This window comes from Podarcis muralis, chromosome 11 (assembly GCF_964188315.1).
Source record: "Podarcis muralis chromosome 11, rPodMur119.hap1.1, whole genome shotgun sequence".
In the NCBI taxonomy this organism is placed as follows: domain Eukaryota; kingdom Metazoa; phylum Chordata; class Lepidosauria; order Squamata; family Lacertidae; genus Podarcis; species Podarcis muralis.
In genome coordinates, this window is record NC_135665.1 from 56,571,989 (window position 1) to 56,715,767 (window position 143,779).

General features: G+C 46.4%; 1 protein-coding gene, 1 long non-coding RNA gene and 1 other non-coding gene across 5 annotated transcripts; 2 read left to right on the plus strand and 1 right to left on the minus strand.

Moving 5' to 3' along the window:
* Window positions 1–232: 232 nt before the first annotated feature.
* On the plus strand, window positions 233–50,278 carry LOC114606790 (uncharacterized). The gene is made up of 3 exons (XR_003708980.2): window positions 233–805; window positions 9,887–9,977; window positions 49,633–50,278. It is a non-coding gene; the product is annotated as an uncharacterized LOC114606790 (long non-coding RNA).
* A 6,117-nt stretch (window positions 50,279–56,395) lies between these two features.
* SMAD7 (SMAD family member 7) lies at window positions 56,396–106,657 on the plus strand. 3 transcript variants are annotated; one of them, XM_028748209.2, is made up of 4 exons: window positions 56,399–58,824; window positions 60,696–60,749; window positions 69,476–69,550; window positions 104,928–106,657. In XM_028748209.2, the coding sequence occupies exons 1-4, from the start codon at window positions 58,104–58,106 to the stop codon at window positions 105,464–105,466; spliced, it is 1,389 nt and encodes a 462-aa protein (XP_028604042.2). In that variant the 5' UTR covers window positions 56,399–58,103; the 3' UTR covers window positions 105,467–106,657. The 3 variants fall into 3 exon arrangements, with proteins under 3 accessions (XP_028604044.2, XP_028604042.2, XP_028604045.1); XM_028748212.2 differs by lacking the exon at window positions 56,399–58,824 and adding an exon at window positions 59,871–60,229; XM_028748211.2 differs by lacking the exon at window positions 60,696–60,749 and having other exon boundaries at window positions 56,396–58,824.
* Window positions 76,315–76,388, minus strand: TRNAI-GAU (transfer RNA isoleucine (anticodon GAU)). Its single transcript has one exon. It is a non-coding gene; the product is annotated as a tRNA-Ile (tRNA).
* Window positions 106,658–143,779: the final 37,122 nt, after the last annotated feature.

Consider the following 143,779-nt stretch of genomic DNA (forward strand, 5'->3'; position numbering starts at 1 on the left):
AGCACAGTAAATCGTCAGTTCCATTGCTACCCCTGACGGCAGCCTCATTTACTGTTGCAGTGTTTCCTGAGTCTCAGACAGAATGAGAGTACCCCTAAACATATTTTTTTAAATAATAAAAAAAAGCACTGGGTTTACTCCTTAGCCTTTTCTTGAAGAAATCCCACAAGGCAGTGGAGGTATAGGACCAGAATTTTCTTTCTCCTGGATAAGCTGCCTTCTCAGATTGACGAGCCCCACCTGCCCCTCACTTCCCTCTACAAAAACTAATAAAAAGACTCTGCCTTACCTTAGGCAATTGCGTCCCTCGAGCTCAGTATTTCCTATGAGCTGGCTCCAGCCACACAGGCGCCTCCTAGGCCAAGAGGTCTACTTGTGAGTAAGCAGGGCTTGATACTCCTTCACTGCCTGCAGCTGCGGTTTCAGAAGCCAGCACATAGAAGGCCTCCCTCTTGAGCAACACGATTCCTAGGCCTCAGGGCCCTTGGGCCTAGTTCCTGAGTACAAGCCTCCAGCCTGCCTTGCGTGTTGTGCCCTTTGCCTGTGCCACGGACCTTGGACTGCTGCCTTACTCCGCTCCTGGGTCATGTTTGGGCCTAGACTGAGTCTCTGGCTGGTTTGGGTACCCGCAGCCCCACTTTCGTTGCTGAGCAGTTTAGGAAGGCTTTTGTCTTCGCCTCACTGGGGCCCCTGACATGGCAGCACCATCGAGTGTCCATGAAAAGAAGCTGGATGATCCAAAGGAGGAAAGTCCCAAGTTCTCAACAGGATTGCAAGTAGAAGGTTCAATCCCCAGCATCTCCAGGTACGGTCTTGCTTCAAATCCTGCAGAGCTGCTGCCGGTCAGTGTAGACCATGGGTAGGCAAACTAAGGCCCGGGGGCCGGATTCTGCCCAATTGCCTTCTAAATCCGGCCTGTGAATGGTCCGGGAATTAATTTTTTTTACATGAGTAGAATGTGTCCTTTTATTTAAAATGCATCTCTGGGTTATTTGTAAGGCATAGAAATTCGTTCATCCCCCCCAAAAAAAATATAGTCTGGCCCCCCACAAGGTCTGAGGGACAGTGGACCGGCCCCCTGCTCAAAAAGTTTGCTGACCCCTGCTGTAGACAATATGGGGCTAGATGAGCCCAATGGTCCCATGGCAGCTTCCTGTCTTTCTATGTTCCTGCAGGGCCTTTTAAAAGTTTGCTGTTGCTAGTAAATAAAAACAAAGTAAATGCCAGTTGGCTTTTTTCAGTAGCCTAGGGTTGCCGTATTCCGAGCAGCAAAAATCCGGACAGAAAAGTTGATGAACTTTTTTGGCAGAATCACACAAAGACAAAATTGATGTTTTTGAGCTGTCTTTAAGGAAAATCAGCAAAAACAACGCTGCCGGCCTGGGTTGCCATGCGCCCGGATTTTCCTGGACATTTTGCTGATTTCCGCTAGGACACTGCGGTATTCCAGATATGTCCGGGAAATTCCGGATGTATGGCCACCTCACAGTAGCCTGATGAGGAATTCTGGATTCTGCTGGGCCCCAATGCTGGATTCTTTGACAGAATGTGGTTTTACTTGTCAGAGCACTAAAAAAGAAGCAGCAGCTGGCTGGCAGCCCACCCTGATCTAGAACTCCTTACAACAATCATTTTTGTCTTTTTTTTCCTTGTTGCCTCTTGACACGGAGAGTTCCCACTTCCTTAATTCATGCTGATATTAGTGCCAATAAAACCAGGTCTGGTATTTTAATAGCTGCATTCAATCAAAGCACATTTCTACATGGACATAAAAAAAAAAGGCATAACCATTCACAGAGCCACATTTTAAGGCTGAAGGGTAGGCACTGGTTCATTTTTATTTTGCTTTGCTTTGCTTGTGATTTCTTAACTGAATTGACTTGTAGGGCAACTTCTGCAAAGTTTGTCTTCAGGGTCAGCTCCATGTTTGAGGGGCATCTGGCCAAAGGGGTCTCTGGTGATTTCGCACGAGACTTTCCTCGTGTTGGTGGTGGCAGCAACACACCAAGGGCAACTTCCGGTTTTAGTTTTTCATAATGCCCCATTGCGCCTGATGTAGTGTCACTCCAGGGCATCGTGGGAAATTAAAATTGAAGTTCACAGTCCCAGCTGCCCAACATGGAGTACCAAGAGTCAGTGTCAGCATATTGGTGAGTCCTGCAGGAACCCTGGCACCTGCCCTCAGATGCCAAGTACCGTATTTTTCGCACCATAGGACGCACTTTTTCCCTCCCAAAAAGCAAGGGAAAATGTGTGTGCGTCCTATGGAGCGAATGCAGGCTTTCGCTGAAGCCTGGAGAGTGAGAGGGGTCGGTGCGCACCGACCCCTCTCGCTCTCCAGGCTTCAGGAAGCTATCCGCTAGCCGTGGGAGACCCAGCTCTCCCACGGCTAGCGGACCGCTGCGCTAATCCAGAAGCTTGGGGCGTGCGGAGCACAGCGCGCCCCAAGCTTCTGGGTGCCGGCAAGGTCTCGCTAGCCCTGGGAGAGCCCCGCGACGTTGCGTGGCTCTCCCAGGGCTAGCGAAGCGCCGCGCTAATCCCGAAGCTTGGGGCGCGTGGAGCTCAGCGCGCCCCAAGCTTCTGGGTGCCGGCAAGGTCTCGCTAGCCCTGGGAGAGCCCCGCGACGTTGCGTGGCTCTCCCAGGGCTAGCGAAGCGCCGCGCTAATCCCGAAGCTTGGGGCGCGTGGAGCTCAGCGCGCCCCAAGCTTCTGGGTGCCGGCAAGGTCTCGCTAGCCCTGGGAGAGCCCCGCGACGTTGCGTGGCTCTCCCAGGGCTAGCGAAGCGCCGCGCTAATCCCGAAGCTTGGGGCTTCGGGATTAGCGCTCCGCTCAGCCTGCTTCCCGGAGCGCCAGGCGCCCTGAAAGCAGAGCTCCAGGCGCTTCGGGAACACATCCGCAGCATGGGGAGGTTTGCAGGAATTCCCCACAGGGCTCCCCACGCTGCGGATAGCAGCCTGCTGCCTGGCGGGTGGGGCGCCCTGAAGCAGAGCGCCCCTCGCGCCAGGCAGACATCCGCAGAGTGGGGAGGCTTGCAGGAGTTCCCCACAGGGCTCCCCACGCTGCGGATAGCAGCCTGCTGCCTGGCGGGTGGGGCGCCCTGAAGCAGAGCGCCCCTGGCGCCAGGCAGACATCCGCAGAGTGGGGAGGCTTGCAGGAGTTCCCGACAAGGCTCCCCACGCTGCGGATAGCAGCCTGCTGCCTGGCGGGTGGGGCGCCCTGAAGCAGAGCGCCCCTCGCGCCAGGCAGACATCCGCAGAGTGGGGAGGCTTGCAGGAGTTCCCGACAAGGCTCCCCACGCTGCGGATAGCAGCCTGCTGCCTGGCGGGTGGGGCGCCCTGAAGCAGAGCGCCCCTCGCGCCAGGCAGACATCCGCAGAGTGGGGAACCTTGCAGGAGTTCCCCACAGGGCTCCCCACGCTGCGGATAGCAGCCTGCTGCCTGGCGGGTGGGGCGCCCTGAAGCAGAGCTCCCCGCCCGCCAGACAGACATCGGCCAGCCCCACAAGCTTGGGGGACAGCAGGGAGGCGCAGCGCCACTATCCCGCTGTTCCTCGACCTGGTTCGGTTTCCCTGACCTGCTTTTGGGGGGGAAATAAAGGGGAATTTTTTTTTCCTTTATTTCCCCCCCAAAAAACTAGGTGCGTCCTATGGTCCGGTGCGTCCAATCGTGCGAAAAATACGGTAGTTATGCTGAATCTCATACCCCACAAGTGTCCCAGAAAAAAAGGGACATCCCATTTTTCTCTGCAAGAGCAATGCAACCTGTTTGGCTGCTGTGATATCGCATGATTTCGCACTGAGATCTTGCCCTGAAAAAATGTGCTTGTGGGGGGGGGGGGGCATCATCTCGTGTGGCATCCCCAAACAATCATTTTTTTGGAGCTGTTAGAGCATGGCCCCAATAACAGCACATTTTTCAGACTTTGTGATATTGCATGGGTCATGTGATTTGGGAGCACAGATGGAAAGATGCACATTCCCAGTTTTGGTACTCAATGTGTTGGAGGGTATGGGATCTGCTTGTGTTGTTTGGCTCAAGTAAGAGCCAAAGGTTATGTTTATCCTAGCTGATAACCCCGTTCAGACATTAACTTACCTTGAGTTTGATATACACGAGACCTAGGCCTGCTCAAACCACACCTTTTCTCTTATTTTCATGGAGTGCCACAATCAAAGACTTCCTGGGTGAATTAACTATAGTTTTCCATACCACATTATGGATGACTATAGGGGCATTCTTGCTCTATAGCACAACTAAAGCGGGACATTTGTGGCCAAGAAAAGTTTGTAGATTATCATAAGCAAGTTATGGGATGCACACTGATTGGGAATGAAGTGGTACGTCTGCCCACAAACCTTTGCAGGCATAAACAAGTACTGAAAGCAGGATCACATATAACTGCCCTGAAACCATCATAAATACACAATAAAAAGGACATCGTGGGGGTCCGTCACATGCCTGTTCATCCCCTTGCATATGCATATGCTGGACTTCAGCCACCGTCTTGTAAATGCTTTAAATGCCTCCCTTGATTATTCATTGGGACAGGATTTACAATGCTCCAGCTGTGGGGAGGACTTCTTATATTACTGTATTCATATGGTTAAAATACCAGCATCCCAAGAATACCTTTAAGGACAGAAGAGGACTTTTAGCTTATCTAAAGTCTTTCCTGCTGACACACGTAAAAATAATAACATTAATAATTATTAACACTTGCCTTCTCCCTCTTTAGCTGGTTTTGCTAAAGAGTTTTTTTGGAGCAGCTTTGAGTTTAGCCATAAATATAATTTCCAAATCCTGGCTTCGGGTAAGATGATCTGAGGCACCATTCCAGTGTCACAAAGATTTTGTTGCCCATCTACAAAGAAACAAACATTTCTTGGAAGGCGACAAGCGGGAGCTCTGTTTGTGTCCGTTCCCCGAGGGCAACCCAGTAATCAGTAAGGCGTTATTTTTAGGAAAATGAGATCCAATGCAGATATCAGTTCCCCTTAAAGCTACTTTTGGGCCTGCACTATTTATCTATTTTGGTGCCACTTCTGATGGCAGCACTTGCAGAGCGCCTCTCAGCTTCCATCAGAAGGACTGGCCCAAATGCCTGCAGAAGAATGATGAGCAACAGTTCGTTTCCAGGCCCAATTCAAGGTGCTCATGTTAGTGTTTAAAGCACGTAATGACTTGGTCTCCAAATATCTGAAAGACCGGCTTCTTCTCTACAGAAGAAACTTTCTTTTTACCAATCTCATTTGGGGAAAGTTTGCTCTTTTGAAGTCAAATGTGGCCATGTTGGGTTTTCTTGGCGATTGGTCGTTTGTTTACATGTATGGTTTTCCCAGTAGTGATGTATGGAAGTGAAAGCTGGACCATAAAGAAGGCTGATTGCCGAAGAATTGATGCTTTTGAGTTATGGTGCTGGAGGAGACTCTTGAGAGTCCCATGGACTGCAAGAAGATCAAACCTATCCATTCTGAAGGAAATCAGCCCTGAGTGCTCACTGGAAGGACAGATCGTAAAGCTGAGGCTCCAATACTTTGGCCACCTCATGAGAAGAGAAGACTCTTTGGAAAAGACCCTAATGTTGGGAAAGATGGAGGGCACAAGGAGAAGGGGACGAGAGAGGACAAGATGGTTGGATAGTGTTCTCGAAGCTACCAGCATGAGTTGGACCAAACTGCGGGAGGCAGTGGAAGACAGGAGTGACTGGCGTGCTCTGGTCCATGGGGTCATGAAGAGTCGGACATGACTAAACAACAACAACAACAACAACAACAAAATGTTTAGTTTAATACCACCATGGTCATTGCTCTCATAGTTGGCTTGACAACACCTACATCTTGCAGCAGGTTCTGAGCACCACTCAAGATTAGGTCCAGGGTTTCTGCCATGGCTAATTGCTCTTGGGCACAGTCAAATGGAATATCTAGAAATTGTACCTCTTTGTCATGACTAGAACACATATGTAGCCAGTCTATGTGCAGGAAGCCTCGTCCCCAGAGTTGCTCAGGAATTCCAAGAAACCAACAAATCAGTGCAGTTTTGAAATCAGTGGCTAAGGTCAGTTTTGATCAGGTTCATTCCACCACCATCTTGATTCAAAATGGTGTCCTGCTATATCCAAACACAGACAAAAAAACGGCTCCTTGATCTCAGGAACCATCACAAAAAAATTGATTTTGATATCTCAATAGGTGTCCAAATGAACGAATAAACACACAACTTTCCAAAATATATAATGCAAGTGGATGTCACTTGGCTGGCAAAAGTTGTAAAATTTTCTTCCATCTGGTAACATGGAAGCTTACCTTTCATCAGAATCCGCTGAAGCACCTATCTTGGAAAGCGTTGCAGCTTCAATTAAAGGCTCCATTTCTTTACATGACCCTGATGCCTATATTCTGAAATTCCACTTGGCAGTATTTTCATTGTGAAGAAACATCTTTCCTCTCTGAAGCACCAACTTCCTTGTGAACTGGCCGTTCTCAGTTTGGATGTGTTCACAGATACAATGGAAGTTCCATCATCAGGCCATCCTGAAGTGACTTATAAGAGGCAGGGGGTTCTTTTCAGTGCCAGGAAATGTAACATTATTGTTGTCTCTGAATTGGTGCTCTCGCAAGCTGTTAAATCCTTGGCCCCAAATTAAAGAGAGAGACAGAGAAGTATAGAAGTATTTCTTTCCTTCCAGGGGGGAAGGTGGGAGGGAAGAAAATATATCAAAGGAAACGAACACAGTTACACAACCCTTTCTCACCTACTATCAAGCCTCATCTCTGTTAGCAAAAATATCATGTTACCTATTTTGTGTCTTTCATTGTGTGGGACCAACAAAAGTACAAACACTGTGATCTGCTATGGTGGATATCAAATGTTCCAGCCGGACAGGGTAATTTTGTGATCACTGAAAGAAGAAAGTTAGAGCAGAGTGTTCTCTAACTGCTACACAACTGTGTGAGACAATACATTATACTGAGGTGACTCGACACCACAGGACCCTTGCAGACTTCCTTTTTTTGTTGTGCGTTTATGATGATTTGTGCTCATGATGGTATTGGGGCGGTTATATGAGATCCTGCTTTCATTACTGTTCGAGACTGCAGAAGTTTTGATTTGAACATATTTCCAATCAGTGTATTACCCTGAAGTAATGCTGAAATCTTGTAACGTCTTAGGTTTCTATGTGCATCAGTTCCAGTTAATTTTTTTCCTGCTTCTGCTGCACTGCATTTTGAGAGTGCCCCTGCAGACAGCAATAATATGGTGACACGGCGGAAACATCACACAACTAATAATGCAGAATGTTGGACGGGTGGTCTGGTGTAAGTCCATCACTTTTTGCATCAGTTACATGTTGCAGAATGCACATGCAAAAAAAGAGCAGTTTGGAGAGAGCCAGAATCTCGTCAACCACTACGTAAGCAATTTGCAAGCTTTCTACATTCAGGAAAAAAATTTCCCATTAACCAGCCCTCTGACAAACCGCTGTATATTTGTTGAAATGCCTTTTCCCCATATATCCATCCCAGATGGGGGATCTTTTCTTGTTCCATCAGCTCTGTTCATCATTATACCATCTCTACGGCATTGCAAAGCTGGTGTTTCTGCTCTTAAAGCAAAGGTGTTTCTGGCTATTAAAGCAAAGCGATGCGACAGACTGGCTGTTGAAAGTGACCTCAGATGTGGCAAGCACTGCTCATCCATTCTCACATTAATAATAATTGAAGGTGCCTTTTTGAAATTTAATGTGGGTGTTGTTGTTTTTTGAAAATTTGTGTATATATTTTGGAATATAAATACTTAGATTTACTTTTATTATTAAGCCCAAAATTATTATTTGAAGTTAAAAGTATGGGAAGAGTATGGGGTTTTTCTGTTAGCTGAAAGGGGGCATGGGTTAGAAAAGGCTAAGAAACAACACCCTAGCAGAACAAGTGCACTGGATATCTTTTCCCCATGTACTGTACACATAAAAGCTTTTTGCATGTGTACATAAAAAGTTAACGGTGAACCGTTCCAAAATGAAAACGGAAACCTGACATAAAGGCCGCAGGTCTGTGCAGCTTGTGACTCCTGTTACTCAACCTGATGGCGAATCCATACAGTTTATGGATTCTCTAGTGAATCCATGCCTGACCCCAATGGATTCCATTTGGCTTCGTGGTTAATAATGGCGCAGGCTTTCTCTAAAATTCTATTTTGACTGATGTCCTGCATCCCCAACCCCAATTGCTACATTGGTTTTCAAAGGGCTTAAAGAACCAAGTACGTTTTATCAGGGTACAGTGGCCTTCTGTTAGGGCTAAGTGTGGGACCTCTGTACCATGGACCCAAAAGGGGCTTTGAAGGCCCTGCCCATTAGCTGGTTGATCACCTGATCGCATGGGCAGTTTGTGCATCCGTAAGCTGCGTTGGTCTGATGCTCAGGTGCAGGATAGGTGCAAACCAGTTCAGGCTGCAATCCTACATGCACTTACATGGGAGTGGTCCGTGTTGACCTGAGTGAAGCTTACTTCTGAGTAGACGCCGCTGGGATGTCACTGTTAATTGTCCCCTTTGGAAGTGGTCAAGGCTTACTGAATCCGATGTGGAAAGTGATACGGTGCCAAGCGCAGGGGCTCCAGGCAAATGATGACATATTCAAAGCTGTTTGGGGACGGAACTTCCGTTATCCCCGCTCTGTTCCAAGAACATGCCGCTGTTCCAGCAGCAGACTGGAAGGAGAGGCGCATGTCGCAAATGCCGGGTCTTAGCAGCAGCCCAAAGCGGCTGAGGGTGATGACGGGAATGGGATATAGAGGTTGGCGCAGGCAGATGGGGCCCTGACACGTCTCTATAGCAAAAGGGACCGCTCCTCCTCCTCAGCCCTGTGCCTTTTAAATTTAAAATGGGCTTTGCCCTGCCAAAATGCAATCCGATTTATTTACAGCCGGGACAGAATCTGTGGCCTCTAGACTTCCTAAGAACACGGCTGGCAACCAGGGCATATCAGGAAAGTCCTGGGATTCTGTTCCCTCTTCAGAAGCGAAAAGAAAAGCCCCAGAGGTTCCCCTCCTTCCTCTTTGCAAGTCCTTTGCACTCCCTCCACCGATGACTGATATATAAATGCAACGATATCAAATGGGCTGGTCCCATTTCACAAGCACACCCTGGCTGCCTTACATCTTGGCCCGAGATCGAATCTCACAAGATACTCTGCAGTGATTTACGGGTGACTCTCAATTTGTCACCGGCTGTTGCAGGAATTAAGGCTGCGTTTTGCATGCTAAAGCCTTGCTTATTTTTCTATTCTTTCTTAATCTATTTGAATAACACTACCAGGGTGCTGTTTCATCTGGAGCATTTCCCATTCAAATAGTTATTGCTTCACTTTCTTCGCTCTTTCATGTTGCCACAGACGTGGTGGATCTGCGTTGCGTGCATGTTCCCTGTGACATGTTGCAGACTAAGACACGACATAAGATTTAGGTAACGCAGATTTATGGCTACAGTTTTGTAGGTTCCTTTGTGGAAGGGACACAGTCATAATCACTGCAAACGCTTGTTCTTTCTTTCTGCTGGCACCATTGTTGTCTTTTTCTCCTTGCAACATAATTTTTCATTTCGTTTCTATAACACTTTATATTTTTTAAGAACAAAAATACCAAAGAAGTTTACAAAGCATCAAATAAAACACCCCAAAATAAAACTCTCCCCCCACAACCTCACAATGCCTGTGATAGCAACGTCCCATACCAGATGTAACCTACGGATAGGACTCTGAACTGAAAACAGAGATGTTTTATGTACCTTTGTTATCCATGAAAATCGTTCAATAAAAAGAATTTTTAAAATACAAAATATACATTCAAAGCAACACAAGAGGAAACTAAAATATAATCTTTTGCACAGAACGCATCTGCTGCAGTTGCCGCCGCTGCCAGTGATTCTAAGTCAACAGCCATGCTCAGGAACACACAGCCATCATCTTCCAGAAAATCAGGTGAGTTGAGTGTGATGCTACTTCTTGCTGTTCTAATTTTGCTCCAGGACTCCTTTGGGCCTCCTTGTTGTAAGTAGTAGTTGTAGGGCGGTTGGAAGAGCAGGCTTCTTTTGGGCCCTGGTATTCAAAGAGGATGTGGCAGATGCCAGGAGGGCAGTTCTCAAAAGTGTGCCCACTCTTAACACCTGGTCTTTCAATAGCAAATATGACGTTGACTGTGATGGTCTTCCAGGACTTCAAGAGTCTGCTGACAACAGCTTCACAGTTGTCAAAGGGACATTCCCACATGCCAAAGAAGAACATAGGCTGCCAACTCAGATTTTATTCTATAAGCAATGGACACTAGAGTGTTTGGGTCCCCCCCCCCCTACGTAGTCCACTCACAGTTTAGATCTGTTACAAAAAAAATTGCCCCTGAAAATCTGCTTCTTGAGAAACCCGTATCATTCAGAAAATAAAAGCTCATTGCAGGTTGATTCTGTGCTATCCCACAGTTTGAGAACAGATGTATGTGGTGCCAGCCATCAGGAGGGTGATTATCCAGACCTGTCCAACTGACACTCTACCAAGACCTGTAATAGGCACTTCCTTCTTAATTTCTCAAGTCGGGAGGAAAATGCATGGATAACTTAATGAAAGGAAGGGTTTTCAGATATGTTGTGAGGTTACCACATCTACCCTTATGAGTGGCATGTTCTAGCGTGTTGAGGATGAGCATGGATCATTCCAGATTGAGGGGAACAACATTTTTTATGTTACAAATGGGTTTACTGCGTACACACTTGGATTAGCCTCTTTCGCTCTTCTGCAAGAAAACAGGTGGCCTGTCGAGAAGCTAAGCCAAGAGAGGCCAGTGGCCAGAAGTAGTGAAATCTATACTGCGATAAATGCACGGAGGGTGATGTTCTGCTGGTGATTGTAATAATGAAGGTCACATCCACACTATGCCTTTAAAGCACTATTATATACCACTTCACGAATCGTGACTTCCCCCAACTGTATTTTCATCAGAGTGCTGGGAATTGTTAGGAGACCTTGAACAAACTATTGCTTGCAGGATTATTTGGGGGGGAGCCATGACTCTTAAAAAGTCTTACAACAGTGCTTTAAATATAGTGCGGAGGTTTGCCGGCTTTTTCAGTGGGTTTCAGTTATACACAATTTCACCAACATGCATAGTGACTCAGAACGTAACCCAGGGAGTGGGGAGCTGCCTGTACTTTTGTGAAACATTTCCCCACAAGACACATGTGCACGAGGAACCCGAGGCGACTTGTTAAGCGAACCCCCAGATGTTACGGAAGGTTAAGAGGCATCGCCTAGGATGCTCAGTAAATTGACTTGGGAACAAGACAAGCCTTTTGGGTCTGGCCATAACTCTGTGATGGCTCATGTGTTCTGCCTGCAGATGACTGCGTGTTAACTCCCTACCATCTCTTGGGTAGCAGCTAGATAATACTGATCTAAATGGTCCAGTGTTCAGCCAATTAAGCTGCTCTGTCATAGTTCCAAACTATCTTTTGTGTTATGGGGAGAGATTCTCCAAACAACTTCAGTCTAGCTGTGGTATAAGTTAACACATTCCAGTAAGTCTTAACTTTATGAGGTTTTTATTTTGTTTTATTAATCATACATATTGAACCACCCTCTCCAGTGGATTGAACCCAGGGGTGGGCAACATGTGGCCCTTGAGATGATGTTGGGACTCCCAACTCCCATCAGCCTCAGCCCGCATGGCCAGTGGTCAAGGATGATGGGCGTTGTAGTCAAACAATAGTTTAGCAAACCCTGATTGAGCCAAACTTCACAACAGAAGGTTTAAACCTGTCTGGCCCACAGCATTAGATTATCCAAACGATAGGGTTGCATCCCACACAGGCAACCTTGGAGTGCTATAAAATGGGATTTGCAATTAGATTTTTTTGAAGAATATATATATAAATATGAATCTCCTAGAAAGACATTCAGGTAATGCAAAGTTTGTGTATTTGCCCCGTCCAAATCCCATCAAATTCATTTCTTTCTTTTTTTAATAAAAGAAAAAAATCACCCAACAAAATAAAAGTCAGGCTAGTTATAGCTTCTGCTAATAGCTGTCATGGTGACTGGTCCTGTATGCATACTTTGAACAGGTGTAAACAATACTTGTGGTGGTAACCCACTGTGTCAGAAATGGGGCCTGGGCGTTCAACTAAGGGTGTATATTTAAGATCACTTAATTGAACTTCTGCATATTGTCCCTCTGCAGTCTGGTATGACCCCCAAAGTGTTAGGATACTTAAAATACCACTGTGTCCTTCTGAGAATTTGCCTCTTAAGCCAGTCCCATTAGAATTTATTGGATTTTTGTATTTTTATCTGGAAATGATAGGAGGAGACATTGATATATGTCTTTCTGCCATCCGTTTCCCACAAGGACTAAAAAAAAAAGAAAAAGAAAAAGGCAGCGTACCTTATTTTATGATCAAGGGGTCATTCATCTAGAGCTGCTTTAAAGCCACAGTAGACTTTTTGCCAATCGCTAATAGAAACTAAATAAACACAGCCAAAACAGTGTCATCTATCTGTGGGTGAGTAATTATGAAGGATTCCTCTTTAAATAGATGTTTAAGTAAATATAGAAATATCGTTTTACAAATGCTGGCTCAAGACGAGAGGCTTGCTGGACTGCACAGCAAGGGCACTCTGGGTGTGTGTGTGTGTGTGTGTGTGTGTGAGTGAGTGAGTGTGTCTGAGTGTGAATAAGAGGCCCAATTTACATGTTAACGACATGGTGCAACAAACAAACAAACTCCCATCTCCCTGTGGTCAGGCTCCATGCCACATTTGTTATGGGCCTCCAGGCAAGATGCCTTCAGTTGGCTGTCTCTCTTTCTGACCCAGTCGGGCCTCCTACAAAGTCAGAGCACATCCAATGCCCTTTGTGATGGCACAGCTGAGGGTCAGCAATCTTTCTGGGCCAGTGGGCGCATTTGGGAATTTGGAGAAAGCCCGGTGGGTGCCGGTCACTAAATGGTTGCCATATCTGTCTCGCGAGCATGGTGCATGCTCTGGTTATCTCCCGCTTGGACTACTGCAATGCGCTCTACGTGGGGCTACCTTTGAAGGTGACCCGGAAACTACAACTAATCCGGAATGCGGCAGCTAGACTGGTGACTGGGAGTGGCCGTCGAGACCACATAACATCAGTCTTGAAAGACCTACATTGGCTCCCAGTACATTTCCGAGCACAATTCAAAGTGTTGGTGTTGACCTTTAAAGCCCTAAACAGCCTTGGTCCTGTATACCTGAAGGCGCGCCTCCACTCCCATCGTTCTGCTCGGACACTGAGGTCCAGCTCCGAGGGCCTTCTGGTGCTTCCCTCACTACAACAAGCCAAGTTACAGGGAACCAGGCAGAGGGCCTTCTTGGTGGTGGTGCCCGCCCTGTGGAATGCCCTCCCATCAGAAGTCAAAGAGATAAACAACTACCTAACGTTTAGAAGACATCTGAAGGCAGCCCTGTTTAGGGAAGTTTTTAATGACTGATGCTTTAATGTGTTTTTAATCTCTGTTGGAACCTGCCCAGAGTGGCTGGGGAAACCCAACCAGATGGGCGTGGTACAAATAAGTTGTTGTTGTTATGCCATAATACAAAATGGCTGGAGTGGGGTCACAGCATATGGCAAGATGGCTGCCACACTGGAAAGAGCAGAAAACGAGGCAGAACCACAAAATAGCGCAGGCGTGTCCTCCTATGAACCATCTCCACCGATGTGGGGGAGGAAGGCACCTATATCAGCCACCATTCCACTCGCTCACAGAGAGTAGTTCTTCAGAACAGAAGAGGCGATTGTGAGCATGTTGGAAGGGGCTCGTTCAATATCGAAAGAACTGATCAGGAAGAGCAAGCCGTCTTTTATGCATTGTAGAATAACCTCCCCAGAAACAAGCCTTCTGGACCGTGGTCTCCCTTTGCATGTGGCTTGGCTAGATTGGAGGCTATGCATGCTGTGTATGACCTTCCCAGAGCCCATCTCCACTCAAAGTGAGAGCCTCTCGCTGTTGCATAACTTAGACACAGCCAGGTCAGAAAATCAGATTCAGCCGATCTTGGTAATCTTACTTGGTAGGCCTTAGCAAATGGTCAGCCTTGTGGGCTGCTAGGAGCAGCAATGACTGGTTGTTGTGGGTCACATATTTCTTTTTCCTTTTTTATTATTTTGTTTATGCATTTTTACAACTTACATATACATCATACAGCATTCATCATTATCTCTTATCCTCGGACTTCCCAGTCCATCTCCCCATGGCATTCTAGGCAGTCTTTTGTCAGCTTTATAATCTATTAATCCACCCATTTTCGTCTCAAATCATCTTTTATTTCATGTTATCTGCTGCTCATGTGTTCATTCCTACTTGTAGGTTAAATTGACTATTATACCTTCTAAGATACTCTTAAAAGCACTTCTACTCGTCTCTTATCCGTGACTCATTCTTATTTCTTAGTTTCACGGTCATAGTTACTAATTCTGTGTATTCTATCAATTTATTCTGCCAAATTTCATGGGTATATCTTTTTCTTTTCTTTCTTTCTTTCTTTTTTTTTTGCATATACTACTCTAGCTGCAGCGGTTGCGTTTAAAAAAAGAGATTGTGTGCATCTTTCAGAATACCATCACCTGTTATCCTTAACAGAAATTCCTCAGGTCTTTTGGTAAATGTGATCTTAAGGATCTTTTCTAATTCTGTATGAATCATCATCTCCCAGTATTCGCTAGTATATTTACATGGCCACCATATATGGATTAGGGTTTCCCCTACCTTGTGGCACTTCCAGCATAGATTAGACCCTTTTCTGTGCATTTTTACCAGGTTGCTGGGTGTCAGGTACCACCAATACATCGTCTTTTGTCATTTTTCCTTAATAAGGTAGCCCATTTAATCATTGCCACCTTTACCATTTTGTCTTTAGTCTCCCACTCCCAATAGCAGTTTAATTCCCCCCCCCCCCATTCCAACCTCACACCTCCATAGGACCACGGCCTGGCAGGTAATGTTGCCAAATACCCGCACCAGACACACACACATGCACATGCGCACAGACACATTGATTGGTGCTTTTATGAGATTGCTGCACTTAAGAGGCCAGTTGCACAGAAGCTGGTTTTCAGGAGCCGGTGCTCTGCCTAGATACCCTGCAAATTGAGTCTTAATCAGCTTGATTAATTAGCACATAGCAGATGTGCTTTTTATCTCCCCACCAACTCCTCACTCCTGTTTTATAAATGCACCATCGGTGACTGATACACTGCATGCCTTTTATTGTCGTGATTTCAGCACCTCCATTCATTAACAAGAAATTCATTAGGGGTTTTCACATTGTCTGAGAATCTTAATTTCTCAGGTGGGGGTGGAAGGGGAGGTGAAAATCTTTGTGACATGACAAGCTTGTGCAATGTGAAGAAATGCCGTAATGTGCTTCCTTGCGCTTACATCCCGTCTGCTTATGGCTGTTAATGATCCAATAACTCCTTTTTGCAAGCGTAAGGGTGTTAACCAAGTAGCCTTTTCTGGCTTGAGGCCAGCACAGGTAAATTTGTTCTCCTTGTAAGTTTGTAAATTCACCGAAACCCAGAAATGTGAATTTACATATTTATTTCAAGTACTTAAATCCTGCCTTTTCCAGTGGCAAACAAAAATTCTTTTTTTAAAAAAGCAAGTAAAATATAAAGCACAAATGGACAATGTAAGAAATTAAACTTGTTAGAAATTAAACAATGTTAGAAATTAAATATTCTGCAACCACATTTAAACTAGCAGGTGTCATCATTAAAACGGAGCACCCCCAAAACGACTGTTAGCGAAAATGTCTTAGTTCTCTGCTGGAATGTGTGCATGATAGGCCAGAGGTGAGTTCCTTAGGAGAATATCTGACATTCTTGACACCCGAATAAAAAAGGCCCTGTTGTGTTGCTCGTACCCTGAGTAGGTATCAACAGTTGATCTCAACAGGAAGAGATCCTTGATACACTCTGAGCCCAGGCTGCTTATGGCTGTGAAGGTCAAAACCAGGACTTTGAATTCAGCTTGAAAACAGGGTAGTAGGCGGCGTAAACGGTGCACAATTGTTATGAGTTGTGGCTTCTGGATTGTGCTGATTTGACGCAGGCCACAGTGGTTGCGTGCTAATTCACCATGCACCTTGCTTGCATCCTAAGTGCATTTGCTCTCACCATCTGCCAGACTAATGCTACGTACGCATTAGCAGCTAAAAATGCAACGAGCTTATTTCCCCCTGCTGTGTTTCAAGTCCTATGTTACTGGGCACGTCAGCAAGGGGGTGAGGATCTCTTCAATCGATGCACATTACCTGACTTGGTTCCTTGTGCTTGCTTTTCCCAACTCTTCTTCCGGGGATCTGTCATCTGAGCATGTGCAACTGATCTTCAAAACGTACACACCTCAACTTAACGGCAGCTTTAATTTTCAAACTGGATAGGAGCTGATTTGAGGGGAAACGCATCAAACAGCACTATTTCTCAAGGAAATACAGAACACATATGAATTGGGATTAACATTGTGTGTACTTGATTTCAAACACCAGCAGAATGAGCTCGCTGGAGCCACAATAAATGGTAATGTGTACACAACGTGAGCGGAATCTTAGGCAATGTGGACTCAGTTCTTAGCCAGGCACCTGGTGGAACAAACACATGTTTTCAAAACTGCACAGATCACTCACTTCGACCAAACGCTCAAGTCTGGTTGTATGGATTGGCCTTTAGATATTGTTGTGGCTTTCATTCATTCTTACGGACAGAGGCTTTATTCTGAAATGGATGCATAACATGCAGAGCTGAACAGGGGATGACTTTTCCAGGACTGAACAGAAGTGAAAGGTGGCAGGTGCACCTGCTGAATTGCTGCCACTCCGTGGCAAAGGTACCAATTCATTCTCAAGGAGCAGCTGCTGCAAAAACAAACAAACAAGGAAGAGGCTTTTGGCATCCCACAGACAGACAGGTTTACTGTGACATAACTTTTCACATCAGCAGTTGCATCTGATTTAAGTTGGCTCCCAACCGTGAAATGTTGGCATCTGTCTGTCTCAAGAGACAGTGGAATGCGCCTCCATTGGTGAAGTCAAACCACTGCGTTAGCAGCACCGAAGTGGCCTCCCAGGGGCGCAAGGCTGGGCAGTGTGTCTGCAGGTCCTGGGCTGCCCAGACAACAAGACCCCCCTCTCAGCCTCGCTGATGTGGTCCAATGGGAAGCAGAGCAATATGTTTGGCACCAGCTTGGCTGCAGGAGTTGCCGGAAGGAGGCATACAAGGCACCAACCAACAATCTTAGGGACTCCACTCTGGACTTGTGTGGGGTTTACTCCTTTCCTTTCCTTTCCTTCTCCTGAAGATATCCCACAAGGCTTAGGATCAGAGTTTTCCTTTTCCTAGATGGGCTCCCGTCCCAAGATTGACGAGCCCCATCTGCACCTCACTTCCCCTTTTCACCTTCTTGACTGTTGCACCCACTATGGGGTTTGAGCCCCTAACTCACTGAGGGTTTGAGCCCCTAACTCACTGAGGGTTTGAGCCCCATGGGGTTTGAGCCCCTAACTCACTGAGGGTTTGAGCCCCATGGGGTTTGAGCCCCTAACTCACTGAGGGTTTGAGCCCCATCAACTTTCAACGGCTCATTCTATAACACAAGCCCCATTGAAAGTACCAGGTCCCTGATCCAAGACCATCCCCTATACAAAATTCTAGCAGTCAGTGGTTTTGAGATCAACAAGGCAACACTATACGATGTGTGCTTAGAAACATGTTCCATTGAGTTCAGTGTTTGAAATATACTCGGAGTCAAGTGTGAATTTCATGCTCTTTATTCAGCTCATAGTAGCAATGAGTGAAACTTTCCCCAAAACATCTAGCTATATATCCATTATTTACACGATGGGCCCCGGATGATGGGCTAATTCCAGGCTGCTCCTGCAGGCCAATCAGGTCGCTGATTCACTTCCACCTGGAGCTGGATTGGGTGGCTCCTGCGGACCAATCAGACTGCTGCATTCTGGATCCTATTGTTCTAGGATTCAGCTCAGTACATAACAGTGTTGCTTTTACTCCTAAGCAAGTTCTGCAGCCCAAGAGACTTGATTCTGAGTGGATTCCGCAATTGTTAATTTAGATCCTCGTCTTTGCTGCATGCACTACAGAGTAGGGTGCACCTATTTACTATTTATGCTGCTGCTCATCTGCAAAAAATCCATAGGAGGCTTACACTGCAAAAAGCATAACAAGATACCATGTTAAAAATGTTGTTGTTTAGTCGTGTCCAACTCTTCGTGACCCCATGGACCAGAGCACGCCAGGCACTCCTGTCTTCATGTTAAAAATACACTTTGCAATAATTCAAAACAGAGAGCAATGATAATTCAGCATAAAATTTTGTAGAGTGATCTCCTTCAGCATCTGCTTTAATAAAAATTTCTAGTCCTCATTTCCACAGGGAACAATATTTGAGTGGTGCATTTACTCAAGCTCAGAAAATGAAAGGGCCCTTTGGCCCCTCTCCGTTTTCTTGGGAGTCCTAATTCCAGTAGTCCCAATTCTATGGGCACCTGGTCAGAAAAAAGCCTCCTTAACAATGCAACCCTATCTACTCAGAAGTTGTTAGTTTCATTGAACTCAATGGGGCTTCCAGGGAAGAGGGGTTAGGATTGTGGTCACCGTTCTTCCGAAAATGTCCCAAATTCTACATCAATCGGAAATAACAACTACACAGTTAAAGGAGTGCATAAGGTAAAGGTACCCCTGCCCGTACGGGCCAGCCGTGTCCGACTCTAGGGTTGTGCGCTCATCTCACTTAAGAGGCCGGGGGCCAGCGCTGTCCGGAGACGTGGCCAGCGTGACGAAGCTGCTCTGGCGAGCCGGCACAAGCGCAGCACACGGAAACGCCGTTTACCTTCCCGCTATAAAGTGGTACCTATTTATCTACTTGCACTTTGACGTGCTTTCGAACTGCTAGGTGGGCAGGAGCTGGGACCGAAAGACGGGAGCTCACCCCGCCGCGGGGATTCGAACCACCGACCATACAATCGGCAAGTCCTAGGCACTGAGGTTTTACCCACAGCGCCACCTGCATCCCAAAGGAGTGCATACAAAGCCTTTTATTATTTGTTCCAATATCTGGATCAGAAGGTTACGTATCTTTCCTTTAGGCAAAGAGGCTTTCCTTTGCCCTGCCCTGCCTAATCTCCGCGCACCATACAAATTCTTAATATTTACATGGAACCATTAAGTATGCAAAGCACCTCTCAGATACGACAAGACACCCCTTGCGACATCCGTGTAAACGTAGGTAGGTCAATATGATGATCAATTTTTTTCAGGGCTGCTGCTGATCTCATTTTACTAATCAGGAACTGAAACCGAGATGCCGATACGAGACATGTCTGGCGCAAGGAAGCTGAGCCACAGCTGCTGCCCCTGCCTCAGAGGTTGCACACTGAGTCGCAAGTCTGCATTTTAACAGAACCCGGGACATTTCTTCATTCGTGGAGTCATCTGCAATGCAATCCTTCATTCCCTCTTCTGGTTGCCACGTCTGGATTATTTATTAATTTATGCGTCCTGCACCATCAGCATATATCGAAATACGAACAATGCAATCAAATGCAAAGCTAGATAAAGCAGTCACAAAACAAATCAACAGCAAGTGAGGGGGAAACAAGAAACACCAAAGCTAGATAAAAAGACTTGAGAACTTGCTCTTTTCACTTATTATTACATTTATATTCCATCTTTTGTCCAAGGAGCTCAAAGTGGCATACATGGTTCTCCTCCTCCCCATTTTACCATGACAACAACCCTGTGAGGTAAAATCTCAAGCGATTTTTTATTTCCCCCTGTACAGAGGAGGCAGTCACACGTGATGGTCACATAGGCCTGTTTCTCTGAATCTACACATGACAGTGTTTTCACACTTCTTCCTACACCAAAGTACTGTCAGTTTCAGAAATCCATAATGTTTGAAGCCGTGTGGAGAGGTAACTTGGGAGATTCCTAAAATAAAAGCTCAACAATACAGTGGTACTTCAGGTTAAGTATTTAATTCGTTCCGGAGGTTCGTTCTTAACCTGAAACTGTTCTTAACCTGAAGCACCACTTTAGCTAATGGGGCCTCCTGCTGCTGCCGCGCTGCCGGAGCACGATTTCTGTTCTCATCCAGAAGCAAAGTTCTTAACCTGAAGCACTATTTCTGGGTTAGCGGAGTCTGTAACCTGAAGCATATGTAACCTGAGGTACCACTGTATTGCTGGTTGGATTACTACTGCAACACGTTCTGTGGGCCAGGAAAGCCTGGCTTTGTTGTTGTTTAGTCGTGTCCGACTCTTTGTGACCCCCTGGACCAGAGCACGCCAGGCACTTCTGTCTTCCACTGCCTCCCACAGTTTGGTCCAACTCATGCTGGTAGCTTCGAGAACACTATCCTACCATCTTGTCCTCTGTTCGTTCTTAACCTGAAACTGTTCTTAACCTGAAGCACCACTTTAGCTAATGGGGCCTCCTGCTGCTGCCACGCTGCCGGAGCCCAGTTTCTGTTCTTATCCTGAAGCAAAGTTCTTAATCTGAAGCACTATTTCTGGGTTAGCGGAGTGTGTAACCTGAAGCATATTTAACCTGAAGCGTATGTAACCTGAGGTACCACTGTATCCACTTATTTGACCCTGGTGGGTTGTTGTTGTTTTTTACGGGTGTATTCTGCAACTCGTCATAGCGCATCCGTGGAGGATCTATACTGAAGCATCCACACACCATTCTGCTTTGTTAGTTGTTTTGTGATGCTTCCCCAATGCCAGAGGCGTACCTAAGGGATTGATGAAACCAGCCTCCGCTGGGAGCGCAGTTGCCCCAGAAATGTGTCTCCAGCTATCCGTGTAAAGTTGTAAGATTAGACAAGCTGGGAGCTGAGCAGTGTGAGAACTGGCAAGGCAGTATGAAGGTAGACTGCTCAAGACTATGGGGTGTATGATGCATATGCCCATGGTGCCACCACTATCTATATCGCAGCAAGATCAAATGTGAGATAAGTTGCTTTTTGGCAGGGAGGAAGGAACACACTGATACAGCTCCTTGCCAAGGGTGCAAGGGACCCTAGAGGAAGAAGTGGGGTTTCTTGGGTGGGTGGGAGCCGATACAGCTCCTTTCCAATGGCAGAGGGGACCCCAGGTATGCCCTGCCCAACGCTCTTGGCACTGCTGCTGTCTGCAGGGGCACTCCAACACTACAGAGCGATAAAAGTGGGGAAACCCTCCCTCCCAATATTTGCAGTGTAAAAAGTTAAATAATTTCAGCAGGAAGCTACAGAACATACACTAGTTGGAAATGAAGCAGTATGCCCACCCCAAAACTGTTGTGGCGCCAAACAGTATTGTCCATGTATAAATCACCCCAAAACCGTCATGACCACAAATAATAATGAATGCCCTTGCAGTAGAGCAGGCATGTCCAAAGTCCGTTTTGGGGGCCTAATCCGGCCTGCGGGTCTGTTTAATCCGGCCCCTGTGGCAGTTTATTTCCTGGGGTAAAATCCAAGAAAAAGCTCAACAACTTCAATCCTTTAAAAAGGTCAACAACTTTGGTCGGCCCTCACACATTTCCACTTCATCAAATCTGGCCCTCTTTGAAAAAAGTTTGCACACCCTTGCAGTAGAGGAACCATAGGATAAGTAATGTAGTTCTTTATTTTAAAACGACAAATCAGTGGTTTCTTGAATGATGGGAGTGGAGACGCTCCTTCAGATATACTGGCCTAGGTGACCCTCAAGGTCTCTTCCAACTACAGTTCTTTGATTCTGTGACCCAAAGGTCTTGTTCCTGGTCAGCCCCCAGGAATGAATCTGTGAAATTAGGTAGGTTGTTTGGGGGGAGGTGACCCCAGGTGGTCCACTTCACACGTACCCACGCTGAATTGCATTCCTAACTTACCACCCAATCACTCGATTTGGAGAGATCCTCTCGGAGCACTTCCAAATCCCTCTTTTAGCCCTAACCACCCTGAAGAGTTTAGCAGCATCACCTCCGCCACTCACCCTCAAATCTAGATAATTTATAAACAGAACAAAAAGTGCAGATCCGAATAAGAATCTCCACCTCTTCCTTCTCTCCGTTTCCTATCTATGTATCCATTTCCTGATCTACAGAAGGACCCCCTCCTGTTATTCCATGACAGCTACATTTACGGGGCGGGGGGCGGTATCTCAGAAGCAAGCTGAATATCATCGTGTTCTCCCTCTGCAGCGCAAAGCCAAGTTGAAGTCTGTGCGTGCGAGGCAGGCTTGTCCTGCTTGCCCTTCTCCCTCCTGTAGCTCGAGGGGCCGCGCGTCAGGCAGGCTTCCCACCGGCCCAGGAAGGAACCCGGCGCTCTCCCCCCCCCCGCCCGGCCCGGCTCGGCTCTCTAGCTGCCTCCGCCTCCCGCTGGGCTGGAGGGCCCGCCGCGGCGCCAGGCGGAACCGGCTGCGAACAATCGGGGGCCGGGCGGCGCCTGCCCGCTTCGGCCGCCCCCGGGACTCCAGCAGCAGGGGCAGGAGCCGCGCGCCTCCTTGCTGCTGCGCGCTGCCGTGCGCCCTTGGCCTGGCGTGGCCCCGGCTGCCTGGCTGCCTCGCCCGCCCCCAGGGCTAAGCCATTCCTCGCCCGAGCGGCGGCGGCGACTGCCGGGCTGGCATTGCACAGCCCCCGCCTGAGTCATCATCACAGGGGCCGCCGGCAGTGGAGCAACGCGGGGCGGGGAGGGAGCGCAAAGGACAGGGCGAGGGCGGAGAGCCGGGTGCTTCTCCGCGGGGTCACCGCCTCCCTGGCTGGCTGGCTGGCTGCTGCTGTTGCTCTTGCGCCGCCCGGGGACAACCAGCCCTGCCCAGCCCGGCTCGGGGAATCCCTCCCCCTGCCCTGGCTCCAGCCGAGCAATTGCGGAGTCGGGTCACCGAGTGCGCGCCGCTCCGGAGTGCCCGCCCCAGGCGGCGAGGCCACGCCGCAGCCAACCCGGCAGCTCGCGCAACCAGAGCGCCCGCGTGAGCCAAGGCGGCGCCGGGCAAAGGCGAGCGCCGCAGCCAAAGGGCTGGTGGGGACGGAGGGCGCGCAGCCGGGGGCGCGCTGGGCCAGGAAAGGAAGGAGCAGGTGGCAGGGGTTGCTCGGGACGGTTCTGTGGGGCAGGCCGAGGCTGCCCATATTCGAGGAGGGAGACAACGACGCTTGAAGCGGCGGGAAATGTGCCCGAGGGCTGCGAAAGGCAACCGCGGTGCAATGGCTTCTCCACTCTCTCTGCACCACGGCTTTTACGCACGAGGCAGGCTCTGCCGGTGGTGCGCTTTGTACACCGCTTCGAGCGCTTTTGCTTGACAATTCAGCGCTCTATAAATGTGATTAAAGAGATAGAAGGCTGGTGCTCCCTTGAACCTTAGGGCCGCATTGGCTAGCTGCCAACCTGTGGTGGAGGCAGTTGTTGGATCATGTTCACCCCCTCTCCTCCTGCCTTTTGCGGTTTTAACCCACACATAAAACTCCTTCCGGTTGCCATTGCGACCAGATGCAGAAATAGCCACACACAGCTGTGCCATTGGTTACGAAAAACACGCCAACATGCTCCGTAGCTGGGGTCCCCCCCTTTTATTAGAGCCAACTAAAAAGCCATAACTCCTGCCAGCCTAGCAGTTCGAAAGCATGTCAAAGTGCAAGTAGATAAATAGGTACCACTCCGGCGGGAAGGTAAACGGCGTTTCCGTGCGCTGCTCTGGTTCGCCAGAAGCGGCTTAGTCATGCTGGCCACATGACCCGGAAGCTGTACGCCGGCTCCCTCAGCCAATAAAGCGAGATGAGCACCGCAACCCCAGAGTCGGCCACGACTGGACCTAATGGTCAGGGGTCCTTTTAAAAAGCTATACAGTTGTGTGCAAGCTTTCGAGTTCCCCAGAGTGGGAATTGTGTGTGCATTTGCGTCGCGCAGGGGGTGTGGGGGTGAGTGTCTAACTCTAGGGGCACTTCTGGCCCATTTCTGTTTTCAGGTGCGATTAAGTCATTGGCAAATTCAGGTTGCCGGGTTGATTGTGAGTTTTTGCACAACAAATCCGCTTTGCAATAAGGAAAGGGATAGGATAACACGTGCCTGATGCAACATAGTCTAGCCTCCCCATAAACAAGTCAGAATGAATGCTCATCAAATAGCTGGCATTGTCTAATCGCCTTGCAAGCAAATCAGGTTGCATTCTCAGTAAGGTAAGATTACACCATATGTGAGTAAGGCAGGCAGGCAGACAAGGGGATGTGTTTGAAACATGTCAAGAAGGCAGTTTCTGTATGTGCTGTAAAGGGAAGTGAGGGGCAGGTGGGGCTTGTCAACCTGGGAAGGAAGCCCATCTAGGAGAAGAAAAACTGATCCTAAACTTCTGCTGGCTTGCCTTCTTTGGAAGATGGTAAGGCTAAGGAGTAAACCCTACACAAGTCCATAGCTGTCAACCGTCCCTTATTTGGTGGGAAAGTCCCTTATCCCAGTGCTGTATCCCACTGCTGTCCCTTATTGATGATGTCCCTTAAATTTCCCGGGTTTCAAAGGAAGCAGCTCCCCTCCATCCCTCCCTGCCGGCCAGGGAGGAGGGAGGCTCCAACTGGGTTGCTTGGCTGCGTTGCTCACCCAATAAGGAGTCTGAGAACGACTGGGGGGTGGAGCTTGCATGCCTTGTGCCAATCAAATCGGCCGTGTTGCTTGGGGACTCACCTTTGCTCAGCGCTTCCCAGCGGAGAGGTGACGGTGGTTTTCCTTGCTGCATCCCCTTTGCCAGGTTGCTGCACTGTGGGAACCACCGCTTGAGGCTTTGTTTGGCTGCTGGCTGGGCTTTCTGCCTTTGGCTCGGAGGGGCTCAGAAGTTGAACATACCTATGTTTGGAAAATCCCTTATTTTGGCTGCTGATCCCTTATTTTTGAGGGTGCTGGTCCCTTACAGTATTTTCAAATCTGTAAGTTGACAGCTATGCACAAGTCCAGAGTGGAGTCCCTAAGACTGTTGGGTGGTGCCTTGTACGCCTCCTTCCAGCAACTTGCATCCCAGCTGGTGCCAAACGTCTTGCTCTGCTTTCCTTTGGACCACATCAGCGAAGCCGAGAGGAGGGGTCTTGTCGTCTGGGCAGCCCAGGACCTCCAGACACTGCCCAGGCTTGCACCTCAAGGAGCTCACTTTGGTGCTGCTAACACAGCGGTTTGACTTCACCCCTGGAGGTGTACTCCATTGTCTCTCAAGGCCAACACCAACAATATATATATAATTATTTTGTTTCGACTATGGCAGACCAACACGGCTACCTACCTGTAACCAACAGCAAGGATAGTGGACCTTTTGCAGCCCAAGGGCCACATAGGCTTCTGGGGGCCATTTGCCAGTGGTGAGTGTAATAATAATAATAATAATACCGGTAATTTATTTTTACCCCGCCCTTCTGGTCAGCTTCCAGCAGAATATTAAAATACAGTGATTCGTCAATCATTAAAAACTTCCCTAAACAGGACTGCCTTCAGATGTCTTCTAAAAGTCCTATAAGTTGTTTATTTCTTTGACATCTGATGGAGGGCGCCACTACAGAGAAGGCCCTGTGCCTGGTTCCCTGTAACTTGGCTTCTCTTAGTGAGGGAACCAACAGAAGGCCCTCAGCACTGAACCTTAGTGTCCGGGCAGAACAATGGGGGTGGAGACACTCCTTCAGGTATACTGGAAGCAAAAGTGGGCAAAACAAGGAACATTAATTTTACCTTTGCACAGTAGGCTAATTTCTTAAAAGTGGGCAAAACAAGGAACATTAATTTTACCTTTGCACAGTAGGCTAATTTCTTAAAAGTGGGCAAAACAAGGAACATTAATTTTACCTTTGCACAGTAGGCTAATTTCTTACATGCAGACATGCCTTCCCCACCCCCCACCCCGAGTTTCTGAAAAGTGCATCATCGACAGACGCTGAGTACACTGTGTAGGAGCAGAGTGGAAATAAAAGATAACAGTTCCCAGTGTCATCAGTATACATTGGTGGCACTGAACTCTATGTCTTGCGCATGCAAGGCAAGCTTGCTGCGGATGTGTCCTTGCAAGTCAAAAGGACAGATAAACATTAATGCCCACCCAATCACCCAGTCGGGGAACAGACGTATAAAGGTATGAGCACAAGAAGAAAACTGAGGAACGTGCACATCAGAACAGTTCTGTTAGTAAAAACAATTCACCCACCAAGAGTAATCTCTGTATACACAGATGATTCATATATAGATAAAGGGATTGCTAGTCCCTGGCCAACCCCAGGGAGTGTTACATATCAGTGATGGGGGAGCAAGAAGTAAGTGGGGACCAACACACACACACACAAACACTGTTGTGTGCACATGCAGACAGTTACCAGCCAAGGAGAAGGCTATTATTATTTTAATTTATTACCCTCCCTTTACCCTTAGGTCCAAGGGCAGGTTACAACAATTTAAAATACAACATTAAAAACAGTTTTAAAAATCACCCCAAAACAGGGTGCGTCCTAAAAACACACATCTCTCGGGTGTCAAAGGCTGTTCACTGAAAACTGGAATGGAAGCTGCCAGATGCAGCTCTGTGAGAAAGGAATCCACAATTTGTGGGCTGCCAGAGAGAACGTCCCTCTCCTAGGCCACCTCTCAAAAGACTTAAGACGGTGGTGGAAGCTCAGGGTGCTGAGCTTAACGCCTGAGGGTCTGTAGGGAAGGTGGTCTTTCAGATATTGGGCCTGAGTTATTTAGCACTTTAAAATACTGTTGTGAACTCCTTGGATTGGACCTGGAAAGGAAGTGTCAGCCCAAATGAACTCCTCTTTGCTTATCAATGGATTCAAGTGATTCATTTCATTGATTCAACAGAGAAGGCAATCTGCATTTCCATCAGGGTGCTGGGCCCCTAGCATCTCAGTGCAGTCTGGCACGTGCACATGCTTCATTTACAGTTTAGTTTCCAGTCCAAGCAGGGAGGCATCGGCCACTCTGCAGAGGAAAGTCAATCTCAACTCCTGAAATACAGTGGTACCTCTGGTTAAGTACTTAATTCGTACCGGAGGTCCGTTCTTAACCTAAAACTGTTCTTAACCTGAAGCACCACTTTAGCTAATGGGGCCTCCTGCTGCTGCTGCACCGCCACTGCGCGATTTCTGTTCTCATCCTGAAGCAAAGTTCTTAACCCGAGGTACTATTTCTGGGTTAGTGGAGTCTGTAACCTGAAGCGTATGTAACCCGAGGTACCACTGTATATGCAATCAGTCTTTCAGTCACTCCACAAGCCAATTTAGCAACACACGCACACACTTCACACATTTGTGCAGATAAGCATTGCTTGCAGAGAGTAGAAGCACACTCTGATGCATAAATGGACCCCTACAATCTGTATATGCAGAAAGAGGTGGTTGTGGAATTGCAAAAGTAGATACAGTGGTACCTCGGGTTACATACGCTTCAGGTTACAGACTCCGCTAACCCAGAAATAGTACCTCAGGTTAAGAACTTTGCTTCAGGATGAGAACAGAAATTGTGCTCCGGTGGCGCAGCAGCAGTGGGAGGCCCCATTAGCTAAAGTGTCTCAGGTTAAGAACAGTTTCAGGTTAAGAACGGACCTCCGGAATGAATTAAGTTCTTAACCCGAGGTACCGCTGTCTATACTAGTAGACCCACAAAATCAGCTCCGCTGGTGAGAGAATAATAGTACCCAGAGTTTTCCAGTATTCCTTACAACAACTCTGTTAGGTCACCCAGAATTTTGGATGCTTCCAGAAAACCTGTTTATCGAGCATTCGTCCTGATTTGTTTGCAGTCGAGAGTAGGTGATATTGGCTGTTCAGTGGGCATTCGGGGAGCTTGGTTGACGTTGCCTCAAAGCAAGTACTCTCCCAATGCATTTCCCCTCCCTTTCCTTATCACAAAAAGTCCGGTCATCAGAATCTAAGACTAGCCTGCTGGATCAGGCCAGGGTCCCATCTAGTCCAGCATCCTGTTCTCACAGTGACCAACCAGATGTGGGAAACCAGGGAGCAGAACACAAGCACAAGAGCAATTCTCCCATGGTTTCCAGCAACCTCCAGTCTTTCTTTGGAAAGTAGGCTTGTCGCCCAGGACATCCCGATCAGCTTTAATTCTGCAACCTGAATTGGTTGGTGTGTGACTGAATCCTACCTGGAAGTGGGGGCAGTCTGGAAGTGGTTTGCCATTCCCATATTGAGGACACGGGGAGCCATGAGGCTGCAAGCCACTTCCTTAAGGCTACCTAGAAAAAGAGGATTTGATCCAGCAAACTTCCTGGCCTACAGCTCAGTCTTTTCGGCCACAGTGCCATACTAGCTCTGAAGAAGGCACACATGCATAGGTTGTGGGATAAGTGCAAAGCTAGTCAGTCTTGGATCACACACCCTTTCATTCACAGCTTAGGACTGCGTTCTTATGAATCACATACTTCAGTCAAGAGGTGTACAGGAAGGCAGACAGCAAGCCAAGAAGTATTCAGTCACGCACACCCACACACCAGCCTGGGAACGAACACATCCCGTAAAGAAACGGATATAAATACTGCTACAGTCAGCCCATGTTTTCAGAAATATACCTCCCGAGTCCTCGAGTTTCTATTCTAAACTGACCAGACATTAATCTGTTTCTAGGCTAAGGCTTACAGATGTCCCTTTCCCGTTAAGATGCATTAAGTCCAGTGCTAAATCCTCTGCTTTGCAGAGCAATCCTGTCTCCATTGGGGCTTACTCGGATGGGAGCTGTAGTTGGAACATCTGGAGGCCACATCTGGGGAAGTGGTGGCTAGGACTGATGGGGGTGTTGTAGTCCAAAATGTATTGGGAGTGCCAGACTGGGTGTTCGCCTGTTGGAATACTTTTATCTATGTTGGGATAATTCAGAAGTGAGGGCGCAGGTTCAAAACATATGAGAAATGCTCTTCATATATTTTCATTGTTGGGTCTCTTTTCTATCTGTGGCTTGCAATGTAATTAAAACAGCCAACCAAAGACATAAATAATTTGAAGTCTAAAAACGTCCCTCCTAATGTTGTTGAATCCCATCACCCCTGGCCTTTGGCCATACTGGTTGGGGCTGATGGGAACTGGAGTCTAACAACTTCAAGAGGGTCACAAGATCTCCACCCCTGCAATAAAATCTCAGTAAACAACATGTCAATAGGACACAGAAAGGAAGAAGAAGAAGAAGAAGAAGAAGAAGAAGAAGAAGAAGAAGAAGAAGAAGAAGAAGAAGAAGAAATAATTACTTATTCCATACCCATCTGACTGGTTTGCCCCAGCCACTCTGGGCAGCTTCCAACATTAATACACAGCAAAACATCAAACATTAAAAACTTCTCAATACAGAGCTACCTTCAGATGTCTTCTAAAAGTCTGATAGATGTTTCTTTCCTTGACATCTGATAGCAGGGCGCTCTACAGGTCAGGCACCACTAGCGAGAAGGCCCTCTCCCTGGTTCCATGTAACTTCACATCTCACAATGAGGGAACCACCAGAAGACCTTAGGAACCAGCTCAACGTGGAAACCACCAGGTGTTAAAAGCCCGCTGGAACAAAGCAACACCCAGTGCAAGCAGAATGGAGCCTGGAACATCTTCTGGAGAAGAGGGAGTGTTCCACAATCTAGGCACTACCTAGTAGTCTATAGAAAGCATTCTTAGGAAGTTGGAGTTGTCTGGAGTTGTCATTGGAGAAGGCTTTGCTGTGACCGGCATGAAATATATTGCAAACTTCCTTAAACCAGGTCAAACCTTGGTCCTTCTAGTTTGATATTGTCAACTTGGACAGCTCTTGAGGGCTTCAGGCAAAGAGAGAGAGTTTCCCATCACCTATGGGGAAGCGGGCCATAGCTCAGTGTCAGAGCATCTGCCCTGCAAGCAGAAAGCCCCAGGTTCAAGCGCTGGCGACAAAAGGATCCCAATCTGAAACCCTGGAGAGCTGCTTTCAGACAGTGCAGACTGTACTGAGCTCAGTAGACCAGTACTCAGAAGTTTCCTTGACAGCCTCATCCCCCAGAAGTGAATTCACCTAATTCATGGTTTTTGAATGGTGGGGTTCCTGGCCTGGGGCTTAGCTGCTATGCAACACTAGTGGGTGGTGCAAGCAAGTGGCTTGTACGGTGAGATCAATGCATTGCCCTTGCACTGTCCTTCATATTTTAACTGAAAGGGTGCAAGGACTTTATATATATATATATATATATATATATCTGCCACCCTGCCATCAACACAAGCCTAAACCAACACTCAGCAGAATCTTGGTGGAAAGTTGTCAGCAGGCTTTTGTGCTTGCAGCCAGCACTTTTACTTAAAATAGGCTTGATGTATGGAAAACACCACTGTCCTTACCAGTTTCCAAGACTCCAACATGGGCGTTATACCAGCCTAGTCTAGACTTAAAGTCAAAGGGATTTGCAAACATACTTATTAAGGCCCAAAGGGTTTTTTAAAAAAAACAACAACCAAAAACTCGTTTGCTGAAGTTTAAAAAGAAATGATTTTCCCCTTCCTTTTTTTGTTTGTTTGCTGAAGAATCTTAAAATAACTTTCACTTAAACAAAAATTCCACCTTGATATTTCAAGCAAATGCCGTTGAAAATAAGCAAGATCAAGCTGTTGCTGCTTTTCTGGCCTCACAAATTGAGAAACATACAATAGGTGGAAGAGCGGGAATCCAGATATTTCATGGAACCAGATTTATTGTTTGAAAATATTTTTCTTTTGTCGGTTTTCAGATTGCATCAAACATAAGTGATATTTGGGGGACAGGGGGAACTCAGAATAAACAGAAACAGTTCAGCAATGTAATTCCTTGCACTCACAGCTGCTGAAAATGTTTGGGTGCAAGCTTTTGAGCCGTACAGAATGTTTCTTGACCTGGACATTCTGAGGAAGAGTTCTGTGTGATTCAGAAGCTTGCTGTATGCATTTTAAAACAAAAGATGATTGTGGAGGTGGTGGTGGTGGTGACGACAACAATAACAACAACATCATCCTCTTCCCACTGGCTCCCTGTTGCTTGTTAATTAACAAGGAAAATCTCTGGTTGACGATTCATTTACATTAATAGGAGCCCTAACATAAAGTGGTGTAACTCCCTTTTATTTCCAGTTGGCTTACACTGGATAATTTCTTGGTAGGTTATGCTATAAGAAATTATATTCTGGCATATTTGGATCACACAGGTTTACTGAGAACGGAATCGTTTTCTATGGCTGCTACAATCTTTACACCCACCTTTAAAATTATTTTTATTATTATAACTAATATTACTAATAGCCTTTTAAACAACTGCCTCAAGGCAATTTATACATAAGATAATTAAAAACACTTACTTGGCAGTAGGCCTCAGTGAGATTTGCTTCCATGTCAACATGCAGAGAATTACAAATGTGTGCGGACCTAATCAACCATTTTAATCGGCTAAAACTCATGTTATTAATTTTTCTCAAAAATAAGTGGGTGGGCTTCAGTTCCAGATACAGTGGTACCTCAGGTTACATACACTTCAGGTTACAGACACTTCAGTGGTGCTGCAGGTTAAGAACAGTTTCAGGTTAAGAACGGACCTCCAGAATGAATAAAGTCGAATTAAGTACTTAATCCGAGGTACCACTGTACGAAGTTTAAGATAAATGTTTGCATACAGTAGAGCAGAATAACAGTGAGGTGGGATGCATCAGATGCAATGGCTACTTGGGGCAGAGTTGAGAGGTGAAACAGAATGCCTTAATTTGTCCCGCTAGGTGAGAGGGTTGTGACCTGAACAAAAAGAGGCAGGAGGGAGAGATAAGGCAGGATTTTTTATATGGAGTCAGACCATTGGTCCATCTAGTGCAGTATTGTCCACATTGACTGGCAGTAGATCTCCAGGGTTTCAGCCACACCCCTACCTGTGTTGAACCTGGGACCTTCTGCACGCAGAATAGATGCTGTAGCCCTGATCCTACTTGAAAGACTATTGCAAATACAGTGGTGCCTCGCAAGACGAAATTAATTCGTTCCGCAAGTTTTGTCGTCTTGCGATTTTTTTCGTCTTGCGAAGCACAGTGTCGGGAAAGTTTTGGAAAAGCTTCAAAAATCACCAAAGTCTTTAAAAACCTCCAAAAAGGCTACCACACCGCATTCTATGAGTTGCTCCTCGAAGTCAAGTCGCAACTGTATTAACGGTGTTAAGAAAAAGGAAACAAACTTGCAAGACATTTCCGTCTTGCGAAGCAAGCCCATAGGGAAAATCGTCTTGTGAAGCAGCTCAAAAAACAAAAAACCCTTTCGTCTAGCGAGTTTTTTGCCTTGTGAGGCATTCGTCTTGCGAGGTACCACTGTAGATCAGTGAAGAGAGGGTATACCTTTTAGAAATAACATTTAGAAATGAAGGATGGGTTGAATCTGAACTTAGTCATGCTTCCATGTAACACAATTCTTCAGTGGGTCAACTCTAATTATGACTAACTTCTTTGGCAATCACTCGTAGCCAAGTAAGATTGTCTTTCATAAACACGGTTTTAAAAGTGAGTCCACAAGTGACTGTGGAGGCCAATTCTGGATCCACACTTCTTTCCACAATGGGGACATAGGTTTCCAGGTAGGAGTTGATCATGATGAGGGTTTGCCAAGCGTGCCTTCCTCTTAGCACATTTCTCCCTTTCGTCCTGAGTTTGAGCGTCTTCAAAGTCCACAAGACCTTTGGTAAAGGCTGTTCTCCAAACACCAGTTGTCGGTGTTTATACTACATTTTTGAAGCTTTGCCTTGAGAGAGTCTTTGAACCTCTTTTGTTGACCACCAGCATTACGCTTGCCATTTTAAAGTTCGGAATAGAGTAGTTGCTTTGGAAGACAGTAATCAGGTATCCGCACAACATGACCAGTCCAACGAAGCTGATGTTGAAGAATCATTGCTTTGACACTGGGGATCTTTGCTTCTTCCAGTACACTGGTAATAGTTCACCTGTCTTCCCAGGTGATGTGTGGGGTTTTTTTGGAGACACCGTTGATGGAATCTTTTGAGGAGTTGGAGATGGCCTTTATAAGTGGTCCATGTTTCACAAGCATACAGTAAGATTGGTAGTACAATAGCTTTGTAAACAAGCATTTGGTTCCCCTGCGAATGTTCTGGTCCTCAAACACTCTGCAGTTCAGTCGGGAGAAAGCTGCACTCGCAGAGCTCAGGCGATGCTGGATTTCGGCATCAGTGTCTGCACTTGTGGAAAGATAACTGCTCAGAGTTCTTTGGTGGAAAGAACACTGCAATCCCAACCATGTCTACTCAGAAAAGTCCCCACTGAATTCAGTGGGGTTCACTCCCAATTAAGCGGGGTTAGGATCGCAAACTATGTCTGAATCCAAACCCACCCACCCCAGACACTTGATGTGCCTTTAAAAAGTGCTTTTGATTTGTTGTTGCTTCTGTTTGGAGAAGGAAGACTAGGAAGACTAGGCTTGCTTTCGGGCGTGTTCCAAAGGCATCCTGTACTTGCTAGGCAATCTCTCTTGAATTCTAAAACACCTGGCTTGTAAACGTCGAAATTTCGCAAAGGTCTGTTTTAAGAACACAATTAGGAGTGGAAATTTCACCCAGGACTCTTTAAGTGTTCCTGATGCTGAAGAATGATTATGGACAGCTCCTCACCCACGGGGAAGCCTTTCCCCAAACAAGACAACTCCCCTGTCCGAACTCTCTGCCTTTCTCCTAAAAGGAAACCTGGACGTCACCTTTAAAAGACTGAACCTGGGAATTAAACTTCACAACCTTGTTGGGTACAAAAGACAATGGGCTCCCTTCTTCAGGTCTAGTCAGGCCTGAATATTTAGGGCAGTGCCATTCACATAATGGGTTATAAAACTGGTTGCGTCCTTAAAATCAAATGACAATTTCTGGGTGAAACCTCGGATGAGGTCATTTCATGGAAGCCGGCTGGCGTGGCCATTGCTTCATGGGCCAGCATTTACGTTTGCTAAATGGCTTGCGTGTCAAACCTTGAAGTGTTAAGACATGAGTCTTGGCGTTTCGAATCCCCTCCACAAACACCTTTAAACGGAAAGGAGGTGGACTCTGTCCTGCAGATTTGTTCCAAATAAGGGCCACTTCACATGCCATGGGGCAACAATTGCCCCCTGTGTGGATTGCAGCTAGGGAAAGGGAAACATTGGAAGCTGCCATATACCAGTCACAGCACTGGTTCATTTGTCTACATTGAATGGCAGTGGCTCAACAGGATTTGAGGCAGGACTCTTCCCCCGCTGACCCTACCTTAAGACACCAGAGATTGAACCTGTGGCCCTTGCCTGCAAAGTCCACCACTGAGCTATGGCCATTCCCCAAATAAAACATGATGGACGCAAGTCAGCTTTATTTCCAGCTGTCACCGAACAGCTGGTGGCCCTGGTGATCCAACCAGCTCAGTGGAGTTCAGGTGAGAATTGCACTACAGGTTGCAGGTGAATCCAGATGTGCAGTGCATTTTCTACAGGTTTGCTTCCGCATGCCAATGATCTCCCTTGCTGGATCAACACACAGAGGTGTGAGATCAGTTAGAGGGCCTCAAACTTCAGCCTCACTTGAGCTAAAGGAAAATCTCCTGGTGGAAACAGTTCCATTGTTGGAAGCTGGAAGAGGCTTGCTTTCTGTGTGACTCGGGGTAAAGGTAAAGGGACCCCTGACCATTAGGTCCAGTCATGACCGACTCTGGGGTTGCGGCGCTCATCTTGCTTTATTGGCTGAGGGAGCCGGCATACAGCTTCCGGGTCATGTGGCCAGCATGACTAAGCTGCTTCTGGCGAACCAGAGCAGCGCATGGAAACTGCCATTTACCTTCCTATTTATCTACTTGCACTTTGACGTGCTTTCGAACTGCTAGGTTGGCAGGAGCAGGGACCGAGCAATGGGAGCTCACCCCGTCACGGGGATTCGAACCGCCAACCTTCTGATCGGCAAGTCCTAGGCTCAGTGGTTTAACCCACAGCGCCACCTGCGTCCCTGTGACTCAGAATCCCAGGGGCTAAATCATTTGATGTAGATTAGTTACCATGTCCTACTTAACAAACCTGGAATCGAAAGTTGTACAGGGGCTCTTCTCCCCCTTTCTGCAGATGAATCTATTATAATCCACACTAGGGGTGCATGGGGTGTTAGGAGAGGGAGGGCTGGTGCCTGGGGGGACGACGACACACGTTGTGCTCCTTCTGGGTTAGTTTGTCCCTCTTTGGGGCCCCCCTTGCACTCAGCCCTCGCCTGTGGCTCCTATGTTCCTATACTCTGCCAAACAAGCTAAGCCAAAGATGCTCTCTCAGATAGGCTAAGCTTCCAAGGAACAACTGCAGCGTTATTCAGGAGGGACTGGGGAACTCCTTGCAACTCCCGTAAATTTATTTGGAGGCACAACATAGGAGCGGCCTTGGAAATCCAAGCTGCAGACTACACAAGCCAGTGCAGACAAGAGAGAGCATAATAGCAGTGATGATCCAGGTCATCAAAATGCTTAGCACTTAATGACAATGGTGGTTAAGGATGGGCTGGGTCATTTAAACGTTTGTTTATGGGCTGGTGATATCACTTATTCCCAGCAAGAGGTCAGCAGCTCATATTTCTGAATGTCTTTAGGAGGTGGTAATTATCTGCCCTTTAATCCCACCTTTCTCTTTTTAAAATGTTCCTGAGATATTTATTTTCCTTTCTGCCCCTCCTCTTCCTCTCTTGTTCTTCTTTTAGAAGCCCAAACGTTTGCTGGGCCTCTGAGGCACATCCTCCCCTTTATCTACTTCATTTAAAGACATTTTCTCCTTTCAGTTATAGCTAAAAGTCGGGGGGGGGGGTATATGCCTTTTTTAAAAAAAATATGTTCAAAGTGTTTTCCTTTTCTTTGCCGCTCGTTGAGTTTTTAATAAGTAGAACCGCCACCACGGTTACCATTCCGTTTCCTTTTAACCTTTTGCTTTGAATGTAATTGATTCCTTCCCTTAAAACAGAGCCTTGAGGGTATTCAGAATAAATGTATCTGTGGCTTAATTACGTGTTCGTCAATAAAACTTGCAAGAAGTTAAGAACACAAAAAGACGGGGGATTTTGACAAGAGGGTAAGAGCATTAGGGTGCTTTAGGGTGTGGGTCAAGAGGAAGAAATTTGTTTATCTGCTTATTTTTCTGACTCATTTGGATAGACAGATTGGACAATGGCCAGTCTTTATTGAGCTGATTTCTGTGCAAGGAGGTTATGCAACAAGGAGCATCCAAACTGAATTCATCCAGCTTTGCTTGCACAGTGCTTAAAAGTTGCCATCACCTGGGGAAGACCTGGGTGAGAAGAGAGAGCCGGTGTGGTATAACCATTAAGAGAGCTGGAACATGATCTGGGAATCCGGGGTTCAAATCCCCACTCAGCCATGAAGCTCGCTGGGTGACCTTGGGCCAGCCACTGCCTCTAACCCTAACCTACCTCACAGAGTTGTTGTTGGGGGGGACTGGGAGGAAGAGAACCATGTATGCCACCTTCAGCTCATTGGAGGAAAAGGTGGGATATACAGTGGTACCTCGGGATGCGAACGGGATCTGTTCCGGAGCCCCGTTCGCATCCTGAAGCGAACGCAACCAGCATCCGCGTGTGCATGGGTCGCGTTTTGCCGCTTCCGTGCATGCACATGACAACATCTTGACCGTCTGCGCATGCGCGCGCGACGAAACCCGGAAGTAACACGCTCTGTTACTTCCGGGTCGCCGCGGAGTGCAACCCGAAAATCCCGAGGTAAAGGCCATTGTTAAATAAATAAATTCACCCCACACTTTTCAGTGCATTTGATGCCATTTTCTTACCTGGGAAAATTCCATGCCACCCCCCCCCCACTTCCCCGCCAAAGTGGATTTCTTGCAATAGGGGTAACAGAGTACTTTGATCCGCTACATGAACCTAAATGCCCCACATGTGCTTGCATCCGTCTCCCGCGAAATAATGGCAGCCTGGAGGAGAGCTGTGTCGTCATCATCATTCGGTGGGAGAGACGGCACAAACTAGAAGAGGTGGGAAGAGGCCTCTTTGATAGGCAAAGAGGACGAGTCCTAGACAACCCCAGCTGCCTAAAGCCTTCCCAAGATAAGCATGTTTTGCAATCAGTGCTTCCGACTGAACAGGCAACAGTTCTGGCGAAAACAAGCAGAAAGCGTCGTTGGCACCAGAATTCTGAAAATTACCATAAAAAGAAAATTTGGGCACGCTCTATTCAAAGCCGCCTTGTGCACAAGCCCCATGATGCAAACATGCGCAGCAGCATAAAGGTACACTTGTACAGGTGAGATCCTTGGTAGATTGCATCCTTCATGGAGAACTTGTGGTCTTCTAGGTGTTGCTGGAAACCAAACCCCATTGTCAGAGGCTGGCTGGACCCTAAGGAACAGTGGCTGGATGCTGAGGAGTGAGCACCTGGAGAAACTGGCTTGGAAGAAGGGATCGGTGATCTGGAGGAGCCTGTAACAGCCAAGAGAGGAGAGTTAGAGGCAGAAGAAGCTGCAGGATTGGAGAATGAAGAACAGGTGCAGGAGGAGGGAGAGATACAATAGGCCAGGCTGTAGAGTGTCAAGGTCTTCCACATCTCCCAGGACCAGAAGAGGAATGAAAAGGGAGGAGCAGAAGCAGGTTACATGCAGACATAGTCTTCACTTGCTTGCGCGCAGCCCGGATGGTGGAGATACATAAGCCGAGGTCAAAGGTGGGCCCTCTCTGTTGCCGCAACTGCCTCACCGGTTGCACACCTAGAATGTAGGACTGGTGGACTTGCCTTTTCCTAACTTGGAAGTGTGCTTTTGACAATTAAGAGTGAATTCCTCTTTCTGGACATTCCTTGCCTAACAGCGCCATGACACCCACGATCCTTGGCTGCTGGGTCTGGTGGGAGCTGAAACCCACAATTCTTCCACACCAGAATGGAGAGTTATAACTGTGCACATCAGACCTGCAACAAAATGTCGCAGTGCACCCTAACTGCGGTGCTCCTGTTCTGGGTTCCACCATGCCATGACTTCCTCCATAATGCCTCATAAGGTACCTATTGCCATTGAGAGCCTTGTTCCTCTGCTGCTTGGAATATACCAAAGCTTTGTTTTTAATTAAGAAAATAACCTCTCTCCCACTTCTGAATCCTGCGGAGACAAAACCAGTTTTCCTGCCTTGACAAAATCAGGCCTCCTGGGCAAGTCAAGCTCAGTCCTCCCAGCATCTGTCTTCTCAACATTTGTGGTCACCTGCAGTTGTGGTCCCTCGGTAGGGTTGCCAGACCTCCAGGTCTTACCTGAAGTCTCCAGGATTGCCTGGTACCCTGGGGGACTGGAACCTCTAGGTGGGTGGTGGACCTTTAATGAAGAAAGAAAGATAGTTAAGAAAACTCTGCATGCTTGCCTGTGAGCTTCAGCCCAACAGGAGCTGGCTGCAAATTAAAGTATGGACCAGGGGTCAGCAAACCTTTTCAGCAGGGGGCCGGTCCACTGTCCCTCAGACCTTGTGGGGGGCCAGACTATATTTTTTTTGGGGGGGTGAACGAATACCTATGCCCCACAAATAACTCAGAGATGCATTTTAAATAAAAGGACACGTTCTACTCATGTAAAAACACGCTGATTCATGGACTGTCCGTGGGCCGGATTTAGAAGGCGATTGGGCCGGATCCGGCCCCCGGGCCTTAGTTTGCCTACCCATGGTATAGACATTCGGTGAGGAGGGTTCTGTGCTTCTCTTCTCCTCTCTCCCAATTAACCTCCGTCTCCAGGGCCCACCTCTAGACTTCAGGTTTGGGCCCTGAAATCCCAGGGTCTAGTCTGTTTCTAACCTGGCAGCCCTATCCCTGAGTGTAGCAGGGACACCCTTGAGGTTCAGTCCTTAAAAAATCAAAGAAACACCTCCTGCCCTCAAAAAGCCTAAGACTCATGCCAGCAAAATGGGGGGGGGGGGGGGGAGGAGCCTGAGACTAGCTGAGTATTATTACTGGCACAACACATTCTGTTTAACGGAGAGCCACCCTGCCTTCCCTCATCCCTTTGGGCGTAGGTGTTCCAGCTTGGTGCCTCGTTCGCTTTGGGTGCTATTGATTCCACGGGGGGCAGGGAGAGTTAGGTGTTGGGGCTTGGCTGCCTCTGAGGAAAGCTGAACCGCCACCACCTAGATTAGATTGTCTCTGGGCCTCGTGTGTGGCATGCACAGGACAAAGGCACAGGGTCCCGCTCCGAGCAAATGTGTTAAGCCCTTTTTCTCGTCTCTTGCACAGACTCCGAAGATCGGTGAGAAATCTGAATAAGAGCCCTGCCTGTGATTCACCTAATAGCCGCGGCTTTTCAGATACAGATCTAACCCGCACCCTGGGCCCCAGCCAATGGTTTTTAGATGACTAGCTAGAAAATGTTCTGCACTAAGCATTTGGCAAGTGGAGCAAGCAAAATGAAAGGTGGTTTTTGAGTTAAATAGCTCCGCAGAAGATTCAAAAAATGGAGATACAGTACTTCATATTTTCTCATGGGGCTGTGAGCTTAATAAAATTCGCCAACCAAATTGTTTCAGTTCATACCTAAGGAGGAAAGCACACTTGGGGATTAATTACAACTTGACTAAGCAGAATTTAATAAATGCGTCTTTGCACAAGAATCGGCAGAGAAAATAGGATTACTTATCCTCTGCGCAGCACACAGAGTTAAACCGTGGAACTGGATCCCACAGGAGGCAGTCATGGCCACCAACTTGGATGGCTTTAGAAGAGAATGAGCCAAATTCGTGGAGGGCAAAGCTATCCACAGCTACTAGCCACAGTGGCTATGCTCTGCCTTCGCAGCTGGAGGCAGAAATGCTTCTGAATTCTGAAAACCACAGAAAAGGGGAGTGCTTTTGCGCTCGAATTCTGCTTGCAGGTTTCCCACATGCACCTGGTTGGCTACTGTGAGAACAGGATGCTGGACCTGAGAACAGGATCCAACAGGCTCTTCTTATGCAAATGGGAATCTAGAAGCAGAGCCAAATGCAATTAGCGGTTCATAATCAGAGCCCACCTGGAGTCCTGTGTCCAGTTCTGGGCACCACAGTTTGAGAGGATCTTGACAAGCTAGAACATGTGCAGAGGATGGTGACTGAGGGTTTGGAACCAAGCCTCATGAGGAATGATTGAGGGAGTTGGGTATGTTTAGCCAGAAGAGAGGACTGAGGTGTGATATAACAGCCACCTTCAGATATCTGAGAGGCTGTCACAGGATGGCAGATGGAACAAACTGCTCCAAAGGGCAGGACCCGAACCAATGGATTCAAATTACAAGAAAGGATATTCCGACTCAACATCAGAAAGAACGTTCTGATGGTAAGAGCTGTTTGGACAGTGGAACAGACTACCTCAAAAGATGGACTCTCTTTCCACCCGCCTTGCCCCACCCTCCGACCCAAGGAGTCCTCATAAGGGAGCTGTTCCTGGAGGAAGGACTCCATCAGGCAAGGCCTCCTTCCACCTGCCTTGCTCTACCCTCTTGTCTCTGCTTCTCAATGTGTATTGTATTGTTTTATGTACTGTGGCTTGCCATTGTTTTATTGGTTATAAAGGTAAAGGGACCCCTGACCATTAGGTCCAGTCGTGACCAACTCTGGGGTTGCGGCGCTCATCTCGCTTTATTGGCCGAGGGAGCTGGCGTACAGCTTCTGGGTCATGTGGCCAGCATGTCTAAGCCGCTTCTGGCAAACCAGAGCAGCGCACGGAAACGCCGTTCACCTTCCCTAATTATCTACTTGCACTTTGAGGTGCTTTCAAACTGCTAGGTTGGCAGGAGCAGGGACCGAGCAACGGGAGCTCACCCCGTTGTGGGGATTCAAACCGCCGACCTTCTGATCAGCAAGTCCTAGGCTCTGTGGTTTAACCCACAGTGCCACCCACGTCCTTTTATTGATTATAGTTTAGATATTACTTATTGTAACTGTTTAGTGGATTTCTGTTTAACTTTTATATGTTGATATTACTATTTTTTACTGTCCTAATGATTGTTGAATGTTACTTTTTTGATGTAGGTTGCATATTTTAAAGTTCTGTTTTATTGTCACATTTTTGTATTGAGTTAGATTGTTATCAGATGTACACTTTTTGTTTCTTCAGCTTGTAAACCGCCTTGAGTATTGTAAGATAGAAAGACGGTATACAAATTAAAAATGATGATGATGGACTCTCATTCATGGGAGGTTTTTGAACAGCGGTTAGATGGCCATCTGTCTGGGATTCTTCAGCTGTGATTCTGCATGGCACGGATGACTCTTGGAGTCCCTTCCATCTCTACAGTTCTATGATTCTGTGCTGTGGTTGAGGGCCATTAGCTGGTGCCTTTCCTAGAGGATGCCACAAGTCACTGGAGGCAGCTCTCTTGAAGCTGTGGAGGCACCTAGAGCTGAGTGAGTGGAAGCGGCTGATGCAAATGCACCAGTCTGTGCTGGGCAGCTGGGCCCATTCAGCAGCCGCATGCCTATCTGATGTTCAGGCTCCCTTGGGCCCCAGCATAGCTCAAGAGTGCCAACAACTGCCCCAGGGACTCCCAGGGCCGGCCAAACGGGTTTCTGAGCCACCATTAAAATTTCCCACAATTGGGAGATGCATTATTTTTTCTTTCTGGGAAAGTGGTGGCAGGTGGAAGATTAGAAGGTGCCTTACCGAGGTCATCTTCAAACCTGGGCTGGCTGTGACGATGGAACAGCCTTATGCTGAGTCTGTGCAAAAATCCATCCAGTATTGTCTGCACTGACTGGCAGTGGTTTTCCAGAGATTTAGGCAGTGGACAATGCCTGCCCTACTTGGAGGTGCTGGGGATTGAAGCTGAGACCTTGTGCATGTAAAACGGTTGCGTTATTCCCCCTGAACTACGTCCCTTTCCATTGCCATCTTCCTCCACCCACCACCTTGCCACTCGCAAAGCCTCCTGATTGGTTCTGCTGCCGTGTCCAAGCCTCCCAGCTGACCAATAGGGCCGACTGGTGGGCGGGGCTAAATGCGTTTAAACAGCCGCGGCAGCCCTTCTCTCAGTTTGCTCCTGCTTTTTTCGGATCTCCCTCCCTCCCTCCCTCCCTCCCTCCCTCCCTCTTAGGTCAGCTTCTTTGCGTACTGACCTTGCTATGGACTTCGGTTGGTTGCCTTGGTTGCCCAAGGGGCCTGGTAGGACTTTTTTATCCATTTGGCAAATTGGCACCAGCCTCTTGGTTTTTTCGCCTGCCTCGTAGCAATTCGTCACAACTTTCTGGTATTGGCGGTTAGGCATTGGAATATGTGTGCTGTGTTGTAGGATTGGGTATGCGCCATCATCTGCCCCTCCTCTTTCGGGTATTCCGTTAAAGGAATCCGGCAGTCGTGGATCCTGTCCGATGCCCTGCTAGTGGCTAGGGCCATGGCACGACCCCCGGTGACGTCATGGGATTGCTTCCAGTTGTATTTGCATCAACAAGCTCCTCCCATTGGTTGTTAACCCTGATATGACTCTCAGCTGTGTGGGGTGGAGTCTTGTACAGTGGTGCCTCGCAAGACGAAATTAATTCGTTCCGTGAGTTTTGTCGTCTTGCTATTTTTTTCCGTCTTGTGAAGCACGGTGTCGGGAAAGTTTTGGAAAAGCTTCAAAAATCACCAAAGTCTTTAAAAACCTCAAAAAAGGCTACCACACCGCGTTCTATGAGTTGCTCCTCGAAGTCAAGTCGCAACTGTATTAACGGTGTTAAGAAAAAGGAAACAAACTTGCAAGACGTTTCCGTCTTGCGAAGCAAGCCCATAGGGAAAATCGAAGCAGCTCAAAAAACCCTTTCGTCTAGCGAGTTTTTTGTCTTGCGAGGCATTCGTCTTGCGAGGTACCACTGTATTGGTGTTTCATCTAATGCCTAAGCCAGTACTACTCAGATGCTGTAACCAATAAAAGCTGTGGCCTAATTTTGCCCATTAACCTAAAATAACGTGTCTGTGTGTCTTATTATAATTCTAGGTGGGTGGAGGGTCCTCGACTCACAAGTTTTCTTGCCTCTGCCTGAACATTGACTGTTGCACTCTTATTCCCCTCTCAAATGGAATGGGGGTCCATCTCATTTGCATCTCCTCCAAACATGACCCAGCCTACTCTCCTATGCTGCCTTCGTCTGCAGATCCCCGCCTCCCACAGCGAGGCCAAGGTCTATTTGCACCACTCCCTGCTGAAAATCTCTGCCAAGGATCTCCTGCTTTCAAAACTGTGGGCCGTCTAAAACCCACTGGGAGAGCTGCCTTGCCTGCAAAGTCTCCACTGCAGGCCCTTCTGTTGGTAGGTAATCTCATCACTCCATCTTCAGACAATCTCCCTGGCTCCTGGTTCATTACACAATGACAGCCAAATTGTCCTCTTTTGCTCTGCTAAATCTCGAGGGATCTGCCCCAAGCCTGGGCAGGTGCCTTCTCCTTTTGCTGCTTTTCTCTCTGTCTCTCCTTGCACCACTGGCAACTTCCTGGTTCTTTGTTTTGTTTTGTACTTGGTCTCCTTGCAAAATGCTGGGTAGGTGATAAAAGTGTGAGAAAACAGTGACAGGATTCTCCTTTCCCCCATTATCCTCTTCCATTGTCCCACTGCAGCTGACCGCGGCAGCTGCTCCTTTCTGCCTGGTGTTTTCTGTTTTCTGGTGTGTGTTTTTTTACTGGGTGGATGTGATTTATTTATTTGACCAGACAATTTATAAGCATCACTCTAAACTCCCAAGGTGGCTGACATATAATTCAGAGAATTTAAAAACAACAACTATACAATGAAGAAAGATTAAACCATAAAACAGAGGGGCAGCAGCAGCAGCTGGCAATAAAAACCAGCCCGAACCACAAAGCAAGCAATTAAAATAACTATTTGGCGTGCTGAATTGCCACAGCCGAGCAATTAAATAGGTGCGACGGGATATCAAAGCAGGGGCTGGGCAAGCTTCTTTGGGGAGGGCAGTGCAAATGCAAGGCTTGCACCACAACACTCCATTCGCCACTGTCCTGAGCTCAGATACTGGTGGGACTCCCAGTATGAAGATCTTCAGGGGTCAGCAAACTTTTCCAGCAGGGGCCGGTCCACTGTCCCTCAGACCTTGTGGGGGACCGGACTGTATCTTGAGGGGGGGGGGTGAACAAATTCCTATGCCCCACAAATAACCCAGAGATGCATTTTAAAGAAAAGCACACATTCTACTCATGTAAAAACACGCTGAATCCCAGACCATCTGCGGGCCAGATTTAGAAGGCAATTGGGCCGGATTTGGCTCCCGGGCCTTAGTTTGCCTACCCATGGTAGAGCCCTGTGGCCCTACAAACACAGTGGAACCTTGGTTCTCAAACGGCTTAGTTGACGAACAAATCCGCTTCCGAACTCCAAAAACCTGGCAGTGTTCCGGTTTTAATAATAATAATAATAATAATTTATTATTTATACCCCGCCCATCTGGCTGGGTTTCCCCAGCCACTCTGGGCGGCTTCCAACTGAATATTAAAAACAGTACAGCATCAAACATTAAAAACTTCCCTAAAGAGGGCTGCCTTCAGATGACTTTTAAAAGTAAAATAGTTGTTTATTGCTTTGACATCTGCTGGGAGGGCGTTCCACAGGGCAGGAGCCACTACCGAGAAGGCCCTCTGCCTGGTTCCCTGTAACCTTACTTCTCGCAATGAGGGAACCGCCAGAAGGCCCTTTTTTGAACGTTTTTGAACGTTTTTCAGAAGCTGAACGTCCAACACACCTTCCACTTGAGTGTAGGAAACTTCTGCAGCCAATCAGAAGCCGTGCCTTGGTTTTTGAACGTTTTGGGAGTCGAATGGACTTCCGGAACGGATTAAGTTTGAGAACCAAGGTACCACTGTATACTTGGACTCCCAACACCGGTCAGTCCCAGGCAGCAGTGCCAGGACTGGGTCCGTGTATATCTGGAGAGCCACAGATTCCCCGATCCCGTTGTAGGCACTCCTAGTTAGTAACCTAGGAGCTGCATTGTACAATTTTTTTGGAGAAGTCTCCAAGGGCAGCCCCATGCACAGTGAATTGCAGCAGCCCAGTCTAGAGGTTACGAGGCATGGATGACTGCAGCCAAGCTTCGTCTGTCTGGAAGCTACAGCCGCCACACCACTCTGAAGTGGTTGGGAAGTGCTGTGTGCTACTGGGGACCCTCCAATGACCATGTTGGATCTACCAGTATTTCCAGAGCATGCAAACACGAAGAAGCACATGCCTCTCCATGGTGGGCTGGGAGTGGGCAGTCCTGTGCCTGCTGAGTCTGCTATCCAGGTGCATCAAACTGTGGGCAACTTGAAGCCCCCATAAGATGCAGCTGCATATTCCTGCATTGCACGGGGTTGGACTAGATGATCCTCAGGGTCCCTTCCAACTCTGTCGTTCTATGATTCTATGATCCTGCTCTCCTGTCTTAGGGTTCTTTAATTCAGACTTATACCAGGGAGCTCTAGTGCAGGCACACTTTCCTCTGTAGGGGATGAAAGTTAGGATACAGTGAAGAGGAAGGATCTTAAGAGTTTCTTTTTCTGTTCCTTCTTTCTTTAGTTTCTTTTCTTTATTTCTTGTAGATTGGTTTGTTTCTTTTATTGTACTGTAAAAACTTCAATTAATTCCAAAAAAGAGACAGCTCTTCAAACAAGAGTTCCAAAGTAGGACCAGTGGTCACCCTGAACTTACCACGACTCAGCCCAGGAGCTGATCAGGCATTAATAATAATAATAATAATAATAATAATAATAATAATTTATTTATATCCCACCCTCCCCAGCCAAAGCTGGGCTAAGGGCGGCTAACAACAATAAAAGTAACACAGTTAAATAAGCAAATGTTTTTAGGCAGATAAAGACTGCTTTGCCCCCAACACAACAACCAACTCCCATAAATCTGGGGTTAGGGAGAAAACTGTCCTGGTTTGCCAATTAAAAGGTCGCTGCCAGCTAGGCATGGCCTCTGATTTTATAAAAATCTTTGCATTTTGAGCCCATTTTGGAGGAGGTTGGCCATAAATGAAAACATTAAGTTAGGTTAATCCCAGAAAATATTGAGCATGCCTCAGTGTTGAAGAGAACAAAGGGTATGCAGAACAACTTTGTTCCACCTAAAACCAAGTTTTCTCCATGAATAACCCTTGATGAGCCTGTGCTTCTTCCTGGCTCTGTCTGGTCTGCTGGAGGACAATTATATGTCCTCTGGGGGATGGATGGAGGCTCCAGCAAAATGGCTTTGTAGGGGGAAAGAGCCCAAGGAGCTAAAGCAATAAAGGGCTTTTTCCTCTTCCCATTTTTGGTGGTGTCCAGTCACGCTGCATAATAAGAAAAAACAGGATATCCCCACTTAAAAAGTAAATCCCGGCACTGTTAGCAACATCAGCATTCAAAGTATCTGATGTACCTTTTGGATTTAATACCAAATGAGGGCAGCCGCCAGCACTTTTCGGCTTATTGTCAGAGCATCTCCTCTTGGTGATGTGTGGAAGGCGGTATATATTATGCCATCCTGCGGCATTGTGAGCCTCCATTTGTGCAGCCATAAGGTCTGGCAATTTAATGGGCTATTTAATATTTAAATGAGAGCTGCAGAAAATTGATGAGCATAGCCAGGGAAGGAAGGAAGGAAAGAAGGGGGATATCGGAGAGAGAAAGAGAGAGATTTGAATTCTTCCCTGACAGTCAATGGGACTTAAAAGTGCTTAACATTTGGTGAATTGTGTGCCCTAGACTAGGGGTGGCTGGAGGAAGACTGGGATCTGCTCAGGTAGATCTCTGAGTGATTTGCAGGAGATCAGCAAAGATTCCAGGCTTCTAGTTGTTTGACAATAGCAGAAGCAACCACATTTAATAGCTTCATGGAGGACACCTCCTGGCATTGCCCTAGTATTTGATTTCTAATTCAGTGGTACCTTGGTTCTCAACGCCTTGGTACTCAAACAACTTAGAACCCAAACACTGCAAACCCGGAAGTAAGTGTTCCGGTTTGTGAACCTTTTTTGGAAGCTGAACATGTTCCGTTTTGAGTGCTTCGCTTCCATTTTGAGTGCCACACTTCCGTTTTGAGTGTTACGCTGGGGTCTGTCTGTTTTTGCTATTTATTTTGCATTTTTGCTTTTACAGTTCTTTTTTGTGTGTGACTGTGTGGAACCCAGTTCAGCTACTGATTGGTTGTGTGACTGCAGTACATTGTTTATTGCTTTCATTTTATCTCGTTAGATAGTAAAATTCATGTTAAATTGCTGTTTTAAGGGTTGTTTTTTTAAAGTCTGGAACAGATTAATCCATTTTGCATTGCTTTCTATGGGAAAGCACGCCTTGGCTTTGGAACACTTTGGTTTTGGAACGGATTAAGTTTGAGAACCAAGGTACCACTGTAGTTATTGATGTCTTGATGTTCTGTAGTGTGCGGTGCCACAAATAGAATTTCTCCAGGTGATCTGAGCAATAAAGGCTCGTACAGGTGCAAGCAGTCTTTCAGGTAACCTGATCCCAAGTTGTTCAGGGCTTTCTTAACAAGACTTTGAGCATGCCTGGGATCTGAAATTCTGGAGTATTGGGGGCGGTGGCATTCAGAGAAAGATGTGCTCCAGCACCAAAACATTTAAAGGTAAAGGTAAAGGGACTCCTAACCATTAGGTCCAGTCATGGCCGACTCTGGGGTTATGGCGCTCATCTCGCTCTATAGGCCGAGGGAGCCAGCATACAGCTTCCGGGTCATGTGGCCAGCATGACTAAGCTGCTTCTGGCGAACCAGAGCAGCGCACAGAAACGCTGTTTACCTTCCCGCTGGAGTGGTACCTATTTATCTACTTGCACTTGACGTGCTTTCGAACTGCTAGATTGGCAGGAGCAGGGACCGAGCAACGGGAGCTCACCCCGTTGTGGGGATTCGAACCACCGACCTTCTGATTGGCAAGTCCTAGGCTCTGTGGTTTAACCCACAGCGCCACCCTTTACCAAAATGTTTACCTTTTAAAAAATCCCACAGGCATTTGGTTGGCCACTGTGAGAACAGGATGCTGGACCAGATGGGCCATTGGCCTGACCCAACAGATTCTTCTAAATTCGCATTCTGCTGCAAACACGCAGACCCAGGTTCCCTTGGAGGAAGCCTAGCAAGTCTTTGGTGGGAATGCAAACAAATAAATAAATCTGAAAGACTCCAATGAAAACTGAGCATGCACAATGACCAGGAATGCTGATAGACACCTGGGGGGCAGAGGGTGGAAGAGAAATTGAAAACTAGGAGAGGAGAAGAAATGGAATAGAGTACAGTGGTACCTCTGGTTACGTACTTAATTCATTCCAGAGGTCCGTTCTTAACCTGAAACTGTTCTTAACCTGAAGCACCACTTTAGCTAATGGGGCCTCCTGCTGATGCTGCACCGCTGGAGCACAATTTCTGTTCTCATCCTGAAGCAAAGTTCTTAACCAGAGGTACTATTTCTGGGTTAGCGAAGTCTGTAACCTGAAGCGTCTGTAACCTGAAGCATATGTAAGCAGAGGTTACCACTGTAGCTGGAACGCTGAGCTGGAGATCATCATGACATGAGCCACTAGATAAGATAAGAGCTCCCAAATGTAGAGGAGAAGGAAGGTATGGTGCAGCACAACCCTATGCAGGTTTCTTTAGGAGTAAAGTGCAATGATTTAGGGACGCAGGTGGTGCTGTGGTCTAAACCACTGAGCCTCTTGGGTTTGCCAATCAGAAGATCGGCGGTTCGAATCCCCGCAACAGAGTGAGCTCCCGTTGCTTGGTCCCAGCTCCTGCCAACCTAGCTGTTCGAAAGCACATCAAAGTGCAAGTAAATAAATAGGTACCACTCCAGCGGGAAGGTAAACGGCGTTTCCGTGCGCCGCTCTGCTTAGTCATGCTGGCCACATGACCTGGAAGCTGTACGCTGGCTCCCTCGGCCTATAGAGCGAGATGAGTGCTGCAACCCCAGAGTCGCTGGATCTAACAGCTAGGGGTCCCTTTACCTTTTACTCCCAAGTAAGTGTGCAGAGGACTGCAGGTTTAACAGCTCAAGCAGAGGAAAGCAGAATAATCTTACAGCAGCTTAATGATGTCAGGACTGAAAAGAGTTTGGGATTATATCTTTGGCATGTGTGTGTTTGTATGCTTTTGCTCTGTCACACCCTGGTGCCGTTAGTAAGACAATTAGTTTAACAGTTCCCTGTCTCCAACTGTCTGCCAAATGTTGAATTGCATTGCAAATTAACCTGAATTTATCACTTGCCATTAACTGTTCAAAGGCAGTTGTGGAACAAGATTTCCAGCAACCCCCTTGGGAAGTGCAGTCTGGAAATACGGATTTGCATGAACCAGAAGCCTTGATTATTATTATTTCTGCGGACAGCAGATCAGGGACAAAAGATTGTCTGGCTCCATATTAACCACCCCCATTTTCCAGTTGAATACTTATATACGAATACAGAAGACAGAGCCGTACAAACTGTTTCTGTTTTTTTTAAAAAACCGAGAACTGCGCTGAAAATGTTTTTAATCTGTTAATACTTTGGAAAGCTTTCAGCATTAAAAAATATATAAAAACATGTAAGGCATATGGAAACAGGTGTGTCTGAACTAAGCCGGATGTCTGTATCAGATAAAGAGAGGCGAAAGTAACTCTGTTCTCTTATCTAGGTCATTGAGCCATCATACTGATGAAAAAGAGTGAGTTGCAAACTGTTCGATACATTCTGATGCAGTAATGAGGAAGTAGGTCGGAAAGATTGTGGTCACCTTGGGGAAGATGCACAATTTGCCCCCCCCCCACCCCCAATATATCTCCAAGGGGCTAGATCCCAGACAACTTGAAACAGGAGATCTACTGTTACCCTCAAGGCCTGGTTTACCCTCTGCTAAAGTCTCAGCCTCAAAGTTGTAACTGATCGATGAATTACAAAGTTAGTCTTCAGGGCTGTGTGCATCTTTTCCACTAAAGGAAGGACTGTGCGGTGAACATTTTGACAAGTCCAAGACACTAATCCTGCCAGAGTTCTGAACGGGTTCAGCTGTTGAGCACATAGCCTGCATGCTTCTGAGTGCATTATTGATTGAAAACTTTATAACAGAAGTATACAATAGATATTATAGGCAAAATGAGAAATAAAAATAAACAATTATTCATTCTTTAACTAATGCTTGCTTTGCACATCCATTTGTTATTAAATTTTTCAAGACCTCCGATCTTCCCTTTGCATTCCCGATTTAAATTCCTTAAACACGTGCTTAAACTTTACTTTCTCCATATTTTTTGACTTACTATAAATTTTGTTTTGTACCATTATCCAATGGGGATATCCTATGGGGATTTCATTTCCTATAATTCCTAGCAGGAAGGCTTCAGGTTTTTTAGGGAAGGAGCATTTGAACATTTTCTTAAGCTCGTTATAAACCATTTCCCAAAATTGTCTGATCTTTTTACAGTTCCACCACATGTGGATCCATGTACCTTCAGCCTCCCTGCATTTCCAGCAAATGTTTGTTCTAGATCTGAACATTTTAGCTAGCTTAACAGCTGTTAGATGCCACCTGTAAAGAATTCAGTGGCAAAGAGTTCATGCTTCGTGATTCCCAGGGACTGGTAGCCCCCTTCTTTACAAATCAAGCTCTTGGTTTAATTGGATGAAGTTTGTAATTCAGACGGGTTCTTTGACTGTGCTTTGTAAGTTTTATGAATTTTTAAAAAGTTTATTTAAAAAGTTGTTTTTAAAATAGAGACAGCTGGGGTGTCCAATTTTAAACAAACCCTCCATCAGATTGCTTGATCTTTGGACGAGCGCTGGGTTGGGGAGAAGAGAGAGCCAGTGTGGTGTTAAGAGTGTTTACAATGTCTCTCTCTCATATTTTTTCCCCCCATGTAACATTTTTACAAATCAGTTTCATTTGTTGAAACATTAGGAAGGAAAGGGGGAAGGAGGTGGAGGGGGGAGAAGATGAGTGGGGATGGGGTCGGGTGGCAATGTTTCTATTCTACTTACTATATGTAGGGTTTGGTGTCAGTGTTGCTTGTGCAGGTTCTTTGCTGTTCACTTGTGTTCCTTTGGTGGTGAGAGAGGTTGGGGTTGGCCCAGGGTGTGGTTATTCATTTGTGGTTGGCTGTGGTGGTCTTTGTTTGCATGTGTGAGTGGGGTGTGTGTGTGTTTTGGATCAGGTTAGCCATATTGATTTGTATGCTGTTGGTGGATTGTTGTTGTTGTCTTGTTGGTCTGTGTATGTGATAAAAGGGAGCCATACTGGGGTGAAGGTGTCTTCTTCTATTTGTCCCTGTGTCAGTTTCAGTTTATTGGTTATTTTTTCTAGTAGGGCTGTTTCCCATACTATTTGGTACCCAAGCAAACTGCCAAAGGTCTTTGGGAAATACTAATGTTTTAAGAAGCAACCTAAAATTCAGCAATGTAGCCTGAAGAAGGGTCAGCATTCTAGCATTTTGATGTCACAAATGAAAAAAGGAGTGCTTTGGACACTCACCACACAGACCTCCTGTTCTTGAGGAACCCTCAACAAAGCCTTCTGAGATGGGGAGTTAAAAGGAGCACCTTGAATCTAGCTCTGGAAGAGTTCACACCCAGTGCTGACCTGCCAAAATAGCTTCCGTTCTCTTACCAGCTATCGTGCGGAGAAATATTCAGCAGGTAGAATTCTTCCTGCGGAAGTTACTCTTCTACTGGTCAAGCAGCAGCTAAAGGAATGGAAGCCCTTCCAGACCAAAGCATTGGCAAACTTACATTGCAATCCGTTTCACTGATCAACCGAAAAAAGTTTGAACTACTCATGTTTACATTCAAATTATCCATGAGATGGGCGAGATCCGCCAGCCTTTGTTCGATCCTGTATTCCAGGGGGTGCGGAAGCTGTGGCCCAGCAGATGTTCCTAGACTACAACTTTGGCCATCCCTGACCATTGGCCAGGATGTGTGGGGCTTGTGGCAGCTGGGGTCCTTCAACACCTGGAGGGCCTAGGTTCCCCACCTTTATAATATAGCTCAAACTATTAATCCAGCCAGTCCAGTATCACTTACTTCTACTTGGAAGTTTCTCCAAAGCATAGGTGGAGGTCTTTCACATCACCTGACCCCTTTTTGACTAGAGAAGGACGTGGGACCTTCTGCCCATAAAGGATGGCCTCTAACACGGAGTGGTGGCACCTTGAGAACATCTTGCATTTCGCCAGACCTACCGATGGAACTTCTTTGTGCATTGCTAGACGATCACAATGACTTATGCACAATCTCCCTACTGCCTGGGCGTGTCTGACTTGTTTACTTCCTTGCATGATTTCATGAATGCATTTATTTATAGCACGAAAGCATTCAAGGCAAGCGGCTAGAACATTGGGCTTGGACTGAGAAGACCCAAGTTCAAATCACCACTTGGCCATGTAGGTAAAATGGGAGGAGCAGCACGTACAACACCTTGAGTTCCTTGGAGTAAATGTAAATATAATAAATAAATGAAAACTAAATGAAAAAAAAAAGAAGAGCTGCATTGTGGGATATGGCTTGGACTTAGAACTGTGATGTCAATGCATTCAGGGGGAAAATAAGCTGAAAATTTACAGCAGCATGGAGCTGGGGGCGGTTCTGAAATGAAAGGCTTCCATTATATGCTCCAGGAAATTCTGAAATAAGGAGATCTGAAATAATCTTACAGGAGAATTCTGCTGCATCAGACAAAGACCCATCGAGTCCCACATCCTGTTTCTTGCAGTGGCCATCAAGAGGTCTCTAGGGAGCCTACAAGCAGGGCATGAGGGCAACAGCCTTTCCTCAATGTTTGTGCTGGATGTCGGACATTCTAAGGTTCGCTGCTTGTGAACATGGAGGTTCTACACATCAGATGCTGCTAAGTGGCACCAGATGACCCAACTTGCCTAGCCAGTTGCAATTCCATTGCTGGTTTAGTTTGTATCCCACACTTTCTGCCGGATACAGTTTAATCCATAAAAGCTGCTAAGGCTAAAAAGCTAAGCGGCTAAAAATGACTGGTGGAATATAGACAACTTCCTTACACTGAGTCAGACAACTGGTCCATCGAACACGGACTGGCAGCGGCTTTGTAGGGATTCAGACAGGGCCGTTCCCAGATGTTTGGGACAGAACCTGGGATTTTCTGCACACAAGACATGAACTGGACTTTCCATTTAACATAAAAAATCTTGGCCAGTTGATCAGAGGTAGAAAAAGACTGTGCCTGGTAAACCTCCTTAGGCAGGGAGTTCCAGAGGTGGCTACTGCAGAGAAGGTACTGCTGCATTTAACTATTGATCTAACTTCTGGTATATGCGGAAAATGGAACCGCTGCTCCCAAAGGCTTTCCCAAAGACATGTGGGACTTAAGAGATTTAGGGCACAATTCTATACCAGCTGACTTTCTGGGCATAAGCTCCATGGAAGCTCCCATTGACTTATTTTTTGAAAAGGATTGTGGTGTTATGTTTTAAATGGCAGAAACAGAACCTTGAGTTGTGCCCAGAAACTGAATGACACATGAGGACACCTTATTTTTAATTTCCACCTTTGGCGCTGCCCTACCTACATTTCCCAAAGCAACTCACTTAACTGATCTCTTGGCTCCATAAGCTTCGTGAAAGCATAAATTACCACACTTAACATTTAGGAAGCCCGTTCAGCATGCACGTAAATGCGACTTTCAATAACTATTTGCCAGGCAAATAGCATGAAGCACTAGGAGTCAGGGCGTCTAGACTGTCCTCTCGAGCTCTCCTAAAACAGGCTTTATGAGCACGAGTGAGAATCAAGAGTTTCCCATGCCTCAATGTCCCCTCTATAAAATGGGTGCAATAGCAATTTGCACCACAACGTCGCCCATGGCAGGCCACTTTCTTTTGTCCAACTGATTGAGCTCATAGGGCCGAGATCCAAGAGACTTGAGTTTAAATGGCTGCAATATGCAAAAACGAGATTGCTGAATCCCAGATGGCATACACTGATAGAATTTGCATGACAACAACCCTGGAGTTGTTGGCTTGTTGTTAATGAGCAGCATGCTGCTACGCACTGCTCCATGGTGCAAGTGCTAGAAACAAGACAGTTGATGTCCAAACCCTGGATTGTGCGGCTTATTTCTTGCTAACAAACCAGGATTTGTAAGCCAGCAGAAGAGATAGGAGCGGACTCTGACAATCTTTCATAATAGAGGTCAAAATTTGGCACCCCAAAATGGATCTTTTCGATTCTGGATCTTCTCAGTTTTGTGCCCCCTGGCTTGGCACACTGTGTGAGGGAATTGCTACACCATCCTAAATTTGGCGCTGCAGTAGAAGAACCTGGTTTAAGGCTCGCTTAGCGATCCTAGCTTGTGTGAACACAGCCAGTGATATCTTTGAGCCCTAGATCTTTCTGCAAAAGGCCCACAACTTTTAAAAATCATTATTATCACTTCACACATCCTGCTAATAATTTGTGGCACAAAGCTCCAATTCCAAGCTTGTGGCCTGCAGTAAAGGTAAAGGGACCCCTGACCATTAGGTCTAGTCATGGCAGACTCTGGGGTTGCGACACTTATCTCGCTTTATTGGCCAAGGGAGCCAGTGTACAGCTTCCGGGTCATGTGGCCAGCATGACTAAGCCGCTTCTGGCGAACCAGAGCAGCGCATGGAAACGCCGTTTACCTTCCCGCCGGAGCGGTACCTATTGATCTACTTGCACTTTGACGTGCTTTCGAACTGCTAGGTTGGCAGGAGCAAGGACCGAGCAACGAGAGCTCACCCTGTCACGGGGATTCGAACCGCCGACCTTCTGATCGGCAAGTCCTAGGCTCTGTGGTTTAACCCACAGTGCCACCCGCGTCCCTATGTGACCTGGAGAGTCACACTTAAATTAAGCTCTTGGTGCACTGTAAACAGGGTGTGCAGCGAGCAAAAACTTGCAGTCAAATTGGGCAAATGAGCTGAAGTAGATGCTTCAAGGTATCTCTCCTCCAGTATCAGTGGACAGTCCGAGCTGAGAAAACCTACCTGCTGGACCCTCCAAGATCTCGGGAAAATATGAGCAAAATATACCCAAGAACCTTTGTGGGCTGAAGTTCCCTGACACTTCAGCATCCTATCTCTAATGGCAGTGGCCGTGTTAAGTTCCCCAGTGGGACTACTGCGGATGAATTTGTTTAATCGGTTCCCAAACTATAGAATTCACAGTGCCAAATGCTCATTTATTCAATAGACTTTATGGATATGTCTAGGAAACTGGAGCCTAATTATTCTGAGTTTTCCAAAGTCCCAGTGAAGCCTACATGGGAAACCACAGGGATTAATTACCCTGCAACAAACCGTCCAGCCAGTTTAAAATAATTTTAAGTCCAATTGATTTTAGTGGTAGGAGAGATCAGAGCACACCCATAATTCCCTCAGTGAATAAAAAGGGACTGAAAAGTTTATGGAATGTTCCCTAGTTACTTGCAAAAAACATTTGCACTTTTTAAAATTCCTGGTTTACCCACCCAAGGTGTAGACGTAATAATAATAATATTAATACTTCACACTTTAGTTTGGAGCACTTCACATGCATAAGATAGATTTGCTTTATTATTCCCATATTGCAGATGGGAATGCTGAGGCCAAGAGTACAGAACCTTGCATCACTCGCAAATTCCTGGAGGCTGCAATCATATCCACACATAGCTGGGAGAAGTAAGCCCCCTGAAACTATAACATCTTGTCTGAAGAAGCGTCCTGGTGAGTTTGGAAGCTTGCCGGTTATGTTGCGGCATTTACTTCATACAGGTATTATGCTACTGTCCTTCTGGATGTGATTTTACCCTGATGAGCTGAGATGGGCAGCCTGTACATGGTGGAATGTAAATATTTTAGGGGAAAGGACTTGCCCTTTTCCTTACGCCAGCCCACAAAAGTACCATATACCTGGATGGTGCCTGATATATAAACACAGTAAATTAATAGCAGTACACTATAGCAATAACAGCAATGGCTCGATTTGACGTGGAGCGCACTCTCGTCTCTTTAAGCATGGCTCCCTACCTAATTCCCATTAGCCAATCTTGCTCATTGTGCAAGTAATAGTAGTTGAGGGTAATCCGTGCGCGCACGCCTGCACCTAACTTCTATTCCTTTCCTCCTCTGACACTTCCTCAAACCTTTCCTGCTTTTCCTCCCTTCTCTCCTCCTTCTCCCCCCTCTGCCTCCTCCCCAGACTTCAGGAATTAAAGAGGAAAAAAAATAGCTTTCAGAAACCCGATGCCTTTTTTGCGCAATACAATCACTGTGCTTTTTTTTTTTTTAAATAAAAAAGCGACAGGGTGTCTAGACGCCCACGTGATAAGAGGCGGGCGGCGCGCGCGGGGGGGGGGGGGACGACGGGGACGACGACGGGTTTGCCTGGGCAGGGCAGCGCCGCTGCGCAGTCTGGAAGCCACCGAGGCAAGGCAAGAGATCGGGAAGGAGGGAGGGGGAAAGAGAGAGGGAGAGAGAGAAATAACCGGGGGAGGAGGAGACGGAGCCTGGCTCGAGCTGGCTGGCTGTCTCGAGAGGAGGGATCAGAAGCGAGAGCTGCCCAAGCGCGCCCCCCCTCCAGCCAGCCAGCCCGGCGGCAGAGGCGCACTGGGGCTCTCCGCTTAGGTGACCTCCCCTCATCCCTCTGCCTTGCAAAAAAAAGGTCTCGCCCTCCCCCGAAGGTTTTTTCCCCCATTTTATTTGAAATCCCCCCCTTTTTTTTTTTTGCAAAATCGCGGAGCTGCAAAAGGAGAGCCGGGAAGGAGGAGAGAGGGAAGGAGGGAGGGAAGAAGAAAAGAGGTGGAGGAAGAGCGCGAGAGCGCGCAGCCAAGCTCCGGGCTCTGCTGCTGCTGCGTTTCGGGAAAGGAAGAAGGGAACGGAAAAAGGAAGGGAGGGGAAGGCAAGAGCCAGCCCAGGCGAAAGGAACTGGGTGGATAGTACACCCCCCCTCCCTCCTTGCCGCCGCCGCCGCCCGGTTCCTCCTCTGGCTTTCTGCTGCGTGCTTGTGTGTGTCGACGAGGGAGGCAATGCTCCTGCTGGAAGGAGGAGGCGGAGGGCAAGCGGCGCAGGCAGCCGCCAGACGCAAGAGCTGAGAGCGGCATTGCCGGAGAGGCGGAGGAGGGGCTGGCGACACTTTTTCCGCCGCTGTCATTAAGAGGAGCGTCCTCGCTTACTTCTCCCGGATTCCTTTCGATCGCCGGCGGTCCCCCGACCCATCCTTCTCCTTCGCCCCTGGAACCAGAGGAGAAGGGGGGAGGGCAAGGGAAAAGGTGGCGGTGGGTGGAGAGATCTTTTAAAGGGAGAACTTTGAAGGGGGGGCCGGAATCCTGCGTTTTAAAAACTCTCCCTTTCTCGCTCGGAAAAGGAAGCAAACAAGCGAGGGGCCAGCCCGCCAGGGAGCAGCAAGATCAAAGCGCGTTTGGGAAGGGCAGACGCCGCCAGGGAGCGACCGGATCAAGGTGCTGCGAGCTGATCCGCAGATCGGGAGAGAGCTGCTGCTGCTGCAAAGCTCTGCTTGGAAGAGGCGAACAAAAACAGACCTATCGGGGCGAAAAGGAACGGGGATCCTTGGATGTTTTACTGTGGATTTTCTTCCCCCCTTCTCGACCACAGATTTTTCTTCTTCCTTCGAAACGACCAGATCTAAATTATTCTCTTATTTTTTTTAGTTTTTGGCTCGCCCCCATCCCCATTTTTGTAAACACCAGGTTCCCTCTTCCCCCTTCTGCACTTTTGGGCTGGATTTAGCACCTACTTTGATCACCTAAGGATCTAAAATCTTGTGCCTTTTTTTTTTGCAACATTAAAGAAAATATTTTTTTTTGTTTGGAAACGAAACTCCCTCCGCATCACCTCGCCCGAGGGCTTCTCCTTTGAACCACCGCTGAAGAAAATACTTCCATATCCCGTGGAGTTTCTTTGGACCGAGGGAGGGGGGCAGAGGGCATGTTTCGCTCTTCCCAAATCACCCCAGACCCCTTTCTTTGCCCCTTAGTGGATAACCACCCCACCACACGCACGCTTTAAAGAAACTGTAGGGCTTTTCCTCCTTTTTGCTGCTGTTTTTGTGGATCTAGAAGGATTTGCGAAGAGAGGGAGCAAGTCAGACTTGAACCCGAGCCCTTTCCCAAGAGACTGGCGCATGCTTCACCTTGCTTCGCCTGCGTCTCCCGCAGCAGGCAGCGCGCGGCGGCCGGCGCCCCCATCTCCCCCCGGCTCCGTCCTCTGTTTCCACTTCATCCCCATCATTTCAGGCTGCTTCTACTGGCTGCCTGGACTCGGCTCCCGGATTCTTCATGAGTTGCGGACGACATGCCCGTTTTTTAGCCGGGGAACCTTCTTCTCGTCCCGCATGTTCAGGACCAAACGATCGCTGCTCGTCCGAAGACTCTGGCGGAGCCGTGCGCCCGGCGGGGAGGAAGAAGGCGGCGAGCTTGGAGAGGGGGCCGCCGACAGCCGGGCGCATGGGGCGGGAGGCGGCGGCGGCGGAGGAAGCCGGGGTTGCTGCATGGGCAAGTCGGGGAAGCTCGCCAAGGCACACCTCGGATCGGAGGCTGAACTGAAAGCGCTGACCCACTCGGTGCTGAAGAGGCTGAAGGAGAAGCACCTGGAGGGCCTCCTGCAAGCCGTGGAGTCCCGGGGGGGCACGCGGACCTCCTGCCTCCTGTTGCCCACCAAGGTGGACTCCAAACTGGGCCAGCATTGGTACTCGCTCCCTCTGCTGCTGTGCAAAGTCTTTCGGTGGCCCGATCTCAGGCACTGCTCGGAAGTCAAGAGGTTATGTTGCTGTGAATCTTATGGGAAAACGCACCCGGACCTGGTCTGCTGCAACCCCTATCACCTCAGCAGGCTCTGTGAACTAGGTAGGCACCGCTTTACAAATCACCCCTTCCACCCCCACCCCCCAAAACCCCCCTGAGTGCATCGGGGTGTGTGTGTGTGTGTGTGTGTGTGTTTTGGACGGTCAAAAAAAATGAGAAATGTCAGGCCTTTGCATTCCAAGTCTTGCCTTCTTCAAGTTGGCTCTGGGTCTTTGTGGTGCATTGGAATTTTTTTTCGGGGGGGGGGGCACAGCCTTGCATCATTCCCTGGAAATGTTGAGATCTGGAATTAAGGGGCGACCCATATTATTCGGTCACGGACCTAGTTTGAGTATGTAAGGTACCTCTCTGCCCATTTCAGCTTTGTTTGTTTTTTTAAAAGTTACAAGCTTTGATGCCCTGTCAAAGAAAAGCCCTGTGTTTTTGTTGTGCATCAGAGGCTTCCCATATATGTCTGTTTTCCTAAGTTAAAAAATAAATAAAATACCCAGGGAGATTTTTAATTTTAGGTTTGAAAGAACCCCAAGGGGAGTTTTCTATGAGTAGTCAGAACAGTATCGGAAAACCTTTTCCCCCCCCCCTCCTTTTTGCAAACCTGCCCAGTTCTGGGTTTTAGTGTCTGAAGTTCCTGTTGGACCTGCAATCAGGGGGAGTGAAGAAAGCATGCAACAATGACAGAAGGCTCTCCCACCCCCCACTCTGTAAATAAATGCATTTTAAAAAACCCAGGCTATTAGTTTTAAGGTGACAGGATCCGACATCAAACATTCTTCTGTGTTTTCCTAGTGCAGATTTACTATTTATGCAAAGGAGCTGTAAGGCATAGTGCAGGATCAAAGAAGCCCTGATTGGTTTTTGGAAAATACATCCCCAGATCCTCGCGTCTTTTAACATACAGATCTCCAGCCAGCTTGAGGTTTGCAAAAGTAATCCAACACTTTGCTGGCCAGCCGTCCCCAATATTCTCCCACTCAGCCCTCCTTCGCTGCTATAATATAAAAGACAACACACAATTTCCAGGCACCAATCTTCCTTCCTCCTCCGGGCAGGCTGCCTTTTGGTTTCCAAACTGGAAAGGTTGAAAAGGGGGGTGGGAAGAGCGAAGAATCCTCAATGCAAACCCTTTTGTGTGTGTGTGCTTCTGAGTGTAAAGTTCACAGCCTGCATCAAGTTTTGTGTATGTGAGTGAGTGAGTGAAAGAGAGAGATAGAGAACTGCTTTGGTATGTCTTAAGTCATGCTAGCGACCCCTCTCTCTCTCCCACCCACCCCCTCTGAAAACCTCGAGGCTGCAAACTCCCCCCACTCTGACCCCCTTCTTCCCCAAACCGCTTGCAAAAACTTTGGCACAACTTTTGAGCAGCGCAGAAGAAAACTGCCCAGTTATGCAGGGCCGGGAAGTTCTTTTGCTGCTGCTGTTGTTGTTCTTTACAAAGTGGGAGGAAAATGTGAGTCTTGAATTCTGTACTTGTATCTCTCCCTTCTCTCCCCCCCCCCAAGCCATCCCACCCGCCCTCTTTCCTCTCCCCACTCTCCCCCCCCCCCCCAGGCTTTCTGTGAAATGTTAAATGTGCATGCGGAGAGCTAGCCGGGGATTATCAGGGAGCCGGGATCAGTTGGTGATTTCCAGAGCTGGAGTGTTTCAGCCCAGCCAAGGAGGCCCCGCTCGAGACAGCCAGAGGAGCAGATAGTGCGAGAGACTGGCGCCAGCCGGCCCCCTTTGTTTATCTGACAGTTAAATATCAAGGCAATCGCCGCCTAGCCTGCCCTGCCTCCAACCCCCAGAGCTAAGACAAACAGTTTTGCTACAAGAATGCCACTGTTATCATAAGTTCCTATCTTTCTCTCTCTCTCTCCCCCCTCCTCTCTTCTCATGGCTCTGCTTTTATTTTCTCTGTACTTTTCTAATTCCAGAGTCTCCCCCTCCTCCTTATTCGAGATATCCAATGGATTTTCTCAAACCAACTGGTAAGTAGACTTGTTTTTAAAACAAACCGAACATTTTTTGGGGGGATGGGAAACTTGGAAACTTTTTTTTTCCTGGGAAGGCGGTTCTCTCCCCACATTGCATGCTCGTGGCTCTTTCCTTACAATTGTGTTGTTGTTGTTGTTGTTGTTGTTGTTATTATTGTTGTTGTTACAAATCCATAGGTTTGTTTCGCTTTTTTCAGCTCTTGTTTGCTTTCCTAGCACTCCTGCACAGTTAATCACAAGCAATTCCGCATTAAGATAAGTGGGATTTGCTCCTGAATAAGTGTGGATTGTGGGATTTTAGCCTTTGTTCTTTAAACCCACCAGCTTTCACAAGAAGAGTCTGCCACGGGTTTTTCTAAGCTTGCCTTCCTTACTTGGAATAAGTTCCTTTCAAGTCAATGGGGTTTACTTCCAGTCTGATTGAGATCTAAGTATATTTGCATCTAAGTCCAAAAGAGGCTGCAGAGGAACAAGCGTTCCTCACCTGTTCCTGCACATAATTTACTCAGATGTAAGACCAAAGCGAGTTCAGGGGAGACAGACTCTCCCAACTTAAACCTGCAGTCCAAATCTTTCAAGCTCTTCCATTAAAAACAAAAACAAACTTGGTTTCTGTTAAAATGCAAACGAAAAGAGCACTGCTTCATGTCATCCTGACATTTCACCTGTAATGTTTTAGGAGGAGCAGAAGGTGGAACAATAGAAAACTTATTTATTTTTGATTGGTGAATAATGGAATGAGTGGATTTCGAGTAATACGGGTTTCCTGAAACGTCCTATTTGTTATTTCACTTTTGCTTGAAAACCCTGCTTTTGGCACAAGTAAGAGCACACCGAAAAAGAATTATGAAGGGGCACACAGATGTTTTTAGCACATTTCTCCCTGCATCCTTGGTTACTTGTAATTGAATGGCAGGCTGCCAGGGCAGGAGCCCATTCGAGGCTGGCACCAAACGCTGTTGCGGTTGTCTGCATAAACTTTTGGCTGGCAGCAGGGCTCACCCTGTGCTAGATAAATAGGCTGGCATTGTGGAAGGGAGAGAGAGGGTTTAGTGAAAATCGGAAATGGGGATGAAACTGAGGGGGGAGGGAAATAAAATTCCACAAAGCCACTTCATATCTCTCCCAAAGATTAATGGACCAAAATACAGATTGCAGAGCAGTTGTCTCTATTGATTACATCCTGATGTCAAGTCGAGTCAATAGAGTTAGCAAGGTTTTTAAAATTGACTTCTTTGTAAAGGCCCCAGTTTCAGGCAGTACCAGGAAACTAGTCTCTGCTCCACCAAAGTAAAACTTGATACTGTTCAGTTCCCTGGATCTGGCTAGTTTGTCAAGTTTAAACATGGTTAATCCCCAGGGATGTACAAGATTGCAGTTTCCCTCTTCAGTGTTCCGACCCCTTTAGGCTGTAAGCTCCTTGCGGGCAGAGACCTTTATGAGAGCTGTTGTAGTGTAGACTGAGCTATGAATCAGGAAGTGCTTAGTTCAGTTCTTTGCCATGAACGTGGCCTCCAGCAAATCACTCTCAGCCTCAATTCCCCCATCTGCAATTTGGGGCCTAATAAGACTGACTTGCCTCTCTTCCAGGGTTTATTAGGATTACAGCTGGATATTGCATGTGAAACACTTTGAACCCTTGAAAGCACTATGCTGCTATCCAGTATTATAAACAACAACAATAATTTCTTAAGATACTAAAAGTGATTGAAGCACAGCTGTGGACACGTCCCGTCCCGTCCCCCCCGCTTTGTTATTTTTGTAACTCTATGTGTGTTGAGGTGTTTAGCTCTCTCTTGGCCTGCAGTTCTTCTGCATGGAGTGAGGATCATTGAACACAATGCTTCTTACTTCAGAGTAAACATGCACTGCACAAGGTAGTCACGTCTTGCTGACATTTGTTTATGCCATGTGCAAACAGGAGAATGGATTTGCAAGGGGTAGGAAACATCATTTAGATGTGCTCACTGAGATGACAATTAATGTCGTGGTTTGCAATCCTTGCAACGCACAATTTATTACTTGCTTTAGCAAGCAATAGTGTGTGGTTTCTGACAGACATATGCCCACTCCAAGGTTGCGTTAGATGCTAAAGTATCTATCATAACAGGTTCCCAGCAGTCTGTCACATTGCAGTGTGACGAAGAAAGAGAAACGACAGGTTCAAACCCCATGGCCTCCTTAAATGCACCCATTTTATTTTGCACCATGTGGGTGCCATTCATTCCAAAGGAGGGGGAAAGATTACATTTGGGGAGTCTGTTTTGCAGTGTTTCAAAACCTGACCTGGCATCTATAGACAGGGTCTGCAGTTAGCCAGCTGTGCTCCAGTGGATGCCAGAATGGACTTGAAGCTGCGACGCTTTGCAATCAAATAACTGTTCTCGGTGCAGCCTTGGGCAAGTCACCTTCGCTCAGTCTCAGTTTCTCCTTTGTAAAATGGTGGTGCTGTTTTATCTATCTATCTAGCCTGCTTTTCAGACAAATGCTGTCTCCCAAGCGGCTCACATCAATTAAAAAAACGAAATAATGACGAGAGGCGGGCCCTGCCCCCAGGCTTGCAAACTGAAAAGACAAGACACACAAGGCAAAGGGGAGTGGAGGGAAAAGGTAAAGAGGGAGAGATCTTGGCTTGACAGCGCCAGACAGAACAATGTGGTGAGTTGTAAACAGGCGTTGATGTTCGTCTGGGGCCAGACAGATCTTCCCTTCCTTGGAGGCCTTTGCTGCCTGGATAGAGGAGCTGGCAACTGACCCAGCAGCCCTGACTGGTGGCTGAGGCCAGAATGTGCTTCCTGCCACTTCTGCAATCCAGGGACACAACTGCCGGTTGGTTAGAGCTGAACGTTCTTTCTAGCAGGGAAGGGGAGAGACAAAAGTCACCTGCCTCTGGTCAGTGTCAGTCCCTTTCAGGACTCGTAGTGCAGGCAGTATGAGAGGTGGCGGCAGAGCCAAGGACAAGGCAGAGCCAACAAATTCTGGTTTTGTTCCCAAGATGCTGGTAGCCAGTGCTGAGGCCAGGCTGAGATGTTGGGGCCATGGCCTTTTCACCATAATGGTCCAACCTCTGCTGGTCAATGGACAGAGCTAGGCTGGCCTTGGCCTTGCCATAATGTTCTTCCTGGGAAGCAGAGGATACACTGCCGGAGTTTTTGGTATTCCGGCTGGAGGATGGGTTCAGAATCTGCTGTCCCATTAAAATGTGCCATGTAAAATGGTGTTGCTTTATCTTGCGGCCATTTCCTCTGAACTAAAACCTAGTTCGTTTGATCAGGCTTTATCCCAAGGAAGTCTGCACACTATTGCAGGTTCAAGAGTGCAATTCTAAACACACCTGCTTGGACAAAGCAAAGCCAGGGAGACTTCCTTCCAAGCAAAAGTGGTTAGGATTGAGGTGTCAGTGTTGTTATTTGTGTGTGTGTGTGTGTGTGTGTTTTAAAAAAGCACATTTTTGTTTATTTACTGCTAATTGCTGCCTGTCGCACAGACCCAGGGGAATTTGGAAAGAGTGGGCATATCTGGCAACACCAGAGCTGTTTGGAAAGAATGGTTAAGGGCCTGCCATTTGGTTTCCGGTAAAGATGCTAGGATAAATCTATTAGCAGGAGTTTAAACATCCAGCCGGCTGTTGCCAGGGCCTCATTTTCAGTTAGTGGAGTGATATATTTATTCATTAGCAAGTGTTGACATAAGGTAGCAAAACTGTGTGTAAACAGAAAAAAAAGCCACAGAATGTGAACGTGCCGTTTTGAAAGGAAAAGTTCTCTGTATCGGCCAATGGGAAGTGATTAATGGACCCGGTCGGAAATGAAAAGGCCCCCCTCCTTTAAGTCCGCTTGGCAGTTGAACTCTGAATATTGTCGCACGTGGAGCATGGAGACAAAAATACTCCATAAGTCTGTCATTACAGGTGGTTATTACAACCTCTGACTCCCATTTGACTTCCTGTTTAATCAAGGCCATTGTGAGGATTGAGAGAGTGAGCAAAAGAGAAGTCAGTCGGTCTGTATATCGTTTCTGTGTTCTGCTGTGATGTGATTTCTCCCTCTCACTTTACTAAAACTGTTGTTTAAATACTGTTCGCTTGAGCCTCAGTAGACAAGAGTAGTCCTGGTGCTTCAGCTGGAGCAATTTGGGGACAGTGCAGATTGGAACACACTGTGTTTTGTAGTGGTACAGCACTCTAAATCAGTTCAGTTTCTCCGTTTGCTGATAGAGCAACTGTACTAATGAAAACGTTGGTTGTTGCCTTAGGATGAGGAACCTCTAGTCTTCCAGATGCTTTGCGTCTTACAGCTCCAATCATCCCTGTTCATTGGCCAGGCTGCCTGGAGCTAGATGGGAGCTGGAGCCACAACAAAATGTGGAAGGGCCACAGGTTCCCCATCTCTGCTGCTGGGTGCCTTGCATCCAAATTGGTGCTTAGGAATGCAAAACTCTTTCCCCAGCCCTGCTCTTGGTAGTATCACCTTGACAACAAGCCGCTGTGCTTGCAGCACCAACATGCCTGCGTAGTTAGATTATTTGAATTGCCTTTGCTTGCGAAAGGGTGTTCCTCGTGGATGTCTCCCAAAGCCTTTCTAAACAGGAATGTAGAAAACTTCAGAGCAACCTAATAAGATATGCAGATGTGTACTGTTAGTCCAGTTTTTCCAAAGAGGTTATGTGAGGCAGAGCAGAGAATCTGCAAAGCTATAGGCAATGGATGTTGAGTCAATACATGTTGAACAGCAGGAGTTTTGGTGCAGGGAAGAGAGAGACTGGTGCCATGTGTACCACCAAATGATGGTTCAGAGTTCCATTTTTGAGCTGCAAAGGTCTTGAGAACTACGGTATATACAGTTGTACCTCCATTTTCGTAACCCTCTGCTTACGTAAACTTCGGGATGCACGCCCGGCAAACCCGGAAGTATTTTACCGGGTTTTGGGGCAGAAGCGGTCCTCAGGTTGCGGAAACCTCGGGATCCGACCGGAGCTCTGGAACAGATCCCATCTGCAACCAGAGGTACCACTGTATATTCTATACTAGTTACTCTAGAATTGATGGCTGGTAGCTGGAAATGTGGACAACTGACTTCAACTTAAAACAGTTTTGTGTTCAAAGCAGTGTATTGTTTTAGGGCCTTGCGATGACCATGTGAACGAACCCTGAGTTTTTAAGGGCTGAGAAAGTCACACAAACAATTTGAGGCCAGTTTAGACACCCTCTCTCTCTCCCTCTCCCTCTCCCTCTCCCTCTCTGTCATGTCTTAAAATGTAGCGCAGGCATCCCCGACCTTTGGCCCTCCAGATGTTTTGGCCTACAACTCCCATGATCCCTAGCTAATAGGACCAGTGGTCAGGGATGATGGGAACTGTAGTCCAAAACATCTGGAGGGCTGAAGGTTGGGGATGCCTGATGTAGAGCATGCATGTCACAGAAACACTTCCAAACATACATATATGTGCACCAGAGAAAAACAACATGTGTGTTGCCTATCTGCTTTAATTTATCTGACCATCTATCATGGTTGCAGCTGCCCTTCCAGTTAGTCCTGGGTGATGCTAATGGCAATCCCATTTTATCTTCCCAGCAGCCCTGTGAATGATCGATTATTACATTGAGAAATGATGACTGCCCCAAGACCACCCAGTTTGCTTGCTGATTGAGTAGGGATAGACACTCTAGGCGTCTGGTCCAGGTTCAGATCTCTTTCGCCTGCCACATCTTCCAAGGAGAAACTATGGAGCGGGAATCATGATTATAATTTGTTTTAGCGTTTAGAAGAGCTGAACCGGATATTGGCACATGTTGCATTTTAATCAACCCATGATGATGATGATGATGATGATGATGATGATGATGATAATAAAGGTTTTGTGGATGCTCTGTATGACCAAGCCTAGGTATTTTTGAAAGCCAACATCACCTCCATCCACATAAAGCACTCTTATGCCACTTTATAACAGTTGTGGAGAATCTGAAGAACTATAGTTTGGGAAGAGGGATGGGAATAATACGCAAGTTCCCAGGATCCTTTGGAGAAGCCATGACTGTTAAAGTGGTCCGAGAGTGCTTTGAATGTACGGTGTGGAACTGGTGTTGAGTTTTAAAAACACCCAAAATATCCTTATCCTGTGTGTGAAGGAGTTGTAATTTTTTGCTGGCTTCATTGTGGGCCCTTTGCTCATTTATGTCGTCTTGGTTTTTGGAGACCCCTTTGTCCACATTCCTACCTGCTCCATTACCTTTTCCCACTTTAGCTTTGGAAAATCCTCTCCCTTCCCTTGTTTTCCAAGAGGTTCCCAAATTGCAATGTGATCTCTGGTACTGAAAGGGGCATCTCAAGCCTCCAATCACATCAATGACCCACAGTATTAAATCAAACTGCTATTTCTGAAACATCAGGTTGGGAGAAACTGGGAAGGGCTGTAGCTTGGTGGGTAGAAACATCTGCTTTACATGCAGAAGCTCCCAGGTTGAATCCCTGGTGTCTCCAGGTAAGGCCTGGAAAACCACCTGCTCCGAAATCCTGGAGAGCTCCTACCAATCAGTTCAGATAATACTGAGCTAGATGAACCATCAGTCTGTCTTCGTTTAAGGCATACTCCCTGTCTGAGGTTTTCAGGAAGGGCCATAGCCCAGTGGCAGAGCATCTGTCTGGAATGCAGAAGGTCCCATCTTCATCCTCAGGTGGGGCCGGGAGAGGCTCTGCAGTTATGAAATCTTGGAGAGCAGTTGCCAGTAGCCAAATATTGAGTTAGATGGACCAGAGGGTCTGATTCAGCATAAGGCATCTTCCTATGTTCTGCCACACTGGTTGCAAAGCAACAGATGTCCCACTGTTGAGCTGGGTTTGGAAGTCCTACAAGATAGGTGGAGGAACCTGTGCCCCACACTTGCTGGGCTTCAGCTTCCATCAGTGTGGCCACTAAGGGGTCAGGGAATGGGGGAGATAGAGCTCACCAGCACCTCCAAGGCCACGTAGTCTTCACCCCTGAGCTACAGTTTGGGACTTGGCCATCATTCTGTCCCTTCCCTCCGTATGTTCAGTAGCTCCCCTCTGCTTTTTCATACTCTTTGCATGGGTCTAGCTCTATGTTACCTGGCCTGTACCACTTGAGTTTGCCAATGGAGGTTCATGCGGTGGAGATTGGAGCATTCCGCCATGTCAGTTACTGCCGCTACCCCCAGGTCTGACCTGGTACAGCCCAGGCTCCAGCTCATACCTGGAGTGAGAATTAGGGCCATCTCAAGAACGAAGCATTTGATGTAGAGCAAGAGGCAAAGCGTCGATGTCTCATTAAAAAAATAAAACAAGAGGCCGTTTCCTTAGAACGCTGAAAACACTGTACATTTAGAAAGTGTATAGTATACAGTATTTCACAAGTAACTCAATTTCCTGTCTGCCCCATTGTTTTCAGTTTGATTAAGTATATCCTGTTAAACTGTATATTCCTGTTCAGGGTTATACTTGACTCTGATAAAATGAGATTACACAGTCGCATACGCACACATACACGTGTTCCTGCTCTTATTTTTTTCAGGAGTGAGTTCTTGGAAAAACAACTTGGAGGGATGGGTAGAGAGGGGTTGAAGGCAAAGTCTCTATGTGTTTTTGCATGTGTCCATCGCTGTGCTGCAGCCATTGCGTGTCCTAACTTCATGTAGCCATAGGCCATGTTGACAGTTTGCCAGCTTGTCTTGAGGTTGGGCACATCCTTAGATCGGCTTTTGATTTCCTTTATTTCTCTCCTGGACTTGAACCGCTTAGATTTGGATTTATGTCTATGACCTGGGGTCCAGTTTTCCTCAGGCCCTGGTGGTATGGGAATTGGTTGAGAATATGTGACTTCTAGACTTTTTTCACCCTCCTCTCCTAGAGCAGATCAAACTTTGTTTTGTTTGTTTGTTTTGTTTCTTAAAAAACAAAACCACAGAAACTCTTGAGTTTTCATTGCCAGGAACTTGAAAATTCTCTCCCCAACACTTGTTTTTCCATAAGACTCTTTTAAAATGACATTACATAACAGTTTGTAGTAGGGTAGCCATGTTGCATCAAAAACACCATAGTCTTGTGGCACCTTAAAGACTAACAATTTTATGATGGCATAAGTTTTCATGGATGTATCTGATGGAGCCTTTTCCACTGGTTGTCAGACATAGTTTGCCCAGACAAAGTATTGCAAAAGGCTGGTCGTCATTTGGAAGATTCCTATTGAAATAATATGGAAACAAGGACAGTTTTTGTATTTTTTGAAAGGAATGTCTTTGGCAAAATGCCCCCCAGATCTTCTTCAGTTTTGCATTGTCAACTCACTGCCTTAACGCAAATCAGTAGTGCGCCAGTGAAAACTCCCTTTTGATCTTGAGCTATGGCTTAAGCATGGCAAGATGGATATTTCAATAAGCAGTGACCAGCCAGAAAAGAAAACCAGCCAAACAAAAGAAGGGATGAGGGGAAGGGAAGACTATTCCAGCCAGTCTGTAATCTTGTGCTCATTGACTAATGTGATTAAGTGGCAGAGTGGAGCCTAGACATGGGTGATGAGTTAGGGTGGGTGTATCATGAAGAATTGCAGTGTCTCTGTGCAGACAATTAGTAATAACTTCCTGCTAAACGCTCTGGAATGTGCTTCATTTGGCTGGAGACATTGTTTGCAGTGTGCCTTTCTCTCTCTCTCTTTTTGAAGTGGTACGTCATGCTTGTTTCTTAATTCATTTCCCTTTTCTCTTGCAGCAAGTTGTCCAGACTCTGTGCCTTCCTCCACTGAGACAGGGGGAACTAATTATCTGGCCCCTGGGGGGCTTTCAGGTAAGAAACAGGATTTCATTCGTACCCTTGCTGTTGTACATTTCATAAACGTTTAGCAAGACTTTTAACATTCTGATCCGGCAGATGTCTGTCACTGTGGTCTGCCCTGTCGTGGCTGAAGTGGTACCCATCTCTTCTCTTGTGTTAACTGGTAGGACAGATCCAGACAAACACAGCCTGTTCTGTTCCCCTCTCATGAATGCAGTCATGCAGGTGTTGGGAACTCGGTTGTCTGAAAAGCTCCAGCAGATGCATATGCCTTGAACTAGTTCAGCAGCAGAAAAGTCAGATGTGTGCTTGCAAAAAATCTAGATCTTTGAATCGAACCTCAATCGCGGTTCCATCAAAGGATACAATCAAGACCGATAAGAACTATTTTATGGACCTGTTGTGCAAAGGGCTGAAGAGCCATTTCATATTTTCAGTGGTCAGCATCCAGTTCCTAGGTGTCCAGGTGATCGGTTGCCACAGATTTTCTGTGCACAGGGGCCTTGCATGCAGAAGGCTCCATGTTCCTGGCACAGAGTTGTAGAGTTGGAAGGGGCCATGAGGGTCATCTAGTCCAACCCCCTGCAGTGAAGGAATCTTGTTGTCCAATGTGGGTCCGTGGGAAATGCTCCTGCCTAAAACCCTAAAGTAAATTTTTGGTCTCCACAGATGTTTGTGGACTACAATTCCCATCACCCCTAACTAGCAGGACCCAATGGTCAAGGATGGTGGGGACTGTAGTCCACAAACACTGCGCTACAGAGCTGCTGTCACTCTGTGTAGGCAGTACGGAGCTTGATGGACCAATGGTCTGACTCTGTGTATGGCAGCTTCCTATATACTTTTGTACCAGCATTTATTAAGTGTGTAGGTCTTTGCTGATGGTAGCTGGCAACTTGATAGCCATAGTGCCTTTACATGCAAGATTCTCCTGCAGTGTGGAGCATCCCTTCTTGATTTGGCACCATACAACACATCTGTGTGATGCTGTAGTATTGTGACACGCGGTGTTGAATAGTCCTAGGGCAGAGTATTTTCTGGCTGCGCTGTCAACACGAGCCACCTTTCCCTCGCATTATCTTTCTGGCCCAACAACCTCGCCGTCAACCCCCGTCGTTAAAAGAGCTGGTTGTGATCCTAGACAAAGACTGCTGCTAGGCTGGCAGCTGCAACACAGCAGTTAGCTGAGGGCATTGTCTGACTATGTGATTTATGCACCGAGAGTTAAATTATATACTGTCCACTGCATGGGTGTGCCAGAGCATTCTCCTGCTCCTCCCCCCCCCCTTAAAGGTTGCAAGTTTGGGCTGGCATTTCAGTGATTCTGGTTGTGCTGTAAGACATTTTGGTGGCCCAGAACTCTAGGGAATGGGAATGGCTGGGTCTCTTGCAAAAAGTCTTGTTAAACGAGCATCATGAGGCCGTAAGGCACCTGGTTTGGAGAGCTGTTGTCCCTCAAATATCCCTTTGACTTCTAACTTGCCTGTAATGTTTATGGCCGCAATCCTGAGCTGAAGCTCAGGGAGCTTGAACCTTGATTTTACTCAGACCGGCTTCTTTCAAAGCTTCCCTTTTTTTTGCTGCTTGTGTAGTTCTGTTCCTTGAGATGCCCCTGGTTTTGTGTGTGTGTGTGTGTGTTTTTGCTAATGCCCCAAAAATGCCTGTCTGGGCTTGTGAACCTTTCGGAAGACAAATATTCCTTGGCCAAGGAGTCCCGGCTTGATTTATGGTTTGTGGAATGGTTCTGCTCCTCCGCTCATTAGCCCTAGACCGGAATGTCAGAAATATGTCGGCTATCTGGTGGTGAGTGTGCATATGGTGCGTGTGCCTTTCTCTCCAGGAATTGCAAGCAGCATGGCTATATTTAAGTGAGACTTGTTTGCTTTCCTTTTAGCGTAATACATACCCTGCCTGTGTGTCATTTGAGAGGGGAGTATTCTGTTTGTTCAAAGGGCCCTAATGAGAATTAATCAAATGAGCAGGAGGAGAGGGAAAAGAGAGAGAAGTGGGGGCACTTGCAGGTTAGCCTTTGTTTTTCCTTTCTTGAAAAAAAGAGAGCAACTTGTGGTTCTAGTTTTTCAGCAGGGCCTCCTTCTGCAAAAAGCTGAACATCATCTGTAGGGGTGGGGGGCAAAAACGAGAAGAAAGAAAGAATCAGTACAACACAATAAGGATGCTAGGTGGTTTCAAAGAGACAGAAAAACATGCGCGAGTACGCGAGGGGGGTGCGGTTTAGTTTCTCAGGATACCACATGAAATAAGCAAAGGAAGTACTAGCTTTTAAAGGGAGACTCTTTTTGAAAGCGTTTGCGCATTGATAACATCTTGGTCTGTCTAGTCTGCTGCTGAAGGGGAGGGAAAGCGGGGGGGGGGGGTATGGGGCTGCAGGAAATAACATCGCCTGCCTGGTGGTGGAATGCTTTCTTAGTGGGGCTCACTAGGTAATGCAGGGGAAAAGTGGAAAACTGGTGCTTTCAGTGAGGTTTCCAGTTGCCGTCTTCCGCACTCGAAGCCTCATTGAAATAGATCTTATCCCTCTATAATTTTGGGGTGGGTGGGTGTTGGCGACTTCTGAGTTTTTTTAGCATGCCAGAGAGCCAAGTTCCCACTCTGAAAAGGGAATCTGTAAAAAAATAAAATAAAAGATGTGTGTGTTGTTGTTTTTTAACTGCACGTTTTGTAGATATTTACAGTTTAATGAGGAGGGGAAGGGAGTGCTTTAAGTCACAAAGGAAATGGCGAGCTCTGAAGCAGAAGCTGAATACCTGCTGCACGAAGGAGCATTTGTTCTGAATTTTGCCTGATTTTCTACCAAATCCACTGGAAATCTCGAAGTGTGCCTCTGGAAATTCCCTAGGAGGAGGAGGAGGTGACTGCAGTCAAAAAGGCAAAAGGGGGAAAACACTATCTAGGCATAGCTAAGCGTTTTAAAAGTCCAGTCAGGAAATTTTAGCACATGCTTGACTCCCACCCATTGCAAACATTAAGGTTTAAAAGTGCTTAACTTTGGATTGGGGCCCAGGGTTTGGAGCAGCTCAGTTGAGATGTGTTGCTAGAGAGCATATTTGAACAGGGCTTTTCATGAGCTATTATCAGGGGCGTTTAGGGTACTTTACGTTTATCTGCAGTAGTAATAACTTCTCTAGGTTTAAGTAGGGGATGGTTCACTGAAAAGCACACATATTCTTCCTTTTTCCTATTGCCTCCCATGAATGAGCTAGGCCAGTTGCCTTCTCACTTTATCCCAAGCAATTACGAAATGGGTTGTCAGAGTCATCTGTTCGTTTGCTTATTTGTTATTAAATGTATGTCCTCCTTCCTCCCAAAGGAGCTCTATTGCTCTCAACACACAAACCAAACAAACTTACCTGCCACGACATTCTCTCTCTCTTTCAAATTCTTACACACACATCACATAGGCTTTCTGCCTCTCTCGCACACAGACCATGTCTACGTACCCCCTCTCTTTCTCTCATATGTATACACAAACCTACCTCTCGTTTTTTAGTCTAATCCGTCATCTTGGCACCATGAGATATATATGGTGACCCGTCTACAGAACCTTTCACTGCTGTGTGACTTAACCTTTCAAATGGTAAGATGTAAGATGCCAAGTATTGTCCCAACACAGACAAGCCTTCAGCTTTTCTTGGGCAGCTTCACATGCCTTTAAAAGGTGTACATCTGAGATGATCTGAATGCCACATTGAGCATTATGGGGAACAGAGTAGGTTCAGCCAGGGCAGACGAAAGCAAGTCCTTTTTTTAGGCGCAGAAACGGCAGTATAGAGCACATGGTCAGCTTACAGAATTCATTATGGGAACTTATGGCATTCATTTGCAGCAATGGCCACTAGCTTAGAAGGCTTGCAAAAAAAAAGGAGAGCATTTGACAAGTTCACGAAGAACAAGATTCTCCGTAGCTATTAGCTGTATGAACTAAATGGTTCAGCGAGAGTGTATCTCTGCACATCAGAAGTGCAGCTGTTGGCTTCATACCTTGCTTGTGAACTTTTCAGAGGCCTTACCAATGCTGATGGCAGAATGCTGGGAGCAGATGGATCTAATCTAGCAATGTTGTTCTTGTTTTTGTTTCTTTACTTAGTCCGACCTTCCCAGAATGTTTTTCAGTGGTGCACACGATGGACCTCTTTAGGCATCACCCCTCATGTAATCTCCCATCACTTGTGTAGCCTTGCCCCACTCTTGGGGTGGGGGTCACCCTTCCTGCGGCTTTCCACCTGCAGATTTTTCTACTCCCTACATGATCTGGAACTTTAATCTCCTAGGGCGTTAAATATTCCAGGGAGCCAGTGACTTGATTCTGTTAGCAAAGAAGGAAGTTCCTTGCTTCAGAAATTCAGGGGCAGCACTAAGGATGTGAGGGAGGGGGCATTATGCACCCCCCCCCCGTTGTAGTTGTGGTGGGGATGGGGGAAGAACATGGGGAAAGGGATATTAGCCTCACTTATAGCAGTTCCATATTGTGAGTCTGTCATGTGAAACGGTTGAAATCAATGAACCAATGAGGTTAATCGGGGGCGCGATTATTGAAATCATAATGCCAAAGCAACTGTTTTGTGGATGCTTGCACTGCAGAGTGGCTGGGGAAACCCAGCCAGATGGGCGAGGTATAATTAATAAATTATTATTATTATTATTATTATTATTATTATTATTATTATTATTATTTTATTTATTATGTCCATGGGCACACCGTTTTCCTAAAAACATGGCCCCAGAGTCCTCTTCCACATCCAACATGGAAATGATTCTGGCTTTGCAGTAGGGCTTGCATGGTGTCTGTTCCCGAAGTGCGCTCTACACTGTTTTTTAGGAGACTATTAAACATTTTTTTAGCCAGCTCTCCCTCTCCCCCAGGAGTTGCCAGAATTCCCACCCCCATCCCCCCAAAAATAATTCTGTTGAGAAGGCGCTGCTGGGTGATTTGCTTCAAGGAGAGCATCTTAAAACAGTTGGAGGGCAAATGGTGCAATTTACATACACATCTGTGTGTATGCCTAGCTTTTGCCTGAAGAATGCAAGAAGGGCCTGGCTGTTTCCCTTTAAGGGATGCCTTTCAGAGCTACAAATACTCCTGCAGTTCTGTTTCATGTGGCGAAAACTACTCTCCCTGATGAATGGCGGAGGTGTGGGGGGAACGCGCGCTGCCCAGAGGATGTGGGAGGGTGACCATCATGGAAGGATGAGAGAAATTCATGGGAGAGAGCGAGAAAAGCAGGGTGGGGATGGAGAGAGGCAGACGCCGCGGCCCAAAGTGTTTCCCCCTCGAAAATAACCAATCTGACTCTCTCTTTTTTCACTTGCTGTGTTTGCTGTTTTTCTTCCTGGCTTGGGCTGAGCTGCGGCGGTTCCAGCTAATGAATGAGGCTCAGTTCAGGGTGGGAGGAAGCCTGGGAGCCTGGAGCCAGTGACTTGATTCTTTTGGCAAAGGAAGAAAAAGAGAGAGAGAGGGAGACAGAAATATATATATATATTCTGGATTTGAAAACTTAATCCTGTGGGGGTCTTCACAAAGGAACTGGTTCCACCAGAAGTGACCTTTAATTCACTCTGCGCTGCCCTTTCATGTTATGTGTGGCGTTTGGAGGAAAAAAAAGGACGAGAAGGCCGGGCCGTTGTGGGGAGGGAAAGAAACTAGGTTGGCTGGCCAAATTTTCTGGGACCTAGTTTAACTTTTTTTTTTTTTTTTTTAGGAACGTTCCCCCCCCCCCCTTAAAGGAGGATCTTCCCAGAGGTTAAAACCTGAACAGGGAAACTTGGGAGTAAACATGTGGCTTGGATCAATTTCCGCCCTCCCCAACTTGCCTCTCAGTTAATCCTCCTCTCCTGAGGCAAAAAAACCACCACCACTCCCTGGTTTTCTCTTTCCCCCACCTTCTCCATAGGTCTTTTGTCCATCTCACTCTGTGACTCTCCTGCCCATTAGTTGTCTACCCTTTTGGGCAGAGATGCAGATTCATGTTTCTTTTGCAGTAAATAAACTTTGGGTGGGTTCCCTGGGGGGACACATAATAATAATAATAATAATAATAATAATAATAATAATAATAATAATACCCCGCCCTCCCCAGCCAAGACCAGGCTCAGGGCAGGTAACAACCGATATAAAAACAAATTGATTGAAATACAGTGGTGCCCCGCAAGACGAATACCTCGCAAGACGAAAAACTCGCTAGACGAAAGGGTTTTCCGTTTTTTGAGTCGTTCCACAAGACGAATTTCCCTATGGGCTTGCTTCGCAAGACGAAACGTCTTGCGAGTTCTTGCGAGTTTGTTTCCTTTTTCTTAAAGCCGCTAAGCCGTTAATAGCCGCTAAGCCGCTAATAGCCGTGTTTTGCAAGACGAAAAAACCGCAAGACGAAGAGACTCGCGGAACGGATTAATTTCGTCTTGCGAGTCACCACTGTACAACTTAAAAAACAAGATCAAAATTCAACATCAAAACATTAAAATGGCAGCCTCGTTTCAATGGAAATTCAAATCAAAAACGTTTTTTGGGGGATGGAAACGTCAAGTCTTCACCAAGGCTGAGTATCCAGACTGGTCCTACATGGGCCAGAAAAAATGGCGGGAGTGGTCAAAGAAGCCAGACATCTGGTAACTGAAGGTCTCTGGTCCCAGCCTGCAAACAGAAGTGATGCTGAGGCACAGCCATTTTTGCTAAGGCCGTTCACAGGATCACAGAACTGTAGAGTTGGAGGGGGCCCTGAGGGTCATCTAGTCCAACCCCCTGCAATGCAGGAATATGCAGCTGCCCCAGACGGGGATTGAACCTGCAACCTTGGCGTTATCAGCACCATGCTCTAACCAACTGAGCTATCTAAGCTAAACATCCATGTTGGAACTGGGTTGGCGATTGAGGCAGAATCCCATTTCTGTATCATTAGGAGGATACAGATTACTTCTGGAGTGAGTTTTGACGGGCAAGCTGCCTGTTTCGTGTGAGGGTATTTGCTTGTTTGAATGTCAAGCTCTTGTTTTGAACTTAGGCCAGCACCTTCACCTTGGCTGGAGACGTTTTCTTGGTAGGTATGGCTGCATATTCTGAACGGCACCAGAAGTTATATGTTGCAGTTAACCCGATGTAATGTGAGAGAGGAAGTGGGAGGCAAATTAGGGAGGGAAGGGAGGAGGTGGCAACTAATCTACCTTTCAGTAAAGAGAGGCAAAAGGTGTTTGTCGCAGTTTACTGGATTAGTCACATGGGTGATCCTACCCCAAAAGTGGTCCTGTTATGAACAGGGAGATGATGTCACCTAAGGGCGATTTGAGAGTGAGGGTGAGTGAGTTCAATGGAAATGAATAACCAAACAGTGAGAATGAGAAAGAAGAAGAAAATCACTAAAAAGAGGTGTTTGGGGGTTGTTCTTTTTTAAGCACTACGAAAACTGCAGTTTGGGCTCAGCTCTACGTATCTTGAAAGTTTGCACCTGTTTGTGTCAACGGAAGCTTTGGTCTCAGAACAGTCATACTGTTTCTATTTCCGTTTTAAGGCAGATATTAGATTGTGCAAGTAAACTAGCCATAACATGAAGAGGTGTGACAGTCAAATGCACCCCACACATGAGAACAGGCCTTGTGTTATTTAAGACATATGTTCAATTCTACTTCTTTCTACTTTTTACTACAAAAAGCTCTGAAGGAAAAGCTGGTGGCCATTTCATTGTGAAATAGCGAACGGCCCTGGTATGTTTCACTATGCTTTTTGATCCTCGCTGGTATCTGTATCAGCTACGGAGAGGCGGAACGTAAAAAGAAAATAACCCAGAAACCCTTCACAATGGCAGGACTTGGTTTTGTTAGTGGCCAAATTTATCTTCTCTCCCATTTCCCTACAAGTTAGGTGATAAAGAGAGCAGGTCTCCTGTCGAAGAGGGAAATTTTGAAAGTGACACTCGCAAAGCGCATACCTGTGGAAATCCCCTCTTTGATGCAAGAGTCTTGTTCTGTTCATCTGACTACCCAACAGTTTTAAATTGTGCATGGTGTTATATACTAGGATGGGCGGGATAATTTTATTCATACAAATCCCAATTACATTCCAGTCCCCGCCCCTTTAATATCAAATTTATAGCTGCAGAAGAAATACAATTGTTTACACTTCACCATTCCTCTTACAATCTTAAAGTGAGGCATTTCTCTGTAAAATCACTAGTGGCTGCATACCTTCAATGTAAACAATTGGTAGTGCTTTTTTAAAAAAACAAAAACAACAACACAAACCCCATATACAGTGGATGCTCGGGTTGCGAACATGATCCGTGTGGGATGCACGTACTCAACCTGCAGCGTTCGCAACCCGCATCTGCGCATGCGCAGGTTGCGATACGGCGCTTCTGCGCATGCGCAAAGCATGGTTTAGCGCTTCTGCAGCCCTGTTCAGAGAAGTTTTTAATATGTGGTATTTCAGTGTATTTTTTATCTTTGTTGGAAGCCGCCCAGAGTGGCTAGGGAAACCCAGCCAGATGGGCGGGGTACAAATAATAAATTATTATTATTATTATTATTATTATTATTATTATTATTATTCTGCGCATGCGCGGCTGCCAAAACCCGGAAGTAACTTGTTCCTGTACTTCCGGGTTTCAGCGGTCTGCAACCGAAAAAACCGCAACCTGAAGCGGCTCTAACCCGAGGTATGACTGTACATCATTTATTTAAACCCCCTCCGCACCCAACATAAATACATATATCTCTCCATATATGGTTTCAAATGTGGTCCTGTGCAGCCTGTTTTCTTATTGCTGGATTTTAAAAAAGGAGGCGGGTTTTACAGAGCATTAGCTTGTACTTAGGCCTTATTAAATGGCTTACCTAAAAACTCAGGTCTGTCTGTGCGAAAGGACAAGGTTATCAGGGGTTAATGCTAAGATGACAGCAATGGAGTCTTTGAAGTGAAACAGGCTGCCTGCCAGACTAGCACAGAAGCATTGCAGCTCTCCTCGCACATCATCTGACCAGAGCAGTATGTAGCAAACCGAGGAGACTCACTCTTGGCACCGCGTCCCGTGTAGTTTTTGGCCTCTGACGCTCCATTCTAGCTGCACTGCCCCCCTCCCTCCCGCTTTCTCTCTGGGCTTTTACTTCCATAGGAAGAAGAAGCAACATTTCAGAAGCCTACAAAATGCGAGGGAGTCCGGATGCAACCCTCCTGTTCTGGATACGCACGTGTGCAGCTCAGTTGGTTAGAGCAGGGTGGTGATAATGCCCAGGTTGTAGGTTCGATCCCCGTATGGGACAGATGTATATTCCTGCATTGCAGGGGGGTTGGGCCCGATGATTCTCTACTTACTCTAAAGTAGACAGCAATGGAAGTTAAAGTCACAACTAAGTCTCTTTGCTGTCACTGGGACTTGGTCACACGACTAACTGTAGCTGGATTGCAGCCATTAATAACAAAAGTCAACATTCCTTGGGCCTTTAAAAAAAAAGGTTGGTTGCAGTGAGAAGGAAAGCGTGATGTTTATCAGACAGTTCTTATTATAAAGAACCATGTAATTTTTGTGAGTGTTTTTCTAATATAGTGGGTTTCTTTTTCTTCCCTTTTTGGCCTGCTACATTCCCTCAACAGTTCTCCCCGCCCCCAAATAATGTTTGCATGGCTTTCTGAGCTCTTTAAAGAAATAATAATAATGGGGGAGGGAGATGAAGTCCCAACAAATATACAAAAGCACACTTTTAAAAGTCTAGTCTAACCCTAATGGCGCGAGCCTGGCTTTATTTATGTATCTGCCTGCTAAATAAAATTTGCCCAGAGGAAGTGGTGAAGGCTTCATCACGTGAGACGGTTTACTTCTGCATGTAAGAGTTGGCAATTGAGCCAGATGGGCAACTTTAAATAGGTGCGGTTGGAGCTCACAGCCAGAGAGTTTGCACGAGGGAGCTAAAAGAACTCTCCACGTTAGGAAATCCTTCTGTCTGCACAACACCTCAAATGGCACTTCCTATTCCCCAGGACCCTGTTTATGGCGATAGATTATTTAAGACGCGGCTCGGACGCTTACCTGTGTAGTGGCTGCCTTTGCAACGTATAAGGGTGGGTATCTGACACACTCTCGCACTACTCATGACATTAATGTGCGATTTTGGGTGCTCCAAGGAGACAGCCTCTACTTTTCCCAGACAAACTGGATGGGCTGCCTCTTAACGCATGTTGCATAATGTGAGTGGAGGAAGGAAGGGGTAAAAGGCACCCCGGTAGAGATCTGAACCGCTATTTCCTCGAGAGTCAGGGGGACTCGACCCAGACCTAAGAGCTCACACACAGCTAGCTTCACCTCAGGCAAAATGGTTGCAACTTAACTGTACAGTGGTACCTCTGGTTGCAAACGGGATCCGTTCCGGAGGCCCATTCGCAACATGAAAAGCGTGCAACCTGAAGGGCCATATCTGCGCAGGTGCGCGACACGATTTGGCGCAGGTGCGCATGCGGCGAAACCCGGAAGCAACCCTTTCTGGTACTTCCGGGTCGCCGCGGGACGCAACCTGAAAAAACATAACATGGAGCTAACGTAACATGAGGTATGACTGTATCGTGACTGATGAATGCAGAAAAGGCTTGAGAGAGACAAGAAGACTGGAGAAGGCCTGTGACGTTCTGCCACATCCACCCCTCTTCAAGTGGCTTCCGGCCTATTTTGCACACTCTTTGCTGTTTCCTTCTGTTTCAGTCAGTGGCTCTGTGCACCACCTTTGAGAGTCATGGCCTTTGTTTTCATTGTACTTTATTTAGGTTATTCTTTGGGCTCTGTGGGGAATGGTCAGAAGCCACAAGAGGCCATCATGCCCTTTCTGAAGCCAAGCCGCTTTGAGTCTGGCCAGTGTAAGGATGGGAGGCCACCTGGAAACCAGTGGCACTCTGCCTCAGCTTCCATGATGGAATGAAGGTGTAGCGTAAGGTTAAGAAAAGAAACGCAAAGCTTGAAAAGCGGGCGCAACAAAGACATTCCACTTCCCTTGGTAAAAGTGTGAATACATGGACAGTGTGGGGTTTGTGTTTCGTTTCTCACCCCGCCCGTTAAACTTCCTCGCCATTTCTCCCATGTCCTCGTTCCATGTGTTTTGCTATTGGAACGATAAGCAAAATTGCAGCGGCGGGTTGTTTAATAACAGTCGTTTGTAATACTACCGCGTGAACAAAAGGGCAGCACTTTCAAGGGTGTAGCTAACCGCACGCAGGGTTTTCGGCGGTCACAGAAACCATAGGAGGTGTAGTATTTGCTGTGGAGGAGAGAGTCACATTTGCTGTGTAAACCCAGTCTCTCACGCAGCTGCTGATCCAAGACCCAGAAAACTGATAGGGATTTCTTGGCAAAGGTGGCTGGCTGCTCCTTCGGGGTAATACCTCAGGTAGGCACCCCTGACTGTTCCTTCCAGCACGTACTTCCCATTCCTGTGTTTGCTCAGCTAGGAGGCTGCAACATGCTCCTCCATCGCTCGCTGTTTGGCTATTAACTAAGGTTACTCTGGGGTTATCTGCTTTTGCGCTATCTGCGGCAGCCCATCTCCTCTGCTACTCCTGCCGGGTGGTTTTGAAGAGATGCAGGCACCTGACCTCTCTCAATTGTTTCGCCCAAATATTTGGGCCTCGGCCACTGCCTTATCAGACAGTGCGGTTTCGCGGAGATGAAAGTGAAATTCCTACTGGTGGTGTCTTGCGCAGCGGAGGGAGCCGTGTAAACGAAGACGACAACAGGGCCAGTCGGAGGTCACTGCCAGAGAGGACCATCTTTCGGAGCAGGATTGAATGACCCATACCTAGCAACCTGGCTCTCCTCCTAGTGTCACAAAGCAGTTTCCTCTCCAGCTTCTTTTCAGCTAAGTGATATTAAGCGCAGTTTCATAGACTTAGTTCAGTCTTTGAGTTCAGTCTTTCTTTTCCACACAAAAGAAAGCAACGTTCGTGTTTACCTTCTTACTTTGGTTTGGAGGGTTTTTTGGGGCATGCTGCTGTTTTCTGCAGAGTTTGTTTTAAGGTTTAACCGGGAGATGGTCTTCTGCTGTTCAGGAACTGAATATCTGTGAGAAGGAACCTGGGCTGGGTGCTGTCAGAACGGTGGGAACTGAAAGTGCTTGATCTCTGGCCCCTGAGCTTGTAATTAGCTGTTTTAACCAACTTTACAATCTTGGATATAGTCTTCATTTTATTTTATTCTGTTTTGCTGATAGGCTGGAGGGAACCGCTAGGTAATTTAATCACACGGAGCCGCCGTGTCTTCAGAAGCACAGGGACTTTCTGCAAGAAAATGCTCATTAAGGTTTCTTTATTGGGATTTCCCCCTACATCATTCTTACTTGTGCCTAGTTGCATTAGTGAGGAATGTCCAAACCCAACTCCTTTATATGGCTGGGGAGGGCCAGCTCTTTTCATGTAGGCCTCATGTCCTTTCACTGCCTCTACCAACAATAAATTATTCCACATTTAAGCCTCCTGCATGACGTAGGGCCACCTAATGCAGATTTTACACCAACCATAGTTCAATAATTGCGCTCAAGTCAACTCATAAGCTACCTGGGACTTCATGTATGTTCTTTCTCCCCCCCCCTCCAACATGTACAGCGAGGGGGGAAAGTATTTGATCCCCTGCTAAATTTGCCTGTTTGCTCTCTGACGAAGTAATAACCAGTCCATAATTTTAATGGTAGGTTTATTGTAGCTGTGAGAGACAGAATAACAACAGGAAAAACCCCAGAAGCTGCGTGATTTCTGTTTTCACCCTGAAGCAAAGTTCTTAACCCGAGGTACTATTTCTGGGTTAGCGGAGGCTGTAACCTGAAGCATATGTAACCTGAGGTACCACTGTAGCATGCAGACTGGGGAAAGGGGACTGGAATATGGAAAAACTGATGGCTTTATTCCTGGACTGGAGAAGGGGCAGAAAAGGCATTGACCCCATTCACACGTGGGTGGGCCCAAATAGCGTGTGAAAGACTCGCAGGGTGAACCAAGGCGGGGTGAGTGAATGGAGCTGTGGAATGGTGAAATTGGGAGTCCTTTTTTAAAGCCTGGGCTCTTCAGCCTTTAAAAAATTATCCCCCTTGGCTTGATAAGTTCTTGTGTTCACAGATAGAAAAACCATTCAGCTTTCAGGACCAGAGAGCCAGTTTTCTGCTGCCTGCGGGGGGGGGGGGGGGGATGACACAGTCCCTGAGGGTTTTTTGGGGGGACGGAAGGCGTGTGTTGATAGCAGGTAGTATTTTTAAAACACTTAATGGTAACTTTCACCCTGTTCTTAACAGGAAACATTGAAACACGATAGGATATTGCATCATTGCTTCATGAGAAAAGTTTTTTTTTTAAAAAAAAAAGAATGAAAGGACAAAAGGAAGGAAAATGTAGTTAGTAATTAGTGAAAGAGGAGAAAAAGACAGGGAGGCTTGAGACGGCTGCCGTCATCCCCTTTCCTAGTAATCACATGCTCTTGCAGGGCCTGATTTCCAAAGAGAGAGACTGTTTGAGCGCTTGATTTTTATTTTTATTATCTCAAAAAATATTTTAATAGCAGGGTCACCTTTACTTGAACATTGCCTTGCTGCCTCCTGTCTCAGTTTACTGAGGAACCTTTTCATGATTTCCCCCTTGGTTTCCTTCCCCAGAAGGCGAGGCAAAGAGAGCTTTTTGGCTGGGAAGCTAATTTTGGTTTGGCTGCTGAGGATTAAAATTTGGTCTCCACCCAGTGTCATTATCTAGGTTTCAACTTGGGGTGGTGAAGGAGCACAGAAGAGGGGGGGGGGGAGAGACTTCATAAAATTTCGTTCAGCCCTCCTTTACCCTTTTAACCTTGCTACGCAGAGGGGATTTTTATTTATTTTTGTGTGTGTTTGGTCTCTCTCTCTCTCTCCCCCCCCCCTTCCATGCTACTGAGTGTGTTCATGTGCCCTTAAAAACATTAAGCCACCAGCCCTTTTTTGAGGAATTCCTTTGAAAGCCTCTTCAGTATCTCCCTGTGCATTAGCAAGAACAAAAAAGGAAGTAACTTTTATAGCTGTCTTGGTGAATCTGGCTTGACTGTCTGTAAAGAACTGGCACAATTAAACCCTTTCTTTAAAGGGGAAGAGGGTGGGAAAAGACCCTTTCAGGCCAATTATCATGCAGGCCCCTTCCTAAGGAGCTAATGGTATCCTAGCTCCAGCCTTTAAAGCCCTGACCTTGATCTGATATCTTTCCCCCTTTTGTTTTTGGTAGGATCCTTTTATGTTGGTGTGAATAGAGATACAAGTTAAATCAGAAAGTGTTTAGCCTTGTCTATGGGTCTTTGTTAGCCTCCAAAAACCCTAGCCTTCTGCGGTTTGTGTTATCTTTTTTGAGATAAGTTTTGGTTACAGAGAGAGGCCGGAAAATGTGATTGCTCAGGAAATGCAACGGGAACAGCAACAAATAAGCCCCAAGCTATCTTAATTGGTTAGGAATCTGGTGATAAGATCACAAGCAAATGTCCTTCTGGCTTAGACAAACCACATCTAGCCCAATACTCTCTCCCCAACAGTGGCAACTCGGATGAACCTGCAAGTTCACAAGCTGACCATTATGGAGATAACGGTAGCAATCCCTGCCAGCATATGGGAAATCAGATGCCTGTTGACCCTCAACATATTAATGACTCTAAAATCTAAATATAAACATTTTTCCAGATGCTAAAACCCATTTGAGGCAGACCATTTCAGAATAAAAAAACCTGGTCAATTAACTAAACAATATGTCCTTCAACAGCAAGTTTGGCCTGTGTCTTGTTCATGAAAATTAGTTGAATTTTTCTTGCAATCACTGCATGAAGATTAGCTCAGACCATTTGGCGCATGGATGTGGTTCCTGTGCGGCCTTCATTGCAAAGACAAGTTATCCATTTCTGGATGGATCAGATTGGCAGAAACCCATAAGCAAACTGAGGAAGCAGGGATGGTGGGTTTTTGACATTAAATCCTCACTATCCTGGGTTCGATGCTGTTGCCTGTACAACAGTGGAAAGTCCATGCCTGTGTCTGTCATTCCTCCTCCTTTCATTCTTTGCAACCTGTGTCCTTTTCAGAGCTAGCATCACGGGCAGAAGAGCTTGCTTTCCCTGTACATTGGTCCCAACCGACGGCAAATCTTATTGCCTCTATATGCAGCAGATTGAGACAGTGATAGAAGTAGACTTGTCATGATTACAAATTGCTGGGCGTGAGCCTGGCGTTTGCATCTAATTTGACTAGCCTCCCAATTTCACATGCATCAGGGAGAGAGGAAGCTTGCTTGGCTAGGGTGATAGAACTCCCTTTATTGAACTAAGCACAAAGCAGAAGTCTGGCTAGCTCCTTTGCTGCCTAAGTAACCTCATCCTTCTTGTCTCCCCTTGCTTCCCCCCCCCTTTCCTTTTTGGCTTCAGTTTGTTTTCATAACAACGAGAGCCTGGGGTTGTAGTTGTCAGTGTGTAAAGGCTTGCTGATCCTTCAGCGAGTGTGACTTGTCAAAACACAACAAGACGCCACAGCAAAATGATGCAGGCGGTTTGAGCAGACGGAGGTGGATTGTCTTGTTTCTTCTGCCCTTTTTAACTTTCTTCTCCACCCCTCCCACTGGCATAATTTTGAAACATCATTCTTAAATTAAAAATGCACACATTGTCAACGCTCTCCTTGTTGTTTGGCGTGTGTTTGTGTCTGCAGTTTCCCCATGTGTAGTTTTACTCAATCAAGGCTCATAACCAAAGCAGCACATTTGGTGTGGAAGTGTTGTCTCTGTAGATGATAGATTATTCAGGTATGTCCTTGGGAGCCTTTATGTCTCTGTGGTTGGCTGATGAATGATGGGCCCCTGGAAAATGAATGTTGATCTCCCTTTATTGCTAAAATCTACGTGGGAGGGAGAAGCGCTTTGGTGTTGGAAATGGCTGTTCAAAAGCGTGCATGAACACTTGAAAATCCCACTTGCTTCTCATGAGTAGTAGCCATTTGCTATGCAGCTCCTCCTGTGGCAATTTAGTAGAAAGGAAGAGTCCAGTTCTTACTGGTGATAATGTTGTGCCTTTAAAGAATTGGATTTACCAGGAACATAGCAGGAGCACCACCACCACTTCTGTTGTTGTTGTTGTTTAGTCGTTTAGTCGTGTCCGACTCTTCGTGACCCCATGGACCAGAGCATGCCAGGCACTCATGTCTTCCACTGCCTCCCGCAGTTTGGTCAAACTCATGTTGGTAGCTTCGAGAACACTATCCAACCATCTCGTCCTCTGTCATCCCCTTCTCCTTGTGCCCTCCATCTTTCCCAACATCAGGGTCTTTTCCAGGGTGTCTTCTCATGAGGTGGCCAAAGTCTTGGAGCCTCAGCTTCAGGATCTGTCCTTCCAGTGAGCACTCAGGGCTGATTTCCTTCAGAATGGATAGGTTTGATCTTCTTGCAGTCCATGGGACTCTCAAGAGCCTCCTCCAGCACCACAATTCAAAGGCATCAGTTCTTTTGCGATCAGCCTTCTTTATGGTCCAGCTCTCACTTCCATACATCACTACTGGGAAAACCATAGCTTTAACTATACGGACCTTTGTCGGCAAGGTGATGTCTCAGCTTTTTAAGATGCTGTCTAGGTTTGTCATTGCTTCATTCACTACCAAAAAACAGGAATGAGGTCTGTTTCCATTGTGGTGGCATGTGTGCTATTGCTTACGAAGCCAGAGTAACACCTTGTTCTCTGCATAAAGGGGAGGGTGGTGGGTGGGTGAAGAAGCTTCAACAGACCCAAGGCAACTTTTGCCTATTCTGACACTACATAAGTTTTCTTTTTTTCACCCCCCTGTCCATTGTTGTTGCTTCTTGCCTTCGACAGAGATGCAAAAGACCTAGACTCAGCTCTGCTTTGGTTTTGGATTTTACAAGGTGCAGAAGGAGAAACACATGTATGTTTTCTTGTACTGCGTTAGATCTTGTGGCCTTGCCTTTTGTGAGGGTCTTCATTTCAGGGTTACCAGGGAGGAGTTCAGATTTCTCTGGTGTTTCTTTCTTTGCTTCAATGGAGGCTTCCCCTTCTTTCTGTTAAATCAACTGTGGCTGATAGATACTTTGAACCCCGAGATAGCTTCATTGTTCTCTGTAGGTTCTTTCTTAGCTGAAGGCCCACCAATGTTGACCTAACAGCCATGACTCCTTATGTGTAGATCACAGTTCCTTCAGGCAGTCGTGTTGGTTTTCTGGGAAAAAATTGAATTGGAAAATTTTCCTATGCGATTTAAGAGTAATGAAAATGTTCCGTTTAAAGTGTGTGTGTGTGTGTGTGTGTGTGATGCTTTAGAGAGCACTATAATTTAGCCTATAAGCTTATTTTGCTTATATTCAGTAAACAAAGCTAAAAAAATTGAACTACAAAGCTTGCCTAATATTACATATTTGCAGTTTGCATCCTTTCACTACTTCTAATAGTCAGAAAATTCTCCATTTTGGAAAGGTTTCCCACTCCACACATCACTGCCTGCGGATGCAAGCGCAATCAGTATTTTATGGGTTCTAGTTGCTGACTCAGGGAATTTCATTCAGCTTCAGTAAAGAGTGTATACCTGTAAACAAGATGTGAATGTGTGTAATGTATATGCATATGAGAAATATATCTGATAAGCAGCCTTGGGATGTAGCAATTTTCTTTGTTAGTAGGTGTTATTTACAGTGCCGTGTTGCTGCCTAGAGAAAGTTTAAATCAAGTTTTATCTTCTCAAAGGGAGTGCGATGCCAGCGTTCAGTGGACGCTCTTGTCTGGGTAGCTTAGCACCCTCCCTTCGAAAGACACACCGTGACTTATGCATTCATAGTTGGACAGAAGTTCATTAACTTCTGAAGCAACTCTTTTATTTATGCCTGACTAACCAAAGCTGAGAATGTCTAAAGAGCTTTCACTTTGTTGCTTCTAAAGTTTGCCCCAGGCTGTATCACTTGTAATGAGAGCTTGGGCGGACTTAATTCATAGATACCAGGAGTTCCAGAGCATTATTACCACACGGAGGGTTAGGGTTGAATATAAAGGATAGCTGGGATGGACTAATACTTAACTCAGGTGAGTAAGAAACGAGATCGCCAGTTTCCAAACCGTGTTGCAGAGAATCCCAGGGTTTCTTGGAAACATATTAAGGCTGCTTCTCCGATTGGACGGTTAAGTGGTAACAGATAAGCTTTTTGCGAAAACGCATTTCTGTAAGTAATTCATTGTTTTGACCATAGGTCACAGCACAGAGCATCATAGGCAGATTAAAAAGGGGGGTTTGTCGACAAATGATACATAAGTAGTCCATATAACTCCAATAAAACAAACCATCATTCAAAGATTGCACAATAAAATTCCCATTGATTCTTACAACAAACTGCTGTACGAGTGTCTAGATCAGACTGATGTAGCTTGGCAGCTACAAGAAGTAAATAGAGCCACTTGCCCAACCCCTTATGAACCTGTTGCTATTGGCGTGCTAAAACTCAAGCCAGTGGTCTAGTTCTAATTATATATAACATTTATGAATTTAACATCCAATCTTGGCACAACAACAAAAGTAAACTACAAAATCCACATGAAAAGCTTGTGGTGTAATCAGAAATCTGTATCTTTCTAGAATCCTTTGGCAGTGTGGGGTTCCATGGCAGAAAAGATTGTGCAGAAAGGGTTTCCTGAAGGTAGATGATCTGAAAACTGGGAGATAGATGTTGCAATCTTGTCCTACTCGTGAGCATCTGTGATACCTGGCTGGTAACTGTCAAAAGACAGAATGGTGAGATAAATGAACCATTAGTCCGAGTCAGCATGGGTATTCTTAAAAGTTCTTCCGTTCATTAGGTTTGTATCCATAACCAAACACATAAATTGCTTTGGTCTTGTGTGCTTTGGAAATTGTCTCATTCTGTTGTCTCATTCTGTTGTGTTGTGCTGGTTTGTTTGATGCCTTCAGCACCACCTTCAAAATCACAAATCAACTAAGGGCTGACTTGCAGTGATCATAGAACTGTTGTTGTTTAGTCGTTTAGTCGTGTCTCACTCTTCGTGACCCCATGGACCAGAGCATGCCAGGCACGCCTGTCTTCCACTGCCTCCCGCAGTTTGATCAAACTCATGCTGGTAGCTTCAAGAACACCATCCAACCATCTCCTCCTCTGTCGTCCCCTTCTCCTTGTGCCCTCAATCTTTCCCAACATCAGGGTCTTTTCCAGGGAGTCTTCTCTTCTCAGCTTCAGGATCTGTCCTTCCAGTGAGCACTCAGGGCTGATTTCCTTAAGAATGGATAGGTTTGATCTTCTTGCAGTCCACGGGACTCTCAAGAGCCTCCTCCAGCACCATAATTCAAAAGCATCAATTCTTCGGCGATCAGCCTTCTTTATGGTCCAGCTCTCACTGCATAGAATAGTTTACAGGTTACTGTGAGCACTGAGATCATTCCTTCATCACTCTCTCCCCCAGCTCAAGCAGAAGTGGCAAACCATGATCTCTGGCTTAACATTACATCCAAACCAAGGTTGTGGTTTGCTTCAGTCCAAACAGATCACTGTTGGTAAGCCAAGAATAGACCTTGGCTCTACATCATGGTTTGTTTGGAGCGAAACAAACCACAATCCTGGGTTCAGGTGTAACACTAAACCAGGAGTCGTGGTTTCTTGCTCCTGCTGGTGCTGAGGAAATAGTTAAGTGGGAGCCATCTGGGCACTCATGGTTAACCATGGTGCACAAATGCAGTCAAGTACATTTGCCACCAGCAGTGGACACTGGTTTCTGAAAAGGCAAATGGTGCGAAGGGGAGATATAAGTTTGTATACTTGTAGACATACTTTGGGCGTTCTCATTGACTCTTTGCAGATTCCACCATATATAGGGAGCGGATGTGCTTGCTTCCTAAAGTGCGAATGGTCTGTAAGTGATGATAGCTTTGGGAAAGTAACTTAGATCTATGTCATCAGAGCTCAGATGGTCACTTGCATTCATTTGGAAACCAGGCTGAGGCTTTTAGCCTTTTTGCAGAGTAGCACATGCTTAAATAAAAAAGCACAGAGGTCCCACAGTTGTTCATGTTTGTTTCTTTACACCCTAATGGGGTAAACGTCATCTCTCACTTTGAAGCATTAGTGGACTTCATTATACAGAGCCTTTTTTTCACCTGCTGTTAGTTTGGTGCTGATGAGCATGCCTGTGAAAGATTGCACATCGAAATTCCTGGATGTTTATGCTGCAAGTATACTTGTCTATTCAGAAGTAAGCCCTATAAAAAAATAAGTCCCATACTGCTTGTTATTTTTAATAGATAGAGTCAGGCCATTGGCAAAATGGTGGTTAATAAGACTCACCTGACTCAGTTGTTGTCAGGATCACAAGTAGGTAACACATGTGAAGTGTTTTGACCATTTCAAAGAGAAATACTATTGTTAAGTATTATTGTTAGATGGAAAGCAGCTTTGAGAAAAAACTCTGATCTGTGTGAACCACATTGGTGGTTGATACAAAGAGCAGAGGTGCCAGAATTCACTTGGTCGCAAGAAGACAAATGATGTCAAGGTAACTAGCTAGATGCTCCAGGAAAGCTCACAGGCAGACTGTGGTTCTGTTTTATGCTCTGGTAGTTTGAAGCATGCCATCTCTGAACATAAGAGCATGCATTTCGGAAAACCATGATCAGAACCAATCCATAGGCCTATCTTCCGTATCACTTCTTTAAAAAACATTTCATGTTAGATCCCATCTCAATATCCTGTGGCAATGAATTCCATTGGCTAATTATCCATTGTGCAAGGAATTGCATGGTCATAAACCATGTGCCCATTTGCTTCACTGGAAAACATTTGAGTCCATGTAATTTTTCCAACCTGTTCCATCCCCACCACAATTCCACTGCCAAGTGTCTCCTCCAGGTTGCCATATTTTCTCTCTCACGTAAACCAAAAGTCCCTGGCATCCCTTTTATGTACCTCTTCCAGCTCCGTTCTACTGTATTTTGTCTGCCATTGTGCCTGCATTTAGTGTATATGTGTGTATTTGATTGATTTTGAAAATTGCCTTTCAGATTTTATATTGTTTGCTTCCTTGGGCAATGCCCCCGTATGGAAAGTCTAAATAGCTAGTTCGCTGACGGGAAATGGAGGATAAGAAATGTCGCTATTTCCAAGCACAATTCAAAGTGTTGGTGTTGACCTTTAAAGCCCTAAACGGCCTTGGTCCAGTATAGCTGAAGGAGCGCCTCCACCCCCATCGTTCTACCCGGACACTGAGGTCCAGCGCTGAGGGCCTTCTGGTGGTTCCCCACTGCGAGAAGTGAGGTTACAGGGAACCAGGCAGAGGGCCTTCTCGGTAGTGGCGCCTGCCCTGTGGAATGCCCTCCCACCAGATGTCAAAGAGAAAAACAACTACCAGACTTTTAGAAGACATCTGAAGGCAGCCCTGTTTAGGGAAGCTTTTAATGTTTGATGCATTACTGTATTTTAATATTTTTGTTGGAAGCAGCCCAGAGTGGCTGGGGAAACCCAGCCAGATGGGTGGGGTATAAATAAATTATTATTATTATTATTATTATTATTATTATTATTATTATTATTATTATTATTATTGTTATTACACAGGTTTGATGCTGGCTATCCTATGCTTGCGAGCATCTTTCTGTAGCAACCAAGCCAGTAAGAAAAGGCCTTAGTGGCAACTTGACCTGAATATAGTACAGATACTGCAGTCTAGACAGAACCTGACTTTGTCACGGTAGCTCAGACTGCTGGGGGTTTAACCCACTTTGTAGGGACAGCAGTTCCTGATCGTTCTCTCTCTCTCTCTCTCTCTCTCTCTCTCTCTCCCTCTCCCTCTCTCCTAGTCTAGCCTGGCGTGGCAAACTAGGTCAGGGGACGAAACAACTTCAGCGGCAGCAGTTCAAGCAAGTGCACAAGAAGACTCTGTTGCTGCTGCAGACTCTCTTTAAAGTTTCCTTCTCCTCTGCTAGTTCACACAGTGAATTGCTGCTACGCACGCAAACTCCCTCTTAACTTTTAAAACTGAAGGTTGTTTCTTATTTTAAAGAAAGGAATTCCCCTCTCCCTTCTGCAGCCTGCTTCCCAGGAATGTTGGGAAGATTGATTAGCTTCATCAACGTAATGTACTATCTTAATTGTTAAGTGTTATTAATTATCTAAGAAAGGTAGGAGACCCAGAGGAGGTGGGTGGCCGGGCGAAAGGAGAGGGCTTTATTTTTATTTTTTTGCAGGGTGTGTGTCCAGATAAGCAGCATGCGGAGCTAGTCTAAATAGCCTTCTCTGTTGCTTTTGGCTATTAGCTTTCATTCTTGACTTTGGGGGTCACTTGGGTTTCTATCTGGAGAGTTGGGGGCAGGGAGAGAGAGGGAGAGGCAGGACTGCTAGGCAATGGTTTTGTAGAGTTGGCTCTGTGAGAGAAAGAGAGAGAGAGAGCTTTTGTTGCCTGCGCTTAGGCACAGAAGTGATTAGATTATGAAGGCAGACAGAAGTAATGATTAACTTTTTCAGTCTGCATGCTGTCTCCAGTCTGGCGCTCTGTGTTGTTTCCCCCCCTAAGTAGGCCCTGGCCCTGAGTCGACAGGGTATTAGGTTGTAAAGAAAGGCAGAAGGGAATGAAAGCCAGGGGGAGGAGGAGGGAGGGGAAGAAGCGAAAAGGGGGAAGGAGGAAGGCTGGCGCTTTTCTTCCATCGGATCCGGGAATGGAATTTATTGGCTGGAATGCAGTAAACGTTCAACGTGCCAAACCTCTCCCCCCCCCCCCCATCTAAACAGTTTTCATAATTGTTATTAGGGGGGGGGGGAGGATCTGGGCTGGATGAGAACGGAGGGAGCATGAAAAGAACTTTTTGTTTCCAAACTCTTATATATATATATATATATTTGCTGCTTATGTTTATGCTTAAGGAACATTTTCTTTCACTCTCTAGGAAAATAACTGCTTTAGCCTTTTGGCTAAAAAAAAAAAAGATGCCTAAAGTTTCGCTTTTTGCAGGCTGAGAACATTTGATCCGTGTGTTGCCGCTGAGAAGGGGTTCCTTTCTCCTGCCTCCTCTCTTTCTCCCTCTCTCTCCCCTTAGTAGATTTGCAGAAAGTGTAGTGGATTTGCATGGAATGTAACCAGGAATTCAGCAGAGGACGAGAAAAGGCAAAAACTCCAAAGGCTGCTAGAGTGTTTAGTGTCAAATTGGTATACTGTACTGTACAGTACTGGCTTATATTTAATGATGCTGTTGTTGTTGTTGTTTTGGCATTTGCAAAGTTTCTTTAACAACCTATCACATGCAAAAAAGAAAGAACCACCCCAAATGGGCGGTCAGTTTCAGTGAAATCAGATGTAGATATTCCAGGGTTTTTTTGGTTCAGATGCCACACTGGTGACACAAAAGTAGACCTCCCCAAAACCCAGTGATGCCCAAACTTGGCCCTCCAGCTGTTTTGGGACTACGACTCCCATCATCCCTAGCTAACAGGACCCAGTGGTCAGCGATGATGGGAACTGTAGTCCCAAAAACAGCTGGAGGGCCAAGTTTGGCCATCACTGCCATAACCCATTCGGTGTAGGGCGTGAATTGGCTCTCCGTGTGAAACAGGAGATGACACATATTTAAGTTTTTGTGAATGAGAGAGAAGACTATTCTACTATAGGGTGGGGGGAGAATACAAATTTGGTTTAATACTCCCGCTGTTGTTTATAGAACACAAGTTTTGAATGAAAAGCGCCCTATTTTCCGATCAATGCAGAAGATACTTGGATTTATACAGGAGAATCTGCCTCTACGCTGGCACTGGAGAGGGTTATTAATTTGTGAAGCTGTTTTGAAATAGGTGCGGAAGGCCTTTTATACGGGGATTGGGGTCACACATTGGTTCTTGCTAGCACCTAGGCGGTCTTTATGCTTGCTGGACTCTCGTTTGGTTAAGGTATCATGTATACTGACAGATCCTGAGCATGACCAGTCTAAGCCAACATGGCCATTGGTTAAGGATGATGGGAGCTTGACCTGTAAGGCCAGAGGTTTCACAGCAGTTTTGCTACAGCGCAGGGTGCAAAGGGCAGGACATTTGGGGCCAGTACGATGAGACTGAATAGTATGTTGTGCTTTTCCTGCCTCCCCACTCTCTGGGTCAGCCTGGCCTACCTCACAGGGTTGCTGTGAGGATAAACAAAACTGGTGCACTCTCTCCAAAAATGCAGTTGAGATTTTTTTAACAATAATTACTCCTTTCTGGAGCCAGAGAGGGAGGGGAAGGGGAAAAAACAACAACAAGAAGAGAGCTTTGGGGGATATTTAAGTAGAAGGAGAGAAGAGACACCAAGGAGGAAATAAGGTTTTTGAAATTAAAACTTCAAAAATAATTAGGCTGGGCTTCATACCAAACAACAGCAAAGAGGGCCATTTACTGTAAATATTATGAATGGATTTGGCTGAGTTTCTCGATCCACGCCCTTCTAAGACTCCTTTTTCTTCTGAGCTAAGTAGAAACTCTGCCTTCAGACACCACAGAACTCTATAATTTGCATGGCTGATGAGGCCTGTTGCCTGGGACAGAGGAGGATGGAGTCAGCTGGCTTTAGTCTAACCACCAGAGACAGCCGGGCCAAGCCTCCTTGGCGCGTGTGTGTGTGTGTGTGTGTGTGTGTGTGTGTGTGTGTGTGTGTGTTTTCCCCTAGCTATAAAGCATACTCATTCGAGGACTCGTGGCTTCTGCCTCCTGGCTTTTAAAAGAAAATACAATTAGGCTTTAAAAAGGAATTCCCCCCCAACCCCCGGCACCGCTCCATCTTTCGTCTTCTTCCTCTTCGGATCGTTTCGTAGCAATCGTAATTGATTACTTGTCATAATTAGACAGCGGCAGTGACTAATGAAGCATTTATGAATCAATGTATGTTTGCTTTCCAAAGACCCCTTTTAAAATGCTAGGAAATGTAAGTCTTTCTGTGCTACGATCCCTCTCTAACGATAGGACACACAAATTTTGGCCGGGGCGTGCGTTACGTTCTTGCAGCCCATGGCGCCATTCACACATTCGGCAATATGGGTACCTTTAAGGTGTGGCGAGGCAGTCAGGTCACTGGCGCATCTAACTTGGTATTTTCGACATTGCATGCGCTTCCACTGTGCTGCACATGGATGCTTCTGACACTGATGCAATGTCGAAATGCAACACATACACACACACTCATTTTCATACACAAAGCTTAACTTTCATTATTCTTCAGCTGGGGAGGAGAGATTGGAGGAGAGCACCACTTAGACATTATTTCTCAAAGCTGATTATTTTGGGTGGTGGGTGGGCTACTTGAGAATTACTTGAAAATTGTCTAGGGCGACCCCCCCCCCTAAAGTGGGTTGAATACGGTGTGGGAGAACACACACACTAATGTGAAACACTGCGTCATGTCAAGTAGGAGGTTGAGATCCGTCAAGTGCAATGTCATTCACAAGTTACAAGTGGCAGCCCCCACCCAGGGATAAGAGAGGATGGTGGTTTCAAGTAGACTTAGAAGTCCATATTTAGCCTGGAGGTTCATAAATCACACATTTTGGGAGTTAATGTAAACCACTAACTTGAATGCACCATCCACTCAGGTGGTCAGGAGATCATGGGATTGTGAGGATGAAATGGGGAGGCGGAGAATCATGTACACCAACTTGAGATCCTTGGAAATTAAGGGGGTGTAGGAATGTAATAAATAATAATAATAATAATCTGGGTGGCTTGGGGGAATGGAAGTCGTTAAACAGGTGTGTATGCATGTTCCCAAACTGCTCTCTACAGAGAAATTGTAGGGAGGGATGTTTCAGTGAAACAGGAGACACTTCTGAGCAAGACAGGTTGTTTGATAGTGGAAATGGCCATCTTGGGAGGTGATGGGATCTCCTTCGCTGGAAATATTTAAGCAGAGAGTAGGCCATCTGTCAGTGTTGCTACAATCACATCCTGCTTTGTAGAGCCAGCTTTGAGCTAGGGAGCTGGAATGGATGACCTTGCAGGATCCCTTCCAACGCTAAAATGCTATGAATTAACAACTTGGAGCTTGCTCTAAGTAGGTAGAGTCTTGCTCCCTCCAGAAGCCAAATTCTGACCCACATTTCCATTGTTATAGATGGAATACCTTTATTCCGTTTGCTGGTGTGTCCAAGCATGGTCTGAAGAAGAAGAGAGAATGAACATTACATCAGCAGAAACTTAAAAAGGATGGGGATCATTTTCAGAAACTTCATATGCTTTAGCTTGTAGGGTTACTTAGAGTAATAAGTGCCTAATTAGCCACAGACACAAATTTATGCTCTGTTCTGGGGATTAAAGGCCCCATAAGCACCCATTGACGCTGTGGAGTGTAATGGCTCCTAAAGAGATGGTGTGCTTTGTCAATAGGTAAAGGTAAAGGGACCCCTGACCGTTAGGTCCAGTCACGGACGACTCTGGAGTTGCGACGCTCAACTCACTTTACTGGCCAAGGGAGCTTCCGGGTCATGTGGCCAGCATGACTAAGCCGCTTCTAGCGAACCAGAGCAGTGCACAGAAATGCCGTTTACCTTCCCGCCAGAGTGGGAACTATTTATCTACTTGCACTTTGACGTGCTTTCAAACTGCTAGGTTGGCAGGAGCAGGGACCGAGCATCGAGAGCTCACCCCGTCGTGGGGATTTGAACCACCAACCTTCTGATCAGCAAGCCATAGGCTCTGTGGTTTAGACCACAGTGCGTCCCACTTTGTCTAATCCACAGATTAAGAACTCCCTTAAATATTTGTAACATCACTGCCGGGTTGGGTCTTTGCAGCCTAGAGATCCAGCAGTTTTGTACAATTAGTGGTAGTACAGTGGTACCTCGGGTTACATACGCTTCAGGTTACATACGCTTCAGGTTACAGACTCCACTAACCCAGAAATATTACCTCGGGTTAAGAACTTTGCTTCAGGATGAGAACAGAAATTGTGTGGTGATGGCGCGGCAGCAGCAGGAGGCCCCATTAGCTAAAGTGGTTCTTCAGGTTAAGAACAGTTTCAGGTTAAGAACTGACCTCCGGAACGAATTAAGTACTTAACCCGAGGTACCACTGTATTCAGATAGTCCATGGTCAATCCTAGAAGGCATTTCTTATGTGGAACGACTCTTAGAAGAGTGTGCAAGTTATGCTCTAACTTAGTTATTCAATAACTATTAAGAGATCCTTTGCTTAGTAAACCTAGACTGAACCCAAGGATTCTAGTACTGTACAGCATTTTGAGCAAGAATCAGGGCTATGTGGTCCACAAGAAAGTGAATGAACAGCGGTCGTTTGGTGGCCCTCCCTACTTTCTGCACAGCAGTGGTTCTAAACAGTGGCAATATTTCATCTGATCTGGCTGTGAGGAGTAAGATGGACGGCAGCTGGAAAATGTCCTGAACTTGTCACTGATGGTGGCATTAGTTTAATACACAGGCCCTTCTAAACTGAAGAACTTGATCTCCTAGGGGCATATATTGTTCTGTTCTCTGTTGGCATACCTAGGAGCCGGACAGAATGGTGAATGCAACAGGGAAATGTGATTATATTGAACTGTATGAAACGAGCTTGCAATTTACATGCGGACGTAAGAGAATATAAGTGATGCAAGGATCCACAAATGCACTTTAGTACACCATCTTTTCTTTCTTCCATGCCTGGGGAAGTGCAAGGAGTGACTTGAGGTGTATGGCGGAATGGCAGAGCCTCTCCCTTATGTTGCACTGAACCTTGGGGAGAACTTGGGCAGCCCTGAGACACTTTGCTGCCTTTTGCGTGTCTGAGGCACAGCAGAACCAGACCCAATATTTTAGTGCAGTGCTTTCCAAACTTGGGTCTCCCAACTGTTTTTTTGGACTACAGTTCCCATCACTCCTGCCCATTGGTCCTGCTAGCTAGGGATGATGGGAGTTGTAGTCCAATAACAGCTTTAGTGTCTAAACAGTTTTAATATATAAAAAAATGTCCACCTTAGAGACCAACTAAGTTTGTTCTTGGTATAAGCTTTTGTGTGCATGCACACTTCTTCAGATACACGAAAGCTTATACCAAGAACAAACTTAGTTGGTCTCTAAGGTGCTACTGGACAATTTTTTAATATATATTTCGACTGTGTCAGACCAACACGGCTAACTACCTGAATCTCAACAGTTTTAGTGTCTGTTGCTGGGATAGCTAGCCTTGTGGTTGCACATCCTGTGGTTTTTTTTACGTTTTTGTGAATCTCCCTTGTACTAGTTACTGGAGGGATGTCTTTGGCCATCTCTCTGTTGCAGAAGGAACACTTGGTTAGGGAAGTAAAAGTGGCTCGGAAGTTCTTTTGATGAGTTCATTCCCTTTAAGCCAGCTTGGCTGTGTAGCGTTCCTGATAACGTAAGCCTTGTCCTTTTATTCTTAGTTTGCGTTATGTTATCTAGGTGCATTTGCAATACTATATTTACTAAGAGATTCCTAGACATTGCCTCTGTGGGCTAGGCATTGCTTCAGCTTTTTCTCATGTGACATCTCTGTTCACACTTTCCCTTGACTGCATTTGCTCACCAATGTCTTGCTTGATGTGCTGAGCCCAAAAGTGGATCCAGAACGGTTCTGTGTACCTCTAACTATTTTTTTTTAAATTAACTTGGAGTGGGGTCTCTGGAGGCATATATTGGCATTTCAAAACCTATCTACAATTATATTAATAATTAACTGCAACCAGAAATCCCTTTGAATCTGTTCTTGGCGATTAAGTTGGGAATTCTTTACTACAGCTACAGGGGACTAAATTCAGGGATGTAATACAATCTCAGCCTTCTCCAGACCTAGCGTCTTCCAGATGCTTCGTACTACAACACCCATCAGCCCCAACAATTAGCCATACTGGCTAGGACTGATGGGAGTTGTAGTCCAAAACACACCAGGATGGGGTGTCTCTACTGTCCAAGATACCTTTATTATCACAGAGTTTTATACTTTTATGGCTAGCTATAGATACAATGGACCCACAGAAATTATATATGTTTTTACTCTGTTGGTAACTTCTAGAAAAATTAATTTTTCTCTATTTCTTCAATTTGTTTTCAGCCTCTTAATATTGTGAATGCTTATTCTTTAACCTCTTGCAGTGAGTGCAGAAGTAAGCCTGGGGCGCATATTGACATCTTTCCTATGTTAGGACACTTAATCATAGTTTTGGGACTCTTAACTGGTCTTGATAATCTCAAGGCTGCTGTGGATGCGCATTGTTTGAATATGTCACTGTGGAAGTGTACAGCTCCTGTTGTATGCACAAGAACAATTTCCTGTCCAGGATTAGCTTCAAGAGGAAATGCTTCTTTCCATTTTAAAAGGTGGCTATGCAGAGCACTGACTGGCGAGCGCTTGTAACGTCACTGCTCCATCTCATCTGCAGAGCAGTTTCACAACTCTTTTTAATGGCTGTTATTTTCTGTTTAAGTAAAATGGTGACAATTTAAATTAATAAATTAATTAATTAAATTAATAAACATTTTAAAAAATGTTTAAAGGCATGCAGCCCACCTTAAGATTGTTGTGTGTGCTATGTCTGTCGAATGGGTTGCAAAGGTGAGGAAGTGGGTTTTTCTACCCTTGATGCTGGCAATCTCAGAACTAATAAGACTCTGCAAACAGTAGCTTGTCACCTGCCTCATTCATGAAAATGATAAGCAAATTACGCTAATTGCATGCAGCTGAAAATGCAAATGAGCTTTGATTCCCTTATCTCATGATATATTACTAATCTGGCCTTTGGTTCTGAACGAATTGCCCAACCATGGCACTGAATAATGAGACCATCTGCACGGTTGGCTCCCCAGGGACAGCTGGAACTACTACTGCTGGCTGTTCCAGTGCTAAGTCCCATTTTACAGTGAACTGCAACTGGGGAAGCGAGAATTGCAGAGATAAAGGCGCATTGCATGACAATGAGCAGCCAGTGAGTCTTCGATCTGCAGCCCTGGTTGGCCTCACTTGGTCTGCATGCTGATGTGCACCCAAGTAGCCGCAACCCATGATAACTGACTGCTGGTAAGATTCCTTTGGTCTGTTGTGGATGCTTAGAGCTCCCAGCGACAAACCAGCCTGAGAAACAACGCCAAGGCAGGCAGTGAGATTGCACGCCACAATCTGATGTTTGTGCTTAATCCACTTCACACTTGTGCAACGCCCGCCAGTTTCCTAACTGCAAAAAAAAAGAAAAAAGATTTCTTTTTGAAGTGGATTTGTTGCTCTTAGGAGTATATCTTAATCCATTTCAGTTGACAAACCTAAATTTATGGTGTGCGCCTGACTCCTTCCTGCAAAATAGCAACAGTCTTGGAGGCACACCTCATCTAAAATCTTGGAGTGTGCATGATCTTGAGCAGGGGTCAGCAAACTTTTTCAGCAGGGGGCCGGTCCACTGTCCCTCAGACCTTGTGGGGGGCCAGACTATATTTTGAAAAAAATAAATAAAATAAACAAATTCCTATACCCCACAAATAACCCAGAGATGCATTTTAAATAAAAGGATGCATTCTACTCATGTAAACACGCTGATTCCCGGACCGTTTGCGGGCCGGATTGAGAAGGCGATTGGGCCGGATTCGGCCCCCAGGCCTTAGTTTGCCTACCCATGATCTTGAGATGGCAGTGCAAGTGGCCATACACATTGGGCGGAAGTTACCGTTTGGTCAAGGATCATAATGCACCCATCCAGTAGCTCCACATCACTGTTTGTGTGTGTGTGTGTGTGTGTGTGCGCGCGCGCGCGCATGCATGTACGCCCGCCACCCATGTAGGAAATTTGGCGTTCAAGGAGGTCACTGAAACCTGCCTGTGTGGTGAGTTCTTAGCTGTAAGGGACATATAAATGGAGAAGTCTCTCTGTCTGGCACACACAAACACCAGAGCGAGAGAGAGAGGAGCCTGCAATTTATCTAGGCTCAGCAATTAACATAATCTGAAAACTTCTCTTTAACTGACGTCTGTCTGAAAATTGCTGGGTGGACTGGCGGGGCCAAGGAGATGAAAGGGAAAGAATGCCGTCTGAGGGATTTTCTTTCATGAAATAGGCGAGCTACAGAAAGAAAGGTCCTTCTCCGCAGATACACAGATAGAGATGTTCACACACAGACATTCCCTGCCTCTCTGCCTTTGGTTCTCGCTTTGCTTTTTCCTTTCATGAAAGCGTTCTCAAAACCCAAACCCCCCCTTTAACCTGGGAAATAGTTCTGTACCCTTTCTATTTTTTTTTTAATTTCTGTATAAAAAGAAATATACATCCCCTTTGTTATTCTGCACCAACGACTGCATTTGAAGTAGTTCTGGAGAGTTTAGGTTAAAGGTAATTTGATATGAGCGTTCTTCGCCTATCCCTCCAGCCCTTTTCAACCCCCTCCCCTTAACTCAGCTTCTCTCCCCCCACATTTTCGGTGCCAGGTTTCAGTGGGATAGTTTTATTGAAACAAAGAATTGTGAGGCACAGAAAAGGGGACTGTTGGAGGCGGCCGGGTGGGGGGGGGGTGGGCAAAGAGCTGAAAGACAAAATCAAGGCCTACCTCAAAAATACGGGCAGCCCATCCCACAGGCCTGAGCGGTTTAAGGGAGAGGGTTTTCCGCCCCCTGGTCCCCAGGGATGGGTTGTAAATTTTATCTTTCTAATTCCCAAAACACTGCCTCCCCTCTCTTTTCTTTTTTTATAAATAGAAGCTGCCTCAAGCTACCAAGGAAATATTTTCCTAGCCGGCATTTAAAGGAGGAAATTGCACAACACTGTTCCCTCCCTCTAAATGTGGTTGTTGGTTGTTTTTTTTTAAAGTATTGCAAACTGAATATACCGCTCTCGGATCAGGGGAGGGCTGGCTTTAAGGAGTTGGAAGTGGGCGCAGAAAATGGAGCTGCAGAACGATGTGCTTTTGGCTCCGTCGATAGATTTCCTCGATGGCGTAGCTGCCAGCTTGAAAAGCGCTCCCCCGACATCGCCAGCTCAGTGAAGGAAAACGTGGTCTCGCAGGGATCCTTCCCGGGAAATAGTCGAGAGGAACATTCAGAGTCTGACCATTGGTCCATTCTGGCTCAAGACTGTCTACTTGGACTGGCAGCAGCGGTTCAGGCTAGGGGCGTTCCCAGCCCTCCCTGGAGAGTGTGGGGATTGAACCTGGCACCTTCTGCATGCTGAGCAAAAAGCTCTACCACCGAGCTACAGCTCTTTCCTGCCTCTCACGGTTTGGTTTGCCTCCATGGTTTGGTTTTCTTGGCAACGTGGGAGCCACAACTGAGGAGAAGCATCAGCTCTGCTGATGTTGACGTCTGAGGCAGGTCTTCCTCGTACCACCCTTATTTATTGTTTAATGTTGTTGGCCTCCAAGGTGAAAACGGCAAAGCACCATAGATCCTAATTATTTGATTAGGGCATAAATTCTGTTTTATAGTATTCTCAGCTTGCTTCTACAGTGTGGCTATAGGGCCACAGGCTTCTATGCGCACGGCACTGTAAGCATTGGTGATGGTAGACTTGAGTTTGGACCTAGGGAGGCTGCACAACTGGGTTACCGCCCTGAACTGGCAACCTGCTCCACTGCACGCATGGAGCTGGGACACCCGATTCAATTTAGCGCACACATTTTCTCGGTAGTCCATGCATCTAAGCAACCTGTGGATTTGCCACACCTTTCTCTGAACGGAAGCGGGGGCAGCCCGTTGGCACAGATACTCTGCAGTGTGCATAGGATTGATCAGGGAAAATAAGCAAGGTGCAAATGCCACACTAAACTGTGGTTAGAGGGTGATTTTGGAGCACAATGTTCACATGCTCCCGACTGCTGTTTTAACACCCAGGGATGTTAAGGGCAGGTTCGTGAGGACTCTGGTGGAAATATTCTTGAGTTGTGAGACCCCCCTGGCCTGCTCTCCCCATTTTCTGTCCCTTTTATTAAAAGGAAACTTTGCATAGGGTTAATAGTTCCCAGGCCTTCGTACGTCTGTAAATAGCATTATGGAATTTCTGGGTAATCAGAACAGAGCTGATGCGCTCTGCAAGTTGCCTAGCACTTTGAAAGAGGGATTTGGAGTCGAGGCTCCCCTCCAACACCCTGGTGATAATTGCCTCCTTTACCCTGTTTAGCAATAGAGGCAGAGTTGAGAAAGAGAGGGAAGCAGATTTCCCCACCCCACCCCACCCCACTGCATTTTTTTGCTAACAAATGCAAGACTTCCGGTCTCCACCCCTGCTACCACAAACCACAGTCTAACTGCAATTCAATCAGATTTATAGCTCATCTGACGTCTGCATCCTTGAGCATTTATGACCAGCGATCTGGCTATAGGCTTAAATAAGGCCCGTAAATTATAGCAGATGATTTTGCCCTGCCTCCCCAGTCTGGATGGAGCTATGGTTAACTCTCCTTTTATGTCTCCCTCCCTTCCTCCAAGACGAGAGGAAAATTTATTATATGAAACAAAGCTAGGGATTGGCTTTTAAGAACAGGATGATGTACGCGGCGGGTTAGTCTGTGCGATCCCTCGCTGTCAGCCCTGCTTACCCACATTTGACATCACGAAAGATGTCTGCGGCTGATTAGCAGGTCTTTGGTATTATGTTATCTGCCATTGATTTGCAGTTGGCTTAAACTGAATGACTGTGCTCACGACCTGAAGGCTGCAGCCAGGCTGCAGGGTGGGGGCGAGGATAAATCAGTTACGGGATATGCAAAGGTGGCACGTTGTGCTGTAGTTTTAAAGTGTCTTCAGCCAGTTCCTTTACCACAACATGATTTGTTTGGCCCGATTCTGGAATAATCTAGACCAGTGTTTCCCCAAACTTGGTGGGTCTCCAGCGGTTTTTGGACTACAACTCCCATCACCTCTAGCTAGCAAGACCAGTGGTCAGGGATGATGGGAATTGTAGTCCCAAAGCAGCTGGAGATCCAGGCTTGGGGAAACACTGGTCTAGACCATAGCTGTCAACGTTTCCCTTTTAAAAAGGGAAATTCCCTTATTCCGAATAGGATTCCTCGCAAGAAAAGGGAAAGTTGACAGCTATGGTCTAAACAGTGGGGAATGGAACCAGGGTAGGAGGAATAGCCAGAGCAGCAGCAGTGATTAGTCCCAGATACTTCGCTTTTTAAAAGTTCTGCAGTTTACCACCAGACCTAGGTTTGCGGAAGGTGTTTTGGTCATAGGGAGACTGGTTCAGCTCTCCACGAATCCATTCATTCACACTGACTGTTATTGACACAGAAGTGATGCGATGAAGCATCACATGGCATACAGAGAGCCCTGCTGGATCGTCCAGCATAGAGTTGGCCAAGGGTCATCTAGTCCAACCCCCTGCAATGCAGGAATGTCCCATACAGGGATCGAACCTGCAACCTTGGCGTTACCAGGACCATGCTCTAACCAACTGAGCTATCATGCTGTTTCTAAATCATGGGCAGCTCAATGCCTCTGGGAAGCCCACAAGCTGGGCATGGAAGCAGCAGCCATGCCCAACACCTGGCGCCCAGAGGCCCCCTTCTCCGAAGGTGGAGATCTTGTTTAGCTCTTATGACTTCGAACATAGTAACAGCTTTTCACTGAAGGAGGAACGGGAATCCTGAGCTGCAAAAACAGCCAGAAAAGCTTTCCTATAGAAGTCTCCTGCTCTTCTGAACATGTGGGTGTTGCCAAAGGAGCAACCACAGTCACACCATATGGCAGAAGCACAGTGGCCAGTCAACTGGTGGTGACTTTGCATTCTTGCTGCCATATCAAAATGGTTCCCCGAATCATGTCCTATGTTTGCCCATAACATCAGCCAGGGAGGGATTTGCAGTGCATGCATTCTAGCCACATCGAACTCTTTTCCTTCTTGCTGTCTACAGGATCCAATTACAATCCAGAGACTCTTACTTATGTGTATTTGGGGGGGGGGGGATAGTTCTCTTAGGACCCCCCCCCCCATTTAATGATTTGCAAGCCCAATTCTCTAATGTTTAGCTGCAAACGCAAACTTCTTTGCATTTGGGTTAATTGATTCCATAATAAGACGGTTGCAGAATAAACAAGGAAAATGTTTGGTCTCTGTTGGATTCATGCAAATGAATGTGTGTATTCTGCTTGTAGCTAAAAACACAAATTATCTGGTACACTTAGTGGAAAGGAGGAGAGTTGGTGGGCCTGGGAAGACAAATAAAGGGGCTTCGTAGATCTGTTGTGACTATTTGGGTGGAACCTGCAGCTGAGTTGGCAGAACACATGTTTTGAATGCAGAGGGTTCCATGTTCAGACCTTGTTAGCCCAAGACTTGCAGCACAGGTACCAGTCAGTACTGAGCCTAGAGTTCATAAGAGAGCTCTATGTGTTGATTAAACAACAGGGGGCATGTTCATATTCTGTGGTGTTGTTGATGATGATGATGTTGTTTTGTTGTGAGGTTAAACTTTGGTCTCCCATCTTCTCTCCCTCCAGATTCCCACGTTCTGCAAGAGCCAGGGGATCCGTCACACTGGTGCGTGGTTGCATACTGGGAAGAAAAAACGCGCGTGGGCCGGCTGTATTCTGTCCAAGAACCGTCCCTGGATATCTTCTATGATCTACCTCAGGGGAATGGCTTCTGCCTCGGACAGCTCAACTCGGACAATAAAAGCCAGCTGGTGCAGAAAGTCCGCAGCAAGATTGGCTACGGCATCCAGCTGACCAAGGAGGTCGACGGGGTGTGGGTTTATAACCGCAGCAGTTACCCCATTTTCATCAAGTCGGCCACACTGGACAATCCCGACTCCAGGACGTTGCTAGTGCACAAGGTGTTCCCAGGCTTTTCCATCAAAGCGTTTGACTACGAGAAAGCGTACAGCTTGCAGAGGCCCAATGACCACGAATTCATGCAGCAGCCGTGGACTGGCTTCACCGTTCAGATCAGCTTTGTGAAAGGCTGGGGCCAGTGTTATACGAGACAGTTCATCAGCAGTTGCCCTTGCTGGTTGGAGGTTATTTTCAATAACCGATGATGACTCAAGAGACTTAGGCCAGACTCAACAATGACCTTTTATAACTACTTTGCTGCTAAATATCTCCTTCTGAGTGCTTGCTTTTTCATGCAAACTTTTTTTGTTCGTTTGTTTTCTGTTTTGAGAAATAGCTTATGGAAAGATTTCTCTCTCTGTGTTTCTTTTCCTTTTCTTTTCCCCCCGGTTTTGGTATTTCAATAAGTTTCTTTTCTTCTTTAAAGTGTGAATGACCAATAACTCAGAAGGGGGAAAGGAAGGCACCTGGGAAAGGGCTGGGGTGGGATGGAGTGGAGGAGAGTTTCACTTGAACGTGCTTCATTCATTAGTGGATCATTTTGTACTCTTTAAGTTATTATTGCCCGAACGTGGTGGGAGGAATTGGACGCAGCTTGGTTTATACATAGCTCCCTCTCGAATTCAAACAGTGGTACAGCTTCCTGGCCCCCTTCCTCACACCCTCTTGGTGAACACACATCAATTTGGAGACCTGTGTTTGCTCCCAGAGTTCTTGCGCACGTGGCTTTTACCCTGCTTGTTTCAGTCGAGGGATCAGATCTACCCACATGCACAACGAGGGGTACAACGAATGGAAAGGCTGGAGAGCTCCAAACGCACATTGGAGTTACCATGCTTGTAGGAAGGAAAGCCTTGCAAACTCGGTGCTAAACCGTTTGCAGGAGCCTGCCGCTGCGCGATGCCTTCGTGCCGATCTCGACGTAACATGCATTTCATTTCGCTGCAGCTTCTGCCCTTTTGTAGCAGGTCAATCCATCTGCTGTTTGTCACAAACACACTAACTCCTTTGCTGGTATGAAGGAAGCCGACCCTCTGCGGCGACGGAAAACCCCATTGTGGGTCCCTGGTGCAGAGCGAATGTCCACAGCCCACGTAAAGGCAAGCAGAGTCAGATTAGGGAGCAAATGCAGCCGAGTAAATCTTTTGCCAACAATCTTACAACCTTTTCTTCTCTCCCCTTCCTGCCCTCTCCACTGCGGCCACCTGCTGCTTTAACACTTCATGTCTGTGTCATTTGGGGGTGGGGGCGAGAAGCATGGGCTCGGAAGGGCATGCCCATTTTCCCATTGCGCTTAGTGATCATTTGTGATGCCAGGAAAACAATTAAGGTGCATGGCCTGTGCTTTTCAAATTGATCTGCGATGCAGACTTGTTTGAGACCTTTTCCTTCTTCTTTTTTTAATAATAAAAAAAAGACGAAAGGGAATTTCAGTATTTATCCCCTTGTAACCTGCCCTGATCAGGTTTGCAACAGTACTGTTCGCATCCAGAAATTGCAGTCATTCATTTACTTCTTCTTGAATTCATACACTTAGTATGATAATTTTACACTGTTCTTAGCTCAATGAGCATGTTTAGACCTTAACATAAGCTATTTTTCTAAATATAAAAGGTTTAAGTGAACAAGAGAAGCATTCTCATTGGAATTTTAGCATTGAAGTGCTTTGGAAAACAAAAAACAAAACAACAACAAAAAAAGAGACTCCTTTAAAAAAAGAAACCCTGAGATTTATTAAAAAAATGTATTTTATGTTATATATAAATATATTATTACTTGTAAATATAAAGACGTTTTATAAGCATCATTATTTATGTATTGTGCAATGTGTATAAACAAGAAATAAGAAAAGATGCACTTTGCTTTAATATAAATGCAAATAACAAAATGCCAAATTAAAAAAAAAAAAGATAAGATCACAAGATTGTGGTGTTTTTCTTTCTTCCTCTGGCTGTTATCATCCAGCTGAACGCTTTTCTAAATGAGTAATTTTGTGTTTTTTTAAGTACACTTGATGTGATAACCATGCACAGCTTGGTTTTTTCAGAGTGAGTTGGGTGTCAGAATTGCAGGGGTGTCTGCATAGCAGAAACTGGTCACTCAGGCAATAAAGTGTAACCCACATGGGTGGCGCTGTGGGTTAAACCACAGAGCCTAGGGCTTGCCAATCAGAAGGTCAGCGGTTCGAATCCCTGTGACGGGGTGAGCTCCTGTTGCTTGGTCCCTGCTCCTGCCAACCTAGCAGTTCTAAAGCATGTCAAAGTGCAAGTAGATAAATAGGTACCACTCTGGCGGGAAGGTAAACGGCATTTCCGTGCGCTGCTCTGGTTCGCCAGAAGCGGCTTAGTCATGCTGACCACAGCTGTATGCCGGCTCCCTCGGCCAATAAAGTGAGATGAGCGCCACAACCCCAGAGTCGGCCACGATGGTCAGGGGTCCCTTTACCTTTACCTAACCTTGACAAAGGGAGAAGTCAGAATCGGGACCTTCAAGATAGGTGAACTTGGAAGCTTCCTCATGATGCAGGGGTGAGAATAACACAATGTGCCAGATGTTACATGGTGAGATAAGGCTGTCCCATTTCCTGGTTTTTAATAAAATTATTTTAAGCATATAGGGAAGAAAGAAAGAATTCCCAGCTCACATTAACAAGAATAAATCTATCAATCCCAATTTATATCTTATCTATCGTATGTTCAAACAGATATCAAAACAAGATTGACGATTTTATGTTCCAGTGTAGAAAAAGGGCAGCTAAGATCTTCAGAAAATTGAAATACAAGTTTCTCTGCAACCGTAGAGACCCTTGTTGATAATCTAAAAGTAAAGGTAAAGGTACCCCTGCCCGTACGGGCCAGTCGTGTCCGACTCTAGGGTTGTGCGCCCATCTCACTTAAGAGGCCGGGAGCCAGCGCTGTCCGGAGACACTTCCGGGTCACATGGCCAGCGTGACGAAGCTGCTCTGGCGAGCCGGCACCAGCGCAGCACACGGAAACGCCGTTTACCTTCCCGCTATAAAGCGGTACCTATTTATCTACTTGCACTTAGGGGTGCTTTCAAACTGCTAGGTGGGCAGGAGCTGGGACCGAAAGACAGGAGCTCACCCCGCCGCGGGGATTTGAACCGCCGACCATGCAATCGGCAGGCCCTAGGCGCTGAGGTTTTACCCACAGCGCCACCCATGTCCCTTTAATCTAAAAGTACACAAATGCAAAAGATTTTCCCAGAGTGAATAGGCGCAACAATCTGGCTCTTCAAGCAAAAGTGGTTTACAGGTCAATAAGAAAACAAGGCAGTTGGTGCCTTCAGTGTTACAATATAAAAATGCATTAAACAAAAGGACAAGTGTTTAGGAAGGGAGGAGGGATGAACCAACTTGTGCACCCGTTCTCAAGGTTACAGCCCTTAAAATGGCCATCTGGGATGGAAAGAGTTTCAGGAGGTGGCAGTTGAGGAACAAGCCAAGGCAGCTGGTCTCTTCCTCACAGCTGATGGAATAAAGAAACGGTAAAAAGGTAAAGGACCCCTGGACTGTTAAGTCCAGTCAAAGGCAACTCTGGGATTGTGGTACTCCTCTCACTTTCAGGCTGAGGGAGCCAGCGCTTGTCATAGAATCATAGAATCATAGAGTTGGAAGAGACCACAAGGGCCATCGAGTCCAACCCCCTGCCAAGCAGGAAACACCATCAGAGCACTCCTGACATATGGTTGTCAAGCCTCTGCTTAAAGACCTCCAAAGAAGGAGACTCCACCACACTCCTTGGCAGCAAATTCCACTGTCGAACAGCTCTTACTGTCAGGAAGTTCTTCCTAATGTTTAGGTGGAATCTTCTTTCTTGTAGTTTGGATCCATTGCTCCGTGTCCGCTTCTCTGGAGCAGCAGAAAACAGCCTTTCTCCCTCCTCTATGTGACATCCTTTTATATATTTGAACATGGCTATCATATCACCCCTTAACCTCCTCTTCTCCAGGCTAAACATGCCCAGCTCCCTTAGCCGTTCCTCATAAGGCATCATTTCCAGGCCTTTGACCATTTTGGTTGCCCTCCTCTGGACACGTTCCAGTTTGTCAGTGTCCTTCTTGAACTGTGGTGCCCAGAACTGGACACAGTACTCCAGGTGAGGTCTGACCAGAGCAGAATACAGTGGCACTATTACTTCCCTTGATCTAGATGCTATACTCCTATTGATGAGGCCCAGAATTGCATTGGCTTTTTTAGCTGCCGCGTCACACTGTTGGCTCATGTCAAGTTTGTGGTCAACCAAGACTCCTAGATCCTTTTCACATGTACTGCTCTCAAGCCAGGTGTCACCCATCTTGTATTTGTGCCTCTCATTTTTTTTTTGCCCAAGTGCAATACTTTACATTTCTCCCTGTTAAAATTCATCTTGTTTGTTTTGGCCCAGTTCTCTAATCTGTCAAGGTCGTTTTGAAGTGTGATCCTGTCCTCTGGGGTGTTAGCCACCCCTCCCAGTTTGGTGTCATCTGCAAATTTGATCAGGATGCCCTTGAGTCCATCATCCAAGTCGTTGATAAAGATGTTGAATAAGACCGGGCCCAAGACAGAACCCTGTGGCACCCCACTAGTCACTCTTCTCCAGGATGAAGAGGAACCATTGATGAGCACCCTTTGGGTTCGGTCAGTCAGCCAGTTACAAATCCACTGATTGGTAGCATATTCAAGACCGCATTTTACCAGCTTCTTTACAAGAATATCATGGGGCACCTTGTCAAATGCCTTGCTGAAATCAAGGTAGACTACATCCACTGCGTTCCCTTCATCTACCAGGCTTGTAATTCTGTCAAAAAACGAGATCAGGTTAGTCTGACATGACTTATTTTTCAGAAATCCATGCTGACTATTGGTGATCACAGCATTCCTTTCTAGGTGCTCACAGACTGTTTGCTTAATGATCTGCTCCAGAATCTTCCCTGGTATTGATGTCAGACTGACTGGGCGGTAATTATTTGGGTCCTCTCTTTTCCCCTTTTTGAAAATAGGGACAACATTTGCCCTCCTCCAGTCTGCCGGGACTTCGCCTGTTCTCCAGGAATTCTCAAAGATGACTGCCAGTGGTTCTGAAATCACATCTGCCAGTTCTTTTAATACTCTTGGATGCAGTTCATCTGGCCCTGGAGACTTGAATACATCTAGACTAGCCAAGTATTCTTGTACTATCTCCTTAGTTATTCTGGGCTGTGTTTCCTCTGCTGAATCATTTGCTCCAAATTCTTCAGGTCGGGCATTGTTTTCTTTATCGGAGAAGACTGAGGCAAAGAAGGCATTGAGGAGTTCAGCCCTTTCTGTGTCCCCTTGTTTGCATTTCACCATCTTCTCCTCTGAGTGACCCCACGGTTTCTTTGTTCTTCCTTTTGCTACGAACATACCCATAAAAGCCTTTTTTGTTGCTTTTAACCTCTCTAGCAAGCCTGAGTTCATTTTGTGCTTTAGCTTTTCTGACTTTGTGTCTACACGTGCTGGCTATTTGTTTGAATTCCTCTTTGGTGGTTTCCCCCCTTTTCCACAGCCTTCCGGGTCATGTGGCCAGCATGACTAAACCACTTCTGGCGCAACAGGGCACTGTGACGGAAACCAGAGCGCACGGAAACGCCATTTACCTTCCTGCCACAGCGGTACCTATTTATCTACTTGCACTGGCATGCTTTCAAACTGCTAGGTTGGCAGGAGCTGGGACAGAGCAGCGCGAGCTCAACCCCGTCGCGGGGATTTGAACCACCAACCTTCTGATCGGCAAGCCCATAGCCATGAGATAAATGGCTAAAATGTGTAAATATATGTATCACATACACGTGTAATGAAACAATACAGTAGCAATAACTAACAGTACTGTAAATGAGGTCTGCCGGATAGTTCAGTCAGTAGAAAATTCTTAATCTCTGGGTCATGAGTTTGAGCCCACCTTTGGGCAAAAAGATACCCTTTTGGTTTCTTCCAACTCTACAATTCTATGCAATATAGTAATATGCAGGAGGGAAATGGATATAATTACATCACACTGGAGGTGAAGTAGAGGGTATGTTTAAAAGCCCAAGGGATGAAAAGGGGTGCAATGATTTCAGAGCCATAATAACCTTCCTGCATTGCATTGCCTCTTAATATTTTTAAGAGGGGGATAGCCTCTAATGCAGGGGTAGGCAACCTAAGGCCCGGGGGCCGGATGCGGCCCAATGGCCTTCTCATTCCGGCCCGTGGATGGTCTGGGAATCAGCGTGTTTTTACATGAGTAGAACATGTGCTTTTATTTAAAATGCATCTCTGGGTTATTTGTGGGGCATAGGAATTCCCAGGTTTTCCCAGTAGTGATGTATGGAAGTGAGAGCTGGACCATAAAGAAGGCTGATCGTCGAAGAATTGATGCTTTTGAATTATGGTGCTGGAGAAGACTCTTGAGAGTCCCATGGACTGCAAGAAGATCAAACCTCTCCATTCTGAAGGAAATCAGCCCTGAGTGCTCACTGGAAGGACAGATCCTGAAGCTGAGGCTCCAATACTTTGGCCACCTCATGAGAAGAGAAAACTCCCTGGAGAAGACACTGATGCTGGGAAAGATGGAGGGCACAAGGAGAAGGGGGCGACAGAGGACGAGATGGTTGGATAGTGTTTTCGAGGTTACCAGCATGAGTTTGACCAAACTGCGGGAAGTAGTGGAGGACAGAGGTGCCTGGCGTGCTCTGGTCCATGGGGTCACGAAGAGTCGGACACGACTAAACGACTAAACAACAACAAAGGAATTCGTTCATCCCCCCCCCCAAATATATATATAGTCCCGCCCACCACATGGTCTGAGGGTCGGTGGACCGGCCCCCTGCTGAAAAAGTTTGCCACCCATTTGCCCTCATGTTCAAGAAAAACCTGTATCTTGCAGAGGCAATGCACAGATGCACTGTTTTTCAAAATTATTTTCCATAGTTTCAGTGGCATTGCTATTTGCACCTAGGTTTTTGCTGCAGACATTGACTTTTAACAATGCACCACCACCTCCGCATAGCTACTCTAGCGTAGGAATTAGGTGGATGTCAACGAAAACAGTGCAGAGGATGTTAGGCCCCGAGGCAGATCCACCCAGTGAGGTTCTCTGGGAAGGTAGGGGAGGAGGATGTGCTGGAGATCTTGTTTAAGGTTTGAAGGGAGGTATAATTGCATAAAAGTCTACGAGGAAGACAGACTTGAGCCATAACTTTCCGCTCTGACACTGTCAGTCATAAAAGCAGCGCCTGGAAGAGTTCAAGGGTCGTGAAAACTTTCATCTGAGTCTTACAGTTCAGTTTGTTTTTCTGCCTGCTGGCAAGACTTGAACTATTCAATTATCACGTCACATCTTTCCTATGGCACAATGGCTAGACAAGCCTTTTGTTGCGAGAGAATCAAGCAAAACCCTCGCTTCCCTTCCCTGCCCAGAAAATCTGCACAATTAATACAACATCAAAGGCAAGAAAGAAAGAAAGAAAGAAAGAAAGAAAGAAAGAAAGAAAGAAAGAAAGAAAGAAAGAGACTTATGATAGATAACAGGTTGAATGCCAAGTTCTTCCCTTACTTAGGGCTGAACCAGCCCAGAGTTCATCAACACCAGGGATTGGGATGTGCAGACAATATTGTTAGCTTTTGCTTAGCAGCTGCCCAGTGTGAAGGTGAAGAGTAAGAAAAGGTTCTACAGTGGTACCTCAGGTTAAGAACTTAATTCGTTCAGGAGGTCCGTTCTTAACCTGAAATTGTTCTTAACCTGAAGCACCACTTTAGCTAATGGGGCCTCCTGCCGCTGCCACCACACAATTTCTGTTCTCATCCTGAAGCAAAGTTCTTAACCCGAGGTACTATTTCTGGGTGAGCGGAGTCTGTAACCTGAAGCGTCTGTAACCTGAAGTATACTTAAGCAGGAATACTGTATACTTAAGCAGGAATAATCAGATGAATAAAAATAAAGGATTGTGGACACCTGGCTTGACAGTAGTACATCTGAAAAGGATCTAGGGGTCTTAGTAGACCACAAGATGAGCCATGAGTCAACAGTGTGATGCAGCAGCAGCAGCAGCAGCAGCAAAAAAAACCCCCCCAAACTGCTGCTACCATTGGCAGAGGAAGGGGGGTGCGGTCCGCCCTGGGTGTCATTCCTGAGGGGGTGACATCGCTCCCCACCCCCCTGGGATGCTTCCCCTCATGTGTGCCACTCCGGGTGCCGGAGCAGCTAGCTCCACCTGTGGCAGCTACTCTAAACTGGATCAGCAGAAGTAGAGTGTCCAGCTCATGGGAAGCTCTTCTGCCTTGGTCAGACCCCCACCTGGAGTCCTGTGTTCAGTTCTGGACACCATAGTTTAAGTCAGGGGCAGGCAACCTAAGGCCTGAGGGCCAGATGTGGCCCAATCACCTTTTAAAACTGGCCCATGGACGGTCGGGGAATCAGCATGTCTTTACATGAGTAGAATGTGTCCTTTTATTTAAAATGCATCTCTGGATTAATTGTGGGGCATAGGAATTTGTTGATTATTATTTTTTTCAAAATATAGTCCGGCCCACCACATGGTCTGAGGGATGGTGGACCGGCCCACGGCTGAAAAAGGTTGCTGACCCCTGGTTTAAGTTGACACGCTAGAACGTGTGCAGAGAGCGGCAACCAAGATGATCAAGGGTCTGGAAACCAAGCCTTATGAAGAACAGTTGAGAGAGTTGGGTACGTTTAGCCTGGAAAAGAGGAGACTGAGAGGAGATGGGATGTCCATCTTCAAATATCTCAAGGGCATGGAGGACAGAACAAGCTTGTTTTCTCCAGCTCTGGAGGCCACAACTCGAACCAATAGATTAAAATTACAAGAATTAAGACTTCAACTAAATAATAGGAAGAACTTTCTGATTATTTGAGCTGTTTGACAGTGGAACAGACACCCTTGGAAGGTGTGATCTCGCATTCTTGGAGGTTTTTTAAGCAGAGATTGGATGGCCATCTGCCAGGGATTCTTCAGTTGTGATTCCTGCATCGAAGGTTGTTGGACTAGATGACATTCAGGGGTTCCTTTCCAACTCTGCAATTCTACGATTGCATGATTCTGTGGTGTCTCTGAATGCACTGGCACCTTCTGGCTTCAAGGAATGACAGATGTCCTGACCTAAGGTATTGTTGTTGTTTAGTCATGTCCGACTCTTCATGACCCCATGGACCAGAGCACACCAGGCCTTCCTGTCTCCCACTACCTCCCAGAGTTTCGTCAAATTCATATTAGTAGCTTCGAGAACACTGTCCAACCATCTCATCCTCTTCTCCTTGTGCCCTCAATCTTACCCAACACCAGAGTTTTTTCCAGAGAGTCTTCTCTTCTCAAGAGGTGGCCAAAGTATTGGAGCCTCAGCTTCAGGATCTGTCCTTCCAGTGAGCACTCAGGGCTGATTTCCTTCAGAATTGAGAGCTTTGATCTTCTTGCAGTCCATGGGACTCTCAAGAGTCTCCTCCAGCACCATAATTCAACAAGGTTCGACAATCAACCTTCTTTGTGGTCCAGCTCTCACTTCCATACATCACTACTGGGAAAACCATAGCTTTAACTATATGGATCTTTGTTGACAAGGCTTTTTGAGATGAGGTCTAGGTTTATTATCACTTTTCTCCCAAGAAGGAGGTGTCTTTTAATTTTGTGACTGCTGTCACCATCAGCCTAAGGTATTACCATGGGGAAAATGAAGCACACAAGTGAAGCAACTTTCCTAAGGTCTAGCATCTCCCCTCCCCTCAAAAAGTTTTTTTTAAAAAATAGTCTGGGATATCTGAGGTTAAACAATCTGCTCAGAGTCCAGAATAACACCTTCCAACACGCTGGGCTCCCTGGCCTCCCGCCCAGGGTCAGGCCCCACACTGTCATCCCTTTCCTCCTTCCCCCTCTGACCAGGCTGCCAAGACAGGACTTATGACAACCCCTGACAACTGATTGCACAAGGCAAGGGCATGGAAATATACGGCACAATGACATCGCACCACAGTTGGTGCAATGCTAGATGTTACCTGGAAGAGGGGAGGGGCATATGCAGAAGAGTGTGCCTCTTGAAGCACACCTTTCTGACCTCGGCCATACCCAAAGTCTGCTCCTCCCTTCAAACGCTTTGCTCCTTCCTCCCTTGCTTCCCCTCATGCCCTTCATCTTCCTCCTAGAACCGTCCATATGATCATTTATTGACATTCCACCTGTCTCCTGATAAATCTCTATGTGGGACAAGAAGCTACAGTTAGAACTGGATATGGAACAACTGATTGGTTCAAAATTGGGAAAGGAGTACAACAAGGCTGTATATTATCTCCCTGCATATTTAACTTATATGCAGAGTTCATCATGCGAAAGGCTGGGCTGGATGAATCCCAAGCCGGAATTAAGATTGCCGGAAGAAATATCAACAACCTTAGATATGCAGATGACACAACCTTGATGGCAGAAAGTGAGGAGGAATTAAAGAACCTTTTATTGAGGGTGAAAGAGGAGAGCGCAAAATATGGTCTGAAGCTCAACATCAAAAAAACAAAGATCATGGCCACTGGTCCCATCACCTCCTGGCAAATAGAAGGGGAAGAAATGGAGGCAGTGAGAGATTTTACTTTCATGGGCTCCATGATCACTGCAGATAGTGACAGCAGTCACAAAATTAAAAGATGCCTGCTTCTTGGGAGAAAAGCAGTGACAAACCTAGACAGCATCTTAAAAAGCAGAGACATCACCTTGCCGACAAAGGTCCGTATAGTTAAAGCTATGGTTTTCCCAGTAGTGATGTATGGAAGTGAAAGCTGGATCATCAAGAAGGCTGATCGCCGAAGAATTGATGCTTTTGAATTATGGTGCTGGAGGAGACTCTTGAGAGTCCCATGGACTGCAAGAAGATCAAACCTATCATTCTTAAGGAAATCAGCCCTGAGTGCTCACTGGAAGGACAGATCGTGAAGCTGAGAATCCAATACTTCGGCCACCTAATGAAAGGAGAAGACTCCCTGGAAAAGACCCTGATGTTGGGAAAGATGGAGGGCACAAGGAGAAGGGGATGACAGAGGACGAGATGATTGGACTGTGTTCTCGAAGCTACCAGCATGAGTTTGACCAAACTGCGGGAGGCAGTGGAAGACAGGGGTGCCTGGCGTGCTCTGGTCCATGGGGTCATGAAGAGTCGGACACAACTAAATGACTAAACAACAACAAACGTTTTGTCCTGTTCCAGCAAGCCTTTGGCATAAATGGACTAGTGAATTTCATTTAGTGATTCCTTGGTGATGCTGTCCGTTTCCCCCCCGTGCTGCTGTCCCTTAACTGCTGAATTTGTTGGTTACTGGTTTTCATGTTATTTGTCGTTTATTTTGTTTCTGATGGATTGCTTGTTGTTAACCACCTTGGGGTGTGTGTGTGTGTGTGTGTGTGTGTGTGTGTGTGTGTGTGTGTGTATCCACGCTCTGGGACAGAAACGTAACGTATAAATATTTCAGTTCAGCCAGTCATCCAGTTCTCTATTCTTTCAAATCTCTCCTCCAAGAGCACGTCTTCCGAGAAGTCTTTGGCTTTCCTTCTAACCTAAGTGCCCATCCCCAGCTGAAACAAAATCTAATTACACCTAGCTGATTTTGTATATCTTGCATATTTGTACATATTTGTCCCCTCTGTTTCCCCCCCCCTTTCATGTGTTAAACCATAGACTGCAAGATCCAGTGGAACAGGGGCTCATTTTTAAAATTTTGTTTTTTCTTCTTCGTTTTTTCATTTTACAATTTGCCGTACATACCCATGACAATTTTTGTCTTGTACAATCTAAAAAGAGAAAAAAAGAAGAGAAATAGAAACCCTCCCACCTCAATTTCCTTCCCTTCTCTTCTGCAGTTCCATATATTTTATTCCTTCCGCACCTCCAAGTTTACCCCATTTATCATTTATTCTTTTAATTTTATGAAAATTAATTCGCTGCAAATGTGTACATCAATCCTGCTAATGTTTTTAGTTGTGTGCAACAGATTTTCAAATATTCACTAAAGCATTTCCATTCCAAATGATTGTAAAATTTTTTAGCTTATGTAATTCTATCCAGCAGTTTCCCCCCTCCAACCTAGTACCCACAGCATGCTGGCTGTGGCTGATGGGAGTTGTGGTCAAAAAAAATATGGGCGGGGGGCATCAGGTGGGGAAGGCTGCTACAAAGCGCCATGCCCCCAGAGGCCAAAATGTCTTGGGCTGGCTCTGATAATGGTTCAAAGATGGAGCTAGGCAACAGGAAGTTGCCAAGTCAAATCTTCTTTCAGCCACGCACTGCCCTTGTGATTCCATGCTCTCAGCCTCAGTCCCTCCATCTGCAGTATGGGCATAGCACTGACCTACTTCACAAGGTTGTTGAAAGGACTGAACAGTCCGATGGCGCACGTGAAGCACTTGGAACGCCGGACAGCGTGACATAAATGTGGGGCATAAGTGTGTAGAGAAAGGACTGGGCTCTCCATATACCGTATTTTTTGCTCTGTAAGACGCACTTTCCCCCTCCTAAAAAGTAAGGGGAAATGTGTGTGCATCTTATGGAGCGAATGCAGACGGGAGGCTGTGTTCAGCGCTCCCTTTAAAGAGCGTGCGGAGTGTGTGTGTCGCTCCTGGGGGCTTTCCCCCCCAAATTATGGGATAGCCTCACGCAGCCTCTCCTGGACAAGGGGAGCCTTCATCCCACTGCCTGGGAGAGGCTGCGCGCGGCTATCCCATAAGCCAGGACAGCCAGTGAGATCGCTGCGCAGCGATCCTGTTTGCTGTCCTGGCTTCTGGGATTCAGAATATTTTTTTTCTTGTTTTCCTCTTCCAAAAACTAGGTGCATCTTATGGTCTGGTACGTCTTATAGAGCAAAAAATACGGTGAGTAGCACAGTGGCGGTGCTGATATTAACATGGGAGCAGATTGCTGCTCTTTCCAAAAAGTAGGTGCGAAGACACTGAGGTGTGAATTAGACAGAGACAATAATTAGAGTTGCTTTTTTAATTTTGAGGGAGTTTCCTTGATTCTTCGCCCTGGGGACTCAGACGACGGCAAGGATTCATAGACACTGCAGACTGCAACCACCACCCTAGGAGAGGCACCCCCTCCTGTTTGTGAGAGAGAAAGGGGGGGGGTTGCCTCTTTTGCAAAGATGCCCGCAGTGACACATGGCACTGGGTTATTTATTTATATTTATGCGGCGCCTCATAAAATAAACCACCTAGGCATCTCGTGAGAAATAAAACATAACAATAAAGCCACGCTACAATTAAACTCCACAATAAGGTTAAAAATACAAACCATCATAAAAGTCGGATACAAATAATCAGCACGTTAAAATATTGCACAGAGCATAGAGAGCGAAACCATGCTACAGTCACGCTAGAAGGTCTCCTTGTGGCCTCTAGACTGCCAGTATTTTGTGCCTACATTCAAGGTTTGTGCAATTAAAGTGGATTAAAGTGCTCTCACACCCTAGCGTAACAAATCCACTCTTGTTCTTAAAGAAAAGGACCTTTTGTGGTTTAAGAAAGCGGTGGGGAAACGCACCAAAAAGTGTGGGATAAAAGGATGATTAACAGAATGGTGTATAAACTCCCCGCAATGAGGGTGAAGGTTCGTTGTCATATGACGTCCCAGCAAGCATATCAGAACAAATCCTCAGTAAAGCCTAGGCGTAGTCTAACCTCCTTGTAAGCTTCGTGTAAGCAAATCAGGACAAATGTTCAGTAAAACAGGTCACCTGGAGGAGCCGTATAATTGTTGTTGTTTAGTCGTTTAGTTGTGTCTGACTCTTCGTGACCCCATGGACCAGAGCACGCCAGGCACTCCTGTCTTCCACTGCCTCCCGCAGTTTGGTCAGACTCATGTTTGTAGCTTTGAGAACACTGTCCAACCATCTCGTCCTCTGTCGTCCCCTTCTCCTTGTGCCCTCCATCTTTCCCAGCCATATAATATAAGATCTTAAAAGGCATGGGATGAATGTTGCCACCTTCCAGACCTCTCGTGGAGGAGGCACATGAAGAAAAGACTCAGAGGATGATCTCAGGGTCCGGGTAGGTGCGTTTGGAGAGAAGCGGTCCTTGAGGCATTGTGGTTCTGGGCGCCACAATTTAAGAATGATGTTGACAAACTGGAATGATTGCAGAGGAGGGCAACCAAGGTGACCAAGGGTCTGGAAACCAAGTCTTATGAGAAACGGTTGAGGGAGTCAGGTAGGTTTAGCCTGGGAAAGAGAAGACTGAGAGGAGATATGATAAAATATCCAAAGGGCTGCCACATGGAAGATGGAGCAAGCTTGCTTTCTCCTGCTCTAGAGGGTAGGAACTTCAAGTTACAAGAAAGGAGAGTCTAGTTCAACATCAGGAAGAACTTTCTGACAGTAAGAGCTGTTCAGTGGTGGAACTGTCTCCCTCAGAAGGTGGAGGACTCTCCTTCACTGGAGGTTGTTAAGCAGAGGCTGGATGGCCTTCTGTCATGAATGCTTTAGCTGAGATTCCTGCATTGCAAGGGGCTGGACTAGATGACCCTCGGGGTCCCTTCCAACTCTACAATTCAATGATTCTAAGGAATCAGAGGCATGTTGGCATTTAATTGTCAGGGTATATTGCCCCAAGCCACCATGGCTCAGGTTGGTAAATCTCAGGGGTCTAGTAAAAACCTAAAATTGGGTCCAGCAAGCCAGAGGTTTGCCCATTCATGGCATTGGCACATGCCATTTGTATGACGAAGAGCTCACTAGTAGAGCATCTGTTTGGCTTGCAGAAGGCGTGAGGTCCAATTCCTGGCAACTCAAGGATTGTAGACACGGCCCCATTCTATTTCTTGCCCGTATCTCCATATCAATTAATGTGTTATGTGCAGAAGCTGTGTGAAAAAAGACCCGGACTCAACTGAGGTGATAAGTTTCTTAGTTGGAGCACCTGGTCGGCCACGTACGGCCCTCGTGAGAAATAGGCTTTTACTCCAGCTTCTGGAGATCTGACATCAATCTTTTCCTGTTGGTGACAGTAATCTTGCTTTGTACTGAGGCTCCAGTGTAATCAGTACTAAATCTTCTAATGATATACTGCCATTCAGTAAATTATAGCACAGCTGGGGCTCCCTCGGTGTAGCTCTGCTGAGCTGTAATTGCAGGCTGCAGTAAAACAGGCAAAAACCATGTAACTTTGGGCTGATAAATCACCCGCGAAAAATGCTTGAACTGTCAAGTGCTGATAATAGAACAGGGTCTATAATGTTTCATGTACCATGAGGGAGAAGACTAGGATGAAGGGGGAAAGTGTTCTTGCAATTTGATGTGTGTGTGTGTGTGTGTGTGTGTGTGTGTGTGTGTGTGTGTGTTTTGTGATCTCGACAGAAGCCAGAAGCTTTAGTCAGTCTCCGAGACAAGGCAGGAGGTCTTCCGTAGGAACCGAAGGCGGCTGTTTCACTAGGTGGTAACTCTTCCAGATGAATACGACCTGTTGATTCATTTCCTACCAAAGTGTGGGATCTCCTAGGAGACGTTCAAGGGCCAGTTGACAACCGTATTTCCTGAAGTGGAAAAGGAACCATGAGGTTCTCTCTTCCGCCATCTCCTGTGCCCTCAACCACCTGCCTCTTTCTAAATTCAATCCAGGGGGTTGTACTGGATACCAGCGCCTCCTCTTTATAGTCTCAGTATTGTCTTTGTAGAAGGCAGTAGGGATGAGGATGTGTCACAACTGGAAGATAACTAGGCAGTTATCTTTCCACAAGGGCCAACATTGATGCCGAAATCCAGCATCGCCTGAGCTCTGCGAGTGTGGCTTTCTCCCAATTGAAGTGCAGAGTGTTTGAGGACCGGGACATTCGCAGGGAAACCAAAATGCTTGTTTAGAAAGCTATTGTACTACCAACCTTACTGTATGCTTGTGATACATGGACCACTTATAAACACCATCTCCAACTCCTTGAAAGATTCCATCAACGGTGTCTCCCAAAAAATTTACACATCCCTTGGAAAGACAGGTGAACTAATGCCAGTGTACTGGAAGAAGCAAAGATCACCTGTGTTGAAGCAATGATTCTTCAACATCAGCTTTGTTGGACTGGTCATGTTGTGCGGATGCCTGATGATCGTCTTCCAAAGTAACTACTCTATTCCGAACTTAAAAATTGAAAGTGTAATGCTGGTGGTCAACAAAAGAGGTTTAAAGACTGTCTCAAGGCAAATCTAAAAAAATGTAGTATAAACACCGACAACTGGGGAACACTGGCCTGCGAGGGCTCCAGTTGGAGAACAGCCTTTGCCAAAGGTGTCATGGGCTTTGAAGACACTGGAACTCAGGATGCAAGGGAGAAACATGCTAAGAGGAAGGCACACTTGGCAAATCCACACTGTGATCAACTCCCACCCAGAAACCAATGTCCCCACTATGGAAGGACGTGTGGATCCAGAATTGGCCTCCACAGCCACTTACGGACTCATTTTAAAAACTGTGTTTATGGAAGATAATCTTACTCAGCTATGAGTGATCGCCAAAGAAGAAGACGACAACTGGAACTAATTGACCCTGCCTTCAATTCCCTCAGGCTCCACCTCATTCCACCCTTCCAGTCCCAATGGACACCAGTCACCATCACTGGTCTAGAGGTAGGTCATGCTGCAGGAATCCAATTTGCCAAGTTCTTATAGTGTGAATTCGCTTTTATTGTCTGTCTATTGTTATTTTAAGCCTCAAGCTGAATCTTAATTTATCAACTGCTCTGTTAGGTGAGTACCCATGAAACATGTACCAGTGCTGAGACCATCTTTCCTCCTTGGATGTAAAAAGATTTCAATATTATAGCCTTGATTATTCTGCAGTGGCAGCCACAACATACTCGAGGTAAACCAAGGTTCTTCCAGTGTCTTTTCCTCCAGCATATACATGCAGGACAGAACAATATCGCCTCATTTTGAAAACATCCCTATGTACCTATGTATCCCTATGTACCTATGCTTTTGAATTATGGTGCTGGAGCAGACTCTTGAGAGTCCCATGGACTGCAAGAAGATCAAACCTGTCCATTCTTAAGGAAATCAGCCCTGAGTGCTCACTGGAAGGACAGATCCTGAAGCTGAGGCTCCAATACTGTGGCCACCTCATGAGAAGAGAAGACTCCCTGGAAAAGACCCTGATGTTGGGAAAGATGGAGGGCACAAAGAGAAGGGGACGACAGAGGACGAGATGATTGGACAGTGTTCTCGAAGCTACCGGCATGAGTTTGACCAAACTGCGGGAGGCAGTGGAAGACAGGAGTGCCTGGGGTGCTCTGGTCCATGGGGTCAAGAAGAGTCGGACACGACTAAACGACTAAACAACAACAATGTACCTTGGGAGGCTGTCAGGCAGCAGTTTAAGCAATGGCGATTTTTATTTCATTTTTCTTACATTAACCAGCAACAATAGTTGTAGCAGCAACAACCGTAGTCATGGCAATTTACCTTTCTCCAGCCAAGTATTATTTCTGTAATATCTTTCTGCAAAGATATAATGATATAATCACCAGACGTGGTATTTTACTGTCATGGCTGCTGCTGTTGTTCTTCTTAGAAATATCACTACTTAAAAGGAGGAGAGGAGCAGGCAATTCCTTACACGACAAGCCAAGTTTGTTTGGCAAAAACTTTGGAGAATGAGCCCTGGGGCTAGAGGCATGTGATTCTGGAAGTGCCGTATTGTAGGACCGGTAAGTCATTTCAATCTGACGATAGATCTGAATGCTTGCTGCCTGAAATGCACAGCACACTTGTTACATAGTGATGGAGTTTCAATAATGCAAATAAATGAGGATGAGGATCAATCAATCAATTGGGACTTTTTTGAAAATTTCAATAAATATGTTATAAAAAATAAATCAATTGATTATATTTATTGCATTTATCTCCCACCACATTTTCCAGGGAGCTCAAGATGGCGTAGAAGATGGTTCTTCCCTTCCTAAATTAATCCCCACAACAACCTGCGTTGTAGGTTAGGCCTCACCCAAGGTCGCCCAGTGAGCTTCATAGAAGCCAGCATGATGTAGTGGTTAAGAACGGTGGACTCGTAATCTGGTGAACCGGGTTCGCTTCCCCGCTCCTCCACATGCAGCTGCTGGGTGACCTTGGGCTAGTCACACTTCTCTGAAGTCTCTCAGCCCCACTCACCTCACAGAGTGTTTGTTGTGGGGGAGGAAGGGAAAGGAGATTGTTAGCTGCTTTGAGACTCCTTAGGGTAGTGATAAAGCGGGATATCAAATCCAAACTCTTCTTCTTCATCATAGTCAAATTGGGATTTGAACCCTGGACTCTTAGGTCCTAGTCCAACACTCTAACCACTGTACCACACTGGCAATCAATCAATCAATCAATCAATCAATCAATCAATCAAGGCTTGCTGAAGTCAGAAGGCACCGGGAAGTCTTGCTGTGTTTTTCCTCATCCTGGGTAGCAGCTGTGAGGAAGAAGCATTTGCAGACAGGGGTCCACAAATTCAATTGCTAGAACCAGGAATTTAAGTCCGGTGAATATTAGGGAAAAGCCTCTACTGTAGCTGGTTGCAGGAGAAGACGTTTCTAAACAGTTACTGCCAGCACAAGGAGGCAGAAGGTGCCTCTTTCAAAATGCCCCCAGGCTTTGTCTTGTTACTGGAAGCAGCACTGGCGTCAAGGAGGGGAGGTAGATTCCTGTTGCTTCTACCCCATCATGGCCTGCAAATATGACATGAAGGCTGGCAACAGCAACCCTGCTGTGTGGGAATTCCTTGCAAATGCCTGGAGACAGACAGATTGTGTATCCATAGCAGTGACCATAGGAGGAATGACCTCTGGGAGGAGCGCAAGGTGGTGCATCTGCAGTAGCACAACCAGATGCCTTCATCTGCCCCAGTTGCAACAAAACATGTCTCTACCACAGCAGGTGCTGTAACCTTCCAACAGTTTGACTCACTCACAAAAGCACACTCTTGCATTGTTTCCTGAGACAGACAGTTGCCAACAACTAGACTGCATGTACTAAGAGAAACACTTACATTGTCTCTGTGGGGCAGGGGGCAAAAAAGCTGAACCTCATTGACCACTGGAAACAACATTTGTCTGCCAAACACAGCCAAAATGTGTGGACCCCTGTTTGGGAGGCTTTGTCACCAGCGGAAGGTCACAAATAGACTAAATGTAGGCAGTCAACTGCTGTCTCTCCCTGAAATTCTTGCCAGTGCCTCTCTCACCGTGGAGAACATCAGGAGGAGAAGGCAGACAGGCTTATGAGCACAGAGCATTCTCTGTAATTATTATCATTAACGGACATAGTGCAGGCCTATAGCACTTGTTACACACCAGGCCAGACACAACCCATCATCTGCGTACGGAGGCCGGAGAATCTCTCTGTTTGCACAACAACAGCAGCAGCAGCAGGCATTATGAAGATGTTTCTTGTCAGGCAGGCAGCAAAACCAGAAGTTCATTAAGCCGTGCCTCAAGGCCATAGCTCACCGGTCGTCGTGCATCTGATCTGAATGCAAAAGGCCACAGGTTCAACCCCTGGCACCTGCTGGGAAAGACACTTGCTTCAAACCCTTGAGAACTGCTGACAGCCAGTGTGGGCAATTCTAGTCTAGAAGGACCCTCCAAGTGTTCTGATTTTCCAGAGACAGTCCTGGAATTATGAAAGCCATCCCCGCTTCTGATTTGATACTGGAATGTCCCTCTTTTCCCGGCCAGTGCTGCTGAGCTTGGAGAGGAGGATGAACTGCCGCTTGTCTCAAGTGGCGGCAGATGCGCCTGTGAGGGAGCACCCCGTTGCCCCTTCATGGCCGCCGCTACCAGCCTCCTCCCTTGGGCAGCTCATAGTGACTGATGAAGAACAGGTGAAGAGGAGGAGAGGCTGCCGCCACAGAGGCCCAGCCATAGCTGTCAACATTTCCCTTTTTTAAAGGGAAATTCCCTTATTCTGAATAGGATTCCTCGCAAGAAAGGGGAAAAGTTGACAGCTATGGGCCCAGCCCTGTGTGGTAAACTGCCTCTGAGGGGCAGGCACTGTGGGTTAAACCACAGAGCCTAGGACTTGCCGATCAGAAGGTCGGCGGTTCGAATCCCCACGACGGGGTGAGCTCCCGTTGCTCGGTCCCTGCTCCTGCCAACCTAGCAGTTCGAAAGCACGTCAAAGTGCAAGTAGATAAATAGGTACCGCTCTGGTGGGAAGGTAAACGGCGTTTCCGTGCGCTGCTCTGGTTTGCCAGAAGTGGCTTAGTCATGCTGGCCACATGACCCGGAAGCTGTACACCGGCTCCCTCGGCCAATAAAGCGAGATGAGCACTGCAACCCCAAAGTCGGTCACGACTGGACCTAATGGTCAGGGGTCCCTTTACCTTTACCTTTTATATAAAAAGATGCATTGTTCATCTGCGTCTACTCTTGCCCCTTTCTAAAATTTATTTATTGGTGTGGGTTTCTCTTTTTGTAAATCTACCAAATAATAAAATAAAATTAAGGGTTTTTCTCAAAATGGTGGAGTGTGTGTGTTCTGTGTCCCGTTGATGTCGTGGTCCGTTCTTCTGATAGGAAATGCTCTACAGGTGGGGGATGAAAATGGGGGTGTTTGAGAAGGGTCAGTTTGAGGGGGGGGGGACTGTGAAATGTCCCTATTTTCACCCGAGGAATGTTGGAAGGTATGCAAAGGGCCAACACGGTAGAAGGCAGCTTCCTAGGGAGGCCTGTGCTTGGCTCTGTGGATCACGAGTTGTGAAGGCCTGAGGCAAAGCCTGTGCGGTGGCTTGCAAATTTCTGCAGAGAATTGCCACAAAAGGGAAAGTCAGATGAAGGATTAAAGGAAGAGCCGAGAGGAATGCCAAGAGAGAGGAAAGGAAGAAAGCTCCGCGTCCATGGAAGCTGCACTCATTCTGTGCCAAGGGAGCCCCGCGATGGCAGAGTCTGAGAACCCTCATCCCATAACATCCAGGCGCAATTCTCTCCTAAGATGAAAACAACCACTAATATTCCTTGCAAGAGACATCTCCATAATTACTGCTGTTATTATTATTGTTGCTGCCGTCTCTCTCTCTCTCTCTCTCTCTCTCTCTCTCACACACACACACACACACACACACGCACACACTCAGTCATCAAACAGGCTGTGGTGCTCTTTGATGATCGTCAACGGCGAGGAGGCGAGGCAAAGTGCCTCCAAACCATCTTTGTATTAACGTCCCAGAGACTGAGGTTCTCATTATGTCATCTACCCCAACTCCCTTGGCAAGGAAGCTGAATCTGAGTTGTTTTCCCACTGGGTTCCTTGTGGAAAACATGAAGGTAGGCGGAAACACGAGTTATCTTGGAAAAAAATCTGCATTTCCCAAACACACAGTTGCCGGTTGAACCGTAATTTGGGGTGGGGATTTGTGGGGCAGAATCCATGGCCATGTGAAGGGCTAACCATTTCTTCCTGCCTGTGGTATCTCCCTTGCTACCCTTCCCTCCAAGCTCCTCTCTCGCCATCACAGCTGTCCACCCCTGTCTCTCACTTGACCAGTAGGATGTGCTGGTGAGGAACTGTCAAGAGAAAGGGCTTGGGGGATAATGGGCAATTGGGTGAAGAGTTAAAGCATCGCCTTCCCACCTTCTGATTCTTCTTGCAAATGAGGTGAAAATGGGGCTGGAAATGGTCTGGAATGGGAATGGGATTTGCTGCAATTTTTTTTTTGCCCCAAATCAGAAATGGAACTCTCACAATAGCTCTTGTATTCACTGCCATGTGTCTGTAAACATTAAGCAAATAACGTCTCTATTTTCTGCATTATTTTGATTGAAATGAAAGTTGATGGGCAATTTCAAGGCCCTTCTTGCTCTCTGTTTACTTGAAGCCAAACTTAGACTGAACAACATTTTGCACAACATTTGCCTATTATATATATGCATGCATATGCGGTCTCTCTCACTCACTCACACACACACAAATTTGTGCATTGCTTTTTATGAAAATAATTATTTTCAAACAGAGGATGCCTTCGAACAGAGGACTTTCTCCAACAGCCCTTCAAACAGAGGAGGGTCCTCTCTAAAATAGGACACATGGCCACCCTAGCAGCAAAACCCCACTTATAAAAACCTTCCATTGGCGCCAGTGCTTCAAATGTGGTGGTGGTTGGAGTCGCCCGCTTTTAATTCTCAGCACGTCCATTGTTGGTTTGGAGCCCCTGAAATGCTTTTTCATGAGGGAATGCAGCCTTTTAGGCTGTTTAGGTAGCTGGGGAACTACTGCAACTTTGAACAGGACCGGCCCTACCATTTTAGGATGAGGGACGGAGCGGTCTCTGGTAGTTGAATCTGGGCAGTCACAAAAGGGTAGCAAAACGTTATTTAGTTACTGTTATTACATTTTTTACTCTCAGAGACAAGCGGTTTTCTGCATCAGGCGACAAAATAACTTGACCGGCATTTGGCTCTGTGAACCTTGATGCGTACAGTGGTACCTCGGGTTACAGACGCTTCGGGTTGCAGACGCTTCAGGTTACAGACTCCACTAACCCAGAAATAGTACCTCAACCTCAGGTTAAGAACTTTGCTTCAGGATGAGAACAGAAATTGTGCTCCGGTGGTGCGGCAGCAGCAGGAGGCTCCATTAGCTAAAGTGGTACCTCAGGTTAAGAACAGTTTCAGGTTAAGAATGGACCTCCAGAATAAATTAAGTTCTTAACCTGAGGTACCACTGTATTATTTCACCTCAAGTGAAACAAAATGTCCTGGGTTCCTCCTGGGCGACATCTTCCATTCCCACCATCTGACAAGGCCCCCATGCCTAGCCAAAATGGCTGCCAGCCGAAGCTCTACACAAAAGGCACCACCGTAGATGGGGCGCGTTTCATTATGACCTGCCCTTTCCCTCACCTGGAGACTCTGAATGGGAGACAATAACCGAAGCCTAGCTCGTCTCCTTTGTTTGCAACACCGTCTCCAAACAAACAGGCCTTTGGAAATTTCCCACGAGTGACTTTTGCTGAATGAAAGAAAGCGAGGGATGATATTGCAAGCGGGGAGACATCAAAGGGGAAAGCGACTCTCCTCTTGGCCTGTCTGCATCTGCCATCGGTAATGTGCAGGGATCATCTGGGCAGGAGCTTCACGTAATGACAAAGGATGTCTTAGGCCTTCTTAGGAGTACTTCACCCCCCCCACACACACACCGCACCTGCCTCTCTCGTCTGGCAGGAAAAACGCTCTGACAAGCCTCCATTTAACCATTTAGCTTTAATTAAAGGCAGTTGCTGTCGCAGCAAAACCTTTCACTGGAACTTGTGAACTGAATGAGACCTCTAGGTCCATCTAATTCAAGATTGCCTCTTCTGCCAGGGTCTCAGGCAGAGGCATAGCTATCAACTTTTCCCTTTTCTTGCGAGGAATCCTATTCAGAATAAGGGAATTTCCCTTTAAAAAAGGGAAACGTTGACAGCTATGGGCAGAGGGGCCGCATACACACTGTATGTTTATTATTATTTTTTTAAAAATGATATTACTTTTTCAACACAACACTACAAACAAGAAAATAAAGAAAATAAAAAGAACAATACAAATACAATACAAAAACACTACATAACACATTAAACTAACAAAACAAAACAAAAACAAACAAAAACAATTTAAAAACACCTCAAACATTTTCAATATCTTATCTTTCATTCGCTTATTTCCAACCACCTCCTCACACCTCCCTTTTCGTATTCCACTTCTATTAATTGTTTCAGCAATTCCTTTCCATCTTCCTCTGTTTTCTATCCTATAATTATCTTAACACATTCTTGCCTTATTTTCTCTTTTAATTTTCTATTAATCTATTTATACTTAATTCCTTATAACATTTCTACTAAAGCCATATAACTTCATTCCAACATTCTTCTAACATTCATTAATTTTACAATATTTCTATAAATAGTCTTTAAACTTTTTCCAGTCTTCTTCCACCGACTCTTCTCCCTGGTCTCGGATCTTGTCATTTCTGCCAATTCCATATAGTCCATCAACTTCATCTGCCATTATCCAACACTTCAGTGCTTTCAAGAAGCAGCCATTCTCTCAGCCAGCAAAAAGCAGATGGTTCACAACAAAGTTTAGGGGTCTGGCAGGGCAAGTCCACCTCCTTCTTTGGCATCCGTCAATATCTTAAATTTTACTCGAGGCTTCCTGCCCTGCCAAACAAATCTAGAGACGTCCCTCTGCCACCTCCCGAGGCAATCCATCCCATCCAAAGCTTGCAATGTTTGAAACAAAAGCAACATCCCTGACAACACAGCAACTCTCATCCACTGTATGTTTAAAGCATATTTAAAGCGCCGTACCCACCAAAAAAAAAACCTCAGCGCCTAGGACTTGCCGATCGCATGGTCGGCGGTTCGAATCCCCGCGGCGGGGTGCGCTCCCGTCGTTCGGTCCCAGCGCCTGCCAACCTAGCAGTTCGAAAGCACCTTCGGGTGCAAGTAGATAAATAGGGACCGCTTACCAGCGGGAAGGTAAACGGCGTTCCGTGTGCTGCGCTGGCTTGCCAGATGCAGCTTGTCACGCTGGCCACGTGACCCGGAAGTGTCTGTGGACAGCGCTGGCTCCCGGCCTATAGAGTGAGATGAGCGCACAACCCTAGAGTCTGTCAAGACTGGCCCATACGGGCAGGGGTACCTTTACCTTTACCTTTACCCACCAAATAATCCTGGGAACTGTTGCTTGTTCAGGGTGCTGGGAATCGTAGCTCTTTGAAGGGAAAACTACAGTTCCCAGAATGTTTTTTTGGGGTGGGTGCTTTAAATCTATGGTGCCTTTCGGCGTAATTGGGGACCTGCCAACAGGGGACAGCGCCTCATCGGGAGGCCCACGGACAAGACCCACACAGCCTGTTCCTCTGCTTGCAACCTGCTCGGGTTCACCTGCCTCTCACTCTGACCCAGACCACAGTAGAGGAGAGACGTAGGGGGCAAGCCAGTGGTGGCCGTGTTGAGAAAGAGAGGGGAGCATCTGGAAGTAATGGCAATGAGCAATCGGGCTCATCAAGGAAAGGGGAGGGGGCCTGTATGGGGTCTCCAAAAACTTGAAATGGTTGAATCTGAGACCTTCTGACTGCCCATGGATCCTCTCCCCAGCTAATGCTCGGTTATCAGTTGCATATGCAGTGTGGCCATGTACACAGTCCTCTGTTGGAATATCCATCCAGGCTAAGTCTGGTTTCACCAGAAAGAGCCCTAGGAAGGGAGCCCCTGGACAGCAGGCTGAGCCACCTGTATACAGAACTTGCTTTCTCTTGGGGTGAGATGAATTCTGTCATTCCCATTTACCGTATTTTTTGCACCATAACACTCACTTTTTTCCTCCTAGAAAGTAAGGGGAAATGTCTGTGCGTGTTATGGAGCGAATGCCTACGGGTGGCGGGAGAGATCTGCTGCAGTCGTGAGCAGAGGATCCATGGTTCCCCTTCCTTCCCTCCTCCGTGGCTCGCTTTGAAACAGCAAAGCGGGAGAGGAGCCGCTTACACAGGTGTAAGCGGCTCCTGTCTGGTTGGCTGCTTTAAACCGTGCTCTCTGTCCCTCTCTCCTCCCCACTCAGCTCGCTAAATAGCAGCAAAGCTTTTCAGCTCTCTAAGCCGGGGAGGAGGGAGAGAAGCAGAGCCTGCTTGTTTTAAAGGAGCAAAGTGGGAGAGGAGAGGAGCCTTCTCCCCTTATACTGTACCCCTCTTCTGCATTATTAGCAGCATCCTTCTCCACCTACCCCACACGTGCTCCTTGTCCCTTGAGTGCTTTTCCTTCCCTCCCCACTTAAAACGTGGTTACAAAGCACGGATCCACATGGATCCTCAGGATTTTTGCACTGAGTACCCCAAACTCACCGTCAGATTACATGTCTGTGGCCACAGCATGAACCACAAAAATCATACATCCACTGTTTCGTTTAGAATATTTTTTTTCTTGTTTTCCTCCTCTAAAAACTACGTGCGTGTTATGGTCAGGTGCGTGTTATAGAGCGAATAATATGGTAAATTGCACCATTATTTATAAACCTGTACAAATCTTCCACCTGCCTCATTAAGAGTCACCTTCACAGAACTACACTTTCAATCTATGCCCCCAGCGGTCCTAGATGGACGATGCAACAGAATAATAAAAAAGGCAAAGGACCTCTGGATGGTTAAGTCCAGTCAAAGGTGACTATGGGGTCGCTTTCAGGCCGAGGGAGCCGGCGTTTGTCCACAGACAGCTTTTCTGGGTTATGTGGCCAGGATGTCTAAACCACTTCTAGCACAATGGGACACAGTGACTGAAACCAGAGCGCACGGAAATGCTGTTTACCTTCCTGCCACAGCGGTACCTATTTATCTACTCACACTGGTGTGCTTTCGAACTGCTAGGTTGGCAGGAGCTGGGACAAAGCAATGGGAGCTCACCACCAATGAGCAGATTCGAACCACCTTAGGGAAAGAAGAATTGTCTGTGTGGGCAACCATGTGTAGAGGACATTTGCCATGACTTACTACAATGCCCACTATATGCAGACCCAAGAAACCGATTCATGAAACCCCTTTTCACGAAGGAAACAAATCAAACCAGGTCAGAGAGGGCGAGATTGCTGCTGAGTGATCTCTGTGACTTATAAGGTGGCTTTTTATACCTTGTCAGCTAGAAAGAAAGAGCTGGGTGGGTTAGGGGTCAATTGTGAAGGGGACCCTGAGATCTAATTTGCACGTTTTATTTGAGAATCACTTTTCTTTTGCGTAATAAGGAATTTTGGTGGATTTGATCATGGTTTTACTGCATAGGTAGCAACTGCTGGTTCTTCCCCCCCTTTCTTTGGGTGATGCCGTGGTCTTTTGGCTAGCGCAATAAAAGTTTATGTATGTATCATCATTTACTTTTAAGGACCCCCTCTCCTGTAGTGCTCCAAAATCAGAAGGGGCAAAGGGTGGCAATTTTCCTTGGGGGGCGGGGGAAGCATTTGCTTGGCAGAATAGATGGACATGGAAGGGGCCTGCACCTCGTCCCATTTCTCAGTAACATAGCAGATGTGGGGTTGGGACCATGCTGTAGCCAAAATGATGCCTTGATAGGCCCTAATACTGAGCATAAATAATGTGCAATAAAATGGATACCTGGAGAGGCTCTAAGTGGGCTGCTGGCAGAGAGAAACTCTCTTTCATGCTCAGAGGAGAAATGTAACAGGACGGGTCAGGGTTCTCCATCCCTATCTTGCCAGTACTCTATTTTTGCAGTCTAGCAACCTTAGTGCGCTTGTTTACAACGCTGTGTTAGGGGTGCAAGGGGAATTGTTACACCACGCTTAAACTCAAAAGGTTATGGTTCTTTTTGTATAGCCAGGTCACTCGAAGACAGAAACTCCCTTTGGATGTTGAGAGGCACACACACAGAATCACTCCCCCCCCCCAAGTCTGCGAATGCTTAGGAAATGTGTCATCATTTGGAGACAGTCTGCCCGAACAGCCCTTTCACCTAAGTGTTCCTGTTCAAGGAAGTGTCAGGCGGCCCCTCCAGCACATTCCTTAAAGATGCTGTCAAATGGCTTTTTAAAAAACCAACACAACCCACCCAACCTACTGTCCTTTTGCAATAAACTTTCTAATAATTGCTGGGCAGTGGAGAGGACAAAGAAACTGTTGGAGGTTTCAGGTGATTTCCAGTAAGACGGTGTCTGAGCTTCTTCAGAAAGGCAGCTCTAACTGCACTTATAACAGGTCAAGGCTTACTTGCCAGTCCCTTTTAAACATTCCTAGGGGTTCTATGGGACGCGGGTGGTGCCGTGGTCTAAACCACAGAGTCTAGGGCTTGCCAATCAGAAGGTCGCGGTTCAAATCCCTGTGACGGGGTGAGCTGCCGTTCCTCGGTCCCTGCTCCTGCCAACCTAGCAGTTCAAAAGCACCTCAAAGTGCAAGTAGATAAATAGGTACCGCTCCAGCGGGAAGGTAAACGGCATTTCTGTGCGCTGCTCTGGTTTGCCAGAAGCGGCTTAGTCATGCTGGCCACATGACCCGGAAGCTGTACGCCGGCTCCCTCGGCCAGTAAAGTGAGATGAGCACCACAATCCCAGAGTTGTCCACACCTGGACCTAATGGTCAGGGGTCCCTTTACTTTTAGGGGTTCTATATCTGAAATGGAGAAATGTTATAGGACAGAATATTACACACACACACACGTTCTAGAAATGACAGTGCTTGGCTGAATCACCGCCTGCTGCTCGACCGGAGGATAGTAGCAGCGACATATTTTTGGGTTCATGTCTTAAGAACGTAAGAAAAAGTCCTGCTGGATCAAGCCAAAGGCCCGACTAGTCCATCACCTTAGTCTCTCTGTGGCCAGTGAGATAACGCTCACCCCACTTAGCATACCCAGCACCTATCTCTGATGGTGGAAGTAAACAAAGACATAGTGCGCAGTAGCCATTAATAGCTTTATCTTCTGTGATAATGGCCATCGTTAATTGCTTGCAGTTAGCCATCATAGACAGAGAGCTCCCACATCACTGGTTGTCAACGTCTAAAAGATATCGAGCATCAGAACAACCTGGCCACTATAAGGAAATTCTGTCCTTGGTGTGTTCAGTTTCCACCTCTGCATTTTGATTCTCTGGCCCCACATCTGCACAAACTAATTATCCCAGAATACAGACGTGCTTTTACACTTGCAAGACTGGATGTTTTGCCATCTGCGGTACTTGAGGGTCGATTCCAAAAGATTCCGCCTGAGAAACGTCTTTGCCCCTGTGGAGATGGTAGCTCCGAAACAGCGGCACACGTCCTCCTGTCCTGTACTCTCTACAAAGACCTGAGGAACGAGATCATCACCCCACTCGTACTAACCATCCCAGGGCGCTCAACCACTGCCACGATGTCCTTTCTTCTACCAGATCAAAATGAGCAGATAACAGCAAAGGCTGCTAGGTTCATAGCAGGGGCAATCAGAATAAGGGCCACTAACTGATGGCTGATTCAGGACTTTAAATTGTGCTTTTATATCAAATTCCCATTTCTGCGTATACTGTAGTGTTTTACTGTTGCTATGGCCATTGGCTAATGCGAATAAATTTTTATCTCTCTCACACTGGTTGTCAGCTGAATACTCTCTCCATTTCTGGGTACCACAATCTAAGGAGGATGTTCTAGGGCTACCATACATCTAGAACTTCCCGGACACAGCCAGGATTCATCTGTCGAAAATGGCTGACTAAAACGCCCAGGCGTATGGCAGAAAATATAGCCCTCCCCCCCACAACTTTTGTGTCCAGATTTTCACTTTTTGAAACATGGCAGCCCTAATGTTGACAAGCTGGAATGTGCGGAGAAGAAGGCGACTAAGATGATCAAGGGTCTGGAAACCAAGCCTGATGAGGAACAGTTGAAGGAGCTGGGTATGTTTAGCATCCTTAGCAAATGACAGTTCCTTAAATTCTTTGAGAGTAAAAAAGTGTGCTTTAACTGTATGGTTTCTATGCAGTCATGATAGAAGTTTATAACATTATATAAGGTAAGGAGAGAATTTTCTTCCTCTCTCATAATTCTAGGACTTGGGGCAGAACTGATTAGCAGAAGGTACAGGGATGGCAAAGGCAGCATATATTCATGCGAGTCTTAGTTTGCTAATGCCAGAAGATGTGACTGTGTTGTGATACCAGCCAGGATAGATAAGAGGAACCTCAGTGTATAAAGTATACCTGAATAGCAGGTGTTGGGAGTGGGTGTGGAGCGAGGATGCTTGTGTAAGAAAGGACTATCTAGTGAAGCTCTTTGTTGGAGATGTAATATGGATAATGCTTCTTTGAAACATATGCTTTTGCTGTGCCCCACACTTATTAAGCGTTGGGAGAAACTGCTGGACTATATAAACAAGACACTTTTTGGAGGTGAATAAGCTCTTGAACTATATACCCATTATATGGAAACTGACAGCGAAAATGGATTCTATGTGCCCTAATAGGGGCCAAGAGACTGATACCTGTGAATTGGAAGAATAGAGATACAATCCCCTTTGATCAATGGCTTGGCAACATTAGCAGCATTTGAACGTACAGCTTAAAGACACAGACTTTCTTTGGATAAATACAATGATATTTGGAATGAGTTTATACAGATTATATTAGGATATTTATAACTAAGTGTGTATTAGGGAAAGATTATGCACATCTGCATGCTAATGTATGGAAATATAACTTGAGTATTTCCCCCCTCTTTTTCAGTCTCACTCGCTTTTTTATTTTGCTTTTTTTGTCGCTATCCTTTTTTATAAATGAAATCCTTCCAATAAAGTATTTTTTAAAAAGAGAAGTGCCGCCTCTTTGTGCCCTCATGAACTTCCCAGAACCATTGGTCTGGCCCCTAAGAATTCTGGCCTAGATGAGCTAAAAACATCAGAGGAGCCTCTTTGTAATATATTGTTATTGGATTTTCTATTATAGCAGCTATTACATCAAATCAAAACCACAAAACTACAAAAGAAAAACAAAACAAGAGAGTTGAATACAGGAAGAAGACAATGCTACCTCATAAACAAGCATCCTTAGCTAAGGCATAGAGGATGAAATAATTATTTTAGAGGAGGAGGATCAGGATGGTATTATCATGGTTTTTTTTTTGCGGAGGATGGCCTTCCTATTAACACCAGCTGTAGTCACATGGGCATGGCCAAGGGGGGGCACAAATATTACTGAAAAGCATTATCTTCTTCTTCTTTGATGATCACTCGCAGCCGAGTAAGATTGTCTTCCATAAACATGGTTTTAACAATGAGTCCGTAAGTGACAGTGGAGGCCAGTTCTGGATCCACACGTCCTTCCACAGTGGGGACATTGGTTTCTGGGCGGGAGTTGATCACAGTGTGGATTTGCCAAGCGTGCCTTCCTCCTAGCACGTTTCTCCCTTGCCATCAAGTGTCTTCAAAGTCCATGACACCTTTGGTAAAGGCTGTTCTCCAACTGGAGCTCTCGCAGGGCAGTGTTCCCCAGTTGTTGGTGTTTATACTACATTTTTTTAGATTTGCCTTGAGACAGTCTTTAAACCTCTTTTGTTGACCACCAGCTTTATGCTTTCCATTTTTAAGTTCAGAATAGAGTAGTTGCTTTGGAAGACGATCATCAGGCATCCGCACAACATGACCAGTCCAACAAAGCTGATGTTGAAGAATCATTGCTTCAACACTGGTGATCTTTGCTTCATCTGAGGTTCTGCTCGCTCCTTGCCCCAGGAGAAGCCTACCCCCCGCAATGTCCTTTTTACAGGGTATTTTTACCCATGATTTCCCAAGAGAAGCTCAACAACTTTGGCTTCCCTTCCTAACGCCCATGCATAGTCATGTGTTGAATAAAGGTAAAGGTAAAGGGACCCCTGACCGTTAGGTCCAGTAGTGGCCGACTCTGGGGTTGCGGCGCTCATCTCACTTTATTGGCCGAGGGAGCCGGCGTACAGCTTCCGGGTCATGTGGCCAGCATGACTAAGCCACTTCTGGTGAACCAGAGCAGCACACAGAAATGCTGTTTACATTCCCGCCGGAGCGGTACCTATTTATCTACTTGCACTTTGACGTGCTTTCGAACTGCTAGGTTGGCAGGAGCAGGGACCGAGCAACGGGAGCTCACCCCATCGTGGGGATTCGAACCGCCAACCTTCTGATCAGCAAGCCCTAGACTCTGTGGTTTAACCCACAGCGCCAACTGCGTCCCTTATGTGTTGAATAGAAGGATGCTAATCAATAACAAAGTGGGCTGTATTTGTCCTTCGCTGAGCTTTTTAAACAGCTAGTCCTCTTCTCTGAGTCAGTAGAACCTCTTTGGAGTAGACCAAGGGGCCAACTAGTATAGCATCTCATTCTCTCTGGCCAACCAGATGCCTCTCCTGGGAAGCCCACAAACTGGACATGAGCACAAGAGCACTCTGACCAACTGTGATGTTCAGAAGCATAGCACCTCCAGCAGTGAAATCTGAGTGAAGCCACTGTTGGCATGGACCAGGGGTCAGCAAACTTTTTCAGCAGGGGGCCAGTCCACTGTCCCTCAGACCTTACGGGGGGCCAGACTCTATTTTTTTTTGGGGGGGGATGAATGAATTCCTATGCCCCACAAATAACCCAGAGATGCATTAAAACTAAACAAAAGCACACACTCTCTACTCATGTAAAAACACCAGCCAGGCCCCACAACTAACCCAGAGATGCATTTTAAATAAAAGGATACATTCTACTCATGTAAAAACACGCTGATTCATGGACCGTCCGTGGGCCAGATTGAGAAGGCGATTGGGCCGGATCCGGCCCCCGGGCCTTAGTTTGCCTACCCATGGCATGGGCTGATAGTGGACAAGGCATTTCTTATGCCCAGCCAGTAGACTAGAAATCTTGACACCACTGAGATAATGTGCCAGAGTGGGCCCAAGTATTTTTGCCACCTGAAGCAAAGCCCTAGCAGCAAATCCCCACCCACGCTAAGGCCATGCTTTAACGAGCGTTGCTGCACCATTGTCCCGAACCACACAGTACCTGGCTGATGCTAGCGTGTAGCCCAAAGTCCAGTCAGGTCATGCTCCAGCCTCTGCAGCCGATCCAGGGGTCAGGACAGTCCTGCAGAAGGACAGACCCATGGCCTCCATGCCATGGTCGAACCAACACAGGAAGTTGAGAAGACACAGCACCTCAGCTCTGTATGCTGATTGCAGCAGCTGGGCTTGATGAGGCCAGTGAGCCTCACCTGTTCAGAGCCTACTCCAGCTGAGGAATCACTCACCTCCTCCCAGAGCTAGCGAGCCCCACCTGGCCAGGTAGGGAGCTGGCTGTGGGCACTTGCTTACCTCTGCTACCTACAGCATAACTCTCTATGTCTCAGAGCCTGCCATATACATGGAGACAAGGGCCCCTCTGGCTCTGGTGATGGGTCATAGAATCATAGAATCATAGAGCTGGAAGAGACCACAAGGGCCATCGAGTCCAACCCCCTGCCAAGCAGGAAACACCATCAGAGCACTCCTGACATATGGTTGTCAAGCCTCTGCTTAAAGACCTCCAAAGACGGAGACTCCACCACACTGTCCTGTTGCTCCAGTTCCTGTGCAGTGACCAGCATCCCCTCACCATCTTCTGTTGCACTGTGAGTAGTTTCTACACCTTCTCCTCCATCTCCACCCCCAGTTTGCCATGGTGTGTTCTGGTCCCAGCTACACCCCTCGCCAACATCCCCTTCCTCCTCCCTGCCGGTTCATGACAACCATTCAGACATCACGGTCTGCCTTCAGCTAGGGCTTGTCCACATTTAAGCATGATTTAGCTGTTAATCCACAGCAATTTGAACTAGATGAAAGCAGTCCAGGGCCCCACAGATTTGAAACTGTGTACATGCAGCAACTTGGGTCTTTCCCATTCAGTAGGCATTCCCTTCTGAGTTTGTCCCAACCTTTTATTTTTTATTTTTATTCTATTATGCTAATTAAATACTTACAATGTTTTTGTTTTAATAACTAAAACTCTCAGCCCAGGAAGGGTGCAAAAGCACACTGTCAGACAGTTGCAAATTCTCATCACAAAACTGCTTGTAGCTTTTTTTTAAATAGTTTTTTATTAAAGATTTTTTTTGTAACGCAAATCAAACAAATAAGGAAAAGTACATATAGCATCTCCACTTTCAGTGCAGAGTCTTTTTCACTGTTTGTTTATGTTTATTATGAGAGATTATTGTCATAGACTTTGGGGGAAAAGAGGGGCGGGAGGGAGGGAGGGAAAGGATTGTGTTTGGTGATATTTTCATTCTATTACATAGCGTTTATGCAAGGTTTCTGTGTCCGTGTCCCATGGGTAGGTCCTTTATTTATATAGTTGTTATTTATATAGTTGTTTGTTTTTATTGGCGTTGTGAGAGATTGGAGGGTCCAGGTTTTGGTTGGTTGTGTTGTGCTGGTTGTGTTCAGCTGGTTGCAGTGTGGCTTGTTTGTATGTTGGCAGGGTGGGTTGTGTCAAGTTAGCTATATTGAGTTGTATGTTGTTGTGGAGCGGGGGTAGGTCATTGTCTTGTTGTGCTGCATATGTGTTAAAGGGGAACCACACTGGGGTTAAGGCGGCTTCCTTTGCTTGTCACCGTGCTAGTTTAAGTCTGTTGGTTAATTTTGCTTGTACAGTTTTCTGGTTTTGTGCAGATCTGAGGGATTATTTATTGCCTACCCTCCTCTTTCAGGAGCAATGGAAACCAGAAGCACAACTGAAATAGATGAACGGAATTGCAAATTCTTGGCACACACCTTTCATATCAATTTGCTGTGCAATATCAGGCAGGTGTAAAGGTAAAGGTAAAAGTACCCCTGCCCGTATGGGCCAGTCGTGTCCGACTCTAGGGTTGCGCACTCATCTCGCTTAAGAGGCTGGGAGCCAGCGCTGTCCGGAGACACTTCCGAGTCACGTGGCCAGCGTGACTAAGCGGCATCTGGCAAGCCAGCACCAGCGCCGCACATGAAAGCGCTGTTTACCTTCCCGCTATAAAGCGGTACCTATTTATCTTCTTGCACTTAGGAGTGCTTTCGAACTGCTAGGTGGGCAGGAGCTGGGACCAAACGACGGGAGCTCACCCCACCGCGGGGATCCGAACCGCCGACCTTGCGATCAGCAAGTCTTAGACACTGAGGTTTTACCCACAGCGCCACCCGCGTCAGGCAGGTGTAGAGGTTTTTTAATGTGATTTGCATGTGCAGCTTTCTGGTTTTGTGCAAAACTGAGGGTTCAGAAGTAAAATGTATGTGTTTAGGTACATGCAGGGGATATTTATCTGCACAGCCAGAAAATAAATGAAAGCACACAGTAAACTATGGTTTGCAAAAGCCCCTACCCTTTGCTCACGAAACCAGTCAGTCCTGAAACAGGTCATTTCACCTCTGCAGGATGTCAGGGCTGTCCCTGATAATTTGTGTTATTAGAATCATCACCAGGTATATTATTTTCACCAGCTCTTGCAAGTTTTGTTGCGCTGGGCCAACACAGCTACCTGTTTGTGTTTTTTTTTTCATACTGAGGAACTTTGGCAGCATTCCTGCTAATTAGAATAATGACACAGCTAGGGGTGCTGACGGAACAGGTTCAGTCAAGGAAGCAAAGAATCGATTACAGGAAGTAACCGTAAAATGTAACCTTTTGCAAAATAATATTGCAAAATAATGCAAATCGGTTTGCACAATAATTATGGCTATTCCCCCCCCTAGGGCAATATATATTGCAAAGATTGTCTTCCTCCAAGGTATGTGTATAATTACCTTTTAGGCATGGTATTCACATAAGCTTCCTGATTGGTTACAGACACTCAGACAAACACATTCACTCTTAACTTCCTGGTCCCCTCCCACACTTTTATCATGAAACTACATAGACATTAATATTTCTTTTTCCCAGGCCATCCGTTCCGTTTTTTAGGAGTGCAGTGAAGGAAGCTGCCTTATACTGAATCAAACATTTGGTCAATCTCACCCGGTATTGTCTACAGACTTGCAGCAGCTCTTGGTGCCATCAGAGAGGTCTCCCTCAGTCCTGCCAGGAGACATTGGGCACTAAAGCTGGCACCTTTTGCATGCAAAGTGAATGCTGTGCCACTGAGCTAAGGTACCACACGGGCACCGTTAAGGTGTGGTCTGTCTCCTGCCGCGGAACTCACACAGGCTGTTCAAAACTGCAAGAAAACACCTGCAACCTATTTTGGTTAAGGTAAATGTAAAGGGACTCCTGACCACCAGGTCCACTTGTGGCCGACTCTGGGGTTGCGGCGCTCATCTTGCTTTATTGGCCGAGGGAGCCGGTATACAGCTTCCGGGTCATGTGGCTGGCATGACTAAGCCACTTCTGGCGAACCAGAGCAGCACACGGAAACGCCGTTTACCTTCCTGCCGGAGCGGTACCTATTTATCTACTTGCACTTTGATGTGCTTTCGAACTGCTAGGTTGGCAGGAGCAGGGACCGATTAACAGGAGCTCACCCCGTCGTGGGGATTCGAACCGCCGACCATCTGATCAGCGAGTCCTAGGCTCTGTGGTTTAACCCACAGCGCCACCCGCGTCCCTCTATTTTGGTTACCCTAGGTGAAATTTGTTTTTGCTCCACTTCTCCCACACCAAAAACTTCTATAAAGGCATAATAGAGTTTCAGTTTGGGTGGAACTGCTCCTTCTCGCTTCAAAGGTATTCCCAACTATGGCTATCCCATATGTCTATCTAGGTCAGTAATGTCTACTCTGACTGACAGCAACGCCTCAACATTTCAGGCAGAGGCCTTCTCCATCACTAGTGACTAAAAGTTTCTCAACTGGAGATGCTACTTGCCCCACACTTCAAACCTTGCTGTTTCAAGGGTCTGGGCAGAGGTTCTCTCTGTGGGGCACTTTCTCTAACCCCCCAAATCCTGCCATTCCAGGCAGCTGCCTGAGCTGCCGATTAAATTGGGCTGGACCTTTACATTTGCTGAGAAATCCCAACTCCTACAAAACTCAAAGACTTGAATTCAAAACTGGGTATGAAAATCGAAGGAAGTGAGTAGTTTGAATAAACTTTATTGATTTGCGCAAAAATATCCTGCAGCTGTATTGTTGCCATTTTGAACAAGCCTCCTATGTGAGTTTGGAGGAATGGAACAGATTGCTCTGTTAAGTTGAGAAAGGAGGGAGGGATCCTGATCTGCAAGGATGAGTTTGATGATTAAAATGATTATTTCGGTTGCTGCAGCTCCCGTACAGTCCTGGGCTTAAGATCCAGACAGCGGTAGTTCCATTTTCTTTAGCCTGACCTCCACATTTATAGAGAGATGACTTATTAATGGTGTTAGTGGCGGATCAAACATTACTAATTGATGCAGCCAATTTGTTTCCTCTGAATCAAAGTTTAATCAGGGAAGCTGGCCTCGAGGATTTCAAACGGGAGAGAGTGTGCCAAAGGTTGAGAGAGACAGAGAGAGTGAGGGGCTGCCGAAAACCAGGAGGCTATCTATAATGGAGGAGAAATGTTTGCTGCAAATGCAGAGCTTGGCTGCTTCAAGCCTTTCCCCAGGTGGAGACAGGACTGTCTCGGCCTTGCATTTGCCAAATGTGGTGAGCTCTGCAGATGCACAAAGGAGGAGACTTTCGCCCATGCTGCTGGCCGATGGCAAGTCTTAAAAAGCTACCTTGGTGCAAAGGAGTGGCCAGGTCCTTGGAGCAAACATGGCGGGCACAGCTGTGGACTTGAGATTCTCCCATGATGCATACCCTCCAACATTTCTCTGATGAAAATAGGGCGGTCCCATTCCATAACGACAGTTTTACTATTTACACACCACACATCTTATTGGGTTGCCGCAGCCACTCTGGGCAGATTCCAACATATATAAAAACATAAATGCACCATTAAACATTAAAAAAACCCTTTCCTATACAGTCATACCTCGGATTACAGACACTTCAGGTTGTGTGTTTTTGGGTTGTGCACTGCGCAACTGGAAGGGCTTCCGGGTTTCAGTGCTCGCGCATGCGCAGAACCACTAAATCACACTTTGCGCATGCACAGAAGAGCTGAATCGCAACCCATGCATGCACAGACATGGCGCTGCGGGTTGGTAAGGGCAGGTCTTTCTCAAAGGAGAACTATATCAAGCTGGAGGAAGAAGTTGGAAGAGAGATGCTCATTCCCTCTTCCCCTTTCAGCTGATCAACGCCCTTTCTTATTGCTAGGGACGTGGGTGGTGCTGTGCTCTAAACCACTGAGCCCCTTGGGCTTGCCGATCAGAAGGTTGCCGGTTCGAATCCCCGTGACGGAATGAGCTCCCGTTGCTCTGTCCCAGCTCCTGCCAAGCGTAGCAGTTCGAAAGCACGCCAGTGCAAGTAGATAAATAGGTACCACTGTGGCGGGAAGGTAAATGGCGTTTCCGTGCGCTCTGGTTTCCGTCATGGTGTTCCGTTGCGCCAGAAGCGGTTTAGTCATGCTGGCCACATGACCCAGAAAGCTGTCTGTGGACAAACGCCAGCTCCCTCAGGGCACCGCGGCCCCATAGTTGCCTTTGACTGGACGTAACCGTCCAGGGGTCCTTTACATGTTTATTATTATTATTGCTAGGGGATCTTTCCACTCCATGGATGGGGCAGGAGCAAGACCCATTGCGACTTTCTCCCCTTCCTTGGCCTCTAAAGGCAAAGGTGCCCCTTCTTCCCTCTCTCGCTGCTCCTCAACTATCAAATCCTCCACATCGTCCTCTGGTAGCAACTGCCACTCTGATCCTGAACCGGACAGGATCGCAGAGCTCACGGCACCTTTTTTAATTTATTTAATGTGCATTTGTAGCCGATTTCATGGCTTTGATGTATGTTTTGCATGCACTTAGCTGTGTCACGAGGTGATAAATTTGTACGTGTGGACTGATCCCAATCACTCATACACAATCGCTGTTTGCTGAGGTCTGGAACAGATGTAAATTTTCCCAAGAAATGCTAACAGCAATATTAAGTATAATGGCTTCCCATGGTGCCAGCTCTGTAAATAAAGAAGAACGGGTTGTACTATTCCCTCCCCAACCCCAGCTGTTGAGCAAATGATGCAATAGG

What these genes read in the sequence shown, in the direction of transcription:
- SMAD7 (XM_028748209.2), top strand. Translation starts at nt 58,104, where the DNA reads ATGCTTCACCTTGCTTCGCCTGCGTCTCCCGCAGCAGGCAGCGCGCGG. An exon ending in GGATTTTCTCAAACCAACTG is followed by an intron (nt 60,750 to 69,475) that starts GTAAGTAGACTT and finishes TTTCTCTTGCAG; the next exon opens with CAAGTTGTCCAGACTCTGTG. An exon ending in GGCCCCTGGGGGGCTTTCAG is followed by an intron (nt 69,551 to 104,927) that starts GTAAGAAACAGG and finishes CTCTCCCTCCAG; the next exon opens with ATTCCCACGTTCTGCAAGAG.